At 46.1% G+C, this 105,243-nt stretch overlaps 2 protein-coding genes across 5 annotated transcripts; both read right to left on the bottom strand.

Annotated features, from left to right (window-relative positions):
* Window positions 1–16,423: 16,423 nt before the first annotated feature.
* LOC146348329 (glutathione S-transferase 2-like) lies at window positions 16,424–25,962 on the bottom strand. Its single transcript, XM_084852864.1, has 8 exons — window positions 25,860–25,962; window positions 23,067–23,145; window positions 21,593–21,657; window positions 20,613–20,694; window positions 20,395–20,495; window positions 20,000–20,095; window positions 19,798–19,908; window positions 16,424–17,352 (listed from the first exon to the last, which is right to left on the bottom strand). Exons 1-8 carry the CDS (start codon window positions 25,893–25,895, stop codon window positions 17,257–17,259), a joined length of 666 nt encoding a protein of 221 aa, XP_084708990.1. The 5' UTR covers window positions 25,896–25,962; the 3' UTR covers window positions 16,424–17,256.
* Window positions 25,963–43,458: 17,496 nt separating this feature from the next.
* Window positions 43,459–100,033, bottom strand: AMPD2 (adenosine monophosphate deaminase 2). 4 transcript variants are annotated; one of them, XM_084852856.1, is made up of 19 exons: window positions 99,896–100,033; window positions 72,594–72,724; window positions 68,825–68,955; window positions 67,496–67,564; window positions 65,537–65,648; window positions 64,817–65,003; window positions 63,212–63,353; window positions 59,815–59,904; window positions 59,013–59,142; window positions 58,247–58,441; window positions 57,569–57,700; window positions 56,209–56,372; window positions 54,297–54,423; window positions 53,698–53,861; window positions 53,224–53,344; window positions 51,739–51,912; window positions 49,534–49,644; window positions 45,976–46,911; window positions 43,459–45,830 (listed from the first exon to the last, which is right to left on the bottom strand). In XM_084852856.1, the coding sequence occupies exons 1-18, from the start codon at window positions 99,972–99,974 to the stop codon at window positions 46,696–46,698; spliced, it is 2,475 nt and encodes an 824-aa protein (XP_084708982.1). In that variant the 5' UTR covers window positions 99,975–100,033; the 3' UTR covers window positions 43,459–45,830; window positions 45,976–46,695. The 4 variants fall into 4 exon arrangements, with proteins under 4 accessions (XP_084708982.1, XP_084708983.1, XP_084708984.1 ...); XM_084852857.1 differs by having other exon boundaries at window positions 45,963–46,911; XM_084852858.1 differs by lacking the exon at window positions 99,896–100,033 and adding an exon at window positions 82,557–82,798.
* Window positions 100,034–105,243: the final 5,210 nt, after the last annotated feature.

The raw sequence follows: 105,243 nt of genomic DNA on the forward strand, positions 1-105,243 counted from the left end.
ATATGCAGTGATGAAATGCAGTGCAAGAAGGAATCTTGATCAAGCTTCCTTTTTTTGCTTCTTTTTTTGAAGAAGGAATCAAGCTTCCTTTTTTTGCTGTATTACAGCAACAAGTACAAGCTCTTGGACACATTGATAGTCTGGACAAGGGGGCAGGAAAAAGGTTTTGAGGTTTGTTTTTGAGAAGCATTTTAGCACTCTCCCTATTTCCCCACATTTTTGATTTCAGATAAAGTTCTCATGACCCCACATCACAATAATACAACCAGCATATGAAGCGGGGCATGCATACCATGGTAAACTATTGGTAAATGGCCCTCTGTATTCACTTTCTGCTTTAATTTGTTGCAGGGATAAGCCACTTTCCTCTTTTCTGTTCTGTGTCTTCTCTACCTCCTGTTCTGCCTTCCTTCCAAGTGAATATAAGGAATTTCTATAATTAATTCTAGAATTGGTGCATACACTGATACAGCTTTTTTTTCCTTTCTGTTCTTTTGCATTCTGTAATCCAAAACAACCCCTATAACAAAAGGAGTTTAGAATCAAAATATTTTGGCAAAATATTCTAATCATTTCACAAGTAATAGTAAACTGAGATTGGGTTTGGGCTGAAGGATCTCTCAAGTATCCCCTCCCTTCCAATCCTGTGACTCTGTGGGTGCAAAGAAACACACACACAGAGGGAGAGAGAGCTAAAGAGGCCTGGACTGGTTGGACATGTTTGGCTGGCAGATCCCCTTTTGTAGGAGGTCACCTGGTCACATTGGCTAGTCACTGGCTGCATCAGTGGCCATGGAATGGCTGGCCTTCGCAGGACTAAGGAATGACTCAAGAGTTTCTGGAAAGAGGCATGTCTCTCTCCCTTCCTCTGAGGAAGGTGTCAATACAGAGGACTGTGTAAATGCAAGCAGTTCTTGTAGTCTGCAACAGGCAAGACCTAGGCTGCTGGTGAAGGAGCTAACTGGAACTCTGGAAGCATCTTCATGGCTAAATTCAGCATTGCAGAAGTACAACGGGAATTTCCCTTCCCCTCTTCATAAGAACCTAAGAAGAGCCATGCTGGGTCAGACCAAAGGCCTGTCTATTCCAACATTCCATTCCTACACTGTCCAACCAGATGTCTACGGGAAGCCTAGAAGAACACGATTGCAGCAGCAGCCCGGCTCGCATTCCCAGCAACTGGAATAAAGAGGCCCAATACTGGAGGTAGTTTATGGCCATCATAACCAGTAGCCATTGATAGCTTTTCCTCCATGAATTTGTCTAATCCCCTCTCAAAGCCATCAAAACTGATGGCCATCACTACATTTTGTGCTAGCAAGTTCCATAGTTTAACAATGGACCCCCCTGCACATCCCTCAAATCTCTCCAGAGCAGCTTTGGGAGGCACATGAGGGCTCCAGGAGGAGGGGGAATTCAATCCGCCAGCTGTGTCTGCTCCATCAGAGGAAGGATACAATTGCATTAGGGTACAAAGGTCTCCCTCAAGATCTGAGGGGGAACAGGGTATGTTGGGCTGTCAGCTCTGAATCTCCACTTATACTCAATCTGCATATTTGTAAGTAAATACAAATATTACAAAACAACAAAACCTCCAGAGTTCTCATTCAAAGGAAAACAAAATTTTGTGTGAAATGTTGCTCACTGCTCAGAGGACTGGGGTGTGAGCACATGGCAGTAGGAATCCTAATATTCTTGTTTATTGTTTGTATAGTGATCATGCTATTGTGACAATAGATTCCAGTTCCAATAACCTTCTTTTACTATAAGATAAAATTCTTCTCACTGTTTGGCAGAATACAGCTGACCAGCTGACGAAGGATTCATATGAACAGTGTGGTAATTTAACCCTTACTAAATGGTTACCTACTCACACTTGCAACACTCATATTCCTTTAAATTGTCTATTACACTAGGAGGAAAGAAGAGCTGCAGAGTACATTACTCTGGACACATATGTGTGTGGCAGGAAGCTGCAGTCGGGACGCCTCTATTATACCCATAATACTCTGAAGCACGCATTCTCTCACACATGTGACTCTATTAATATAACCCTAAATATTTCTCAAGTGATAATATATCCACATCTTCCAATGCAAGTTAAAAGAAATTCAGCTAACGTCACTCAATGGTCAAACCCAGGGGTGCAGAATCTCAAGCTCAGGGTTACAATCTGCCTCTCTGGGGTTTCCAGGAGGATCATGTGCCTTTCCCCTAGCCCCACCCCCTTTCCCCCAACCATCAATCAGGTTTTGTGCAGTTTTTCCCCCAGTCTAAAAGGTCAGAATACCTCTCCTAAGGCTTAGTTACTGGGAGAAGGCATTTTAAGGTGTAATCCCATACAAGTTTAGACAGAAAAAAAGGCCTACACCTCCCAGCATGCCCCCGTCAGCATGGCTGGCTGGGGGCATGCTGGGAGTTGTAGGCTTTTTTCCTGTCTAAACTTGCATAGGATTGTGCCCTTAAGTTACAATGTGCTGGCATTCTTGACGTCGGCCCTTTTGCCTTTGGCCCCTCCACTGCTTGTATGCAGCCCCTGAAAGTTTCTCCAAACTGGAATTCAGCCTTCTGGCTGAAAGAGATTTTGCACCCCTGGCCTAGCCAATAATGAAAATCTCTGCTCTCTACGAGCACTGCAAAAAAGTCTCTAAGGGATTTTCTAGTTTGTTACATAATAAAGGCACATCTTTGCACAAGGTTGTGATTTAGTTGCAGGGGCAGCACATATTCCCAGCAATTTTAGAGCAGGGCATGGCCCATATAGTGTTATTGTGATACAGGCATATTTTAAAATATATTTTGTGGCAAAAAATTAGCAACAAGCAACACAGCTCTTATTCTGTCCCAGCCCTATCATTTTATGAACATTTACTATTTTTTTTTTAATGTAAATTTCTTTGTAGACTGTTTACTGGAGAGCTCATGCATACGCACTCACACACTGCAGTAGCCCTTGTACTGTATTTCTTTACTGAAAAGTCTCCCGCTGGAGTTACCTGCTAAAGACTAAAGAAAGACTAAATAACCAGTGGGGCACACTTTCACAGTTCAAACAGGAAGTCCTTGGGTTGTATCCATGACTGACTTAAATCCTATTCTTTTCAATTGTTGTTGTTCAGTCGTTAAGTCGCGTCCAACTCTTCGTGACCCCATGGACCATAGCACGCCAGGCCTTCCTGTCCTCCTCTCTCTCCCGGAGTGTGCTCAAGTTCATATTCATTTCATCAGTGATGCTATCTAGCCATCTCATCCTCTGCCATCCCCTTCTCCTTTTGCCTTCAGTCTTTCCCAGCATCAGGGTCTTTTCCAGAGAGTTTTCTCTTCGCATTAGGTGGCCAAAATATTTGAGCTTCAGCTTCAGGATCTGTCTTTCCAATGAGCACCCAGGGTTGATTTCCTTTAGGATGGACTGATTTGACCTCCTTGCAGTCCAGGGGACTCGTAAGAGTCTTCTCCAGCACCACAGTTCAAAAGCATCAATTCTTCGGCGCTCAGCCTTCCTTATAGTCCAGCTCTCACAGCCATACGTTGCTACTGGGAAAACCATAGCTTTGATTAGATGGACCTTTGTCAGCAAGGTGATGTCTCTGCTTCTTACTATGCTGTCTAGGTTTGCCATAGCTTTACTCCCAAGGAGCAAACGTCTTTTAATTTCATGGCTACAGTCACTGTCTGCAGTGATCTTGGAGCCCAAGAAAATAAATTATGTCATTGCTTCCATTTCTTCCCCTTCTATATGCCAGGAAGTGATAGGGCCAGATGCCATGATCTTCATTTTTTTAATGTTGAGTTTCAAACCAGCTTTTGCACTCTCCACTTTCACCCTCAACAAGAGGCTCTTTAGATCCTCTTTGCTTTCTGCCATTAGGGTGGTATCGTCTGCGTATCTGAGGTTATTGATAATTCTATCAGCAATCTTAATTCCGACCTGTGATTCATCCAACCCATCATTTCTCATGATGTACTCTGCATATAAGTTAAATAAGCAGGGCAACAATATGCAGCCTTGTCGTACTCCTTTCCCAATTTTGAACCAATTGGTTGTTCCATGTCTGGTTCTTACTGTTGCTTCTTGACCCTTGTACAGGTTTCTCAGGAGACAGGTAAGGTGGTCTGGTACTCCCATCTCTTTAAGAATTTGCCACAGTTTGTTGTGTGTAGTCAATGAAGCAGAAATAGACGTTTTTCTGGAATTCTCTTGCCTTCTCCATGATCCAGTGAATGTTGGCGATTTGATCTCTAGTTCCTCTGCCTCTTCGAAACCCAGCTTGTATTTCCGGTAGTTCTCAGTTCACATACTGCTAAAGCCTAGCTTGTAGGATTTTGAGCATCATCTTGCTGGCATGTGAAATGAGCGCAATTGTATGGTAGTTTGAACACTCTTTGGCGTTGCCCTTCTTTGGAATTGGAATGTAAACTGACCTTTTCCAGTCTTGTGGCCACTGTTGAGTGTTCCAAATTTGTTGGCATATTGAGTGCAGCACTTTAACAGCATCATCTTTTAGGATTTTAAATAGCTCAGCTGGAATACTGTCATCTCCGCTAGCTTTGTTGTTAGTAATGCTACCTAAGGCCCACTTGACTTCATTCTCTAGGATGTCCGACTCAAGTTCAGTGACCACACTATCATGGCTATCAGGGACATTAAGATCTTTCCTGTATAGTTCTTCTGTGTATTCTTTCCACCTCTTCTTAATCTCATCTGCTTCTGTTAGGTCCCTGCCTTCTTTGTCCTTTATCATGCCCATCTTGGCACAAAACGTTCCCTTGAGATCTCCAATTTTCTTGAAAAGATCTCTAGTCTTTCCCATTCTGTTGTTTTCCTCGATTTCTTTGCATTTTTCATTTAAGAAGGCCTTCTTGTCTCTCCTTGCTATTCTCTGGAACTCTGCATTCAGTTGGATATATCTTCCCCTTTCTCCCCTGCTTTTCGCTTCCCTTCTTTCCTCAGCTACTTGTAAAGCCTCATCAGACAGCCACTTGGCTTTCTTGCATTTCTTTTTCTTTGGGATGGATTTCGTTGCTGCCTCCTGAACAATGTTATGGACCTCCGTCCATAGTTCCTCAGGCACTCTGTCTATCAGGTCTAATCCCTTAAATCTATTCATAGGAAAGGTTCTTCCTGTGCAAGCACCGGGTCATTACTGACCCCTAGAGGGACGCCGCTTGCGCTGGCGTTTTCATGGCAGACTGTAGTGGGGTGGTTTGCCATTGCCTACCCCAGTCATGTATATTCATAAGGGATATGATTTAGGTCATACCTGAATGGTTTAGTGGTTTTCCCTACGTTCTTCAATTTAAGCCGAAATTTTGCAACAAGCAGCTCATGATCGGAACCACAGTCAGCTCCAGGTCTTGTTTTTACTGACTGTATAGAGCTTCTCCATCTTTGGCTGCAAAGGACATAATCAATCTGATTTCGATATTGACCATCTGGTGATGTCCATGTGTAGAGTCACCTCTTGTGCTGTTGGAAAAGAGTGTTTGCTATGATCAGCATGTTCTCTTGGCAAAACTTGATTAGCCTTTGTCCTGCTTCATTTTGTACACCAAGGCCATGCTTGCCTGATATCCTGGTTATTTCTTGACTTCCTACGTTGGCATTCCAATCCCCTATGATGAAAAGGACATCTTTTTTTGGTGTTAGTTCTAGAAGGTGTTGTAGGTCTTCATAGAACCGATCAACCTCAGCTTCTTCGGCCTCAGTGGTTGGGGCATAGATGTGAATTACTGTGATGTTGAATGGTTTGCCTTGGATTCATACTGAGATCGTTCTATCATTTTTGAGATTGTACCCCAGTACTGCTTTTCCCACCCTTTTATTGACTATGAGTGCTACTCCATTTCTTCTAAGGGATTCTTGCCCACAGTAGTAGATATAATGGTCACATGAATTAAATTCGCCCATGCTTGTCCATTTGAGTTCGCTGATTCCCAAGATGTCAATGTTCAATCTTGCCATCTCATGTTTGACCACCTCCAGCTTACCTTGATTCATTGATCTGACATTCCAGGTTCCTAAACAATATTGTTCTTTACAGCATCGGATTTTCTTTTCACCACCAGACACATCCACAGCTGAGTCTCCTTTCAGCTTTGGCCCAGCCACTTCACTCTTTCTGGCGCTACTTGGAAATACCCTCTGCTCTTCCCCAGTAGTATATTGGACACCTTCCGACCTGAGGGGCTCATCTTCCGGCGTCATCTCTTTTAGCCTTGTGATACGTTCCATGGGGTTTTCTTGGCAAGAATACTGGAGTGGGTTGCCATTTCCTTCTCCAGTGGACCACATTTTGTCAGAACTCTCCACCATGACCTGTCCGTCTTAGGTGGCCCCGCACGGCATAGCTTATGGCTTCACTGAGTTACGCAAGCCCCTTCGCCACAACAAGGCAGTGATCCATGAAGGGGATTCTTTTCAATAGATTACTCTAATTAGGACTAACTTTGGATACAACTCTTTATCCATAAGGAATGGAGAGAGCATTTTAGCGCTTCCAAATCATACCAACCAAACCTGTATGCCTGACAGATATTGGGTTGGCACAAGCTAGTAGCACACTTACCCGCCTTCCCACAGTTGAGTGAAGCAGTGTCACCCAGGTGAAAAAGCCCCCCCCCCCTTCCAGGGACTTGTTATTTTATGCCTGATTACTATTTGGAAACATTTCTATAGGAAAGTAATGGTTTGCTGTTTTACTAGCAGCCATTGACCCCAACTTTAAAATATAGGTTTGGAGAGTATTTCCCCAGGGCAGTTTGTGACCACAGACCAGGAAACTAGGAAGCCAAGACAATTTTTCAGTGCCCAACCACTTTTATTAGCCAGTATCTTGGCATGGGGTATTACAACCACTATATAATAAAGTTTACACGCATGGAGAGATAGTGAATGATTCAAGGAATTATTGCTGCTGTTGCTGGGTTCATACAACATGACAACTCATACTCAGAGCTGACTATGGGTCGAGTGTGGGTTGTTATGGAACTGTGGGTTGTTGTGTTGTGTAAAACCAGCTGCACTAATGAACGATTGTTTGTGAACCATGAATAACCACAGTTCACAGTCCAACATCAAACTATGGGTTCACTTTGTGGGGTTTTTTTGTGGTTAATGCACTATGGCTTGGTTACACAGCACAACAACCCACAGTTCAACGACAACCCACATTTAACCTTGAGTGTGGGTTGTTGTGTTGTGTGAACCCAGCCTATGTCTACAAGAGTCAGCTCTGCAGGGCTCATTGTCTTCTCTACTCTTTTTTATGGCTCCACTTGGTACTTATCCAAAAGATGGGAGTCTTTATGTAACGGGCAGAATTCATGTAGGCAGAGATCTTCTCCAAGGACTGCAAAGAAAGCTAGCAGAAGGATCTTTATTAGGTAGCAATGTCATTCATTACACATTACAATAGTCTGAACTAAACTCATGAAGAAAACTGTAAATGGCTGTTTATTGTCTGTAAAGCTTCAGAAAAGTTTTTAAAATTATTAATAATATTATTAATAATAATATCATTTCTATACCGCCTGATAGGCAAAGCTCTCTGGGCGGATTACAACAATTTTTTAAAAATAGAACAACAATTTTACAAAATATGACAGGATGAAAACTGTCTAAAAATTTTCAACATACAAAATTTAAAACGATTTAAACAGCTAAAAACAATTGCAGTAGACACAATTAGGGAGCAATCCTATGGCGGCTAGTCAGTGGCTAGATGGCCATAGGATATCTGGGTTTCCAGGAACCGACCTTCTCCCATTAAAGCCCCGTGCTCGCGCTCACAAGAGGAGTGCAGAATGGCCAAAATGGGGCATTCCTGGGGGGTGTTCCGGGGCAGGGAGGGCAGAAATGCCGGTACGACACATTCAGTGTGTCATCCAGCAGCCTCCTGCCCCACTCTGCCTTCCCACGGCTAGACAGCTGCAATCGGCTGTCTAGCCAAAAATGCAGGGCAGGAGAAGCACGGAGGAAATGATCCCCCCTGTGCTTCTCCTGCCCTGCATTGGATAGGTGGTCGCCTCTGAGTTTGGAGGCGGCCACCTATCTGCATAGGATTGTGCCCTTAGCCATGTGTTATATGAGATGGGGAAGATAGCATTTAAAAAAAATGTAGAAGCTTATCCTTTGCCACCACTCAATCCATCCTAGTATGGCAAGTCTTTCCACGGTGTGCACGCGGCAAGAGCTGATTTCATGGAAATCAGAGTGCAGGTCCTGCCCCACACATCACTGGAAAGTGTGGGATGTCTATTTCAGCCTTCGCCAACCAGTTGTCCAGATTTTTTTCTGTTACAAAAAATGATGGAAGAAATGGTGGAAAATCATGGGAGGGTTACAAATGGAAGACGACATTCTCTGGGTCCCCTGTAAAATTCTGTGAGTAAATGATGATGATGACCATCATCGTCATATTTATATCCCGCCCTTTTTTCCTCTTGCAAGAAACCCAAAGCGGCTTAAATGGTCCTCCTCCTCTCCATTTTATCCTCACAACAAACCTGTGAGGTAGGTTATTCTCGGAGTCTGTGACTGGCCCAAAATCATCCAGTGAGCTTCATGGCCAAGTGGGGAGTAGAACCCAGATCTCGCAAGTCCCAGTCCAACACTCTCACCACAACACCGCACTGGCTCTCCAGTGTGATTAGGCAAGAAAAGGGTGCTTCCAGATGAGGCTTTTATTGGGCCATCATTTACGGAATTTTACAGGTGACCAGACAATGACCTTCCACTCATAGCCCGCCTGTGTTTTCCCACCGCTTCTTCCGGCTTTTTTCTTAACAAAGAAAATCATTTAAAGAGAAAAAGATGGAATTGTTGCACAATGCCTTCTAATCTGTAGAGCTAGGAGTCTTCCATGCAGAGGCGCCCCTGGTGCCACAGGGGTTTTCCCCTTCTCTCTCCCCGTCTCTTTTTCCTTTTGCAGCATATCTTTCAGATTGTAAGCCTGAGGGTGGGGACTGCTCTTCTTTCATTCTGTTTGAATTGATCTGGAAGCTGCTGTGGGAGCCTTTTCTGGTAAAAATGCTTTGAATAAATAAATACATACCTATGACACTTTTATAACCTCGAAGACATTCTGGTATGGCATGAATTGTGCACTGGGGACAGTCACACTGCATCAGGTACAGTTCTTCAGTGGATGTTAGAAGCAGGGCAGGAGGCATCTGTGGTATGTACAGATGCACAAGCAGACAAATTATAGAGCTGGGCTGGGAGGAATTCAAGTTGTTCAGGTTCTGTATCTCACAATGGCCTGCGGTTTGGACAATGATTCCAGGCTTCAAACACCATGGTTTATGAAGACGGGAGTATTGGGGATGAATATTGGGGCTTCCCCCCCACCACAACACACTGCCCAGTCCCCAGCTCCTTACCTGGGTGCTTAGGATTGTTCCATGGGGGGGGAGGCTGCTGCCAGAGGAACTGCCGCCGCTGCTGGGGGAGCCGCTGTCCATGCCAGCTCCTATGCCCTCTGGACATGCACCAGCAGCAGTCTTCTTGTTCCAGGAAGGAAATGAGAGTAACTTCATCCTCCCTTAGAGCAAGCCCCTCATCCACCCCGCCCCTAAAGGTAAGAGGGGCTGCTCCTCCCCTTTCTGATAAAGTTTGAATAATAGAGGTCTGGTGGATGTGAGGTAATCCAAGTTTGACAGGGTTAGTTCCAGAAACCCATTGAAATGCATGGTGTTGCTATCAATAGACATTTGGATAGGCTAATGAGTTGCTTCTCATTGGCTAAGGGCTTAAGCCCATGCAAGGCAGGGAAGGAGGGAAGGGAAGGGGAGTGCTCAGTCTGCATTCCCTCTCATGACCACTAGGGGCACTGTAGCTAAATTCCATACCTCACCCCCTGGGGGGGCCTTCAGGCTTAGGCCTGTGGCACGAAAATGGCAGATCCTACATGAAAGGGCGGACCTGCTTCGGAGCTCCAACCCCAAATCCGAGGCAGTGCACAAGCCTAGTGAAAAGTGGGCGGGGCTTGGCAGGTCACACAGAGAGTGGTTGAGGCCCACATGTAGCCTATGGGCCATAGGTTGCCCACATACAATCTAAGCATTTATTCAAGGGCAGCCAATGACTTTTGGGGATCATTGCACCTCAAAACAAGGTATATTGTTAAGAATTTGGGCTTAAGATTTATTTAAAAAATGTGAGTTAGCTAGTGAGTAATAATGTCCTGTGTGAATGTATGCTGAAGAAGTTAGCACTTGTCTCTACTGGGGCTTATCCGGACTCTCTGTGGATATATATTCCAATTACATGGTTATCGTTTGTGAGATAGGACAACCCCTTCCAAGTCCCAAACTAAAGTTGTTAATATTGCAATATTTCTAGACCACATATAATGGATAGGGAGGGAGAGGGTTAGAGTAGCTGTGATGGGATAACAGCTTTTGGCAAACCAATTACTTGAGACAAGCAACTGCTGAACAAGTAAGAGAGTAATTTTTAAAACAAGCAGCATGTATCTTTGTATCACATGAAGCTATGTGGAAAAAGTGCTGAAATTCTGTGACAGCATAAATACAGCTGGTTTATATTGTGGTGGAGGTCACTTGTTCAGATCTTTTGCTTCTGCTAGAGTCTCCTTGTTGCCTTGTGTTACGAGACTGGGAGGGGAGATAACTTTTTCTTGGCAGATCCCTTCTCTGCATGAGTTCTCCAGGAAAAGAATTTCTGATACACTACCACCAGTCAGGATGAACCTGCTGACAAACCCTAGTCTATCCAGCCGCTTAAGGAGTTCCTGAGCCTTATTGCCAAGGACCCCCCACCCCCTTCAGCATGGGCGTAGGACAAAAGAAAAATGAAATATACCTTAGACTTTCCTTCCCAAAGCCCAGAAACAGAGACCTTACCAACCCCCTTTTAAAAATTGTAAAACACAGGTGGTAGCTTTGTATCCATGCAGTCTTTCACGTGGGGAAGATTTCGGTGAGAAATCTCATTTTTAAGACAACACAGCCAAATGTAAAAGCCAAATATAAAAAGAAGTTTATTTAGGGGTTGGGTGGGGGGAGACAAGGGAAGGCAACCATCACACACATACATAGAAATCGCTTGTCTCCACAGTGAACCTGATGCTGTTGACTGTTGTTAGCAAGACTCTAGTCAAGGTGTTTGACACCACCATCTGCCCAATTTTGTGGGATCAATTTCAGTTGCTGCGGCCTAATGATGTGGACAAGCTGCTTGCAGCAATGCGACTGACTACATGCCCTCTTCATCCTTGCCCTTCCTGGCTGTGTGAAGGGGTGGTTCCTGCAAATAAAAACCAAAAAGTCAGTCCAACTTATCTGGCCATATTACCTACTTGAGTAGAGCACTGGGTCCCAAAGCCTATGCCAAGTTTATTGTGAGGGTGGCGTGGGGACGGACCTCCAGTTAAATGCGATATAGGAAAGCTGTAGAAGGTCTGAGGGAATCTTTTTTTTATGGGGAACACATTTCCGTAAAAGCCAGCCCCTTTGTAGAGACTGGTGGTTGGTCTGTCCAATAACACAATAGCCTCCATTTCTGATGTCAGTGGTCTAGCCAGCAAATCAAAATTACCTAGTGGCTGGACCCACCTTCTTCATAACTGTAACTTACATCTCCAAAAGCCCAAGGTGGTTGGAACCAGTCAGCCTATTCAAGAAAAGGGATTAAAGTTTTGTTCACATTTTGGAGGACAAAGAAGTGAGAAGGTATTCAGATTCCACAGCAGGGTGCCAACTGATCATGATACCCTAGGGGGTGCTGTGAATCCATTTTAGAAGTAGGGGTTTGTCACATATCTTCCCTCCTTAAGTCCATGTTTCTGCAGAGCCCGTTCTACAGGACAGCTGGATGAAACTAGACAAGACAGGTCTTATACATCTAATACTAGTGCAGATGCATTATACAAAATTGGTACAATAATCAACGCAATACAACCAGAATACAAAGGCAAAATATTAAAATAAAAGTCTAGTGCTTAAAACAGAAAGCATGAAATTGCTATAATTCTATCTTTGGGATATGCAGGTCCCAGCTCTATACATGGTACATAATATGGACTAAAACAATACAAGATATGAAGGAACCTAACTATAGTAAACCCATTAAGTACAGACATAATTCTCTTCTTCTTGCTATGGCGGAATCTGGCTTCAAGTGAATTGCACTTGACTGCCTCATTGGACCTCTGAGAATGCAGGTTGCAATGGCAGGTGAAAACAACAGAAGGTCTGCGCACCAGTTAGCAGGCTGGCTACATTCAGCAATTCCAACAAACAACAGAGAACTAGAAACTTGAGCTTTCACTTTGGAAAAGGTCCAGGCAAGCAGGATTCTAGCCTGCTTCTTGATTGCAAGGTATCCTCAAGATGACCTTTGGGTGGAGCTCTGTGGTGAATTGTACCCACCAATGAAGAAAAGGGCAAAAAGCAGCACATGGAGTCGGTCACTTCTAGCTCAGATCCCATCAGCTCATATGTGAAGTTGGGAGTTTTTGCCCCATTGTGCATCACTTTACACTTGCTAATATTGAATCAAGTTTGCCAGTTTGATGCCCATTCTCCCAGTTTGGAGAGATCTTTTTGGAGCTCTCCACAATCCCTTTTGTTTTAACCATCCTAAATACCTTGGTATCATCAGGAACCTTGGCCATCTCCCTGCTCACTCCAAATTCCGGATTATTTATGAATAAGTTGAAAAGCATTGATCCCAATACAGATCCCTGTCGAACCCCACTGTTTACATCCCTCCATTGGGAGAATTTACTATTTATTCCTACTCTCTGCTTTCTGTTATTTAACCAGTTACTGATCTATGAGAGGACCTCTCCTCTTATTCCATGACTGCTAAGTTTGCTCAACCGTCTTTGGTGAGGGACTTTGTCAAAAGCCTTTTGGAAGGCCAAGTAAACTTTGACATTGTTTGCACAACTGCAGGGTGGTTAATAAGCCACGGTAGCTTAACCACCCTGCACATGCCAATTGCAACTTACATAATTACCCTCACTGACACAGTTTGTTGTGACATCCTAACTCAGCAAAGGTGGGTGGTTGGGGTGGTTAACAAACACCCAGCAACCCTAAAACAGGCCATGGGTTCTACTGTGCACAGGATTACCCTGGTCACATTTTTATTGAGACTCTCGAAGAACTCTAAAAGATTAGTGGCACGGACATACCTTTGCGAAAGATTCTTTTTCAGCAGGGCTTGTCCACCAGAGGCAGTGAACAATGAGTACACCAGTTGCTGATGAACATGGGTGGGAGGGTGCTGTTGTGCTTGCGTCCTGCTTGTGGGTTCCTGGTCAACAAATGGTTGCCACTGTGTGAACAAAATGCTGGACTAGATGGACCTTTGGTCTGATCCAGCACGGCTCTTACGTTCTTCTATATGTTTAGTAAATTTGTCTTTAAAAATGGTTTCAACCAATTTATCCAGAACCCAATTTAGTAAAGCTACCCAACTTGTAATTTCCCAGATCCCCCCTGGATCCTTTTTTAAAAATTGGTATTATATTGGCTTTTCTCCAGTCCCTGATAGAGAGGCTGATCTTAGGGACATGTTGCATATTTTTGTTAGTAGATCAGCAATTTAACATTTGCATCATTTAAGAACTCTAGGATGGATACAATCCTAGAGTTACCTGCTGATTTATTAGCTTTCAATTTGTCAACAAGGTTGAGAACTTCATATTTTGTCACCACTATTTGCCTCAGTTCCTCAAACTCACTTCCTGAAAACAGTTCAGGGACAGGTATCTGTCCTCCAAGCAGTAAAGACAGATGAAAAATTCATGAGTTGTCTAATCCTCTTTTAAAACCATCCAAACTGGTGGCCATCACTACATCTTAAGGTAGCAAGTTCAATAGTATAACAATGGAACTGATGCACAAGGTTGTGGTTTAGTTGCAGGGAATCACATAGAGTGGCAAGAAAAAGTTTGTGAACCCTAATGATAATTATGGAAATTCAATAGTTTTACCATGCTAGCCTTTGTGAATCAAAACCAGTCCTTTTCTAAATATTCAATAGGGTTTATATTAACCAATTCCATGTCTTGTAAAATAAAAAGATGTATAAATTAGGCAAACAATGAGTCAGGGTATGTGCAAAAGTAAGTGAACGCCTGGCTGCATCAGAGAATGATTAGAATCAAGTGTTTAAGTAATTAGGTAGATCTTCAGGGGTGAGTTTGGGAGGCCCCACCCTATAAAAGGATCAGAAACTTTGTGAGTTTGGTCTTCACCATATGGCTGTATGGAAACATGTCATGCCACGATCAAAAGACATTTATGAGGACCTCAGAAAAGCCGTTATTGCTGCTCATCTGTCTAGAAAGGGTTACAGAACCATTTCTAAGGATTTGGAGCTCCACCAATCCACTGTCAGACAGTCTACAAATGGAGAAGGTTAAAGACCACAATCACTCTACCCAGAAGCAGTCATCTTATCAAATCTCTCCAAGAACAAACCGGCGCATCATCCAGGAAGTAAAAAAGAACTCCAGAGTAACATCCAAGGAACTGCAAGCCACTCTCACCTTGGCTAATTGAGTGTTCATCACTCAACAATCAGAAAAAGACTGAACAAGAATCATGTTCATGGAAGGATAGCCAGGAGGAAACCACTGCTCTCTAAAAAGAACATTGCTGTCCATTTGAAGTTCGCTAAAGATCATATAGATGATCCGCAAGACTTCTGGAACAATGTTTTCTGGACAGATGAGTCAAAGGTAGAATGTTTTGGCCACAATGTGAAAAGTTATGTTTGGCGAAAAGCAAACACTGAATTCGAAGAGAAGAACTTCATCAAACTGTCAAGCAAGGTGGTGGGAATGTGATGGTTGGGCCTGCTTTGCTGCCTCAGGACCTGGACAGCTTGCCATCTGTCAGGAACGCCCTGGTGGCCTCTTTAAGTAGACTCCAATAGCCAACTCAAGACACAGACGAAAGGATTCTTTTCAAAACTTTAATCCTTTTACAACTTAATGACTCTTTCAGATGCTAATCACCAGCGACTAAAGCAAGGAACAGCAGAGTGGCCTAAGCTTCGAATAGGCAGTTGATCCCCGTTTGAAAGAGAGTCACTTGAAGACCCAGAACTTATGGGCTAGGGAGAGATCCTCCCTCTTTCCCTTGGGTCCATGGGAGGTGGCCGTTGTAGTGCTCGTTTGGCGTGCAAGCGCCTCCTTTCCGCACCCTCCATTGCTCGTCGCTCTCTGCGTCTGCGTCGAGCATCTAGCAAGCCTCGTTCCCGCACTTTCTCACTGCTAGGATCACTATCTATCTCAGAAATGCCGGCAGGAGGAATCTCTGCCAGCTGCTGTGCCTGTGAGGGATGAGTTGGCTCTTCTCCCACGGATTGCTGTTCCTCCTCAGAATCAGAACTGCTCTGGGGCTCTATGGGCTCAGTTTCCACCCTGACACCAACATTGACACAACCATGAATTCTGCAGTGTATCAGAAGATTCTAGAGGAGAATGTCAGGCTGTCCACCTGTGAGCTGAAGCTGAACCAAAAGTGGGTCATGCAGATCTACCAAAGAATGGCTGCAGAAAAAGAAATTCCATGGCCTAGTCAAAGTCTGGACCTAAACCCCATCAAAATGTGGCAGGACCTGAAGCGACCTGTTCATGCAAGAAAGCCTTCAAATGTCATTGAGTTGAAGCAGTTCAGTTAGAAGGAAGTGGCAAAATTCCTCAAAACCGATGTGAGAGACTGACCAACAGTTACAGGAAACACTTAAAGTCATTGGTGCTCAAGGGGGTACCACCAGGTACTGAAAAAAAGTACCACCAGGTGCCACCAGGTACTGAAAAAAAGTTCACATACTTTTTCACACATGGATATTGAATAGTTCCCCTCTACTCAGTACTGGTTAGGCCTCATCTTGAGTACTGTGTCCAGTTCTGGGCACCACACTTTAAGAAGGATGCAGACAAACTGGAGAGGGTTCAGAGGAGGGCAACAAAGATGATCAGGGGACTGGAAACAAAGCCCTATGAGGAGAGACTGAAAGAACTGGGCACGTTTAGCCTTGAGAAGAGAAGACTGAGGGGAGATATGATAGCGCTCTTCAAGTACTGGAAAGGTTGTCACAGAGAGGAAGGCCAGGAACTCTTCTCGATCATTCCAGAATGCAGGACACGGAATAATGGGCTCAAGTTACAGGAAGCCAGATTCTGGCTGAACATCAGGAAAAGCCTCCTGCCTGTTAGAGCAATACGACAATGGAACCAATGACCTAGGGAGGTGCTGGGCTCTCCCACACTGGAGGCATTCAAGATGAAGCTGGACAGCCACTTGTCAGGGATGATTTGACTTGGATTCCTGCACTGAGCAGGGGTTGTACTCGATGGTCTTATAGGCCCCTTCCAACCCTACTGTTCTATGATTCTATGAATGTTGAATTAGTTGTGGATAAATGTTGAAAAAGCATCATGTTTGTCATTTGTTTAATCAGATTATCTATTGTTCTTTATCTAGGATTATGGGGTTAGATGAAGATCTAATAACATTTTAGGTTGGAAATATGTGACAATCCTAAGGGGTTCACAAACTTTTTCTCGCCACTGTATTCCCAGCAATTTAAAGCAGGGCATTTCCCACAAAGCATTATTGTGGCACAGGCATATTTAAAAATATATTTTGTGGCAAAAAATTAGCAACACAACTGTTATTCTGTCTCAGTCACATCATGGAAATGCAGCAGGATATAAATGTAATAACAAATAATAAATAGAAACATTTCCATAGGAAAGCTACGTTTTTCTAGCAGCACTTGACCCCAACTTTAAAATGGAGGAGAGAATTACCAAGGGGAATTTGTGACCACAAACTAGGAAATAAAGAAGCCAAGACAATTTTTCAATGCCAACAACTTTTATTAGCTAATATCTTGGAATGGGGCATTAGAGCCATGGCATAATAAAGTTTACAAGCATGGAGGAATGGCAAGTCATTCCTGGGTTCACACAACACAAGTGTTGGTTGTTGTTGAACCATGGGTTGTTGTGAACCCAGCTGTGCTAACAAACCATAGTTTCTTAACCACATACAACCCACGGTTCATGACCCAACAACAAACCATGTGTTCTCTTTGTGGGTTCTTCATTGTTAACAAACTACAGATCATTAGCGCAGCTAGGTTCACACAGCACAACAACCCACATTTCAATGACAATCCACACTCAACCTTGAATGTGTGTTATCGTGTTGTGTGAACCCAGCCTGTGTCTACAAGGGTCAGCCCTGCAGGGCTCATGGTCTTCTCTACTCTTTTTTATTGCTCCAATTGGCGGTTCTCCAGAAGACAGGAGTCTTCATGTAACGGCTAGAATTCATGTAGGCAGAAATCTTCTCCAAGGCCTGCAGAGAAAGCCAGCAGAAGGATCTTTATTAGCTAACAATATCATTACACATTGCAATAGTTTAAACCAAACTCATGAAGAAAACTGCAAATGGCTCTTTAGTATCTGGGAGCCTTCAGCTTTATTTGTTTATTTATTTATTTATTTACTTACTGTAAATTAGCCATGACATGGGGCAGGTGGCATTTTTAAAATATACAAGCTTATCACGACCTTTGCCACCATTCAATCCATCCTAGTATGGCAGGTCTTTCCACGGTGTGCGTGCAGCAAGAGCTGGTTTGCTGTAAATCAGAGTGCAGGTTCTGCCCTGCACATGAGGGGAGGGTGTGGGGTGTCTGTTTCAGCTTCCCCAACCTGGTGCTGTACAGATGCCAGCATGGCCAATGGTAAGGAATGCTGAGAGTTGTAGTCCAAAACAACGGGAGGGAGCCAGGTTGGGGAAGATGGGGTTTCATGGCGCTGGGCACACACTGTAGCCACATTTCTAGGCAGCTGCCCGCAACAGCTTAGAGCAGGCGTGAACCACTTCAGGAGGTCCGGGGGCTGGTTTTGTCCCCCACACTGCAGACTGACCCCCTGGCAGGGTGCACCTCCCCCCTCCAATAGCATTGAAAAAAACGAAATAAAAAATTTAAACATTATGAAATAAAAATAAACTGAAAATTAGCATCCAGAGCAGCTAGAGTGCACAAAGGGTCAAAATTAGCTTGTTTGCCCTGTAGCTACAGAGTACCGAAAGAGTCAAAATGTCCACTTCAGACATTTCTTTTTCTTCCTTTTTTACAACTGGGTCAGGCAGTACAGTGGAGGCCAGCGGTGGCTGTATGTGGCCCATGGGCTCCATGTTGCCCACCCCGGGCTAGAGAGAGCCAAACAAAGCACTAGCGAGGAGTAGAGCATAACCCTATTATGTTCTGGAAAGACACATTTTATGCAATTCCCACCAGTCAGTCATACCACCCGCCCAGTGATGTGTGTGTGTGTGTGTTTGTTTTGCCTCCCCGCAGGGGGATGGGGAGGAATAGTCATCCTAATGTTCAGCCTTGTGTTTTTTTTTAAAAAAAGAAAAAAGCCAGACACAAAGCTAGTGTTGGAACGTGCATCTCCTAAGAAAGGGAAAGCACAGCATCTCTAAAAGAAATTCCACAAAAAGCAGATGACTAACCTTTGCGGGGGGGGGGGAAATCAAGTGGTCAAAACTTTTAGTTAATACTTAAGTCAGCTGTATTGCCCTTTGCCACACCAGAGAAGTAACACTGATTTAAGCATTAACCAAAGACTCCTCAAGCCCAGATCTCGAAAAGCTATTGCAGCAGCTTAAACAATGTCATCAATTCCTGCCAAGGAAGGAGTTGGGAGGTGACTCTTCCCATGCCCTTGCAGCAGGTGCTTAGTTACCATTTTCAATATTATATGGATAGGGGAGCACTCTTGCACTGGAACTTGGAAGTGCAGTTTTCAATTATTTTTATGTTTTGCATAAACCACAGCATGCTGGTTTGTGCAAAGATCCTGGCAAGTGTCAAGCTAGGAAACTCTAGCTTACTGTTGATTAAGAAACCAGGAAAATAAACCAGGATCAGGAGGAGAGGGAGGAGTATTTGTTCCTAGCTTCATAAATCATAGGTGATATTGCAGTCTTTTAATTCATACAGACAAGATTCTGCCTCTTACACCTGTGTCACCAAATGTGGTGTCAGAGGTTGTTCCTTGCTGAAGGGTATGACCCAGTTCAGATGAACCATGGTTTATTAAGCCTGGGTTGACTGTTTGAAAAGACAGAGATTAGGGATAAGTGGACTGTGTTTAATCCAGTCCATGTTTTGCGGATTATCAGGTGTCGTCCACTCTGTCGTCTGCTCATTGATGGATTCAGATATTCTGCCCCCTCCCCTTTGGAAATATATGCCCCAAACATTCACTACAGTTTATGGAACTTTCACTGGTACATAACATTTTGTGTATTTTTCTGAGCATCCTGTAAAATCAATGAGCAGAGTGCACAAGAAAATGATTAGTACACAGCAGAGGCTGAAGATACATGAGATATGTATAAAATGTTGGTGTTTTAATGGCATATACAGTGCCATATTTTACAGCAACCTTTGTAATTTTGTACAACCAAATTTGTGTACAATTCCAGAAAAATTAAAAAATGGTCTGCAAGTCTGTATGACATGGAAAAGCCGGTGCTCTGCGGATTCTGTGGGTTGGATTCAGAGAAATCCAATGTCATTTCGATCCGTTGTGGATTTCTCCAACATCCCTAGTAAGGTCTTGTTTGTATCAATTAGGGATTGCAACATCAAGTGATATGGTAGAATGTAGGCAGATCTGGGGAAGATCAGTTGTGGTGAGGATCACGTTCACTTTGCTATCGATAAAAACAACCTTCAATGACCTGTGCTGGAAATCCAGCATAAATCACAGTAAAATTCACCTCAAAGCGGTCGAGGAAATCCTTGAGATTTCTGAATGGATCAAGGCATTTTGGCTCAAACATCCGTTGCTGATCCAGGATATCATACACAAGGAAATCTACATAGGTGATCTACAAAATTTGAAAAAGGAAAACATTTTAAATTGAAACAGAAAACTTGAGATATCTCAGTCTCTATATTAATCACATTCAGCTCACATACCTTCTTCCCTAAAAACCATTTTCTGTCCCCCAGAAACTGGGAGAACAGCTTGAGCTTCCCGGGTAGTTGCTCCAAGTACTCAGGCTTGAGTTTTTCCTGCAAGAAGAGGTGGTTGAATATAATATTCAGACTCATTTCCAGCTAAGCTTTTGTGAAGTTTGAACTATTAACTCCTCATTCCTAGGCTTCTTCTTCTCTTTTCTTCTCTTCCACCACCCAGCTCTAAACACAGAGCTTTTGTTCCCCTTCCAATCTCAGGCTTATTTATTAAGCCTTACATAACTGCTGACTTCCTGCCCACTCACTTCATATTTATCCCTAAGCAATTCTCAAATTATCTGCTGAATTCCTGATCTGAACCAATTTGGAAGGAGGGCACAAACCACAAAACTCACAAAATCTGGGTTGTAGCACAATCTTGCAAATCCCATTCGCAAATCCATGACCTGGTTCTCAAGTATATCCATTCTGATAATTTCTTCTTCACTCTCACCACCTATGGCAAAGCAACACATACAGAACGTAAGGCTTTCCTGCCAATCAACTATTCAGCAACAATATATTTTAATTTTAAGCTGGCATCTAAATAATCACTGGCATCAAAACCACTCACACATCTTGTGCTTGCGTGCAATGTATCGCAAGATGGCATTGCTCTGTGTAATCTTTCTCTCACCATCAATTAGATATGGGAGCTAGGGAAAGAGAAGGACGTTAATGGTACCAGTGAAATTACATGTTACTTCATCAACCAGTCATCCTCACTGAATAACTTCCAACTGTCCTAGGATAAACAGTAGGAATGTGCCTATTTGAAGATTATCTAAGCAGAAATGGCCTGAAGAAAGAATACACTGCTGGATGCTAAATCTGTTAATCAAGGCCTTCAGACAATGGACACAGGAATTCTGCTCAGAATCTTTCAGTGGTCAAAAAAATACTGCAGTCACTTGAAGACGGGATTAGGCAAGCACTGGACTCCAACAGCTACCTCAATTGGCAGTCTCTATGGAAAAGAACAGGGAAGGAGCAGCAGCGACAGCAAATAAGCCATTTATTTCCCCTCTTGTCTAGCTCCTTCCTTTTTTTGGCACACAGCTGCTTTTGGTTCTTCCCTCCTTCCCCAGTATTCCAAATCCTACATCAAGATAAAACAACATCTCTAGTCTGAATGATATACATTTAAACTCGAACACTGGAAGGTTGCACAAGGGAGTTTTTGCTGTGGGATTTCCAGGGCCTTGCTCTTTTTTTTGAAGTTACAGTTGCTGAAAATTCCTGACGTCTAGCTTACTTTGGGCCTGTGCTCAAGCAAAAGGCCAAGAATTCACGGGAGATGCCAAGCTCACCCTAGCCTGCTGCTTTAGATTCTTCTCACACACGGTCCTGGTTGTCAATTGGGCTGCAATCTTGACTTGAAGGAGCGCACAATGAAGCAGAGTCAGACAAGGCAGTTTGCGCGTCAGGCGTGCCTTTGCAAGAGCATGGGCAGGCCCATTCCCTACTTACTCTCACTCACCCAATGTGAGCAGCAGCAAACTGCCCCCCCACACACAATGACACATTTCTGGTTATGCCACAGCTGCTACATACATTTGGGAAGTCCAAGCCCAGCTTCTCCTTCACACTCGTCCACTGACTTGTGTCGATATTCGGAGCTGTAAGTATAGATATGAACAGTAAATGCCAAGTCCACTTCTGAAGCTGCCCAGGTTTATTTTCTCCTTTATATCCAGCTTCTTCCTGGTCTCAGCTGGGAGTTGTCCAAATGTGTCCAATGGCCCCAAAAGCTTAGACACACCTGATTTTCGCTCATTCCTAAGGGGCTATTATTAACAGTTTGTAGGTCCCCCCCCCCAAAGTAAGAGCTTATACCCCTATATTCTTTGTGAGGGAGTTGTTATGAAAATGGCATACAGCATAGAGGCGGCCCTAGCTAAGAAACCTGCACAATTTCATAAGGATAGGTGCAGGGGCTAGGGAGTTATGATGAATGAAAAACAGTTTAAGACTTCTTTTGCTTTCTCCTCAGTTGGCACCAAAGTCACAGAAAATGCAGTAAGACAGGGTGGGTGATGGAAGTGGAACATGCAATGGCAGACATAGAAGGGGTTGAATATCCAGCATTTTTCAAGCAAGCACCCAACGCAACACCCTCCCAGGTCCCACAGATCCCACAAAAATGGCGTTTACATTCCTGCTCCTGGGAGCAAGAACTAGCAAAAAGCCCAGAATACTGGAACAGTCTTGCAGTGTATTGTTTCAATATCCCTGACCCACAGCACTGGGACTGCCCTGTTTAAACCATCCACTGTGATTAGAAGCTATAGCTGTCAGCCACAAATGTCCCCCCACCTTCTTTCCCCTTCTCCCTGCCCCCCGAAAGCTTGAGGAGAAATGTATCAGTTTTGCAGACACACTGCCTGGGTCTCTGTATTCCTTCAAATCACTAAGGAAGTTTCATGAGGGTTCCGATCTGGATTCAATCTGCTTTGGAGGAGCCCTGCCTTGCTTCAGAAAGTAGGGCCAGTGGTTACACCAGGAGTTAATTCCCCTTCTTGCCAGTCAAATTAAAACCATGAATCACTTCAAAACTTTTCTATCTGAGTCAAAGTGTTCTTGGATATCTTGCTTTCTCTGCTCTCCTCCCATTTCCATGAATAAGTAATTCAAACAAACTAAGCAAGACAAAAAAGAAAAATGGGCAATAATCTCAGCTGTTCAAGTGAGTTATTCTTGCTCAAAATATATTATATCATTTCTGTACTATGGGGACGGTCAGTGATAAAATGTGGCAGAGGAGTAAAGATCACTGTAGAAGAGAAGTTTCTGTTAGCCTCTATGTATCAAGATGGTGGGGGACAGGATGGAGCTCTTTTGAGGATTCCCCTGCATTTCTCAGTTCCAGAGGAAAATACCGAGAGTTTTAAGAGACGCAAGTCATCATGCCAAAGCAATCTGACATTTCAGAGCATAAAGGTAATTACCACCTCCTCTTGGCAGACCCAACATTTGGTAAGCAGAGATATGCCACTCTTGAACCTGGAAGATCCTTTCAGCTCCTTACCTTCTCCTTGAGTGCTATACTGTTTGTCCTCGTATGAGGTTTCTGTATATTCTAGAAGTAGTCTGATTGTATGGGCAAGCTGCAGAAAGGTAGAGAGAAAGAATTACTGGAAGGATATGAGTATCCTGGAGGATAAGGCTATCAATGGCAGCTAATGATGATGGCTATATATTACCTCCAGTATCGGAATTGGGCAGTATGCCTGCCTCTGTACATCAGTTGCTGGGAAACAAGAGTGGGAGGGTGCTATTGCACTTGTGTCCTGCTTGTGGACTTCCCATGGGCAACTGGTGGGCAACTGGTGGGCAACTGGTGGGCAAGGCTCTAATTCTGTTCTTAAGGGCATAATCCTATGCATGTTTAGACAGAAAAAGCCCTGGAACTCCCAGCATACCCCAGCCAACATAGCTGGCTGGGGCATGCTGGAAGTTGCACGACTTTTTTCTGTCTAAACATGCACAGCATTGCACCCTAAGATAATCAGGGCTAGCTTGGCCACAGTGGTACAGGCACGAGTAACCTGAAGTCCAGATTATTGCAATGTGCTTTATGTGTGCGGCAGGGGGACTGACCAGGAGCGGAAGCTGCCGTACAACACGTTGGATGTGTCATGCGTGCAGCTCTGCTCTCCCTGCCCTGGAAGCCCCCCTAGAATGCCCCCTTTCAGTCGCTCCGCACTCCTCTTCCAAGCACGGAGGACAGGGCTTTTCCATGCTGCCTCTGAGGCAGCGCAGATGACGGGGGAGGTCGGTTTTCTGGGAACCAACCTCAGGGCACAGGCTCCAAGGTTGGTTCCCGGAAATGAGCATATCCTATGGCCTTCTGGACAATGTCTAGTGACCATAGGATTGCTTCCCTAATTATTTTTTTAAGGCAAGCTTTTCCTGAATGAGAAGCTATGATTTTATTGATATAACTTGATTTTACATATTTTTATTCTTTTGCTTTTTTAATCCCCCCCCCCCATTCCTTCCCTATTGACTACTTGGGATCATTTTTAGATGTAGAGCAGTTTATAACATCTGTAAATAAATACATAAAGGGTGTGTTCCTGTGCATGTTTAGACAGGAAAAAAAGTTCTACAGCTCCTAGCATTCCCCAGCCAGCCATACTGGCTGGGGAATGCTGGGCATTGCAGGGTTTTTTTCTGTCTAAACATGTATAGGATTGTGCACAAAATAAATAATGTACGTGAAGCATGCACTGAAACATACAGAAATACTAGACACTTTTATCTAGCACTATTATGAATGCAGCCTAACAGTACAGGTTTCCCCATTGATAGTTATATAACAAGAATATTGAGTCGCAGTACTAAATGTGGAATATTGATTGAGCACTACATCTCCCCTTCCCAAACAGGGCCTCTATGAGCACGTGTCAAGGGCTCCTTGGAGGCTTCTCTCAGTCTAATCCAGTAGCCAAGTCCAGACACAGACAAAGGGATTCCTTTCAAAGCTTTATTCTTCTTTTACAACTTAACAACTCTACAGGTAGCAACTAGATCTGAGCAGCACAGTACCTATGCCCTAAGTTGGAACAGTTGGTCCCCGTTTGAAAGGGAATTACTGGCAGACCCCTGAACTTAAGGACTAGGGAGAGTCCCTCCCCTTTTCCCTTGGATCCTCTGGGCGCAGCCATTGTATGCGCGCCAACCAGGCACTACGCCTCCTTTCTGCGCCCTCCATTTGGTGCCGCTCTCTGCGTCGGTGTCGCACGTCCACCAAGTCTACTTCCTGCGCTCAGTCACTCCCTTGACTGCTATCTAATCTAGGAATGCTGGTGGGAGGAATCTCCGTCAGCTGTGGGCCCAGGGAAAGAGGAGCGTGCTCCTCTCCCAGGAGCGACTGCTCTTCCTCAGAATCAGAACTACTCTGGGATTCTATGGGCTCAGTGTCCACCCTGACAGCACGATTATCAGCCCCGATACTGAACAGAGACCTCCAAAGACAAGAGTTGCTCTACCTACACACCTGAGGAAGGAGGGATCCAAGTCTGCCTGCGGGGCTGACTTTCCAAAAAGGTGAAGCAGTTGCCACGGCCCCTCCCCCCCTCTCCATGCCACACCTTTTTCATTAATCTGTTAGTCAATCGTGTATTTTCTGCTTAGGTCCCTTCATTTTCAAGTGCAAGAGCTGATGCTGCCTAGGAAGCGGGGGAGGAAAGCAGCTCCAGCCAATTCCCCAGGAGGAAGGCATGTCCCTAAGTCTGCGCCCGCTAAGCCCCACTAAAGGAAAGGGGGATTATACTGGAGAGAAGGGGGAACCACTTATCATGCAATCCTATACATCAGTGCTGAAAAGCAAGGCCAAGGTAAGTGTGAGTCAGTGGAGGCTGCTGGCTCCGATTCTGGTGGGGCTGTAAATCCATTCTGGGTTTCAGCCAGAACCACCCAGAACTCTAAGGAAGCTATCCAAGGTGCTGAACCCAAACTAGGTTCAGCACCTTGGATAGCTCCTTTGGAGTTCTGGCTGAACCCCAACATGGAATCTCAGCCCCACCGAAATCGGAGCCACCAGCCTCCACTAGTGTGAGTATATAGGACTGCAGCCTTAAGCTCTAGGGCTGCAGCAGCCCCATTTTCCTCACAGCGGCTCTGCGACGTTTGACGAGCAGGGGCAAAGCAGCGGGTTCCGCCCCTGCAGATGCATCTTCGTAAAACTATACCGGTTGCATGTCTGCCTCTCGGCCACACACAGCCTCTGGCCGTCAAAAGACAAAGAAGAGCCTCAACGTTATTTGGAAGGCTCAGAGCGCCGCTAGTCGAGACGCTGCCCCAGCCCCTGACTTACCCCACGGATATCCCAGTAGCCCAGCGTGACTCCCATTTTCCTCGCGTGGCGAACTTCGACGCCCGCCGGCTGTCCACAGGCTCAGGCAGAAGCAGGCGCCTCTTCCCTGCCAAGAGCGAGAGCCGCTTTTAAACTCGCCCGGCCGGTTTCCAGAGGGGAACGTAGATGGCCGACACCCAACGCCAGCCTCACGTTCAGGATGCTCCGCCCCAAGCCCTCTCGCCGCCTGGCCGGGCGCAGTCCTCTCCCCGACGCCACGGAGGGCCGCGGGCGAGCCGGACTCAGCCATTCCCCGGGCCCTCCGCGCAGCCCGTGGGGAGCAAGCACCCAGCTTCAGATGGCTTTCAGAACCCGATCCCTTCGGCCAAAGCAGAGGCCAATATCCTGTAGAACTCTCTTTGCAAGGAAGACCCGGATGGAGGGGCCTGTTCGGATCGTTCAGGCCTTGGACCCTTTTCGTAGTGGGTGGGGCGGCGAGGCTTCGCTCGCGCCGCGGTTCACATTCTTTCAAAAGTTCCTGCCCCGCTGGAGCGAAAACTTGCAGTTGCATAATCCTACTCAAAGGACGGGGGTAGGGGAGCAATTACACACTACGTTATAAAGGATCTCTGTTGGGACTGGTGTTTTGTATTTTTTTTCATAAATAATCTGGAGTTAGGGGTGAGCAGTAGTATGGCTATGCTTGTGGATCATCCTAAATTATTTAGGATGAGAGTTGTAGGAGATTTTTCTGTCTGAACAAGGATAGGATCATGCCCAAAATACATAATGTATGTGAAGCATGCACTGAAACATTCAGAAGTGCTAGAAAAAACTGTCCAGTATTATTATGACTGCAGCCTAATGGTACACGGCTCCTCCTCCCTCTCCATGCCACATCTTTTTCATTAATCTGTTATTCAATCATGTGTTTCTCCTTCATTTCTAAGTGCAAGGGGTAGGAAAAGAGCTCCAAAAGGACCTCTCCAAACTGGGGAATCGGTACTAGAATGGCAAATGCAGTTCAGTGTAAGCAAGTGTAAAATGGTGCAGATTGGGGCAAAAAATCCTAACTAGGTGAGGTCTTAGCTGGCAGCGACTGACCAGGAAAGAGAACTTGGGATCATGGTAGATGGCTCAATGAAAATGTCAACTCAGTGTGCAGCAGCTGTGAAAAAGGCAAAGTCCAAAGGCAAAGTTGGGAATTACTAGATAAGGGATTAAAAAGAAAACGGCAAATATTTCAGTGCCTTTATACAAACCTGTGGAGTGACCACATTGGGAATATTGCATAAAGTTCTGGTCAATGCACCTTTAAAAGACTATTCTAGAGCTGGAAAAGGTACACAAATTGCCAAACAGTCAGGGGAGCAACACCCCTATGAAGAAAGTTTACAGTGTTTGGGGCTTCCTAGTTTAGAAAAGAGGCAAGTAAGAAGGGGGGACACGATAGAGGTGTATAAAATTATGCATGGTGTGGAGAAACTGTATAGGAAGCTTTTCCTCCCTCTTTCATAATACTAGAACCTAGGATCACCCAATGACACTGAATGGTTCAGGACAGACAAAAGGAAGTGCATTCACTAATTGCTACCAGAAAATGTGGTGATGGCGGTCAACTTGGATGGCATTGAAAGGGAATTAGAAATATTAATGGAGGATAAAGTTGCCAATGGCTGCTGGTCATGATAGCTATATTCTACTTCCCGGATCAGAGGCACTTGGCCTCCGAATATCAGCCATTGGCAGTTGAGGCCGGTGGCTCCGATGTCAGTGGGGTAGTGGAGCACCTTGGATAGCTCCTTTAGAGTTCTGACTGAAATCCAGAGCGGATCCACTGCCCCACTGACATCGGAGCCACCAGCATCCACTGGTCACTGGGGAACAGCAGTAGTGGGCTATTTCTTTTATGTCCCACTTTTGGGCTTCCCAGAGGCATCTGGCTGGTCACTGTGGAAAATAGGACGCTGTACAAGGTAAGTGTTTTTCTTATCCAGCAAGGATCTTGTGTCATTCACATACAGTATACGGTTAAGGAATACTGCATTTAGAAAATATTTACCCATTTTACAGATGGGAATACTGAGACTTGGACAACTTGCCCAAGAAAGTCAGCAAATCCAGGCAGAGGTGGCAGAGAGTGTACCTGTGGCCAAACATTTCAAGCACAAGCTTAAAACAGCCAGCCAGGAGCAGGTGCCCAGAGGGCTCAAGAAATGGATGGGGCAGGGACATGGGAGAGACAAAGGTCACAGGCACCCACACCTCCAGCAAAAAGGCTATGAAAAGGCGCTCCCTTCCATGACGCTTGGAATTGGGGGCAGGGGGGGGAATCCATCCGCAGCCATAGTATACTAGGGCTTTATTGGGGAGGGGGCAATTCCGTTAACCCTACCCCATATACCTTGGGGCATCTATTACCATCAGGTTCTGGTAATTCCAGGAAACTGCTTCCACAATGAAGCAATGTTGAAGATGCAGGCAACAGGATGTAGATGGAGAAAGAGCAAAAATGTCATCATCATGATTTCTACTGGTTGGATAAATAGCTGAGATGATTAGGCACCTGCAGTTAAAATTTCCTGTTGTAATGAAACTGGACATCTTAACAAGCTGTTAAACACTGGAGAAACAACTCTCTGTTCCCTTTCACCCACTGGTGAAAAATGGATGGGGCTTGGCACAACAGACATAGAGGTGTTGAGGGCCAAATGCGGCCTGTGGGACATAGGTTGCCCACATGCAATCTAAGCAGTAGTTCAAGGACAATTGCACATCAAAGCCAAAGTATATTATTAAGAATTGGGGGTTGATGTTTAATTTATTAAAAATGTGGGTTGGCTAGAGAGTAATAATGTGTGAAGAAATGCTGAAGAAGTTGTCTCTACTGGGTGGTGGTGTAATGGAGCCAGGGCCTGCAGGGACAAAGCACCCACACTTTTTGATTAGCAGGGATGCTGACGTCATCTGCCACCCCCCTCAGTCACCCCTGTTTCCTCTGAGCTTAGCTGCAGTTCTCACAGTAGCTGGGGGGGAAAGGATTCTCTGAGCAACAATGTATTGTTATCTATTGTAATGCAAAATATTCTGGAGGTGGCTTGGTCTAGAATGGGCATTTAAGACCTATTAGCGTTTATAAATAAATGACCTTTATAAAAGACCTGGAGATGAAAACCGCTAGAACTGGTTTGTTGATATGGATCAACACAACTACCCACATTTTTGGACTCTTCTTGGGGCAGTGACTATGGTGATTATCCTGATGAGTGCCTTGGCTTCCAAATTTACCACTGTGCTACTGCTACTGGGGCTTATCCAGACTCTCTGTGGATGTATGTTCCAATTACATGGCTATCCTTTGTGAGATATGACAACCACCGCCTCCAAGTCCCAAACTAAAGTGGTTAATATTGCAATATTTCTAGACCACATATAATAGGAGGGAGGGAGTTAGATTAGCTGTGATGGGATAACAGCTTTTGGTAAATCAATTACTTGAGATGATTCAGCAACTGCTGAACAAGTAAGAGATTAATTTTAAAAAGATGCACCAGGCGTTTTTGTCCCACATGAAGCTCTGTGGGAAGAGTGCTCAAATTCTGTGAAAGCATCAATGCAGCTGGCTTATACTGGGCTGGTGGTGGGGTTGTCGCTTGTTCAGACCTTTTTGTTTCTTCTTGTCACCTTGTTTGGCCACATTTAAAATGACGAGTCTTGTCAATCTTCACAGAGTGCAGAGAGTTATTTTATTCCAGGAATACAGGGAGGCTGTCTGTATAACTGAAACAGTTTTCTAGCTCTCCCTAGCTAGTATGTTCTCCCTCTTCTCTTGTTGCTGATCCAGGAGGCAGTTTCAGGAGATGAAGTTTGATCTAAGTTTGTACAAAGGATCTTATATCCCAGTTCTCCAGTGACGGCAAGGTGTTCAAGGCTTCACTCAAAATATTCAGCACTAGATCAGAATGTTTGAATAGCCATATTTTTTAAAGCAAAGCCTTTCCACTAAGTCCCAAGCTAAGTCTCACTGAGACTGTAAGCCTATGCATACTTTCCTGGGAGTAATTCCCATTGAACTCAGTGGTTCATACTTCTGACTCGACATATATAGAATGGTGCTCCAATTGATGGAGCTTTCCCCCATGCAAATAGCAGGCATAGGAAGCCTGATCCAGATTGGGACCACAGCAGGGTGCAAAGGGTTAAAGCCCCCCCAACCTCTCCCACAGACACACCAGGATTCACATCTGGGGGGGGATGGGGGAGCAGGGTGGAGAAGCAGCACTCTGACTGGAGCTGCCCCTGCCAACTGGGAAACTCACTGCAGGCTGATCTAGAGACAGTGCTGCGTAAGCCATGGTGTTGAAGAGCTGTCATCACTGATTAAGGGGGTTGCCAGTGACTGAAGGCCTTTATGATCCTGCTCTGTAGTTGCTCATTGCAATGATGCTGTTGCAGTGTTCTGCTTTAATCTTCTGCTTTGTTAATTTGCTTTTTGTTATAAATCATTAGCTGTCATCCATTTGTGTGTTTATTGTATTCTGAATCCTCAAAAGAACCGTTGCCTCTTTGCAGCACAACATTTAAATTAGGATATGCGGATTTTATGCAAATTCATGTCCTCTTTTGGGGTGGTACTTTCTGGAAATTTGTAAGTGGCCCCCTATAAACTTGCAGCTCACATATAGAATGTCATACATTACCATGGGGAATGAATATTTGTGAGCTGAGGCAAGGGTGAGAAATAACAGGAAATAAAACATTCCCCTGAAATCTAATCCAGTGCCTTTGCCAGTGACATCATGGGTTGTTCCACTGAATAAGAAGGGTATTACTTTCATTAGGGATAAAATTTACTCCTGTTTAATCTTACACCGTGATTTCACATTCTTCTGCAGTGGGGCCAGGTCAGTAGCAGCCTGCTGTGATCCTTCCCTGGGCTATTCACCATCTGATACACCTATCTTGTATTACCTCTCTTTGTTGCTTCTCCCTCTGGCCTCTGTAATCCTGCCTTACACAATATACTTCCCACAACTCTTGTGTCATTCTCTGGGCCTTCCTTCTTTGATTGTACCCCTCGGGGTTTGTTCGAGTCTCTCTGGTGTTGAAATGTCCACTGATGCAGATAGAGATATAACATTTCCTGTAATTTTGAAGCTGCAGGAAAAAAACAGTTTTTCCCTAAGGTGGAAAAAAATGAAAAATACGCAATACTTACTTTCTTATCCGCTTTGCGATTTTATTATATTTAGCAGTATATAAATATCAAAAGTAAATAAATAATCACCCCTAAATTTATTTTACTGCTTTAACGTAAAATGCATAATTCATAACGTAACACTGGGTCCCCACGGGGCCAGGCGGGGGCTCCTGCCCAGCCATTTTCACCCTCTGCAAATGAATGGAGTGATTTATCCATTCACTTGTACAAGGGGGGGGGAGAGAAGGTGACCTGCCCAAAAATGGCTGGAGGGGAGAGAAGCCCACCCCCAACCAAGGACCCTAAGGGCCAGAGCTGGTATGAAGGGCAGGCATGGTTGGGCTCTTGCTGAGGGTCCACACCCCACCAGGGGCCTTTGGACTTGTTACTTTTCTTCACCACTGCAACCTGCTTGTTCACCTGCTGCTCTTTCTGGCCCTGCCAAAAGTGAAAGTGAGAAGGATGAACTGTGGATGGGACCACCATCTTGCTTGCTGGCTCTCTGCAGATGGAAGCAATGATAAGGAAGAGGAGGGGCAGCAGGTGCTGATGATAATGGCCATGAGAAGTAGGGAAAGTCCTCTATTTGAAGGTGTCCTCTGTTTAACAAGGGAGAGCAGCGTTGCTAAAGTTACCCATCAAGAGGTAGCATCTGGATAGTGGACTAAGCAGGTACACAGGTCGCCTAGTTACATTCTTCCCCACTGTGGTGAGATGCATTTTATTCTTTTTCTTAAAAAAAAAATTATTGTGAAATTTCAGCAACAAATGTATAGAAAGAGGGAAAAAAGAAAATTATATACATACATCAATTTGTATATATCTGTATCAATGAATATATATAAAAATGCAACTTTCTAGCTACTATACATAAGTGTCAACAAAAGGGACCAGATATCCAAATAAGTATCCATTTGAAGGTGGCATCTATATGCCACCCGTTCAAATATTGAAAGCACTGTAACATCCTCAATCCACTGCATTATAGGAGGTGAGCATTTATCCTTCCAATGGAAGGGCACAGGAAATCCATTTATGCTGACTATTCGTTAATTTCAAAGCAGCAAGTAGTTAAAGAGCATGTACATAAGCAAATACTAAAGATGGTTTCAGTATTTTATTCTATTTAAATTATATTGTTTCTAAATTTGCATCTATGCATATAAATTCCCACATGCACATTTTATGCAAATCTGTGTCTTTTGGTGATACATGTTCTCTTTTTTGATGATGTGTAAGTGGGCACCCTAGTGAGATGGTTGACTGACTGAGGTAGGGGGCCTATTGAGGGTGCCTTGCCCAAGGACCGTCAAAAACTTGAGGCCAATACTGCTAGGGGCAACAGGGTCCTTGGCAGGGGGTGGGCTTCTACTCCCCCCCAGCCACTTTTAAATAGGGCAGCTTCTCTTCACCCCATGCAAACAAAGGGAGAAATTGCTCCATACACTTGCACGGGGAGAAAAAAAAGAGCCAAAGAGAAAAGAACGAGAGAGAAGCCAAAGTGATAAAGCACACATAGGGTGCACATCCATGCACGGGGGTGGGGGTGCTCCCAACATTTTTCTGATTGGCTACCTGCACACTACCACCAATTTGTGGTGGTTCCCAGGGCATGTTTTCAAATGTGCCCATGGGACAGGCTTACAAAGCTTGGGGACCCTTGACTTAGCATAGTTTGGGGCATATTTATGGGATTTACAGAGCAATCCTTTGTATGTTTACTCAGAAGTAAGAATGACTATTTAGTTGAGGATCTTACTTCCAAGTAAGCATGCATAGGACTGCAGCCTATGCATATTATAAATGACTTAATTTTGCACAAGCTAAACTGCAAATATATATATAAGAGAGAGAAAGAGAGAGAGAGTGCTTCCAGATGGCGGTCTCTTAGCTCTACCAATCAAGATACATTGACCTGGTTTGCCTGTAATAACAACTCATAGTGCGGATTGAGTATGGGTTGTCATTGAATTGTGGGTTGTCATTATGTGCGACCCCTGCACTATGGTTTAACTATGTGTTGCTAACCACAAATGATCCAGAGTTCACAACCCAAAAACAAACCATGCACTCTCTTCCTAGGTTATTTGTGGATAACAACCCGTAAGGGTTGTTCGCATGTAACAGCAGTAAATAGTGGGTTAATTAACCCACAATTTGCTGCCGTTATGAATAGCTGGGATTATGGGGTGAGATACAGACAGTCTCAAAACCAAAATACAAGTTCTAGATCACTTTTATTTAGATAGAATGCAATTTAATTCAGCTCATTCACACCTGTCACATTCATTCAGATGAATTCATTCATGTTGGAGCAACATAGCCTGGTGGCCAGCCAGGTCACATACTCAGAAGCAGGAGGTGTGCTGCATGCAGCTGCTTCTTCAGACTTCCTCGGAGTTTTGCTGATTTGGGGGTATATTAAATATTCTTTCTTCCAAGTCTTTGCGTGATGTTTACTTCTGAGCAAACAAGCTTAGGCCTACTAAACTCAATGGGACCTAAAGTAGTCATTACTGCTTCCATGTTTTAATAGGCTGTGCAGGTTTATTCAGAAATACTTCTCACGGAGTTCAGTTGGGCTTACCACCAAGTAAGTGTGTGTGAGCTGCAAGTGTATGCACACCTACATGGAGTAAGTCCCATTGAAGTCAGTGGGATGTACGTCTGAGTAAACATCCAAAGGATCAGGCTGAAAGTCATGCCTAACTTTAGGTGGATTGGGACCGATATCTTTTATGTTAGGCACCTCTCAGTCAATAGAGAATTCTTTTGTTGTTGTTCAGTCGTTCAGTCGTGTCCGACTCTTCATGACCCCATGGACCATAGCATGCCAGGCCTTCCTGTCCTGCGCTCTCTCCCGGAGCGTGCTCAAGTTCATATTCATTGCATCCATGATGCTATCTAGCCATCTCATCCTCTGCCGTCCCCTTCTCCTTTTGCCTTCAGTCTTTCCCAGCATCAGGGTCTTTTCCAGGGAGTTTTCTCTTCGCATTAGGTGGCCAAAATATTGGAGCTTCAGCTTCATTATCTGTCCTTCCAATGAGCACTCAGGGTTGATTTCCTTTAGGATGGACTGATTGAAATCTCTACCACTGTTTTCTATTTCCATAGGAAATTAAAGTAATAATTTGACAGCCTTAATGTAAAGCTATGTAATATTGTACTATTGATTAACCTATCTTTCTCCTCTATAGTAACCTTTTAGGAAGCTTGACACAATTCCCAGAAAAAATTTGCTTCAGTCTTGCAATATGTAGTGGGAGACATTGACCTTCTCTTAATCAGTTCAATAGTCTATAGTGGTTATGAAAAATTAAATGTGGTCTTTGGCAAAGGGTAAAACCTAGACCACAAACAAATTGCTATTTATCAAGTAAGGTTCACTAGCCAATAAATCAAAGACCTGTCTGAACTGTAATTCTTTGAACAGGAAAGGAAGAAAAGATTTTGCTGATAGTTATGTGTAGAGCTCAACCAAATTTTTGTGAAGTCTGATTTTCACTGAGAAAGTTGCTACTTTAGGGGGCTCAATTCCATCCCCCACCTTCCACTGCTTTGCACACTTTTTGCATCTGATCTCAACCATTTTTTCTCCCCCAACACTGTGTTGTGCTTTGATGCCAAGCTGTTTTAGTTTGAAAGGGCTTCATCACTGCATGATTCCAGCCAATGAGGGATCATATAGTAAACATTATGTCATGACACCACGTAGGCTATCAGATTTGGCCATGTGAGATGATCACTTAGGTCAAACAAAGCCTGTCCATTGCCTTCATTCTGTGGATTCCATTCCCTCTAGCCAGTAACTAATGCAACACAATTTGGCTTCACTTGACCTTTTTGCCTAGTGCACCACCCAAAACTAAGCTCCAGCTTTGTTAATATAAAGACTGTCATGTTTCTCTTTACTTCTGCTCTTTGCTAACCCAGGAACCCTTGTGTTTCACCCATGGCAAGAGACAGAACTAGGTAACGGTTGCCCTTTATGTTTTTAGAAATGGGGGTCAGCCAGGTCTGATGCAAGGCATTTTGTTGCCTGAGGCAAATAACAAGATGGCACCCCTGCCTTTCCATGTTCAAAAGCCAACTGGACTGGCAATTGAATCTTACTTCAATACTGGGGATGGGACAGCATTCTCCACTGCACCTGAAGGCAGCAGGCTAGCTTAGGGGACACTGGGGAGGCTGCATGACACACATTGTCTCCTTCAAAACCTTGGTGTTGCTTCCCAGAATCTGCCGCCTGAGGCAACTGCTTCACTCTGCCTAATGGTAGGACTGGCCCTGGGGTAAGCCATTGCTTCCTTGTACCAGAATCCTATGTGTAACCTGATACCTGCAGCACCTTGTTGTTGTTGTTCAGCCGTTCAGTCGTGTCCGACTCTTCATGACCCCATGGACCATAGCACGCCAGGCCTTCCTGTCCTGCGCTCTCTCCCAGAGCGTGCTCAAGTTCATATTCATTGCATCGGTGATGCTATCTAGCCATCTCATCCTCTGCCGTCCCCTTCTCCTTTTGCCTTCAGTCTTTCCCAGCATCAGGGTCTTCTCCAGAGAGTTTTCTCTTCGCATTAGGTGGCCAAAATATTTGAGCTTCAGCTTCAGGATCTGTCCTTCCAATGAGCACTCAGGGTTGATTTCCTTTAGGATTGACTGATTTGACCTCCTTGCAGTCCAGGGGACTCGTAAGAGTCTTCTCCAGCACCACAGTTCAAAAGCATCAATTCTTCGGCGCTCAGCCTTCCTTATAGTCCACCTCTCACAGCCATACATTACTACTGGGAAAACCATAGGTTTGATTAGACGGACCTTTGTCGGCAAGGTGATGTCTCTGCTTCTTACTATGCTGTCTAGGTTTGCCATAGCTTTCCTCCCAAGGAGCAAGCGTCTTTTAATTTCATGGCTACAGTCACCGTCTGTGGTGATCTTGGAGCCCAAGAAAGTAAAATCTGCCACTGCTTCCATTTCTTCCCCTTCTATATGCCAGGAAGTGATGGGGCCAGATGCCATGATCTTAGTTTTTTTAATGTTGAGTTTCAAACCAGCTTTTGCACTCTTCTCTTTCACCTGCAATCTCCATCATGAGACTAGATGTAAAATACAGGTCTCATGGTCATAACAACTGTCTTAAATTTTGTACTACTTTGATTCTCCCCTCCAATCCACACTCTTTTGTGACATTTTGGTTGGTTCTAACAATGGTTTTGCCCTACTCTGTGTGGATGGGTATGCACCCAAGTATGAGAAAGAGGAAATGCATCCCTGTGGCCTAAGCAACCAGACCACCATTCCCCATCTTATTATGCTGTGCCATTACCCAACAATGCTGCAGGGCAAAACTTTTATCCCAATTGAAATGGATTCCTCTACACCCTAAGTTCCAAACAGTATTGCATCCTTTCAATAAAAGTTGTGAAGACTTAGTAGTAGTAGTAGTAGTAATAAAGGAGCAGGTGGGTACAATTTGCCATGAACAAAAACGTTTATGGCCAATAAACACAGCATTTCAGCTCAGCACTAGTTATAAAAAGAATTTTCACTTGCTCTCTTGAAATAAATCCTTCGCCTGTTGTACAAATATAGTCCAAGGAAAGGAAAGCGCAGATGCTCAGATCACATCTCCAGAGCTTAAAACAGCCATTTTAAAGAATTTCAACTTTGATATATTAGCACATGTATTAAGAATTTCCAGAAGATGGTGTCCCAGAACCTTTCTACTCTTGGGCATAGTGTCAACATGTGGGTAACTCAGGCATGTGGTTAAGATCCTAACAAAGCTATGAGGGTCTCTGACCACACACACACACATCCTCCAAGACCATCAACCACTTCATGCAAGGTACTAAGGTCCCATATTGACTGAGACCAGTTTTGAGCCCAGGCTGGTCATCTGTACCAGTAGCACGTGGTAAAAGGAAAGCAACCACAAAACGTAAATAGCCTTTAGTAGGTGGCACCCATTGATGTTCCCTTGCCTTGGATTCCTAAAACACACACACACACACACACACACACACACACACACAGCCCATTGTTATCTCTATCTCCCCTAAGAAAAAGAGCCATAGAATTTTTGTTTCACAACACCTGGAGCACCATCTTCTGGCAATTATCAACACAGCATTTTACACTTATTTTATTGTTCGCCAAAGGTTTATATCTCACTCTTAATGTTTCTGCAACCTTTTATATTTGTGGAGCACTTCACAATCTTTAGTATATTTGCTCACCTCCACCCTGCCACCCCCCAGTATCTATTTTTGTTTTACAGGTGGGTAACTAAGATTGTCCAACAGCACAAGAGGCGACTCTACACATGGACGTCACCAGATGGTCAATATCGAAATCAGATTGATTATGTCCTTTGCAGCCAAAGATGGAGAAGCTCCATACAGTCAGTAAAAACAAGACCTGGAGCTGATTGTGGCTCAGATCATGAGCTGCTTCTTGCAAAATTTCGGCTTAAATTGAAGAACATCGGGAAAACCACTAAACCGTTCAGGTATGACCTAAATCATATCCCTGATGAATATACAGTGGAGGTGAGGAATAGATTTCAGGGATTAGACCTGATAGACAGAGTGCCTGAGGAACTATGGACGGAGGTCCGTAACATTGTTCAGGAGGCAGCAACGAAATCCGTCCCAAAGAAAAAGAAATGCAAGAAAGCCAAGTGGCTGTCTGAGGAGGCTTTACAAGTAGCTCACGAAAGAAGAGAAGCGAAAAGCAAGGGAGAAAGGGGAAGATATACCCAACTGAATGCAGAGTTCCAGAGAATAGCAAGGAGAGACAAGAAGGCCTTCTTAAATGAACAATGCAAAGAAATCGAGGAAAACAACAGAATGGGAAAGACTAGAGATCTCTTCAAGAAAACTGGAGATCTCAAGGGAACGTTTTGTGCAAAGATGGGCATGATAAAGGACAAAGAAGGCAGGGACCTAACAGAAGCAGATGAGATTAAGAAGAGGTGGCAAGAATACACAGAAGAACTATACAGGAATGATCTGAATGTCCCTGATAGCCATGATAGTGCGGTCACTGAACTTGAGCCGGACATCCTAGAGAGTGAAGTCAAGTGGGCCTTAGGAAGCATTAGTAACAACAAAGCTAGCGGAGATGACAGTATTCCAGCCGAGCTATTTAAAATCCTAAAAGATGATGCTGTTAAAGTGCTGCATTCAATGTGCCAACAAATCTGGAATACTCAACAGTGGCCACAAGACTGGAAAAGGTCAGTTTACATTCCAATTCCAAAGAAGGGCAACGCCAAAGAGTGTTCAAACTACCGCACAATTGCGCTCATTTCACATGCCAGCAAGGTGATGCTCAAAATCCTACAAGCTAGGCTTCAGCAGTATGCGAACCGAGAACTACCGGAAGTACAAGCTGGGTTTCGAAGAGGCAGAGGAACTAGAGATCAAATCGCCAACATTCGCTGGATCATGGAGAAAGCAAGAGAATTCCAGAAAAACGTCTATTTCTGCTTCATTGACTACGCTAAAGCCTTTGATTGTGTGGATCACAACAAACTGTGGCAAATTCTTAAAGTGATGGGAGTACCAGACCACCTTACCTGTCTCCTGAGAAACCTGTACGAGGGTCAAGAAGCAACAGTAAGAACCAGACATGGAACAACCAATTGGTTCAAAATTGGGAAAGGAGTACGACAAGGCTGCATATTGTCACCCTGCTTATTTAACTTATATGCAGAGTACATCATGAGAAATGCCGGGTTGGATGAATCAGAGGTCGGAATTAAGATTGCCGGGAGAATTATCAACAACCTCCGATATGCAGACGATACCACCCTAATGGCAGAAAGCGAAGAGGATCTCAAGAGCCTCTTGTTGAGGGTGAAAGAGGAGAGTGCAAAAGCTGATTTGAAACTCAACATTAAAAAAACGAAGATCATGGCATCTGGCCCCATCACTTCCTGGCATATAGAAGGGGAAGAAATGGAAGCAGTGACAGATTTTACTTTCTTGGGCTCCAAGATCACCGCAGACGGTGACTGTAGCCATGAAATTAAAAGACGCTTGCTCCTTGGGAGGAAAGCTATGGCAAACCTAGACAGCATAGTAAGAAGCAGAGACATCACCTTGCTGACAAAGGTCCGTCTAATCAAAGCTATGGTTTTCCCAGTAGTAATGTATGGCTGTGAGAGCTGGACTATAAGGAAGGCTGAGCGCCGAAGAATTGATGCTTTCGAACTGTGGTGCTGGAGAAGACTCTTACGAGTCCCCTGGACTGCAAGGAGGTCAAATCAGTCCATCCTAAAGGAAATCAACCCTGAGTGCTCATTGGAAGGACAGATCCTGAAGCTGAAGCTCCAATATTTTGGCCACCTAATGCGAAGAGAAAACTCCCTGGAAAAGACCCTGATGCTGGGAAAGACTGAAGGCAAAAGGAGAAGGGGACGGCAGAGGATGAGATGGCTAGATAGCATCACGGATGCAATGAATATGAACTTGAGCACGCTCCGGGAGAGAACGCAGGACAGGAAGGCCTGGCGTGCTATGGTCCATGGGGTCACGAAGAGTCGGACACGACTGAACGACTGAACAACAACAACAACTAAGATTGGGAGATAGTGGCCTGGTTCTGCTGATTAAACAACTTATGGTTTGTTAACCATGGGTTGTTTGGGAGCACGCAAGCATGCCGGCTCCCAACAGCTCACCCACTTCTGGTGCACTAAACAACCCAGGGATGTCCCATCCCTGGGTTGTTCTGCATGACATACTAACTTGGAACTTTGGGTTGTTGAAGGCAAAACAACCCAGAATTTTAACTCAAGGTTGTTCTTGGGTTAAAGGGAGAACAATGCAAGCATGGAGTGTCCCTGGGTTGTTTAGCAAAGCAGAAGTGGGAGATTGGTCAGGAGACAGCATGCTCTCATGTGCTCCTATGTGCTCCCAAACAACCCATGGTTAACAAACTATGGGTTGTTTGATTGTCTGAACCAGGTCAATGAGTTGGCCAGGGCTACACAGTGACCTGGTTTGCATGATCACTGTAGCCCACCATGGTTTGTTTAAGCCATGGTGGGTTGCAGTGCATGCCAGCCGCCATTTTGAATATGCAAGCTGTGGTGGGTAGCTTGTTGTGTCATGCACACCTGGGAGTTGAGGGTTATGTGAGGGTTGTTTAACTCATGGGTTGTTCTATGGTTATCCAAGGGTTATTTAAACTTCACATAACATACAACCCCTGGTTCACACACCACAATAAGCCATGGTGCGCATGTGCACCATGGCTTGCATATTCAAAATGGCAGCTGGTGCATGTCACAAAGCCCCGCAGGTTAATTAACCCATGGTGGCTTGAGATGATGTGTAAACAGGCCCAATGAGTCCATGGCAGTGTAGGTTTTTAACTCAGATTTCTCAGACCCAATTCTTTAACCCCAAGGCTACACATTAAAAACAAACTATTTTATAATCTTATACTTTTCACTTTCAATGAAAATAGTAGACATTACATGGCATTGTCAGGATAGCCTCACCAGAAGCACAGAAAGGAGCTTGTATTGCCTGGCTAGCTCAGCTGGCCATAGCACGCTGCTAATAAATCCAAGGTTGTAGGCTCACTGGCCACACAGGGAGGATGAAAGCCTGTAGTTTTTCCCTTCTGTATGTCAGGTGGCAGGTTAGCTTGGTGGCAGAGATCACACTTTGCATGCAGAAGGTCTCAAGTTCAATTCCTGGCACCTTTGTTAAAAGGATCAGGGGGCAGGTGATGTGAAAGATGTCTGCCTGAGACCTTAAAGCAGGGGTGGGGAACCTCAAGCTGGCAACCCAAATCTGGCCATCCTGGGGGCCAAATCTGGCCCTCCAGGGTTTCCCAGATGGCCAAGCCTCCTTCCCCAGAACCCACCCTGTACCCTACAACCATCAATTGTGTGGTGGTTCCCCAACTTCTGCGCAGTTTTTTCCCCCATTCTTAAAGGTTGAAATGCCTCTCCTAAGGCTTAGCTACTTGCAATAAGAACTTCAGTGCTACAATTTGCTAGTACTTTCTTCTTTTGTATTTTGGCCCATCCCTTTTGCCATTGGCCCTGCCCCCTTTTCCTTTGCCCCCACTGACCCCTGGAACATGACTCCCAAGAGCGTCTCCAAAATTGAATTCAGCCTTTGGGCTGAAAGATGTTTCCCGTCTCCAGCTCTAAAGAATCACTGCCAGAGTAGGCGATATTGGGCATAGGTTGGCTGACCTAGTGTAAGGCAGAGTTACTACCTGCTACAATCTTGCATCAAAGTATATTTGAAAGGGAGTGTTCTGGCCTGCTATGTCTGGACCCCATCCTTCTGGCTGCCACTGCCAGTACCCCACCTATCACTTGCTACAGCAGACTGGAGTACTTCCTTGCCAGCAATACCTGAGCTACTCTTGGCACACATTGGCTGCAAACAAAACATGCAAAAAGAAGCTCAGGAACCTACTGGATCAAGAAGGGATAGTTTCTTGAGGAAAAATTAAAAGGGATGGTTTGTGTGCCCCAGAAAGAAATACAAGGTAGAATGCCGATATAGATGCAGTCCAAAGTTGTCAGTAAAGGAATGTTGGTCCTCGCAGCCATATGCTTTATGCTGTCCTTTAGGAAAGGGAAAACAAAGCAAAGTTTTTATTTTTCCTAAGCCTTGTCTGATCCCATGAACTGAATAGACGTTACCAACCAATGGCTCGTTACATGACATGCTTTTCTCAAAATGAGTATTAATGCCAGTGTCTGAAAAAAAGAACATACTGCTGGTTACATGAATTCAAACATCTCTTTTTGGTCTCAAGCACCTACCTGTACATGGACAAACTAAACATGAAGCCCACACTGGTGGAAATTTTACCACGCACCTGTGCCTGATGGGTGTTGAAATCCTCCTTACCAATTGGCAGAATGACGCAAATGACTAAGCTCTCTTACCCAGGAGTAGCCTGGTTGTCTGCCAAAACCCATTCACATGTGGGGACATTCTGAATGCCACTTGTGCAGGAATAAATACCATGTGAAGTGGTACTAGTAACCACTTTAAACCTCTTCCTAGCATCTCCTGACTTGCTATCTGTAATTGATTTTCTTCAGCTTTCCCACTTACCTCTCTGGCTAACCAGAACTGCAATTAATCAAAGTGTTCTCATTCATATATTTTATCTCAGTAAAAGGAGACGGGGTGCTCATGCAGATAAAGGGATACCTTGCATTCTTCCATATACTAGCTCTCTCTCCCACTCAAACAGTCTAAATTGTCTGAAGTGCTGTAAACATCTGTAAAATTGGGTTAACTAGAGATCACTGTGGGACACACAAACCAATACATATACTTTAATTGGGGTTAGTGTGTATTGGAGTTAATGACAGTTTTGTATTATCTCCACCTCTCGGAAAGCCTATTGTTTGTACATAGCTCAAGTTCCCTTCAGCTTGGCAATGACCATGGAATGACAGATAGCTACAACTTTATGGCCTGTCCCATTCCTTATCTGTTTGTTCTCCAAATCCACTAGCTCATGGCATTTTCCCAGACGGGCAATCCAAGTTAGGCTCGTTTACAGTTGTTCTAGACTCTCTAAAAAGTCCTCCTTAGCAGGCATAGCACAAACAGACAACCAGTAACCAGGACTCCTGAGTTTTATTTCCTTATGTCACTAGCGTTCTATGTCAATTATAAGGCTGTGTTCCGGCACTTTTTCACATAGCGGATACAGGGAGAAGAGAGGTCACTGGATGGATGGGGAGTGATAATGGGGGTGGGGGTGGGTGTTGTGTGTGTGGCTCTGGCCATGCTTGCTTTTGATACTGGCCCCACCCACTTTTAGTTCCCACCCCATCCCACATGATCTAGGCAGGAAGTAGCCCTTTGGCAATGCCATCCTTGGAATGGGTTAATACAGGTCACATCTGCATTTGCAACAATGCAACTAGTATTTCATGGCAATTGGCAGTCCAAATGAAAGCATTAGTCACTTGCAATCCACGCAGGGATTGTGCTTATTCCCATTCGTCTAAACAGACTGGCAGATGGGATGGGGTGAGTAGCTGTGGGATTTAAACAGCAACATCAAACCTTCATGCTGATGGAGATCTCTGAACAGGTACTTACTACTTTGGTTGAGCACTATGGTGGCTTTGCTGGTGGGCTTGGGAAGCATTATCCAGAAACATAGGAAGGATACACCCATTCTTAAAAAACAGAGCCCATATACCTACTTTCAGAACAGTGCAAGACTCAGAGGGTGTGAAGGAAAAATGTACAATTGTCATGAGCGCATAGGTGTTACTACTTGTGGCAACTATAAATTTCAGCCCCTTGGATGATGGAAGTCCCGCCCCCCACTCCATCCTTGTAAGAAAGGGATTCATTTCTGGCCCATAAGCCACTGAGGCGGAGAACTTTTTTCAATGAGAAACACAAAGGAAGTGGTTTACTTAAATAATCTTTAATGACGGATCATGCTCATGTTTGATAGGGCTTCTAACACCACATTTCAGCACAGACAAGCATCATCCAAACTACATAGAAATATCAGAGTAAGAAGAGGGTGCAATGATTGCCAGGGGGATACAAGATTCACCTCCAACTAACGAAACTGGACAAGCAAGGCAGATTGTGACAAGGACGAGGGAAGGGAGAAATTGCTGAGGGGAGGGGAGGGTAAGAGAACCCTCTCAACATAGACAACAGTCACATTTCACTTGTTGGGCTAGCTTGATATTCAGTTCTTCCCAAATTACCCTCCTTTGGGCCAAAACACCATGGTTCTGATGTGCAAGGCACCTCTGCTGGTTAAGAACCAAGGCAAGACACCACCACCACAGGCTTTCATGGTACTCGGCAAGATCCCAAATAAAAGCATTGTGGTTGTGATGTAAAAAGATATCCCCTTCCAAGCCACAGATGTGGGATGCCAGACAAAGGAAGAGGGCACGTTAACGCCCAGAGGCGACTGTCTCCCTCATACACTCTCACATACGCACTCGCAACTGGTGATGGGAGGTACAGCAATCACCTCTCTGAGGCACAATAACAAGGGCAATCTACCCAGTCTTGGCACACTCCATGCGCCACTCTAAAAGCAAGGCACTGGCTACAATATGGATCTTCAGATTTTGGTCCACAGCAGCCTAGAGGGAGGGCACTGCAAGCTCCCGGCCCACCTTAGAAGCGTTTCTCACAACCTGCTGCTGCTGCTGCCCATCTACACTTCCACAAACACATTTCCACTGAATTAAAACTGCTTGCAACTGCAAGGTCACTAGCGCCCAGCAGGAGGCAGCCCCAAGGAGCTGACAGCCACCAGCGGTGTTTTTGGTGAGCATACAGCATTTACCTAAGAGCCAGAAAGGAGCAAGAGCTAGCCAAAGCTGGTCTCCTTCTCTCGGAGAGCATGCTCATAAGGCACTCCCGACTGGGACTAGAATGGGGCGATAGAGGCCCAATATCCTGAATAGAGTGGGCTCCCCACAGGTGAGGCTCAAACGCTATGAATCAGTGAGTCCCCTGGCCAGATTCCTGTGGAGAGTCTGCTCCGCAGAGCTCACCTTCTAACCATTATGAACCTTTTACTGTGCAAGACTAAAAATGTAGAGCAGGGCGCAATGCTGGCGCTTGTCCAGGGAGTCATTTGGTGGATCTCCCAAACCTGCGCCCCATAGTCTGGTGCTGGCGGCCCACTGGCTGGGAAAGGCCTCTAATGCCTCTTAGTATGCATTTCCAGTTTGAGTCACATGGCTTCAGAAAAAGGCAGAAGTTACTCCCTGTTGTCTCCTCCAGATTCATGATCCACCTCCACTAGGAGGCTTCAGTCTGTTCCCAGAACAGCGGCAACTTTGCTGATAAGAAAGCGGAGCCATTTCTATGGCGTTTCCTCTTGCCAAATGCAGAAAGAAGATCTCTACATAAATATGCATTATGCTGGGGCAGACCTGGCAAGAAGTAGTCTCTCCAGCCCAATACGGAGGACAAGGAGGTTGCCTATAAATTCTTGTCCAAGCACAGCAGGGAGTATGGGGAACCAAATATTCTACCCAGTCCAAAGCAATTAGGAAGCATCCTATCTTTGATAAAGGGGGCTGCATCTCCCCACAGGCACATGTATCAGGCACTAGAACAGTGGCCCAAACAGATGTGGGGATAATCTCTCACCTTACACAAACCAACAGCAGCTCCAGGCAGAAGCAGCCAGATTTTGACTGGAGCAGCGGTGCTGGTGTATGTGTACCCTTCCCTGCACTATTTTCCTGATCTAACCCCCACCCCTCACCCCACACATAAACTGCTACATGCCCCGCGGGAGGGAAAAATACCATCATGATGTTTTTCCTCCACCCCTAATAGCAGCTTTGGTGGGACAAGTTAGATCAAGTATACATGCCCTCAGTGTCATTGATCTAATCCAAACTGGAGCAACTGTAAAAAAAAGTTTGTGTATTTAAAGAAAAAAATCAGAAGTGATCACAGATCTCCTGCATCACATTCATTTCAACCCTAAGGCAAAGTCCATTTCCTCTCAACTCCCTCCATTTGGGACAAGGCTTCCCCCCAGGGAACAGCTTTATTCTTCCAGTGCCAGAACAACCTCCTTCAGCCTCTTCTTGTTACTTTAATAAAGACACGCAACCCCTTCTCCTGTTACATGATTGTAGAGAGGGACAGAGGGGTTCATAAAAGTTACACAAAAGTTAAAAGTGCCACTATCTGGCACACTAGTTTCTATTAGCTTGACCTAGACTGAAGGTCCACTCCTCCTCACTCACTGACAGTGATCCACCTCCTAAAGCAGGGGTGGGCAACCTGTGGCCCTCCAGATGTTTTGCCCTACAACTTTCATAATCCCTAGCCAGCATAGCCAGTGGTGAGGGTTCATAGGAGTTGTAGGACAAAATATCTGGAGGGCCACAGGTTGCCCACCCCTGTCCGAGAGGCTGAGGTTTTCCACGAGTCAAGGAGACTACAAAGTAAAGGCTTTGAAGGGCAAAGCAAAGACTCTCGTCTCTTGGCCATGCTTCACACTGGACCCTAACACTGAAAGCTGGAGGTTATTGTGCAGCAGGAACTGTGGACACCTGCTACGCTGATGATAAAAGGCAGAGCTGGCTCCACCGAAAAGGGTGTTTTACTGGCCAATGAGAAACCATAGCCAACAACAGCCAAATAGAGGACATAACATGGAAACAAATTTGAGGTAGCAGAAGGCACCACCTCTATGCTTTAGCCCCTGGCTTGGCCAAATACAGAGCATCTCATTCTGACTATAACCAGGACACGTGCTTGCACACCGGTGGTTCACTTTGCCTCGGTGCAAACGATTCCCCATGCTAAGCCCTCTGTTGTTTACTCAGCAGGCTCATTCCTAGCTCTCCAGCCTCTGCCGCTCCCCTTCTCCTTCCTAGGCCTCATGCGAGACCCCAGCAGGAGTTTCTAACTGTTTACCACCCCAAAATGCCTCAGCAGTTTACCAAGTGCAAATGAAACGTGAATGCCTTTCCAGGAGATATAGAAGGTAACTATGCTGAGGGGGAAAAAAAAAAAAAACACAACCAGAAATTAAAAAGGTCCATGGTGCAAGGGTGTGGCCAGGGTCTCTTCATGCTCGTGGAACAGCCCCACCTGCGCAGGCCAGAATGGGGCTGAATGGGAGGCTGTGAGCTGGCATCCTTCAGCGAGCATCCAGGCTGGAGCTCATGGTCAGAAGGTCTTCTTCCTGGATGGTCTCAAGTTCCTCTGTTTGCACAGCCTGCGTGATGAGGGTCAGCTCCTGGGAAAGCGTCTCATAGCGGTAGGCCACCCGGATGTCTGGCACATTGGTGCGCCGGATGTCATTGCCCTCAGGCCCTTCCTTCAGATAGTGGGGTCCGAGCCAGTAGCTCTTGACCTGGGCAACAAAGGCAGAAACCGAGTCATGGTTGGGACAACTGGCAACTTATGTTTTCCATTGAGCCATTCAGCCCTGGGAATCAGTGGGGGCTGGTGGCTCCGATGTCAGTGGGATGGTGGATCTGCTCTGGGTTTCAGTCAGAACTCCAAAGGAGCTATCCAAGATGCAGAGCACCTTGGATAGCTCCTTTGGAGTTCTGACTGAAACCCGGAGTGGATTCACCACCCCACCAGCCTCTACTGCCAAAAACACTCATGAAGTTCTTTAACAAACAAAGACCCAGCACTAGTGCTACACTTCTCTCTGCTCCTACAACGCTTAGCCTTCCTCCAACCCTAGTGATATCTCCCCTCTTGTGCGTGGATGGTGTTTTTATTTATTTATTACATTTCTATCCCACCTTTCTTCTGACATGGAACTCAAGGTGGCTACATGTGGTTCCCACGTGGTCTCCCCTCCAAGCACTGACCAGACCCAAACCTGCTTAGCTTCACCAAGGCCTCATGTGCCTTCAGACCATGCCCTGGGACATAGTGTTGTTTTGGCTACGTAAGGATCCACACTTGGAAAATTGTTTTAGTATTAGTATATAGGGAATGATAAACATTCTTGCCTTTCATTTCTTTTGGAACATTCTTACCCTTCATTTCATTAAAAATTAAGAGGCACCCTAGCTTTGAATGAAAACCAGAGGGATTATGGCACGTTAAATCAGCAATACAAGACAGTGGAAATAAGATTCAGACTCCATATCAGTTCTCTCTAGTTTTCTAAGTGTATTTCCAGATGACCAAAAGACAGATGCATAGTTCTTGGGATTTATCCTCCGTGCTGTACCCCTCAACCGCAGAGCCTACAGGGAAGTATCGTATCCCCACAAAATGAACAGGGGAATGGCCTCGCTGCAGGGGGGATGATATTGATGGGATTTTTCTTAAAAAGGCAAATGGGCAATCCTTTGCTAGAGAGAAGTGCATACTGCCCCCTTCCCCCAACCTTACCAAACCACAATGAAATAAAAATGGGGGGGGGGAGAATTAAAGGTTCACAGATGATGGGGGATTGGTGTGTGTGTGAGTGTGTGTGAGTGTGAGTGTGTGTGTGAGAGAGAGAGAGAGAATTACAAAAGAGCTTTGGCTATTGGGTGGTATGGAAATGTAATAATTAATAATTAATAAATAAAAAATAATAAAATAAAATAAAATAATTTTTAAGAATTAAAGTCCCAAAGTGGGGGACCAAAAGCAGCTCAATGAGAACTGAGGAGCACATTTGGTGGTGGGCATAACATGAACAGGGGCATGCCAGACTGCAACATTCTGCTGCAGATCCCACTTGTTCCCTATATTGCTAAAGTGGGGTGTTTGTTTGCAGACATCCCAGGAGGCCAGAAGGGCAGGGTAGGAGAGAGGCTGGAACCACTTTTTGTTTGTCTGAACTCCCAGATCTCCACAGAGGCAGACTATTACACATGTGTATCACTCTTAGCTGGCCAGGACTGGAAGGGGGATCTTTTGGACAAGGAGAGGCACTACTGCTTTCACACCCAAAGGATTATAATGGGGGTGAGGGAACTGGGCTCAGAGGACATGTGCCACAAGGTAAGCATTCCCCAAAGCCACTTCCCTCCCACCTAGGGTTCTGTTAACAGCCAGGAAGACCGAGCCCTGATGGTTGAAAGAACCACACTGGTAAGCTTAGAGAAGACGTACCCAGTGGCACTCTGAGCCAAATTTTTCCCCACCGAAGGAACCTTTTAGCAGTGAGGGCAACAGTTCCTTTGCTACGGAAAGGGTCAAGGGGTGGGAGTGAGGAATTGGGCTCAGAAGACACGCTTCCCCTGAGCTCAGTCCCCAGTTGGTGAGATTTGTCATATTGCAAATATAAACACTGTCAGAAGGTCACAGCAGGAACATGTTCCTGTGCGTGCAAAGGTTTAGCTGGGTAGGTGGTCTTCCACAGTTCTTCAGCTCCAGATAGGTTAGGCCCAGGTGCATAGCCCTACGCAGGTCCCCCACTCTTGTGTTAAGATGGGAAGGGCTGACATAGGTGTAATCAGGCTAGGCTTGGGCCTGTAGAGCCCTAGTCCCGAATCTATTTCCCAGGGCAATAAATCTATTTCCCTAGAGCCCTGACTATCCATTGGTGCCAGGGGTAGTTTTTTTCCCTCTGCTTAACTACCATGCAAGGGGTAGGTTTTAAGGGGAATTACAACGGGGGAGGGTTGTAATGTCCCCTCAGGACTAGGGGCTAAATACGGCCCTCCTGGATTGCCCAGAGGCCCATCCCACATGCTACAAAACCCTCAATTACGCTTAGGAAAAAACTTTTTCCATTGGTTTGGGATGTACTGGCTGAGGGCCAAATTAACTGAAGAACTTACTTTGAGATTATTTAGATGAGAAATTAATTGGTTCGCTTTGCCTCCTGTGAAATGTAAATAAGTCCTAGTAATTACTTCTAAATTTGCATATATAGCTATAACTTAGGATATGCAGATGTTATGCAGTTTTGTGTCCCATGGGCCTGGGTCCTGAGTCTTCTAAGTGCCTAGCAACACTCCTGGGTGCATTCAGTGTGAGGCCAGGGCAATCTCTTTCAGAAAAGGTCCAGAATTACCTTGTGGCCAAAGCCACTCATGAGCACACTGTTGCGTGCAAGTTCACACATGTCACAGGAGCTGAGCTTCCAAACCTGTGTGGCAATGCTGTACTCTTCCATCAGGGGCTCCTGTAAGAGATATTGTCAGTCAGGCCAGTTCACGGATTATTGCAAAAGCACGCTTCCAGAGCACTTGCTAGCAATAAAACAGGGGTGCAGAACCTCAGGACTGGGGGCTAAATGCGGCCCTCCTGGATTCCCCAGAGGCTCAACGCTTCCTGTCCTCCACTTTGTTCTTGCTTTGACTGCTCTGCTGGGCAGAAGGAAGCCCAATCAACAGAAAAGATAGTCACCAGGTGGCAGCATTTGTGTTGTCAGCATCCACACTGAAATATTGAGAGGAACAGATGGCAAGTTCATGTCCTAGTGTAAAGCACATCGTGTGCTTGTACAAGCAACAAAAGCAACAACAACAACAACAACATTAAAATTCTGCCTATGGGGAGCCCATAAATCAAGAAATGAAGTCTACAAATATGAATAAAAAGGAGATAAAATATTAAATATGCTCTAGGGTAACAACAGCTGCTGAAGATACTTCTGAACTCTTCCTTCCACAAGGCCAAGGAAGTCTCAGGGCCGTGTTCTAAAACTGTCTCCAGTTTTTGTCATGCAGGGACATGAAATAACTGACTGATATGGCATGGAAAAGAACATACATCTGGAAGCAAACGGGACGCTGCTAGACAGGAAGCAGAAATCCAGGACTTCTAAAGTAGCTCTCTCTTTGGAAATGCTACCTGTTCCATGTGCAGGGCCAGCTAGACAGGGAGAACAGAGGGGGTCTCAACGTGTGGATGATGGTGGTGTTGGGAGGAGGGGATTGGATTTGTTAGGGACTGGGGAATGTCTGGGGACAAGCCAGGCCCATACAAAAGGAACTCCATACAAACTGGAAGCAGACTCCTGGTGCTTAAAAAAAGTTTGCAGAGCAGCTTTTAAACTGACACCTGGGGGAAAGCCGAAAGCAGGTAGGTAGTGTCCAGGTTCAGGATAAATCATCCCTAGGGGGTGAGGGTGAAAAAGTTTCTGATAATCCAAATGGGGACCAGATAGAATTAGGCAAGGAGCACACAGTAAGATAGGATATTCAGTAAAAGAGGCCATAGGGGAAACCGCACATGCCAGAGACATTTTGAGAGGGACACTGTGTATAGTGTTTATAATATGCAAATCCTAGAAGCCTCTGAGCCAAGATGGGGAAGATGGAGTACTTGGTTTTAAAGGAGAACAGAGATATAGTGGGAATAAAAGAAACCTGGTGAAGGATGGTTTCTCTGGCTACCAACTCTATAAGGAAGGAAGGACAGGGAAGGGCAAACTGGGGATTTCAACTCCTCACAGAATAATTTATTACCAGAGCCCTACAGTTAAAGTATTTTTTACCACTGCCATACCACACAGCAGAACCATACACTGCAGAATACTCTGAAAAAGGTAAGAAGATGCGTTTTAGCATGCATTAACCTAATTGCACTGCAACAGCAGAGGCTTTTAGGCTTCTTGTGTCATGTACAGAATTAACCCCATGTAACTAATGCAGATCATAGCGTGGCTGTATTGCTGAGAACATGCCTTCTTCCTTGCAGGTTAGAGAGCTGGTTAGAGAGCTGCACAAAGTGAACCATGAAGCTGATTGGTGGGAGATTCAGGACAAATAAAAGAGAATGCTTCTTCACACAGCACATAATTAAAGTATAGAGTTTGCTATCACCAGATGTAGTGATGGCCACCCAAAAGGGGATTGGACACATTCATGGAGAAGAAGGCTATCAATAGCTACTAGTTCTCATGGCCATATGCTACCTCCAGTATTGGAGGCAGTAAGCCTATGTACGCCTATTGCTGGGAAACATGAGTGGGAGGGAAGGTGCTGTTGCACTCATGTCCTACTTGTGGGCTTCCAATTGGGGCAGCTGGTTGGCCACTGTGTGAACAGAATGCTGGACTAGATGGACCTTTGGTCTGATCCAGCAGGCCTCTTATGCTCCTAAGCTTGTGCTTTGGGAAATGCCCAAAAGCATTTTTCTTGCAGTGGCCAGAATTGTTCTGCAGAGGCGAGGCGAGGCGAGACGATACAGAGGAATGGAGGACAGCTTCTCTCTCCCATGCCATCCTCCCTTGGGTCACAGCCTCGCTCGGCCTCTGCTACATCACGCTCACCTTAGTGAAGTGGAACTGCAGTGGGTCATCTGTGGACAGGGAGACCATGAGGCCCCGAGAGAGGTACTCCGGCAGTGGGTTACGATGGTAGCTTAAGAACAGGCTGTTATTGCTAAGCGGGGACATGGCAATGCCAATCTGGGCCAGGTAGTACAGGTACTGCAGCACAGGTGCCTAGGGAGAAATTCGAGATTAGGAGCTGGGCAACATCTCCTGCAATGGGTGAGTCTTGCTTAACGCCTGGCTCACAGGGCACGTCGATAATACAGGGATCTCCCTGTGGGAGGGGCCCTGGCTCAGTGGCAGAGCGCTTGCTGTGCATGCGGAAAACCCCAGTCTCGATCCCCGGCATCTCCAGATAGGGCAGGAAAAACACCTGCTTGAAACCCTGGAGAGCTGCTGCCAGTCAGTGCTGACAATACTGGGCTAGATGGACCAAGGGTCTGACTCAGTATACGGCAGCTTCCTCTGTTCCCTTTTTCATCTTATCCAGAAGGCTTGGGAACAAAAACCCCTTTATGACACAGCATTATCTCCAGGATGCAGGCAAATTACTCGGGAGAAAACAACCACAGCCGCCTGCTCTCATTTTCCCCTGGCCCTCTGCCTGGGCTCCCATTGCATACGCCATCAGTAAATCACATCCAATGCCTCCCAGTGACAGAATGGTCCCAGACCTCTTCCTGCAGCTCCAGTTGGGGCTGAAGTGCATGGGGAACATAGGGAGCTGCCTTATACCAGGTTAAGAGTATTTGTACTTCTCACCCAGTATTGTCTACTCCGAACGGGGATGGCACGGGCATCTGGTTGGGGCCTGAAGCTTGGTGATTTCTCGCTGGCTTGACCCCCCGGATGCCAATCTGCGGATTCCTGAACTTGCCTAACTCAGCACGTGCCAAGTCGGGTAAGCGCGCAGCCACCTGCTCCCTTGCCAAGCTGCCATTTTGTGTAAAAATGGTGGCTTTTTCAAAAATAGACATTTAGGCAAATGGCAGTCATGAAGCAGGCATTTACGCAACATTCCAGGCATAAATAGACCATTCACACCTGGAAAGTTGCGTAAATGGCCCCTTTACAGCTGCCTTTTGCATAAATGGTTATTTACAAAAAAGACAGAACCAGCCATTTTTATGCAAAATGGCGGCTCAGCAAGGGAGTAGGCGATCATGTGCTGCTCACCCACGGACCGCCCAGCAGCTCACTGAATGTGGCGAGAAGGGTTGGGCAGCCAGCAGGGTTCCGGCAAGCGGCACAGGATGGGGCGAGTTCATCCATCCCTAGCTCTGGTAGGCAGCTTTCCAGGGTCTCGAGCAGAGGTCTGGCCCAGCAATCCTTTGAACTGGGAGATGCCAGGGACTGAACCCGACACCTTATGCAAGTGCTTGGGCACTGAGCTGTGTCCCCCGCTTCCATGTATGTGCCTGCATGTTCCTCCACATGCACATTGTTTTCATGCACAGCACCACAAACATCCTATTCTCTCACCTTGCGGAGCAGAAGGCCGTGTGATATGTTCTCTGACAGCATGAAGCCTGATACGAGGTGATGGATGGGCCCTGCCTCCCCACAGTGGGGGCGCAACACAAAAGTGTGGAAGCCTCTCTTCCTAGACAGAAAGGACAGCAAAGCACACTGCTCAGTCTAACCACATAGGGCCATTTTGTAGGAGGAGGAGACAATAAGCTGGTAAGATGAGAAAAGAAATGGAAACCACAACCCAAGTCACAGCACCACACATGTGAAGCTAACATAGAACCCAGGAGCCACCAGACCTCAAGGGCCCTGGGCATCAGATGATCTGATCTGCCACTGTGTAGCACTGTCACCAGGTTCCCAAGGAACCTGGGCTCCATACGTCACATCCAGAGCCTTAGAAGCTAACAGGGACAGGAGTATCATTCTGGAGTCTCCAAAGCAGAAAACATGAGTGGGGAGGGAGGTAAGAAGAGGGCCACCTACCTGCGCAGGTGGTTCAGCACCACCATGTTGGCATAGGTGTAGTAAAGGTAGTAGGAATAGGGTGGGTTGTCTTCTTCCACCCAGTTCCCAGGCAAGGGGCTGTCCAAGTTGAAGATGTGGTGTTCTGGCTTAGATTCATCATCCACGCTGTCAAAGCCATCCACCTGCCCATCCAGAAGCCAGAGGGCGGGGAGGGAGGGGGAAGGAGAAAGGGTGAGAGAAGGCTCTACTCAGTTGCTAGGACTCTTGTGACTTCTCACACCCCATGCGGCGGGAAAAGGTTTATGTTGCTCCAGGTGTTAATAGAGTTACTCATCAAGACGCACACACACCCTGCCCCAATTAGGAATAGCAGCCACATCAGTGACTTAATTAAGACTGAAATGTCTACACCAGGGCAGGAGATCAAATGCCCGAAGGTCTGGTGTTTAGCCATATTCAACCTAGCCAAAGTCAGTCCCCAAGATAAGGAGCACTCAAGCCCCGTGTGTAAAACATGTGGGTACAGCCATCCCTCAGCCTACCCCAAATGCAGAGACCCTACCAGCCACCCCCTTGGCAAGTCTTGCAAGACGGGCTCTTCAGCTAGCGGCACTTACATGCTCCAAGAAAAGATGCAGCTCTGGGTGGCTGGCAGGATGGATCGTAGCTTCAAAGAGGGGCAAGAAAATGTTCTCCAGCATCTCCTGGAAGTTGGCGAGCTGCTTCTTCGTCTTGTACACATCGCTGGGGGGGAGGCGAGACACACGAGGACACCGTTGTCGTTCACTGGGGCCCAACACACAGGCTCCCCCATGGCTTCACACAGAAATCTCCCTGTTCCTGTGGTTTCTTGGTGACTGCATTCCTCCCACCTCTATTCTGCATTACACTGAGGGTTCTCATTAGCAGCGAGGCACTCCACACGCCTGGATCCCCAGGGGGTCAGAAGAAGAGCAAAGGTGACACAGTGGCTAAGAGACCAAGCCATGGACCCAGAAGCCCCTGGTTCAAATCTCACCTCTGCCACACATTCGCTAGGTTGCCTTAGGCATGCCAAGCCCATATCGGCTCAGCCCTGACAATTGCAACATGGGAAATAATAATATGGAGCCCAAACCATTAAAGCCATGTATTGGCGAGAAAACAGACTTTTAAAAATGGTTAGGAATTAACAACACTAGAACTAATCTGGACGGTTTCGATGCTATGCCAGGTTAGTTAGAAAAACCACAGCAATAGTCGGGAGCTTGTTCTAATGTATCTGGGCACTTTGAGGACCTCAGCATGTTGCACACCTCAAACCATTAACAGGCCTCCTGCTCTTCGCATTGTCAGCTGAAAGAAAGCTGTTGTGCTCTCTCTGTTGGTCTATTTGGACAGAAAGATTTTGTACATGCTTCTCCCAGCCAGTGAAACAGGTGTTCAGCTTAGGGCATGCAACCCTATCGACATTGCTTGCAAACCGCGCTGATAATGTAGCTGAGCAGCTAAGCTTCAAGGCTGCTCTCCTGCTAAGCTAGGATTACAGGCACAGTTAAAGCCAAACACATCAACAGAAAGCCAAACAATCCTCTACATTTCTGGTTTCTCTCCACGGCCGTGAAAAATGCAAAAGCAAAGCTTCTTGTAGTTTAAGTGTGTGCTACCTGAGGAATCAACTGATGTATTTATATAACATATAGTTTGCTTTTCTACATTCGTATGTACTCAATGTGGCTGATGTGTTTTGTGTACTTTTTCTTGAACAATGCCACCACATCATCAGAAAAGGCAGTTTAGGCTGCAATCCTGTTTAGGCTTCACTTACCTGGGAGAAAGCCCCGTTGAATGGGACTTGCTTCTTAGTAGACATGCACAGAACTGCCCTGATAAAGCAGTAGTAAAAGAAGCTATAAAGTAAGGCACCTTTACTGACCAATCCTAAGCAAGTCTTCTCAGAAGAAAGTCCCACTGAGTTCCATGAGATTTATGCATAAGTAAGTGTGCACAGGATTGCAGCCCGACAGACCTTATTTTAAGAATACTTGCTCACACAGCACTGTTTACAGCTTTCTTTCTTTTTTTAATGTACCTCCTTCAGGAGGCTATTGTGCAATCTGGGTGCCACAACCAAAAAGACTCTATCCCTCCTACTCAGTATGCGTCACCCAAGTTCCAACAACTGGGGGAGGGGCACAGAGAGGAGGGTCTCAGAAACAGAGCAAGGTTCTACTGCAGTAAAACTTCAACAGCTAGTTTTTACATTTCACATTTACTTTATCTACTGGGCAGCTACTGTCCACCACTCTATTTTCCCATTAGAAATACAAGAGCTAGTATTTGCAAATCCTTTTCTGATTCAATAGGCCCCTACACTTTTTTGGAATAGAAAAAGTACTTGTCTCCTCTGTATGACTAAAACAAAAATATTGTTCATGTCTCTCAGTATGTTTTTGGGCAAACATGGCAGCATAACAGAGCAGCAGTCCTTTGGACCAGGCCTTGCAAAGACTTGCTCCGCTTCCCTCAACACAGGGAATTGGTACTCACAACAGACGAGGCACTTGCACCAGCCAACGCACATTGTTGGAATGCACCTTGTGGGTCACAGCCCACTTGGCTAACTTGTCCCACTCATCCCGTGCACGGCCGTAGATGGAGAGCCGCAGTTCTGCATTCTGATACTTGCTCTCTTCTAGGTCAGACATCACCTCCTGCCAGAAGAGAAGGGACTTGTCAGTTTCAGCATCTCCACACATGGACAAACTTGGGAAGGCATGTGGCAAGCACCCTCAGAAATTATTATTTATTACATTTCTATACTACCCCATAGCCGAAGCTCTTTGGGCTGTTTACAAAGATTAAAAAAAATTAAAAATACAGTATACAAAGTTTAAAAAACATTTACATAAAAGCACACAAACAGATGGCATACACAGAGACAACATATGTCTAAAACAACTTTGAGCAATCAACCATAACCATAAGACAAATCCAGGCCTTGATTAAAACTCATCATATGCTACTAAATGCCTGAGAAGAAAGAAAGGTCTGAACCTGGCACTGAAAAGATAACAATGTTGGTGCCAGGCAGGTCTCATCAGGGAGATCATTCCATAATTGGGGGCCACCACTGAGAAGGCCCTTTCCCTTGTTGCTACCTTCTGAGCCTCCCTTGGAAGGCAGCAATTCCGAGATACTGAGCTTAGTGTATGGGTAGGTTATTGTTCACAGGTATACCTTTGTTTGCTACAGAAGGAAACACACACCTTGAAGGACAAAACTCATGATAAAGCCAGTGCAGAGCCCTGTACAGCAGACGTGTTCCTCACATGCATAAGGAGAATAACTCATCTGGCCTGCAATCCTTTGCTTTGGCTTCCCACCTGCCCTTCAACAGCCTCTGCCCCTTTCCAAAATGACTGCTCTCTTTCCCCCATCTTGTCAGCCCTGCATCCTCCCTGCACGCCCAGTGTGGGGAGAATGGAAAAATCACAGGCAAGTCTGAATATGTGGCAAGTCTTTGCTATCCCTGCTCAAGCATGGAAGCTGGTGCCAGACAGAAATCTGGGCAGACTAACAATGTGAGCTCTTTTTAAAAGCACACCAAAGAAGTTACAAGCCCTCATGATTAAGGGGAAAAGTGTGCAAGCAAGCAAGGATTATCTGGTAAAGGCTCAGAAACCAGAGGAGGGCTGGACTGGGCCAGAAGTCCAGAAATGCAGTTTACATGCCCGGCACACCTCCCTTTCCCTGGCTCTCTTGATTGCCTTAACCCAATTTGCATGTCCCTCCCATGCTTAAAAAACACACAAAAATAGGTATATATCAGTATTCAGAGCTTGTTCAGCACCCTGGCTTTAAGCAAAAGCTCTCAGATCAGGTACTAAGGAAACCACGCAGCCCTTACCTTGATGATATGGGCAAAGTATTTTCCAGAGACTCTGTTGTCTGTCTTGATGAAAATCTCTCGCAGAACAGACTCACCAATGGGGTTGTATTTGGCATTGAACTTGTCAAAGCGATGAAAGGTGTTACGATCCTATTAATAGAAAAGGCACCATCAAAGACCATCGTAATTAGATGCCATAATCATAGAGGAGGGTGATTTTCCTGTTCACACCTCCAGTGCTATAAGCCCTCTAATCAGAGCTGGGCTTCACAAGACCCCTTTGTTCTAGCAACACAGAGCCGGTCCTGGAGATAATGCCCTCCAGGACCGGCTGCTCAGTGCTTCAAACACGTGCTTTCTTCCTTGACATCTTCAAATGTCACCACCAGATCATCTATATCTGGGCAAACAGAGACCGAGCTTTCTACTGAGTATCTTTGGGTAAGAACTAGAGATGTGGTCACAGCTGGATAGAAAGAGAGTCAGGAACTACCATCCAGCATGCAGGACAGGTGTACGTTGTGATAGTAGGGAACAACTAGTATCTGACTTGACATACTTGGACATCAAGGAAAGGACACCATTCAGCCCACCTCATTCCCAAGTAAGGAAAACACTTTCTAACAAGTCAGTAGTCTCCAACAGTCTGCCCAAGGCAAGTCTCTGTACTCTCTCTGATAGGGGTATTTAACATACCGCATGGACATCGAGCGTGTCAACGCTGAGATCGTAGGCTGTGAGATTCATGGTCTCAAAGACCTCCTTAAGGGTTTGCTCCTTTCCCTTCTCTACATGGACGATCTCCTCCAGGTGCTTCTTCATAGCCCGTTTGATGAAGCGCAGCAGATGCTTCTGGTTCATGCAGGATGACGCGTGGATGTGTGTGTCCACCTGTTCAAGAGATTAGCAGCTAAGAGTGCACGCCAGGAAGTCCAGAGTTCAAGTCTTACCTTAGCCATGAGCACACTAGCTGACGTTATGGCGAACCACTGTCTCTCAGCCTCAGCCCCACCCCCCAAAAATCTTTAACATGGAGTAATACTGACCTACCTTACAAGGCTGTTCTAAGGACTGAGGTAAATGTGCTTGAGCATTAAAAAACACACACTACATAAATGCTTATTCTTCAAACTCCACAACATTTCTTACCACCTTAGTTGACTGGGAGATGCTCATATTAGCAGGAAGCTAATTCTTAGCCCATGTAGGAAACTCAGGTGCAAAACCCAATATATATAAAAACAAGCCTTTGAAACAGATTCCCTATGTATTTAGAATCAATAGAGAGAGGCCCACATCTCCATCAGACCTGCCACTCCTTCCTTTGGAACTGCAGAGGCTTGGTGCCATTACGGTTGTAGTGGCAGAGAATTCTGCAATAATGGTCCAGTAACGTGTGGCACTAACATCACCTGTACCAGTAACTGCAGGCCTATATTCCTGAAACACACAATGCTGGTACCTTCCGGATATTGTAGAAGTCACGATGTGGCACCCTTTTCTGGGCTGCCAGCTCTTTCATCTCATTCAGCAGGACATGCATCTGGAACTTGGAACTCAGGTATTGCAGCCGTCTGTAGCAGAAGGATTTTCTGGCCACACGTGAAAGAGGAATGGGGTTAAGCTTCATGCACCTCTGATCAGCCCCTCTAAACATAGGCCAGCACTGCAAATCACAAACCAGGTTCCAATCTCTACCCCTGAAGCTGGCTTAGTCCAGTGCATTGGTCAAGAAACAACCTGTGTTTCTAAGGAGGTTTGAGTGAATGAGAACAGTGAGGTGCCACTTCCCAACGACAGAACATGGGGATGACAAGGGACCCACAGAACACATCACTGTGCTAGGTCTGACCAATGGTCCATCTAGTTTTACTTTCTGTAATAAAAAGTGAGAAGTAGTCATACGCTGCAGAGAAGTTCAAAAGCAAGGCATGATCCATCCTTCTTGTTCGTTCCTAGCATCCAGTAATTGAAGGTGTACTGCGTCTCAGTTTGAGCATGGAGACTGCACTTCTGATTATCATGGCAAGCAGCAACTGCCGGAACTATGCCTCCATTTATTTACTCAATCCATGTCTTAAAGCAGAAAGTCATTGGTGCTAGTGCCCACCACAAAATCTTACAATGACAAATCAATTCTACAGGATAAGATACCAGGACCATAATCTACCCTGTAAGCTTAGCCTGATTTAGTAGAATTTGAATTTAGACAGGCCTTGTTCTTGTCCATGCAGATCAAGAAAGTACAAAACTGCATCACTTACATGGGGCCATTGATGATCAGAGCCATAAGGACATTCATGTCAGCAACAAACTCCTGCAGGTCAGGATAAGGTAAGTCCAGTTCTGTGCTCCTTTTAAAAAGGGAAGAGATCAAATGAAACCACAGACACAGAGGACACTAGCACAAGGGCATAATGAAGAACAGAAGAATAAATCAGGCAGCAGCTACACTGCTCAAGTGTGTGTTTTGGGTCGTTGATCTGTGTAACATGAAATGTAAAGCCAAGAAAAGCCCCGCCAACAGCAAAGGAGAAATGAGGACTATCTCTAATCTTCGGTTAGACTAGATGATGAACAGTTACAGGAGGAGCTTTCAGCTCAGAGAAAATTGCAAACAAGGTGCTCTGATATTATATATGCATGCAATATTATTTTATTATTATATGTTTCGTGTTTTTTCAGCAATAGGTGAAACCCATTTTATTTTCCAAGGCATTTTTAGTGCTTGTAGATCTTTGCACTGTTTTATCTATGTTTTACTTCTGGTTTTATTATGCATTGCTGCTGGTTTTATCTTGGTTTTTATCTGACTTTGTTTTTTTGTTAAAATTTGACTTGCTTTACCTTGTTTCTATCTGACTTATTTTATTGTTATTTTGAACTTTTATGTTTTTAATGAGTACACTGCCTAGAGAACTTAAGTTATTGGGCATTTTAAAAATGCGAAAGATAGACAGATAGACAGAATATTAAGTTGGCCAGTTACCTTTGTTTCAAATTTAGATTGTCACAATGTTGGGTTCCATATTAGACCAGCTCCGATAATCAGGACAACTTATCTTCTGCATTTGTCAGAGGAGAAATTAGATTCCTGAAAATGTTAGCTTTCATTTTAGAATAAAGAACAAGATACTAGCTGTCACTATTATGGAGATACATGTTTTATTTCATTTCATTTTATTTTATTTTAAATGCTTAAATCCTGCCGATTTCCCTGAGATGGAAAACATGCAGGTTGTTTCTGAGAAAAACTCCTATTCTTTATATACTGCTGTTTTCACTTATCCATGCCTCCTTTCCTGCTACTGCAGTACTTCATCCAAATTGTTGCAAAACCTCAAACACTAGGTTGAAATTAATGCATGCAAACTGAGGAACTTCATGCAGAACTGCTCTTGAGGGAGCTATCCTATGGGTGACTGCAAGGGTCAGTCCTTGCTCCCGGTCCTTTTTTTAACGCCTATATGCAGCCCCTGGAAGGGACTGCCAAAACAACGTAGTGTGCAGTGTCATTGATACGCCAATGACACCCTGTTCTGTTTCTCCTTTACATCAGATCCAAGAGCAGCAGCTGGTGCCATGGGCTGGATGAAGATGAAAGAACTGCAGCTGAATCCGGATGAGACAGAAGTGATGATGGATGGGGGATCCTGTGATGCAAGAATGATGGGTTTGCTTTTCTAGATAAGGGTCAAACTCCACCTGAAGGGTCAGATTCAGTCTGGGCTTCCTTTTGGACCTGGTTTTGCTGCTTCATTCTCACACGGCAGCAATGGCTAGAAATGTGTTTTATCAGTTTTGAGTGATGAGCTGGCTTTGTTCTCAGACTCACATGTAACTACTGTTGTCTGTGCTTTGGTAGCCACCCGTTTGGACTATTGCAATGTGCTCAGCTTTCAAGATGGCTTCAGTGCTGTAGCTGATGCAGAATTCAGAAGCCTGCCTTCTGGTTAGGGCCGGCTGTAGGCAGCACATTTCACCTGTTCATGTTCATCTGCATTAGCTACCAATTAGGTTCAGGGTTCAATTGATGGTGCTTGTTGTCTCAGCCTTTAAAGCCCTAAATAGCCTGGGTCCTGTATAACTGAAGGTATACCTTCTTCTGTACAATACTCTCTGTCTGCTAAGTTCAACAGAGAAGGCCCTGCTTTTGGTTCCTCCCTTTTCAGGTTAGGTTCATGGGAATTTGGAGCAGGGGTGTGTGTGCGTGCATGCGAGATAACACTGACCCTGTTGAACTGTGCCCAGAGAGTCCTGCCTAGTTACAGCTTTGTGTTCCTTCCTCCAGCCTGTAAAGCCATGGTTGTCTGGAAGGGCTGTCCCAGCATGTTTGAAACTGGTCAATGATGTTGCTGCTAGAATGGGATGGTTTTTAATATTTTTCTTTGTTTGGTTTTTATTGTGCAACACTCTGAAGGTTTAAGGAGAAAAGTGCAATAGTAATGTTTACATACATTTTACTGATGGGCTTAATTTATTCTGAAAATAGCATGTGCTTTTTGGTGCAAATAATGAAGAAACCTGATTAAAATGTGGATTTGCTACCCTGTGCAATCAAAACTGTGTAGGCGGTTGTCAATCACACCCTCTCCCCAGCCCCTGTTGTATAAGTGTTCCTTTCCATGCTTCCTGAGGGGCAGATGGCTATAGGGAAGGAAGTACATCACTTACAGAGATTTTGGTAACATTCAGTGCTAGACATTGTGTGTGTATAAAAAAATATTTGCATGAAGAAAGCATTGCAGATCACGTGCCTAACTTATTACAGTTTGCCATGAAAGAGTGCTTAGGTAGGTTTTCTAGACTGATTTGGTATAGATGAATTTTAACTTTTGTTAGGCATATGCAATAATTGCAGATACCTGGGCCAAAGCACTTTTTTTTTTGCCCTAGAGTATGTGCATGGGGGTTGATCACACTCAGGAACCTAATGTGGAGGGTAGGGAGCATTCACCCAGGGATTGCGAACTTCTGATCCGCGGGCCTTATCAGATTCCCTATCCAGTCTGGCAGCTCCTTCCCCTGTCCTTGCCTCCTCTGCCATGAAGGGGAAAGCTTTTATCTCCAATCAGCTGCTGGCTGGAGATAAGAGTGTTTCCCTCCAGGGAAGAGAGGGAGGAAGCTGTTGAGTGATTCAGTCCTGCTTCCTTCTGAGCCTTGCCTGCCGTGGCTTGCCCTGCTTACTTCTGAGTAGACATGATACTCATGCTTACTTCTCAGTAGACATGCAGAGCCTTGGTATTTGGGATGCTATGTGAAAGTGCTGCTAAGCTATTCTTTGGGTTAAGCTTAAATATGCTGGCATTTTGGCCTTGCCCCTCTTGCCTTTAGCCCTGCCCAACACTGGAATGTGGTCCCCAAGAGCTTATCCAAAATGCGAGTTCTGCCCTTGGGCTGAAAAAGGTTCAACACCCCTGCTCAAGAGTAAAAAAGAAAAACATGTGCTTTGGGTCTACAATTCCCAGTTACAGAGAAAGTCGAGAGTCAGGAACTTGCCCAGTTAGAAGTGGACTGCAGATAAACACATGGCTCTCAATGACATCTGTCTTCCTCCAAATTTTCCCTATTACCACCAAGGACATTCTTTCCCTGAAGCACTGCCAGGGCATCCTTGGTATTGACCAAGGCATCCTCATGCACTCTGACAGTTCCTCTTACTTGTCAGTGATGTCCTGCTTGGTGTACACATGAACTACTCCATTGACCATCTTGAGGCCAAAGCCAAGGTCTCCAGGCATTGATTCAGGATCATACTTCTCATAAGGATGCTGGCTTGTGAATGGTGGGTGTACTGGAGCATCTGTAACACAGGTAGGAGCATATGAGAAGCCATGCCTCTGCTTAATCACTGTAGCTAGTGTGGTTATTGTTTTAATAGGAAGCTGGAATACAAGCCATGTAACTATTCTCAGGAACCATCCCTCTCATCATCCAGGGTGTTTTGCTAGAGCTGGGAAGAAAGGCATGGGACACAAAGCAAGCGAGTCAACTCTGTGATGGTTAAGCAGGTAAGGAATACAATGGATTAATATTCAATGGTAAATATAGGATGCAGACAGTCCTACTATGTCCCAGTTATGCCATTTCTCCCCTCATCCCCTCCCACCCATCCAGGGCTGTGTATAGGCCATGATTTTATGGGAGCACAGAAACCTTGTAGAATGTGGTCTTGGGTGCAAAATTCCATTTTCCAAAGAATCTCACCTTCTCTTTTCTTGTTTGAGAGCAAGTTTCTAGTTATCAATACTAAAGATACACTTTAAAATGTGTGGGAAATTCCTGTTGAACTCTCAGGGTAGGGTTTCAGCACCCTGCATAGCTCCTTGCCCTCCCCCCATTACTAGCAAAACCAGAATAAAAGTATGCAGAGCAGAACACATGGAAAGACTAAATCGTGCAAAACGATGCAAAATGCAGCAAAGTTTACAAATTGGCCCTACTGGAATAATATATACAGAATGCAAACTTCAGCTTTTCTCAGCAGAGAATATGAGTTGCCTTGGTGTAAGAAAAAGAAGAAAAAAATTATGCACTCACAGTCCTGCACTCACCCTGTACTCCCTGCATCTCTCCATGGGCTGCCTTCACCAATTCTTTCTAGCTGAGCTCTTGCAGACTCTACAGGCATGCAGAGATGACCCATTAGCTCCTGCCGCTACTCAGTCCTGCCTACTCCCAGCTGCAGAAAATGACCCAGTTCACGTGATCAAAACAGCCCACCATGTCTTGGTGGGCTGTGGTGCATGCTGGATGGGTTTTGAATATTCAAGCCCTGGACGTGGCTTGTTGTGGTGTCCAGACCCAGGGATGGTGGGCTATGTGAGAGTTAAACATGGTCTGTTGATGGGTTATGCAAGGGCTGTTTAACCCTCATGTAACCCAAGGTCCCCAGGTTCGAATGACACGGCAACCTGTGGCTGGGGCATGAATATTCAAAATGGCCACACACACACACCACAACCCACCATGGCTTAAATAAGCAACAGCGGGCTGTTCACTCATGCAGACTGGCCCGGTGCATTACTTACTCTTGTGGCTGTCATTGGTTGTGGGGGAGGAGAGGAGTTGCCCAAGGACTGTGCATCAGCTTCCTCCATCCAGCCTACCTGGATCAGCAACACCTTGGCTACCTTGTAAGTCCCCAGGGGCTAATCTAAGCCCTCTTCATGTTCCTTTTCCTATCTACCTCTTTTTCCATCTCCATCACTGGAAGAAGGGAAATGCACTCTCTCTCCCACACACGTGCCCAGATTCAGACCTCACCTGCGGCCACAGGGGTCTCAGGGATCTCCTCATACATCCTGGGAGCCAAGGGCTTTTCTGAAAGGTCCTGCAGGAAGCGGGCTGTGGTCTTGCAGAAGCTTTGCAGAGACAGTCCCATGTACTTCTCCCGAATAAACAATGCCTTCACCACGCTCTTGGCAGCATCCAACAAGTCTGTGAAGGGCACCTGGAAAGGGCAGGAGGAAAACAGTTAGTTGAACTAGGGAGGCCTCTTAGCACAGCATCAGTATGAGCTGGCTTCATAGGCTAGGAAACAGAAGGAGTGAACCACCACAGCAGCCCTCCCAAACCTGGTGCCCTCCAGATGTGTTAGACTGCAACTCCCATAATTCCCAAGACAACCCCCACCCCGCTGCCACCAGCTCGCTGTTATCTCTGATCTGAAATTGGAGATAACACTGGGGGTTCCACTGATGGCACATACCAACAGAGGGAATCCCCACTATTATCTCCAAGCTGAGATAGCAGCAGGGGGCTGCCATCCAAGGGGATTCCTACAGGGGGTGAGGTTTGCAGCCTAAGCCCAACCCCCTAAAGGAACCCCCAAGAAGCTGCGGGGGCCAGACTGCAATGCTGCACTGGCCGGAGGCTCTGCACCCTTGTTCTATAGTCTCTGGGTGGAGGGGAAGTATATGTGTAATAAATAGAGGAAGAGGGAGAGGGAGAAATGGGGATAGTTCCTGAATCAGTCAGCCTTACCCCACACGTCTCTTCTCCAGAGATGGTGACCCTCTGGAACTCCCTCTCTAGAAGTACATCTCGCTCTTTCGGGAAATGGTCCACCAGGTCCTCGCCCTGCTCCTTAAACAATCTGGGAGCAGGGGAGAGAAAAACAGGAAGAGGTGAGGGAGGAACAGGAAATGACAGACTGGGCTCTGCCCACTTCTTGCTCTGCTACAGGAGTCCCCTTTTCAAAACAGGCAGGTGAAGACATCAATGCAGGACGCATCGCACATAAACATGGGCAACACAGGGACTTCTAGGCCTCCCCCTCGCCTGGTGGGAACAGCCCTGAACTACGGGGAAAAGAAGGAAATAGCTGTGGAGAACAGGTTGCCTCAGATTCATGGGCACCTCCACAGGAAGCATCCCTAGCAGGAAGATTGCTTCTGTGCCTCAGAAGGAGAGACCATGTTGATCCTGTACACCTTTCCCAGATGATCTGACTGTCCCTTTCTATCCTGGGTAATCAATCATCTGGTCAAGAAGCACAGAAGCAGAAATCCCCAGTGCAATGGCCCATTCTGGCTACGTTGGTCTCCAAATGATCTCAAACACAATGACAAGGACCCTGCCTGGCTGAGTGGCTGGGTTTACTAGGGTCCAAGCTGCTCAGCCAGCCAACGCACAATGAAAGAGTGGGGGGAAGAAATATAAACATGGAGACAAGAGGCCAGCTCCATCCACTGTGTCTGCCATGGAAAGAATAAAAAAAAGACAGGAGGGAAATGGAGCTCAGAGCAAAAGAACAAGGGAAGATGACCAGCAGTGGAAAGTGAGGAATTCTCCATTCTCCAGTGTCAAAACACTGTGGACCCAGGTGACACAAGAATCAAATATACTTTCATCTGATCCAGTTACCATGAGCTAAGAAATTATGGCTTCCCATCTTCTCAATTTGAACTGTGGCCTGGTTCGCACATAACGCTAAGCCATGGTGTGGTTTGTTGAAATCTGGTTTGTCGTCGTGTCTGAATCCATCTCCACAAACAGTCCATGGTTTTGTTAACCAGTTACAAACCACAAACAGAAGCTATGGCTTGTTGTTGCCTTATGAAGTCTGGCTTGTTTAAACCATGGCTTGCTGCGACATCAGAACCCAGAACTATAGTTTATTCCTGGCTTGTTTGTGCTGCTATCTGCCCTGAAACAAAGGTGGCTAGCAAGAGCACCCTGAAAATGAAACTGCTCTGAAAGCTGGCAAAATGGGCACGAGAGAAACAAACCAGAAATAGGAAAAAGAATCTGTGGTTTGTTTGCTCATCTGCAAGCCAATTCAGGAAGCAGAGGAGGGAATCAGTGTGCGCGAAAGGAGAAGGGAAAAAATGACCCTGCAGCACATTCCCAGCAGATGATATCTGAACAGGGCCATAATCTTTCCTCTCCAGTTCTGGCCTCTAAAGGAGTACAGGAGTACAATTCATGACTAAATCAACAAACCATGGTTAACATAAACCATGGCTTAGTGATCTGTGCAAACACAGCCATTGTCTTCTTCTCAGAAGGGTTTTCCAAACTGACACACATACATGCACGCATGCCAAAATGGCAGCTAACTTTAACCTTTCCTTTCCAGAAATGTCTCCATTCTAATATGCCAATCTTTCCTTCCGAGGGTGAATTCATTTTGGTTGGTTACCACCCTTTCATTCCGATGTCCAATTCCAGGCCTGCATCCTGGCTATGTGGCATGCTCCCAGTACTTTGTTCACTGCAGATTAGATTTTTCTTAGCCGTCCCTGCAACTAATTCATTGACCACAAGCCCAGTGGTCATACATTTACAAGTGGGATGTGCCACAGGCATGTGAACAGAACTCTGCAAAGTTAGTGTCACTCACTTTGGGTCTGACAAGTTGGGGACAGGATGAGGATTCAGCCGGCGGGGTGCTCCCACGCCCACCCCTGAGTCAAGGGCAGAGTGAATTAAGGCACTCACTGTAAGTCAGCAGCACTGTCAATTTTCAGGAAGTCCTGCTTGGCTCTGAGTAAAATGTCGGGTTCTAGTCTGAGGACAAATGGGAAGTGGAGGCCAAGACCAAGATAGGGACAAACAGACAGACAGGCAGAGAGAGAAAGAGACGGATGAAGAAATGGTGGAGGAAGAGGATGAGGAGAAAAAGAAAACACTAGCATTAATACAGAAACCAACACCAGAAATGGCAGACACTATACAGCAATATTCACCAGCAATGGAATCCAAGAGAATGAATGCAAGAGACCCAGGTCAGACATTGTGACCAAACCATGGTTTGGCCACCAGGAAAGTGCTTCTGGTTCACATGCTCCCTTCTCCCCTTGGGCATGCCAATTTCCTCCTCCACCACCTGGGTTGCAGTAACTACTTTGACACCATTGCTAACCAGAACCAAAAACTACAGTTTGAAGTGGGGTTCTGGCCTGGAGGCGAATGACGGCTAACGATAACCATAATTTGCTTGGTTCAGACCTTATGGCAAACTATGGTTACCACAAAGCAGGAAGCAGAGGAGGGAATCAGTGTGCACGAGAGGAGAAGGGAACAAATGACCCTGCAGCACATTCCCAGCAGATGATATCTGAACAGGGCCATCATCTTTCCTCTCCAGTTCTGGCCTCTAAAGAAGTACAGGCAACTATGGCTAGATAAAGCTGGAGGAAACCCAGATGTCTTTTTCGCCTTGGTATGGTAGCTAACTGCAAATCAGTCCTACCAGTGAAAACCTCAGGGCACCCAAGTCAGACTGTGTGCAGGACAATCATATGTAAAACGCCAGCCACACACACAAGCGTGCGCACACACACGCGCACACACAGCCAAGCCAGTGGCACATGTGCAATTCTTCGCAGACTTGTCAACTGCATTGTTGGTTTGCTTACACTAACAGCTACTATTATTGCAAAGCAGGAGCAGTGACTGAAAAGCCCTGGAAGTCTCCTTCAACCTTGTTCCTGGGCTATACCAATCCATTCCCGGTTGAGACTAAGGACTTCTTAGTCTCAACCTGGAATGGATTGGTGTAGCCCAGGAACAGGGTTAAAAAGGAGTTGTATCCAATGTTGATCCTACTTAGAGCAGACCCATGGAAATGAATGGGACTTCAGTTAGACTAACGTTGAACACAACTCAAGGATTCCCATTTGCTTTCTTACCATCTATCCCAGTTCTCAAGTGCTCTTATTCATCCTGTTGTCTTTGTCCTCAGTTTCCCCCGAAATGCTCCCTCCTACACTTGGGAGCACCAAAGGAATCAGGTCAGGAAAAGGCCAAGAAGCATCAGCAACTTACTTCACATCCTGGCTGATTTGCCGCTCCAAGCGCTGGCGCCTCTCCTCCAGCTGTTCAATGGGACTGTCTTCAGGGAATTCATAGGGGGCACTGCGCATTTCACTATCAGCCAATGAACGGCAGAACAGCTCCTGTGGGCAGAATAGCACAGCAGTGCGGTAGTGTGCATGTGTGCGGGTGAAAATACTGTAGCCGGTGCGTTAAAGAGACAGGAGCTATACCAGGGGTGGGCAACTTGTGGCCCTCCAGATGTTTTGGACTACAACTCCCATGATCTCTCACCATTGGCTGTGCTGGCAAGGATGATGGGAGTTGTAGGCTGAAACATCTGGAGGGCCACAAGTTGCTCATCCCTGATCTATACCATGATGCTTTTTTTTTCAGGATGGGAATTCACTCTGAGGTTACAACTGGAGGAACTTAAAATTGCTCCCGTGGTGGTTGTCAGGTGAATGCCACTTCCATGGGTTTCTCATTGCCCAAGTCATCAAAAGTTATAATAATGATTAATAAGGCCCCACCCAACAAAGCCCTCTCCAGCAGGTTTCTGACACAGTGATGTGTCAACACCAAGAACTGCAGCTGCTGAGCCATTAAATAGGCCCTATTTATTTATCGTATGGCACATTTACATCGCATTACAATAAAAACATAGAGCATAATAAATATGAAATGTAAAATATAAAATATAGACAGGAATATTACAAACGTATGTCTAGGTTACAGATATAGTTTTTTACTTCAGTTGTCACAGCCAGGAAATCAGCAAAGTCTCCATTGTAGGCTCGGTTTTGACACTCTGTCACTATATGTTGGATAGTTTGTTTTTCAGCCCCACAATCACAATTTGGTGATGTTGTTTTGCCCCATTTATAAAGGGCATCTGCACATCTACCATGACCCGTGCGAATTCAGTTCAAGGTTGTCCATATCGCACGGGGCTGGTCAAATCCAGGTGGTTTTTCCAAGATGCAGTGCAAGCTTCGGCATTGTGGAGGGCAATTTCCTAGCCAATGTTGTTTCCATGTGTTGTGGATATTGAAATCATCTTCTAGAAGAGCTTTAGCTCATATTTTAGCAAATAGGCCCTAATTGCCTCCTATGAAATCCAGATGGAAGCTAGCGCTTCCAACGCTTCAAAATCACCACCGTTCTCCTCTACTGCTTCCCAAACACTTCTCTCCACTTAGAGCATTTGTTTTAACACAATAAAGTGCCTATAGAGGCCTATGAGATGGGCTAACCTATGTCACCGCAGAGTGTTTCTGTGGTGAACACAAGCGCACATTTATGCGCTTCAGATGTTATGGTTTTAATGGGTACACAATGCAGAGGCCTGTAATATGATTTGACACTTCTATCAATTCAAATAACGCAATGAGGGGACTACCAACTTGCTAGCAGAAAGGAAGACAGTAGTAACATGTTCAGTGTGGCAGAGGTGAATTCACAGGACTTTTGCTGCCTTAAAAAGACACGTACATTTTAATATCCTAGTACCAACTCTGAAATGAGATTGGTTTTTAGCATGGATCAGTTTGAACTGAGGATCAACTGGCTGTGATGAGTACCTATTGGCCAGCATCAATTACATCACTAAAAATACTCTCTCCCTCCAAGTCCTTAGAGCAGACCTGCAATTGTTTTTAAGATGTTTGTGGATTTTTTGAGAGTGTGGAGAAGGTGAAGGATGAAATTTATGACATATGAACACACATATACTTCTATGTAAAAACAAAATAAAAAAGATAGTCCTCCTGAATTACAAAGGAAGATACAAGATAGAGCTGACTTTAGAGATGTGTGAGGAAAGTTACAAAGCTGGGTTAACATAAGAAGAGCCATGCTGGATCAGACCAAGGTTCCATCTAGTCCAGCATTCTGTTCACACAATGGCCAACCACCTGTCAGCCAGGAACCCACAAGTAGGCCCTTCACTATTCACACACAACAGTAAAGGGCCTGCTATACCAGTCTTAACAGTGACTATGTCTTCATTCATTCACAAATCACAGTGTAGCCTGACTCCAAACCACAATGCCATTCAGACACACAGGTGGAGCTGCTTACTGTCTCAGACCAAGCCCTGGTACCACCAGCATGTGTGAATCGAGTGGGAGCAGGAGAAATCATTTGCCGTGTGCATTTCCCTGCTGTGGCTAACAAAACCTTCAATCACAGGCAGCAAGCACATTCTACCAGACACAGATATGACCTGGAAACTGCTGAGTCAGGCTTGCTCTGCAAGGGTTTCCCCCAATAAATCAGACAAGCAAATCAATTACTTAACCTGCCAGTCGGTTGAAAGAAATGCATTTTCAATTAATTCACTTGGGACCCAATTCCTGAAGCCCTGCCTGTGGTAATGCTGCACTCACTCTTGAAAAGTAAGTAAAGGCAGAAAGCCAAATGTTCATGCCAGCAGTGTTTACAAGGGAAGCAACATTAGAATTACTGGTGAGGCAAAGTGGGACCATTCGGCAATGACCCACAAATTACGGAGCTGAAATCCTGGACTCTTTGGGTCTTTCCTGCTGGGAAATGCACCCTAACTTTTCAAAGCAAACAAGGGCCCCTCCAGACACGAAGTCTGGCCAAAGTACTGCCATAATCACTTTCCCTGAAGGGGGCTCAGCTCACACTTCAGCAAAGGATGTTGCTGGGGCTAGATGTTTACTCCAGTTGCCTGAAGCAGACAGCTTGGGACTGGATCACTCAACAAGGTGAAAATACGCATAGTTCTTCCTCTCCTCCGACTCCCTTCTTCTCAGGTCACTTGTAATGCTGTCACTTGCAGGTGAGTCCATCATTCACTGATTCTAATGGCTCTAGAAATCATTCTAGACAGCTCTAAGTAGAGACCTAAACGTAGGGGTCTGACTCTGCCACAGTTTCAGGCCAGATTTAAGTTAAGGGAGGTTTGTAGCAAGCATACCAGATCTGGGCTTGGAAGCAGTTACAATAAACTCACCAGAGTCCCAGTGCTGCACTGGAAAATTCACCTGCCGTAGAACCTGGCTCCCCCGCTCCCATGGACAAATCATCCCAGATGAGGCTGCAAGCAATTCTTGGCCTACCTTGACTTTACAACATGGTTAACGCTGTGTGACTGTGGAATCACTGTTGTAGTGGAGACTGCGTAACAACACTCTGTGAGGCCTCAACTGGATGGGGGCACTAAAGCAATGTGGCAACCTGCCCCTCTGTGAAGTATCCCAAGGACATCCCACTACAAGCAAGCCCAGTGGTGCAGTCCCCCCAAAACACTGGGTTGGATACAGAGGTGCTCTTCCATTTACGTTGATGGGCTTCAGTCCAGCAGAGGTGTCCACAAATGAAAGGGGAGAAGTAATTTTTACCAATTTCCCCTTCTCCTTTCACCACCTCCCACACTGTGGCACAGGGTCCCCTAACCCTCCAGAGTGATTTTTGGAGGGTGCCCATTTTGTGGGACCCAAGAACGATCTGCTCTTGTGAGCAGAACTGTCCTCACAGATCTCTGAATCCAATCCATTATCTCCAACAGTAAAGGGTACATACTTTGTTTTCCTCTCGCAAATGTCAGAGAATCACATGTATTGCTCTGGCTTCAAGAAGGTTTTCTAAGAAACAAGGTTACAAACTGGCTTTGTTTGTTATGAGTAGACATCAAAAAGAACAATCAAAGGAAAAGAGGAACTCAGGGTCATTGGGCATCCGCTTGGATCTCCTAGGCCTTGTTCCAAGGTTATTATATACGAAAGCCACAGCAAGGAAGAAGAAAGGCTACCTCAGCGATCTCTTTGTACTTGCCATCCATGGAGGTGCGCAGGTCAACCGGGAAATGCTTCAGGCAGTGGGGAGGCCCTGGAAGGGAACGTGCAGGCTGTAACTGGCGGGATCGTGGACCACCGTGAATCTCTGTGGAAATAGACAGAACAGCAGTCAGGGAGACAAGAGAAAGCCACAAGCTGCTAGCTTTACCAGAATAGTAGGAGGGAAGAAAGACGTTTAATAAGATGCAGCCTATGCAGGAATTCTGACTGGATTTAAAAGATCTACTGGAACACAGCCTTGCTTTCCTAGGATCTTCTGCAGAAACCTTTGCAGATTAGCAGGTGCCCATCATTTCACGCGACACTTGCTAAAGAGTTGGTTTTACCATCACCTTCTCCCTTCTCAGTCCTCTTCAAGCCTTTGATGGAAACAGGCTGTGTCTTATAGAAATGCTACACTATAGATCAGTCTAAGGCAGCCTTCCCCAACCTGCACCCTCCAGATGTGTTAGACTGTAACTCCCATAATTCCCAGCCAGCATGACGTACATAGAAATAATGAGCATGTGCTATCTCTCCTCCACAACCTCGCCATCCTTGAATCTGATCGTCAGGTCTGCTGTCCTGAGGATGCTTTCCAAAAGCCATTCCTTCACTTCATGCATTGAAAAACACAAAGCTGCTAGGATTCAAGAGCAGAGCAAAGACACTACTTAAAAATTTAAACGAGAAACAAAGCAACTTTAATCCTAGTACCCATCCTGACAAAGAATGTCTAATAACTGGCAGATATTAACATTACATGGGGAACCCTGTGTGAAACATGCTGGGGTTTCTTCTATTTTCTAGCTCCTGTAATAGTGCCCAGTTTATCCATACATTCACCAGTTACAATCAGAGTCCACATTAAAAATAGAAAGAGACCGCTTCCTAGCACAAGGGCTACACTCTTATCCTAAACAATCTGTTCACCCACCCCCAATCAAGCTCCACAATCAAATTACCAGCTGTTGGTCTGTGTCATAGGTCCCCAGATCTGTTCTCCTGCAAACATCCAAGAACTATCTTAAGATACATCTTCCTCTGCTTGTTGATACAGCTGCCCTGACACCAGAGACAAAGACCAAGTCCCACAGCTTTTATTCTTTATCTGGACTGGAAGCCACCACACTACTGGTATGATGAGAAGAGCTCCAAGATAACTGTTTCATGGCAGATCATTAATTTTGTCAATACATAAGCATGTGTTAATTTGCGGAGATTGTGAACAATGCACAATCCTTACCTTATCTATCCTAACAACAGCCCTGTGAGCTAAACCACTCCTCCCTCAACTATCACCAGAAGCCGCCATTCCAGCAGGCTGAAGCAGAGGGAGATGAGATGGGAAGCAGGGCCATGCCACCAACCCTGCTGAAAGTCCACTTGCTGTTTTCCTCTTCCCTCCCCATCCCCTTTTCCTTTTGTGTCATGTTTCTTTAGATGTGTACACCTGCAGGAAGGGACTGTCTTTTAAAAAGTTGATTGTATGTAAGCTGTTCTGGGAGCCTTTTTGGCTGAGGAGCAGGATGAAAATTTGCTAAATAAAGAAATATTCCCATTTCATGGAATGGGGGACTGAAGATGAGAGACAGTGGGCTGGTTTGCTAGATTGCCAGCCAGTTAAGAAGCCACCATGGCTTGTTAAGTACACTGGGCATGCTAGTCACATGCCAGCTCAATTTGCTTAATTACCCTTTTCGGTATGGCTTACCATGTTGCCCAGGCCCAGTGAGGGAGGGTAGCTGCCGTGGTTAACAAACCACCCCAGAACCCTAAAACAGCCCATGGGCTTGTTAACCACACTGGCAATCATGCGAACCGGATCACTGACTTGTCCAAGGGCACCCAGTGAGTTTTCATAGCCGTGGGCTTTGAGGTAGAAATTCAGCCCACAATTATGCTGGACCACACTGTTTCTCAGATGTGATTCTCAGTTAGCCAGTCATACAGAAACAATAGAAAATGTTACTGATCTGAGGACGAGACCTCACTTCAGATGGGTAACAATCCGTTAGCAGCTGTCATCCCCATTCATTCAAGCATTAACAATAATCAAGAAACTAACACATTTTCAATAGCATCTCCTTATGCTACAGATGGAAAACTCCAGTGCAGAGACGAAAAGGTTTACTACCAGGTTTAACAGGGAATTTCTGGCAGGGAGAGGAACTGACTATCCTAACTATACTGGGGAGGGAACATTATTGTGGAACATACACATTGACTGTAGAAGGTGGAGGCCCCTATTTTATTCCTTGCCATATCCAGTTAAAAGGTCCTCATGCAGAAGAGCTGGAGAGAAAGACCTCTGCCCAACATCATGGAGAGATACAGTCAGTAAACTATACTAGGCTAGCGGGGCTCATTATAAGGCAGCACTTTCTTATTTTTCACCAGCTTCAATAGTCAGCTGTCCCTTTTGAGGATAAGAGGCACTCCGAAAGGTAGCCCTTCCCTGTCAAGGCTTTCATCTACAGGGGCAGAAGGCCTGTATAATAACCAGCCTCCAGCTTGGAGATCAGTACCTTAGTTGGCTTCCGGAGAAACTGTAAGGGGAATAACACATCCTTTGTTCTATTAAAAGGAACCTGGCAAAGACACCCTCTCCTGTTTGTGACTACAGAGGCGGACAGCAAGCACCACGGATGGATCTGCCAGACCCTATGCTGAGCTTCCAGGATATGATCACCAGAGAGATACTGCTCAAAGTCCATTTTAGAGGGGTGACTAGCTTTCTGCTCTCAGGCCTTATTTATTTATTTTATTTATTGCATTTATACCCCGCCTTTTTTCCTCTTGCAAGGAACCCAAGGCAGCTTACATTATCCTCCTCCTCTCCATTTTATCCTCACAACAACAACCCTGTGAGGTGGGTTGGGCTGAGGGTCTGTGACTGGCCCAAAGTCACCCAGTGAGCTTCCATGGCCGAGTGGGGACTAGAACCCGGACCTCCCAGCTCCTAGTCCAACACTCTTGCCACTACACCACACTGGCTCTCTAACGCTTTAACAAGAGCAACGGCTTGCAGACCAGACCTTTCCTCCCTGCTGCTGCTACTGCAACAGAACAGCCACTCCTAGCTCCCTTGCAGGGCACAGTGGGGGAGTTGCTGGAGAAATCAATAAAAAATAACAGCACTACCGTTCTTTGTTTGCTGTGGGCCAAGATCTACCATGGAGAGGTCTCTCTGGAGCCACACAGGGATGACCTAACTCTGCACAGCACGGGGCAAAGCAAGATGTGAAAACACAGAGCCACAGGGAACAGCTATGTTCCCTGCGGCTGAAACGCATGCCACCAGAATTGACATGCCTGACCTCAAAATTCCTAAAAATAAAGCAAGGTAAACAATATGGACGCCAAGGGAAGGGAAATGAAGGAATGTAGAGCTACTGGAGACATTCCGAAAGCAGGTCAGAGTCCCAACTCCTATGTGGTCATGGTAAGGATTGTTGAACAAACACTCCACACATATCTTGTTGTAGACACCCCCCCCCAAGACCTGCCTCAGCCCCCCTTTCTCCCAAGCAGTCCTGTCTATTTAACCATATCTTCACCCCTGCTATCCACAGGCTTCTAAAGGAAATCCCACATCAAGGTTGACACCTTTTCCCCCAAGTAGGCCTCCTGGGCCTTCAACAGTTGCCTCACGTGCAGAAATTTAGAAGGCAAAGTATTCGTCTTCATTGCATACATACAATGGAAGAAACTGTACCTGTTGAGTTTCTGCCTCTCCTGCAGCCGCAAAAGCCGTAAGAGGCCTGTTAAAAGAAAGATGGCAACTCTAGCCACAGCCCTGTTATATCTGCTATGCTGACGCTTGGGAAAGCTCTGAGAAGTAACCAGGGCACTGGAACTACCTGTCAGCCCATTTAAACACTGCACCCTGGTTTCATTTGGAAGATTTCCATCTTCCTAACAGTTGAAAGAGAAGTACCACTAATGCCACAAAACAGAGTGATTAAGGGGGTACTCCTACGGGGGTAGTCAGCTGCCTCCAAACTCGGTGGCGGCCGACTATCCAATGCAGGATGGGTAGAGCGTGGAGGGGATCTTCTCCTCCGCGCTCCGGCTGCCCTGCATTTGTGGATAGGTGGCCAATTTTGGCCATCTAGCCAGGGCGTGTTGGAGTGAGGGCCCCCCCGTTGTGCACAGAAAGTGTCATAACAGTGCTTCCGCGGCCCCCTCCATTGGGAATGCGTCCTTTTCGACCACTCCGCGCTGCTCTTACGAGCACGGAGCTGGGGACAAACCATACTGCCTACAAGGCAGTGGGGGAGGGGCAGAGAGTCGGGTTTCTGGGAACCAAGCTCAGAGCGCCGGCTCCAAGCTTGGTTCCCAGAAACTGAAAAATCCTATTGCCATCTAGATGCTGCCGAGTGGCCACAGGATTGTACCCTGACTGATTCAATTCCAGCATGTTATAAGGTTGCCCATAGATATGTTTATGTTTCTAACTCTAAAGGCTGCTTCACACAGTACAGAAAATGTGTTTTTTCTTTGTCCCTCCATATGTCTCCATGGCAGCTAAACATAACTTGGCAAACATGAGATTATCTGATGCGTGCCTCCATATTTGGACATATATGTGCTCCCTCCATACATGATTGTAGTCACCATGGAGACACACAGTGGACACATAGGAGCTCATCTTTCCCATAATGGCCCAGTACAGCTGTAACACAAGTGATCTTCGAACCTGTGTGAATCCCTACCACCGCCCCTTCCTGGCTAGTGTAAACTGTGGTGCAATTGTTAGGTCTATACTGGCAGTAACCACAGTTTGCAAACCAGCTTCTAGTCCTGGCTTCAAACTTCAGTTCAAAAGCTAATTGTAGTTAGCTGGTGCAGATGTTCGTGCTGCTCTCCAGTTAATGCTAACCAGGGCAGGGAGGCAATGATCTGTGACAGTGAGAGTAGGAGGGAGATGGAAGGGCCATGCAAGCCTGAAGCATGGTTAGCATTGCATCCTCACTGGGCTAAATGCAAAGGAACCCTAAGAAAGAAGAGAATAAGTTTTATTTACTGAGCAGAGAATAATAAGTAACACTAGTTTAGAAGAGGGAGGAGGTAAAGGTTCAAAGGTACCAAGAAAATTGACACCTCTTGCACAATTGGACTCTCATCAACAATTACTGGCAACTACATACTCTGACACTGTTGCCTCCTGTCAACAGGCAGGAAGTCTAGATGCCTGTTTAGTCAATTGTGTCATAAGGAAAAATCATCTGGCTTGGTCAGAACTTCCTTTCATTTCAAGTATTTTGTAGCCATGCAGGAGCCTTGGTACTGAATGCTCAGGAACGAGGGGGATTTCTGGATTGGGACTGCCACAACCCAGCATTTTACACACCTCACTCCTTCCCATAAGCCAATGTGAGTCAGTTGTTGTACTGGGGCTAGGGAGCTCCAGATCCAAGTCACCCTTCAGCCATGAAGGTCAGAGCTACCATGGGCCAGGCACTCTCTCTCCCAACCTATCAATGGCTACTAGTCCTGATGGCTATGTGCTACCTCCAGTATCAGAGCCAGTAAGCCTATGTGCACCAGTTGCTGGGGAACATGGGTGGGAGGATGCTGTTGCACTCATGCCCTGCTTGTGGGTTTCCTGTGGGCAGCTGGTTGGCCACCGTGTGAACAGAATGCTGGACTAGATGGACCCTTGGTCAGATCCAGCAGGGCTCTTATGTTCTTATGTTGACCTAACCTACAGGGTTGTTGTGAGGTTAAAATGGTGGGGACGGAGAGATCCATGTATGTCCCCCTGAGCTCTTGGAGGAAGGACAGGATAAAATATCATGATGAATTAAGCCACAGTCCATGGCCAGGCCCATGGCCAAGCCCATGGCCCCTATAAACATTTTCACCCCAATGCCTCATGTTCTCCTTTCTTCCTTCCTCTCTGTCATACTATATATCACATTTCTTTCTTTGATGCTTTATAAAGGGATTAGGCAAATTCATGGAGGATAAGGACTACTAGTCATGATTATTATTTATTATTACATTTATATCTCACCCTTTTTTCCTCTTGCAAGGATCCCAAAGCAGCGTACATGGTCCTTCTCTCCATTTGTCCCCACAAGAGCCCTGTGAGGTAAGTTAGGCTGAGAGTCAGTGACAGACCCAAAGTCACCCGGTGAGCTTCTTGGCCAAGTGGGGACTAGAAACTGGATCTCTCGAGTTCCAGTCCAACACTCTAACCACTATACCACATGGGCCCCCACTGGCTATGTATTATCTCCAGGATGACAGGCAGTATGCCTCTCAAAACCGGTCACTGGGGAACATGAGTGGGAGGGTGCTATTGCACTCATGTGCTGCTTGTGCGCTTGCCATGGACATCTGGTTGGCCACTGCGTGAAGAGAATGCTGAGCTAGATGGACCTTTGGTCTGATCCAGATTGACTCTTCTTAGTAATTATGAAGAGGATATCAATAGGTACATACATTCATGCAAATTCATGGCTAGCTTGCCCATTCTAAATCACAGAATCTGGCATTTCCTCGGTTCAATTCTACAAGCCCTCTCTATAATTAATGACATCCACTGCTCAACTGACTACATATATCTTCCCATCCAAACTAGTTATTGTCTAAAGTTGCTGGCCAGAACACAGCCCAACCCAGCTGGTGTGCGAACACTGGTTCCTCATCTTACTCTTTCTTGCCATGACTCAGAAATACTACTGTAAAAATGTATTTAGTACCAACAGGGTGAGCAGAACATACAAGCAAGCTGGGGTGCAATCCCATGCATGTTTAGATGGAAAAAGGCCTACAACTCCAAGCATGCCCCAGCCAGCATATACTGGAGGTACATGGAAGGGGAGCAACTTATCACCTGCAGTTGCCCCTATAAATACCTGAAAATCAATACAAGATCCAGGTTAGTTACTTCAGAAGTTCCAGGTCAATTTACATGGAAGAGAAGCTTCTAATACATGGAAGATATGAAGCTGCCTTATACTGAGTTGAACAATAGTCTGCCTAGCTAAGTATTGTCTACACCAGGGTGGAGTACATGATATGGGGAGTTGGCTGCATTGTCCCCCACAGGCCCCTCACAAGATGATGACAATGGATGCTGCCACAGCCAATGACATCATCACCCCCGCCCACACCCATTTCACGTTTCTTTGTGGTGAGAGAGGGACTGAATTCTGTGCCTCAATCAGCATAGAGAAAGGGACTTGGCCAGTGCTGGGAGGGGGAGCAGCACCTCCTCACAGTGCCAGCACAGCCCCTGGCTTCACACACCATTACGTTTGTCCCTGTGGTGATGGCACACAGCACACAAAAGGACTTAGACGGTGCTAGGAAGAGGAGCTGCTCTTCCCAGTGCCAGCCAGTTCCCTGCCACCCACATCCCCACTGCTATCTCTGATCTGACAACAGCGAAGATTCCTCCAGGGGGCAGGGTTTGGAGGTCAAGACTGGAAGATTCCAAGGAGACTATAGGGCTGGATGGGACTGGCCTTTGGGCCACAGTTTCCTGGTTTACACTGACTGGCAGCAACTCTCCAGGGCTTCAGACAGCAGTCCCTTTTCCAGCCATACCTGTACATGCCAGGAATTGAACCTGGGACCTTTTGCATGCAAAGCATATATGCTCCCCCACTGAGCTACAGCCCTTCCCCAAAGGTTCCAGGTAACAAGAATTCCTGGCGGTCCTTTTAAATATTCCAGGGCAACAGGAAAGCAAACAGCTGCTGCAATTCCCAGCCCACTCCTATTCCAACCCCTGCTGTGCCCATACTAATGTAGTGAGCAGGATGCCAGTTTTACACCAGAGCAGGAAAAGGGTAATGGTGGACAAAAGGAGGCCAAGAGGCTGCATCTTGACGGTTTCATGTCCTCTTGAACTCTGGTTGCATCTGGTGCTATTGTTGCTGCCTCTGAGTTTTTAAAAGGGCAGGCAGGATCTCCACGTTGTCATCTGGCAGCCTTACACACTTGCTGTCCACGAGACCTATGTTTTTCTTCCATACCCGCTAGGGCCTAACAGGGTATTTGTAAAATGAAAGCACGAAGAAACATTGTTTTTGAAATAAGTTCCAGTTATTAACTTCTCCCCTCAGGTGTTTTTAGCAGTTGCATCAGGATTCTTATCTTGAGGTCTCAGCCAGCTGCTGTTTAACTCACAGCATTTGAAGAACTCCTGATTCTGTCCCAGAAGCACTAGCGAGACACATTTTGTGCGGATTTTCAGTTTTCAATCCTTCCGAGCAAAACTCGTCACAGAAAAGGAAGCCAGCCCCTACTGCCATTAGCAGCCTCCGGGCAACACATCCCTGTTCATGGAGGTGGAGCCGTTTCTCCCACTAAATGCTGAGTAAAGTTTTGCAAGTGCTACAATTATCCTGCAAGGTGGGGTGACGCAGAAGCAACTAATTTTGTCTGAGTTTATTCATATCCTGAGCTCCCTGGAGACACGTCAGTGCTTTGTGGGTGCGCCAGGACCTTGTCATGACACGAGGCTGCGATGATCACAGGAGAAGCATCAACTCTTGTTCTAGCACAGGCAGCCCAGGATCGTCCGCTGTCACATCTGGTTCAGAGTGCGTCTGTCTCTGATGCGCCTGAGGGCCTGCTGCATCCCATAGGCGGAGGGGAGAAGTGTTTGCTTGGGGCCCCTGCTGCTCCTCTCCCACCCCTACCCAGAGCCAGGCTCTGGCTAAAAACACAGACAGGCTCCTTGCTAATGACCCTCACATGCCTCCCTAATGGGCTCCCTGTGCGCAATGCAAACAATCAATTCATTAGGAAAAACCAGCAGGGCTGGGGAACAGCCAGAAGCTGCCTTATGCTGAATGGTCCATCTAGCCCAGGACTGTCGACACTGACTGGCAGGGGTGGCTCTCCAGGCTTTCAGGCAGGGATTTTTCCAGCCCTACCTGGAGATGCCGGGGATCAAACCTGGGACCTTCTGCAAGCAAAGCAGGTGCTCTGCCACTGCGACAGGACTCCTCCCGCCTTGGGTGGACACCTGCCAAAGCCAACCGGGAGCATCCATTCCAAGGCGAATCCCCCTCCCCTCTGGAACAAAGCCCCTTGCAATGCTGCAGCAAAATTTTGGTGGGCTCAGCAGTGTGGTCTGCTGTTCTCACACTCAGATGACTATTGGAAGGGAAGTCAGAGTATTCTTACATGGCTTCCCACACTAGCTACATCAAGATCTACTCTGAAATTGTAATGGTCCTACAGCTACATGGCAAACCCTGGCCTTCACTTAGTCACACTCTTGCCACATGTAGAAGCTCCTATAATCATGGACACCACTGGGTCAGTCACATGTCCATCTTGCATTGCTTTTCATACCACTCTTTGGGAACTCCTGAGCCTTCCCACCCCACCCCACCCCACCCCCACACACAGATGCAGAAATGTGGTTAATTCAGATACATCCGACAATAGGATACGGTCCAAAATAGCTGCAAGAGAAGTGCGCTGTTGCCTCCAAACACTTGCTCCAGCATCTGCACAAGGATGGCTGACTGAGGTCCCCATGAGTGATGAGCAACCAGTTAGAGAAGCTCCCCCCAAGTACAAAGCACATCCCCCTCCCCAGCAGAACACTCGGGTTTTGAAAACGCCACACACAAACACCTGAGGCAGAACTTGCCAATGCTCCCCCTCTAACTTTCAGGTATTCACCTTTGGCAGCAACCTGAGCAAAGGCCTTCTCACAAGGAATCTCACATGCCCACCTCATGTCAAAGCCTTTAAACCGCACGGCACGCCTCTTAGACAAAATACTGTCACTCCAACCCATTAAATAACAGAAGGGCTTTACTAATCCTTCAAACAGCTTATAGCTCCTGACTAATTCAAGCTGCTGCAACTCAACCCAACCAGCCCCAGAGGGAGGAAAGTGAAAGAAAAAAGGAAAAAGGAAGAAGGAGAGAGAGAGAGATTTCCAAACACTTACAGACCTGGCAGTGTTAGGGCCTCACTAAGCGTCTCTCTTTTCCACCTGGAAACCAAGAAAATGACAGGCTATGCAAGGAGCATCCCATTGCCTACTATCCAAGCACAGACTGAGAAGTCTCTCGGGTACCCTTGGGGTGGCAGAGTGCCCGCAAGGAGGCTACTGAGGATCGATCCGGCAGGGGTACTTGCTGTCACTGCTGCCGCCGGTATTTCACAGCCTCCTCTCTTCGCGCTGCAGTCCCACAGGATTCCAGCTCCAGAGCCGGCTTGGGCTGTACCAAGCACAGCTACGTGGGGGGAGAGAGGGAGGAGACAAAAAAAATATTGCAGCCTCTTCCAAGAGAGAGGCAGAGTCACAAACAGGAGGGAAGCCACCACCGGTGGCCAGGCAGCACAGCTAACTCCTGGCCTCAAAGTACAGGGAGTTAACCTCTGAAGTGCCAGCCACAGCTGCCTGCTGACTCTCTGTCTCTCTCCCACTCTCACACAATCTCTCTTTCTGAAACCAGGCAATGGCAAAGATCTGCCCACACATCAGGATTTCCAAAAGCACACAGCACCACATACTGGTCACTTGGTATGAAAAAGGTGAGCCTCAAACAAAAGCTTCCCTGACATTTAAGTGTGTGCACACATGCACAAGTGTGCACACACACCAAAGGTGCATGTAAGCACGCAACAAAGAGTGTTTTCTGTTGAGGGCCACACACTCGCGCACACACATTTCACCAGCAATCAGTTCACAACGTGTTATTTCTCAGTCTTGCCCAAACATTAAACCCCATTCTGGCTAGAATCCTTGCCCAAGTCCTCCTGCAAGAACCCCTAAAATATTATTCTCCTCCTATCTGCACCATCTGACTCCCTGGGCACCCAGTTCTAACCCTTAGGCATCACTACTTTTCAAACTGCACAGTATCACCTGACTCTTAAAGTTGCTATGAATGGCACAAGCATGTTAAGCTGATTCCAAGCTGGAATTGTGGAATGGGTTCAGTTCCAAGTAGGGCAGGGTGAGGAGGAATTGAGGGTGCGCTGTATGCAGGATCAGAGCTCAGTGGCAAGATGGGGGTGGCAGTAGGTATTAGCGGAGGCAGCCAGGAGCTTTGTCTCCAAGGGCTACAGCCACTGGTTAATTCAGAACAAACAATGACCTATGAGCAGCAGCTGTCCTGCTTCCCCCAGGATGCAATGGAAGTGCCTGGCTCTGATTCTGCTGTCAACCGAGATGAAGGGCCTCAGGCGTGACAGCAAGGGGCATCTCATTCCCCAGTTCAGTCTTTGAAGACAGCCTGTCAGCGGGTTTTGGAACCCTGCAATCTCTCTCTTCCAGGATGTCTGCAGGAGCACCTCATGATGCTTGCACGTGCTCACACACAGACTGTACCTGGTTCTCAGCAGCCTGGCTGCGAGGAGCACCTGACTGCAGATCCAGCTCCTGTGGCCCAGGGAAACCAGAGCTGGAATCAATTCCCAATGAGGTGCCTGCCTGCCTGCCTGCCTGCAAGCAAACGCGCACACACCGTATAGGGAACAACGTTTCAGGGGCTGGCACCAAGTCCAGAAATGGTACAAATGGATGGAGAGACAGGGATGATATGATGGCACAAAACACCTTGAGAGCTGCAAAATCCCCATAGCCAAGTTCCAAGGTGAACTGTTTATACCTCTTTTTTTAACCCAGTGAAGTAAAACTCATGTTTGTTGGGGTAAATCAGTACCCGTAAGCACAGGGAGAGGAGCTACAGATCTGCCACCGAGGCCTTTGAAGGGATTGAGTAGTATCCAAAGTTAGTCCGATGTAGAGTAAACCCATTGGGAGAAATGAGATTTAAGTGAGTCACAACTAACTTAAGTCCCATTAATTTCAATGGGTCTACTCTATGTAGGTCTAACATTGGATACTACTCGTTGTCACCTGAAGACTGGCACAAATGTCTTTCAGAAAAGTTACTAGGTACTTAACAGCACCACAATCTATCAATAGGGCTAGATATGTACCTAATATATATTACACATTTCACCTGCACATTTCACCTTTAAATAATACGTACCCATTAGGGGTTTGGATGCAAATGTAGCAGAAAACAGATGAACCAGGCATAAGAATATATATTTGCATAGGCCTCCTTACTCCCAGTGTTGGAATTTAAACTGGGGTGCTGATGGCTGTTAGGCAAATTTCAGCAGCTTGGCAAAAACAGCCCTGAAGCTTGGAAGCAATAGCCCTGACAGGGGAGATGTGATGGCTGTCATGAAATATTTGACAGGATATCATGCAGAAGATGGAGCAGACATGTTCTCTGTTGCTCCTGAGGGCAGGACTAGAACCAATGGGTGGAAATTGCAGGGAAGCAGAATTCAGCTAAACTTTAGGAGAAACTTCCTAACAGTGAGAGCTGTTCAGCAGTGGAACCGATTGTTTCAGGAAGTGGTGGGTTCTCTTTTGGAGGTATTTAAGCAGAGGCTGGATGGCCATCTGTCAGAGATGCTGTAGCTGCACATCGAGCAGGGGGGTGGACTAAATTATCTCCAAGGTCCCTTCCACCTCTATGATTCCATGGCGGGGTTACATTGAATAAGCCTTTGGGCCAGCTGTGATGGAAAGGAATCCCCCAGCCCATCCCTCACCTCCAAAATGTGGAACTGAACTCCTTCACCCACACATCGGTCTGCTTTGAAGTATACTTCCAATTCTTGACAGTTTGAAAAGAGAGAGTCTTAAAGCATATTTGTTCGCCAGCATGGACAGAGCAACTAAATACCAAGAATAAAATTCAAACAAAACCAAAATATCAAAGTATACTGAGATTTTACTAAGATTCAAACAAAACATTACTATGCACAAGGGCTGCACAAGTCCAATTATGCTCTCAGAAATGTGCATAGCTATCATTATCTAGGTATGAACAAGGTGGGGGTAAACAAGTTAGGAACCTGCCAGTCTATCACAGATGGAAGAGAAGCCTGTGCCTCCAACACTGGAATGGAGATGACAGTCCAGTCCCCAGCTCTGACTACCAGTTGCTGTCTGTTGTAAAGGAAATAATTTTATAGCACTACACAGAGAAAGGCACTGGACACAGGACGAAAGACTCACAGTGCAATCTTATACATGTATAGTCAGAAAGTCCCACTATTTTCAAAGGGGCTTACTCCCTAGCAGAACATGTTTAGGACTGCAGCCTAAAGCAGCCTGCAGGCATGTATACAAAAAAACAAAAAACAAAACAAAAACCAGCAGACAGCTCAAGCCTTTAAAAATACTTTTGATTTTAATCAAGAGGAACCAGCTCCCTTAGCCTTCCTTTTAAGAGCTCATATTCTAGACAATTTTATCAAATTACAGAATGGATAGACATGAATGTTCTGCAGCAACATTTAATATTTATCTGGGACATCAAGTCCATGTATCCCTCTGGCAATTGTGCTGGGCTATGCACATCTCACGGGCATGTCAGCTTCCTACTGAACGTGTCTCCTAACAAAGGAAGAGTTAACACTCTTCCTAGTGCATTAGAGTTATCACCATTTTCTCAGGCAGGTTTCTTTTGCCTTTAAATGACTACCTGAAAGAACAGAACTTCCTCATGTCTGTTTCTTTCTAGGTATGGGGAAAGCTTTACCTGTTTACATTTCTGCCTGTTGTGTACAGCCCTGCCAGAAAAAAAGTTGTAAATCTAGCACACACTTCTGTGGCTAGACACCCCTGCTGGAAAGGATTAGGATCTGTAGTAGAGAATATACGTTGTATATAACTGGGTGGGTATACAGTACCACTTGGTTTACTATGGATGGTATACCAACAACATTGTAACTCCTGTCCAAGAACAGCTGGGCAACCAGTGACCCCCAGGCCACATGAGGCCCTTTGTCTAATCCCAGAAGTCCTCTGCAAGGGATCAGTTCAGACCTCTGGCAAGAGGGATCTGTCCCTCCCCCGGCAGGGAGGAAGAAGCAGGGAGAGAGAAAGGGGGATGATAGAAAAAGAGAGAAATGGGTTGACCCCGCTCACAGCAGCAGCCTCTGGCCCCATCCACTTTGACCTCTGGCTCTGACCTCCACCAGCATGTGGGCCCTGACAGATTATCCCCAATGGAATGTGGCTCTTGAGAGAAAAAACACCGCCCACCCTGCCATAAAACTTCCGTATCACCCTGCCATAAAACTTCCATATCACCCTGCCATAAAACTTCCGTATCTCCCTGCCTGCCCATTTTTAGTTAATGTCTCCTGGAGAGGACTGAAGGCATTCCATGAGATCTCTCTCCCCTGTCTTCAATTCCTACCCAAGCTTGATTCTGACTAAGGCTGCATGCCTCTGTACTGAAAGCTGCTTTCTCGTTTTACAATATTCATGTTTCTTTCAAGGATTGCTATGAGCCATCAGGAGGAACAGAAGCTGAATTCAGCAACGTGGAATAAGATACTCAGCCACATCGCTGGATCTGGTGAAATCCTATGACAGATAAAAATCTATATCCACCACCATTTGGAATAAATTATGCAGAAGTTGCCTTATCTAAATGAATATAACTGGCAACATTTATTCTGTTGAACAATTTGGGAGGAGGAAGTTGTCGCATTTCAGTTTTGTGCTGAGAGTGTTCAAGGGTTTTATCACTTCTATACCTGAAAAGAGAATTTGTCTTCTAAACAGCTGTTCAATGCATGGCTTATATCATAGGCTCTTGTGTGCTTATGACCATTTCTAAAATTTATTTTTAAAACCTTTTTAGGCAGTTGAATTACTCCCACAGTAGAGAAATTCACTTTGTAAAGAGGTATTTGCTTAAACAGAAAAACAAAATACAAAAGGAAAGAGAGCACAAACTGAACTGATGCATTTCAGCTCAACAACAACACAGTGTGAGACAAAGACTGGGGAGACCTGCGTTCAAGTCTCCGATAAATCTCACTGGGTGACCTTCAGCCAGTCACTATCTCTCAGCCTAATCTACCTCACAGGGTTGTTGTGAGGATAAAATGGGCAGGGGAGAGACAGAACTACGTATGCCACCTTAAACACCTTCGACAAAAGGCAGGATATAAGTGTAATAAATGAAAGATGTGGCTTTGATCCTCTAATTCGCGCTTGCTTTGTGTACCTATACCAGAGGGAAAAAATAAGGACCCCAGCAGTTAGAAATAGGGCCTTCACATCAGTTGCCCTTCCTACTGGCTTTTAATAAGGGTGAAAAGGAAACATCTCTTTTGCCTTTCATTTCATTTGGTTGGCTAGTTTGTTGTTGTTTTCAGCCTGGTCTGCTGTTCTTTATCCCCTCCCCCCAGTTTTTATTGTATTGTATCTGCTTTAATATTTACTGTGAGCTGCCTTGAGCTATGGAAAAGTGACCAAAACATATTTTAAATAAATAAACAAATGGAAAAGGAAGGAGGGGGGAAGGTCAGGAAATTGACTTTCAAACAAGTCAGAATGTGAATTAACTACACAAGAATTGTGTAGAATTAACATACTACACAAGCTATACAAGCCAGACAGCCCTTCAGCTTAAACCTTTTTGAGAGTAGAAATGTGGTTAAGGGCACAATCTTATGCATGTTTAGACAAAAATAAGTCTTACAACTCTGTCTAAACATACACAGGATTGCGCTGAAGAATTCTAAAGTCAACACAAATAGCCTAGCAATTCATTCTCTGATTGCAGTTCTGCAAAGAGTATACTTTTGAAAAGCTCTCTCTTAAAAAAAGGAGGAGCCCACACAGCCCAGATTCCTCCATACGTCATGAAACACTATTTAAAAACATGCACATTTTTCCATTGGCCAATATTCCCTGCCTTTGATTGCCACACCACCATCCCCAATCCCAGGAACAAACCCATACTTTGCCTCCCATAGGCCAGGGGTAGGCAACCTAGTGCCCTCCAAAAAAACCCTTTGGACTACAGCTCCCATAAGCCCCAGCCAGCAGGGCCAATGGCAAGTAACACTTGGGAGTTGTTGTCCAAAACATCTAGAGGGCACCAGGTTATCTACCTCTGCTCTAAGCACTTTTCAGCCTCTGTTGCTGCCCCTAATATGCCCAACCGTCACCCCTTCTTGAGTCTCTTGCATCCCCATTCCTCTAAGACCCCCATCATTCTAAGACCCCAGGCCCAGACTCATCTTTTCCAGCAGCCACATCTCCAGTTTGTAGCCTGGAAAACTGTAGATTCTCACCTCCTGCATTTCAGTTCATTTCTCAACTGTTTACCTGTGGTTATTATGAAGAGTTATCTGTAGCTACAGAAGCAACCCCTGGTTGTTACTTTGCTGTAATATTTGCAGTTGAGAATTGTTTGTTAGGTCACACAGTATGATCATACTGTCCTCCGAATTTTCTCTAATGAAGATAACACAGCAAATATAATTATGTTCTCAGGATTTTCTCCCAAGAGGACTAGTCAGTATTATTTTTACATCTTTAAAAAATAAATGAGGTTCTCAGAAAGTATTCTGGCTGCCCAAAGAGAACTAAGTTAAGGAATATGACCAGAGCAGCTTGCTATTTGAACATTTACCTTACGGTTTCCCTGTTTACTCTGCTACATAGTTAAATACATCCCCCAGCCACCACTCATCTATATACGTATGTCAAGTTCTACATTTGTTGGTTAAGAAATGTCTATACTTAATATCGATCAGCATTCCCCAACTTGATGTCCTCCAGATGTGTTATCTAGCTACAACTCCTATCATCCATAGCCTGAACCCCCAGGTGTGGACTATAACACCCATCACCCCCAACCAGCAGGGTCATGCTGGCTTGGATGATGGAAGTTGTGAAGAGTACCAGATTGGGGAAGGCTGATACAGACCAATAAAGATACTATGGCATATTTTTTTAAATATTGTGGGATACTGTTCCTATAGGAGGTTTGTATGATTCCTTCATTATTAGCCTTCAGACAGGCATTAAGGACCCATTTGTTTGGAGCCACTTTTCCAGGTTAGAGATATTATGGTGCTTGAAATAATTTTAATCTATATTACTCAATTGTTGTGTTATTATGCTGGGCAGGATTGTTTGTTCTATCTATTGTTATCTTACAGCTATTGGATGCTGTTCTTCTTTTTATGATGATTTAGGGAAATCATCTTGTGAAGGCTTGGCCCTAAGCACATATCACACTGCAATCCCAGGCCTGTCTACGCAGAAGTAAGCCTTACTGAGTTCAGTGGGACTTACTCCCAGGTAAGCCTGTAAAGCAGGGGGGTTGAACCTCAGGCCTATGGGCCAAATTCAGCCCACCTGGGTTCTCCAAAAGGTCATGCCCCCACCCCCTTCCCCCCAACAACCAATCGTTTGGTGCTTTTGTGGATTTTGCATGGATTTTCTTCCCATTCTAAAGGCACAATCCTATGCATGTTTAGAGAAAGGTCCTACAACTCCCAGCATTCCCCTGGAGTTGTAGGATTTTTTCCATCTAAACATGCCTAGGAATGTGCCCTGAAAGGCCTCTCCTAAGTCATAGTTACTTAAGAGTTTTAAACCAACACATACTCATATTTTTGGAATTTTGGCCCCACCCCTTTCCCTTTGGCCTTGCCCCTTATTTCTTCAGCCCCACCCCTTTTCTCATTGGCCCCACCCCCTTGTTCCTTCAGTCCCACCCTTTTCCCATTGGCCCCACCCCCTTGTTCCTTCAGCCCCACCCACCACTAGAATGAAACCTGGAAGAGCTTCTCCAAAATTGAATTCGGCCCTCTGGCTGAAAGTGGTTCGACATGCCTGGTGGTTAGGATTACAGCCTTAAATAAATAAACATTTAAAAATGAGAAAATAATAGAAAGTATGTCTGGCATTTTGCAAGCTGCTTTAAAATCTCACGTTTTAAGCAGCCAAGAATGACTCATCATAACTTACACAGGCAAAACCAGTGTATTTTACTTGCACTTGGAGCTTGATAATAATTATATTCTTTCACAGTCAGCAGTTTGTAAGCAAGTATGAGAAAACTGAGGTACAGATTTGTTGTTTCCTTCAGAGCTTAGTTCCAAAAGGCTAGGTGTAATGCATGCACACCTTGTAACAAAGGTAAAGCAGAAAAAGCTGCTCTTATGGCACAATCCTCACAATGTCTACTCAGAAGAGAGCCCCACTGAATTCAATAGGACTTATTCCCAAGGTTAAGGGCGCAATCCTATGCATGTTTAGACAGAAAAAAATTCCTAGAACTCCCAGCATTCCCCAGCCAGCCTATACACACCCTAAGCACATATAGGATCGCAGCCTCAGAATCTCACACTGAAGAGCACTGGCAAAATTTGATTAACAAACAGACAGGAATGGCTTAGATCAACCTAGCACCCTCCAGAAGTGTCAGACTACAACTCCCATCAATCACAGCCACCATGGCCAATGGCAGAATGACATGGAATTGTGGATGAATATAGTTCAGATTGCAGGTGAGGGGGACTCATAAGCTTCCGGGATGTCATAAATTAGCACATCACTGAAAGTAATACATTAAACCTCATTCCCTAATGTGCTTGTTTACTACATGCAGGCAGCTCTTAGAGCCAAGACATTTTATAGCACCCGAACAGGCTGTGGGCCATTTATTACAGGGATGGGAACAGAAGGCAAACCCTGAGCCATTCCCACCACCACAGATAACTTTCCTTGCTTTCATCCCCTACTTGGGCAACTCAAACCTAATGATGAGAAAAAGGTAAAACAAGAACTGATTAAGAGGAGCAATCTGGAATAGCATATCAACCATGGTGTTAAGAACTGCCCCCCCCCCCCACAATCAGTCAAGGGCCAGTAAGCAGAGTCTTCAGAATGTAATGTTGCCCCTTAGGAAGAATTAAGACCCAGGCTGCTGGGAACGCACTATTTGGAGAACCAGGTGGATAAACCTTATTGTACAGTGTTTAGATGCCAAAATCCCATCTCTAGGCTGATGAAAAGAAATGCTACAGGCTACTGCAATAATTCCGTACTACATAGTGTTTACAGAATCCAGGCAATCTAGTCAAAGTAGTCAGGAGGTAGGCATTTCAGGAATACAAAATGTAGCAACCCCTAAAATGAGGTGCAGAATTATATCTTTCATCAATCTGCATTCAATTCAGACACCCACCAACACAGCATTTACCATTAATGCCCTGGGCATTATCCAACCCTGACAGGCTGCCAGCAGAAAGGAAACCACTGGCAGGATGGTTTTCCCCTCTCCGTTCCAGCACCCTCCCCTCAATCTGCTCTAGAGAGTTAGGGGACCCACCAGAGCAGATCTGGGCAGTGCGTGGAGGACCGCAGGGGAAGAAGACCAAGGGGAAACTCATTTTCACAACAGTGTGCGTACGTGTGTGTGTGTATATATATGAATTATTTTATTATTAGTAGTATTAAATTTATTAATCGCCCATCTGGCTGGTCACCCAGCCACTCTGGGCAATGTACAACATACAATAAAACAGTTTAAAACAATAAAATTCTATAGTAAAAACATTTTCTAAAATACCCTAACCCACCCCAAATGCCTGCCTGAACAACCACGTTTTTAATGCACGACGGAAGCTCATTAAAGAGGGGGCATGGCAGAGTTCCCTAGGGAGGGAGTTCCACAGAGTGGGGGCCACCACAGAAAAGGCCCTCTCCCTCGTCCGCACCAGTCTAGCTGTCCTGGCTGATGGGACAGAGAGAAGGCCATCCGAGGCTGATCTTGTTAAGCGGCCTGTCTGGTGCTGCTGGAGGCGCTCCTTAAGATAGGCTGGGCCGGAACCATATAGGGTTTTAAAGGTCAAAACCAACACCTTGAATTTGGCCTGGAAAACAACTGGTAACCAGTGCAACTCCTTCAGCACTGGAGTGATGTGATCTCGCCGGCGGCTGCCTTTAATCAGACGAGCCGCCGCGTTCTGTACCAGCTGCAGCTTCCGAACCGTCTTCAAGGGTAACCCCACGTAGAGCACATTACAGTAGTCTAAACGAGAGGAGACCAGGGCATGTACTACCCATGGGAGCAGATGGTCGGGAAGGAAGGGGCGTAGCCGCCATATCAGATGGAGTTGATACAGCGCTGTCCGGCTCACAGCTGACACCTGAGCCTCCATGGACAGCTGGGAGTCCAAAATGACCCCCAGGCTGCGGACCTGGTCTTTCAAGGGTAGCCGTACCCCATTCAACACCAGGTCAACATCCCCCAGCCTCCTCCTGTCTCCCACCAAAAGTACCTCAGTCTTGTCAGGGTTCAGCTTCAGCTTATTCCTCCCCATCCAGTGTGTATATGAATGGAATGAATTTCCATTCATATACACACACACGCACCTCCACACATATGAACATCCAGCCAGAGTATATAACATCTATATACATGGATTAAAGCGGTATTTTAAATACCAGCTGCTTGGACACTCATCACTCCAAATGAAGAGGAAACCAAGACCTTGTAAGGATACATGAAAGAAAGCCAGATGGAGCAGCAATTGGTACGAACAAAAGGCATGTATCTTATCATGCACTTGCAGTCCCTACATACTCACACATTGCAGATGTACTCATGAAGGTTTATATGTGTTTTAAATGCACAGACTTCCATGTGTTCTACAAAATACAGATATGTTACAAGAGACACAATACTCAAACTAAGACTAACAAGCCTGGAAATATCACTTCCATCCCTTCATTCTTCTATCCCTGTCACTTCATTCCACAAGCAACCAATTGGCAATGCGTTGCAGATACTGGCCCAAGTTAAGCAGCAATGCAAAAAGCCAATAAAGAAGGAAATGCTCGGCTCTGGCTATTGGGTGGCAAAAACATGTAATACATAAATGCTTAATTTCTCAGAAGAGGGTGCCAGGGCTCAAACATGCCCAGGCATACCCTAATGTGAACAATCTGGCTGTGATTGCTCACTGGGAATGAAATACACCCTGCATATGCTCAGGGGCAACTTCATCTTTAGTACCTCGGTGTTTCAGAATTGATCATCGCATTCCAAACGTGTTCCTGCATTAATCTATGGCAAGCCCTGGTTTAAATCAAGCCCTGGGCCTAAAAATAAAGCCAACCACCTAGGAAAGGTGATTTGGGGGAGGGGGTCTTTTTCATATGTTTGCTGCATTACACAGGGTACCCACAGTTGCTATTTCAAAAAATTGTGGATAATTCTAAACATCCTTCCCTCAGCTAGCACATCTGGTGGGGAGGGGTGGATCTAAGTGTCATTCCCCCAGCTAGCATGTCAGATGTGCAAAAAATCTAAGATGTAATTATACAGACACCCAGATGTGTCCTTTGCTCTCTCAGCGCCTCGTGTGCATGCACGGACACCCCCAGAGTGCATTAACCACATTACCCTCATCAACAGCAGCTTTAGATCCAGCATCCCAACACTCTTTGCTGAGGGCTCAAACTAGCAATCTCTGGTCCCCATTACAGAGAGCCAGGAACATTAAATGGTAAGAAAAGTGTAAGATCATCAGTTTCCCGCCTCCCAGCTGTCTGTTTCCCGCCTCCCAGCTGAGCAGAGCAGAGCAGAGCAAGCTGCTCCAGCTGGTCCAGGGACTACAGAAGCAGGCAAGCTCCCAGAGAGCGAGCGAACAGAGCGAGCGGACAGGGGGAGCAAACAGGAGTTGGCCAGGGGAGTTGCAGTGGTTGAAGAGACAAAGGAGACAAAGGAGACAGAGGCTAAGAGGTAAGTGGGTTGCAGGAAGCCCAGGGCGCTGCCCTTTATCCTTCTGACTGGCTGTGAGCTCACCAGGAGCTTCTGAGAGCTCCAACTGAATTGGAGGGGTGTGGCCTGAGTACTCCCAGCAGCTGACTGGGCGGGAAGCTTCAGTCTGTTTCCCGCCTCCCAGCTGAGCAGAGCAGAGCAGAGCAAGCTGCTCCAGCTGGTCCAGGGACTACAGAAGCAGGCAAGCTCCCAGAGAGCGAGCGAACAGAGCGAGCGAACAGGGGGAGCAAACAGGAGTTGGCCAGGGGAGTTGCAGTGGTTGAAGAGACAAAGGAGACAAAGGAGACAGAGGCTAAGAGGTAAGTGGGTTGCAGGAAGCCCAGGGCGCTTCCCTTTATCCTTCTGACTGGCTGTGAGCTCACCAGGAGCTTCTGAGAGCTCCAACTGAATTGGAGGGGTGTGGCCTGAGTACTCCCAGCAGCTGACTGGGCGGGAAGCTTCAGTCTGTTTCCTGCCTCCCAGCTGAGCAGAGCAGAGCAGAGCAAGCTGCTCCAGCTGGTCCAGGGACTACAGAAGCAGGCAAGCTCCCAGAGAGCGAGCGAACAGAGCGAGCGGACAGGGGGAGCAAACAGGAGTTGGCCAGGGGAGTTGCAGTGGTTGAAGAGACAAAGGAGACAAAGGAGACAGAGGCTAAGAGGTAAGTGGGTTGCAGGAAGCCCAGGGCGCTGCCCTTTATCCTTCTGACTGGCTGTGAGCTCACCAGGAGCTTCTGAGAGCTCCAACTGAATTGGAGGGGTGTGGCCTGAGTACTCCCAGCAGCTGACTGGGCGGGAAGCTTCAGTCTGTTTCCCGCCTCCCAGCTGAGCAGAGCAGAGCAGAGCAAGCTGCTCCAGCTGGTCCAGGGACTACAGAAGCAGGCAAGCTCCCAGAGAGCGAGCGAACAGAGCGAGCGGACAGGGGGAGCAAACAGGAGTTGGCCAGGGGAGTTCGGCAGGGGAGGTCAAGGGGGAGGCCCCTAACATTTTTTTTTATTTTTTTTTTATTTTTTTTTTTTTACTAACTTTTTTTTCATTTATTTGTCTTGTAACACACACTTCCACACCAGTGGGACTCTGCTTTTAACCTCTACTGAGTAGAGGAGCAGGCACAGGCTAGTCTAGAACAATCACAAAGCTAGACACAAAAAGGGAAAAGAGGCTATGGAAGGACAAGACTCTCCAGTGGTGGTGACCTGCAAGGTGTGTGCAATGTTTGTTTTCTTGCCTGAGAACAACATGGCCTACACCTGCAACAAGTGCAAGTTGATCACGCTGCTGGAGGAAAAAGTAAGTGGACTGGAGCGGCGACTGTCAACCCTCCGGGGAATAAGAGAACACGAAGAGTTCTTGGACAGAATGGGGGAACTACAGCAGCAAAGGGCAGACCAGAAGCTTGAAGAGCAACAGCAAGATGAGGCAGTGGGAAATGCTGAGGTGAAGAAAAATGGAGTAGAGGATACTCCTTGGAAAACGGTGACAGTTAGGAGAAGAAGAACTAGACGACACTCTGCACCAGTGGAAGCGGTGGAGCTGTGGAACCGATTCCAGGTACTTGCAGATGAGACTGGAGGACAGCCTGCAGAGGAAGAATCACAGGGGAACCTGCATGAGAGTGAGCAAGAGGCTAAAGGTCAGTCAAACAGAGGCGATGAAACCCAGGCCTACAAGAAGAAGAAGAGAAGAGTGGTAGTAGTGGGAGACTCCTTGCTGCGTGGGATCGAGACCCAAGTATGTCGCGAAGACCCGTGGACTCGCCAGGTATGTTGTCTCCCGGGAGGACAGATTAGAGACGTGACTGAAAGGTTGCCTGCACTCATAAAGCCCACTGACAGGTATCCCTTTCTTCTCATCCATGTGGGAACAAATGATACCGCCAAGCGGAGCTACGAAGAGATCACGTCAGACTTTGAAGCTTTGGGAAGGAAACTCAAGAACTTTGGGGCCCAGATAGTTTTCTCATCCATCCTTCCAGTAGTTAGAAGAGGGATAGAAAGGGAACGAAAAATACTCCGGGTGAATGACTGGCTACGAAGGTGGTGCCGACGAGAGAGATTTGGATTCTGGGACCACGGGCTATACTTCCTGGAAGATGGGCTGTTGGCTAGGGATGGGTTGCACCTCACAAAGGCTGGGAAGAATGTGTTTGGCCACAGCATGAAGAACTTCATCAGGAGGGCTTTAAACTGAATCCTACGGGGAAGGGAGATGTAATGTTGGGGGTAACAATGGACGTAGGCGCATGCACTGCAATGGAGAGAACAGCTCTGATAGCGTCCAATAATAGTCTTCAGACACAGGTAGGAAGAAAGCCAGACTATGAAGCACATGGTCTTCGATGTCTATATACTAATGCCCAGAGTATGGGAAACAAACAGAACGAACTTGAACTCTTAATACAGGAGGGAAATTATGACTTGATAGGTATAACTGAGACTTGGTGGGATGACTCTCATGACTGGAATACAGCAATTGAAGGATATAACTTGTTCAAAAAGAACAGGAGGAACAGAAAGGGAGGCGGGGTTGCACTGTATGTGAAAAATACATATCTCTGCACAGAAATACAGGAGGAGGAGCTTGGTAGCCCCATCGAGAGCATCTGGGTTGAAATAAATGGAGCAAAGAATAAAAGGAACCTGGTGGTCGGAGTCTACTACCGGCCACCCAATCAAGGAGAAGACAAGGATGAAACTTTTGAAAAGCAAATAGCCAATGTTTTAAGGAAGCATGATGTAGTAGTAATGGGGGACTTCAATTTCCCCGATATTTGTTGGGAGACAAATTCTGCAAAACATGGCCCCTCCAGGAAATTCCTGACTTGTGTGGCGGATAACTTCCTCCTACAGAAAGTAGAGGAAGGAACTAGAGGATCGGCTATCCTTGACTTGATCCTAACCAACAGAGATGACTTAGTGGAGAAAGTAGCAGTTACAGGAACTCTGGGGGAAAGCGACCATGTTGTACTTGAGTTCTTGGTTCTAAGGGAAGCAAAAGCCGAGTGTACTCAAACGCGTACCCTGGATTTTAGGACAGCTGATTTTAATAAACTCAGAACAATGATCAGTAAGGTCCCATGGCAAGCAATGCTAGCGAGAAAAGGAGTCCAAGATGGGTGGGAACTTTTAAAAAAGGAAATTCTCAAGGCACAATCACAAACAATTCCAACAAGAAGAAAAGGTGGAAGACAACAGAAGAAGCCAATGTGGCTTCACAAAAAGCTTAGGGATGACCTGAAAACAAAAAAGGACACATATAGGAAGTGGAAAGAAGGCCAAGTAACAAAGGAAGAGTACAGGCAGGTAGCACAGAATTGCAGGGATGGCATCAGGAAGGCTAAAGCGGAGAACGAGGTGAGGTTAGCGAGGGATGCTAAAAACAACAAAAAGGCTTTCTTCAGCTACGTGCATAGTAAAAGGCAGAGGAAAGAAATGGTTGTTCAGCTATTAAATAAGGATGGCAAAATGATAACAGAGGACAAAGAAAAGGCAGAGGTGCTCAATTCCTACTTTGGCTCAGTCTTCTCCCAAAAGAGGGTCTATGACCCCCCTGGCAAAGGCGAAGTACAGGCTGAAGGGGCAGGATTGCAGCTTGAGATCGACAGGCATATGGTCAAGGAACACCTCATTACTTTGAATGAGTTCAAATCTCCAGGGCCAGATGAACTGCATCCTAGAGTCATAAAGGAACTGGCAGAAGAACTCTCAGAACCGCTGTCTATTCTCTTTGAGAAATCATGGAGGACCGAGATGACTGGAGGAGGGCTAACGTTGTCCCTATCTTCAAAAAGGGTAAAAAGGAGGAACCTGGGAACTACAGACCAGTCAGTCTGACATCAATCCCTGGGAAAATTCTGGAGCAGATCATAAAGCAATCCATCTGGAAGCACCTTGACAACAATGCCGTGATTACTCGAAGCCAACATGGATTTGTCAAAAACAAGTCCTGCCAGACAAATCTGATCTCATTTTTTTGATCAAGTCACCTCCCTTGTAGACCGTGGGAATGCTGTAGACATCATATACCTCGACTTCAGCAAAGCTTTCGACAAAGTGCCCCATGATATCCTGATGAGCAAACTTGCTCGAAGTGGGCTAGATGAAACAACGATCCGGTGGATCCACAGTTGGCTACAGAATCGGACTCAAAGAGTGCTTATCAATGGGACCTTCTCAAGCTGGGGAGAGGTAACGAGTGGGGTACCGCAGGGCTCAGTCCTGGGCCCAGTGCTCTTCAACATTTTTATTAATGACTTGGAGGAGGAGGTGCAGGGAATGCTGATCAAATTTGCAGATGACACAAAATTGGGAGGGATAGCTAATACTTTGGAAGACAGAAACAAAATTCAAAGTGATCTGGATAGACTGGAGTGCTGGGCAGAAAACAACAGAATGACATTTAATAGGGACAAATGCCAAGTTCTGCACCTAGGAAAAAGAAACCAAATGCACAGTTACAAGATGGGGGATACGTGGCTCAACCACACTACGAGCGAGAAGGATCTTGGAATTGTTGTCGATCACAAGCTGAATATGAGCCAACAATGTGATGTGGCTGCAAAAAAGGCAAATGCTATTTTGGGCTGCATTCATAGAAGCATCGCTTCCAAATCCCGGGAAGTACTAGTTCCCCTCTACTCAGCACTGGTTAGGCCTCATCTGGAGTACTGTGTCCAGTTCTGGGCACCACACTTTAAGAAGGATGCAGACAAGCTGGAGAGGGTTCAAAGGAGGGCAACAAAGATGATCAGGGGACTGGAAACAAAGCCCTATGAAGAGAGACTGAAAGAACTGGGCATGTTTAGCCTTGAGAAGAGAAGACTGAGGGGAGATATGATAGCACTCTTCAAGTACTTGAAAGGTTGTCACAGAGAAGAAGGCCAGGATCTCTTCTTGATCATCCCAGAGTGCAGGACACGGAATAATGGGCTCAAGTTACAGGAAGCCAGATTCCGACTGAACATCAGGAAAAACTTCCTGAGTGTCAGAGCAATACGGCAATGGAACCAATTACCTGGGGAGGTGGTGGGCTCTCCCACACTGGAGGCCTTCAAGACGAGGCTGGACAGCCATTTGTCAGGGATACTCTGACTTGGATTCCTGCATTGAGCAGGGGGTTGGACTCGATGGCCTTGTAGGCCCCTTCCAACCCTACTATTCTATGATTCTAGTTCCCCCTCCTGGATTCAACAGCGAAGCATCTGGTTTTCCATGTTTCTGCTCTATTCATTAGAAAAGGATCTATCCCCCACGCACACCATACATACAAACAGGGTGCCAAATGCATACTGAAGCTCTGCTGTCAGTATGCCATGTTATGCCTCAAAGCAAAGGAACCTTCATTCCTTTCCTGTCCTCACCAAGGCTGCAATCTCATGAACGCTTACCTAGGAGTAAAGCCCACTGAACATAGTGGGACTTACATCCGAGTAAAAAAGGCATAGGATTGCGCTGTCCCTATTACAGCTAGCGAGCATCCTTAACAAGGAACCGCCGTTAAGAAGGAAGAAGGAAACACATCACCGAAAAACAGCACAGGATGAGGAAACGGGGGAGATTCCGTGGGGGAAGGAGAAGATCAGGGTTCATTTCCATGCGGGGAGCGCTACTCGCTGCTTCTCTGGCTTGGAAACTGTGGAGAGGGGAGGGGAAGATACTATGCAACTGCGCTCACCTCCTGCGGTGGGAGCCTGAAGGCTGGCTCGCTTCCTCAGTGGGGAGCTGCTCTTCGGGGGGACGATGCCAGCCGACATTTTGCTCCCTCCCGATGCTCCGCAGAAGTCTCGCAACCGGCGCCGGCGCCGCCACCACCGTGCTCAGGAAAGAGGCGGGGACTGAGCGGGGCCGCCCCCCTTGCTGCTGATTGATGGAGAAAGAAAGCCGGCCTCCCAGAACGGGGCTCCTCCGCCGACCATCGAGGCCAGATCCTGCTCTGGAACGCACCTTGGAAGTATCTCCCCGCCACTCACAAACACACAAAACGCCAGGGGGTGTGCTGGATGAAAACGCGAGGCCTGCAGTCCCTGCACACTTAGATGGGAACAGCTCTCACCGAAACCGATGGGATTTGCTTTCTGAGAAAAGGATCGGGCTGCCTCTGTAGGCATCGGCCGGTTCCCCCGTGGGCGGCCCAGATTGCAGTCCCTTATTTTAGTCACAGGCTTTGCAAAACTCGCCCGCGTGCCCGCTGCTGTCTGCCGGGGCGGCCGGCTGCAGGACATGGGAACCCACGCACTGCGAAAGCCACACTCACAAGATTATTCCACCCCACGAACCAAACTATAATTAATCTGAACCACTCGCTTTAACATCTTCACACCGATTATGTACGCATTGCAGAAAGTGTGTGCGCGTGTGTCTGTCACCATCGATTAGCCATCTGATTGTGAGTTAAATGTTAAAGTGATCTTGAAAACGGAGACCAGGTAAAAACCGGACCAAAACTGCCCCTTTATTTTAAAAAAAAAATGTCAAAAGCAATGGCATGTGTCAGAGACACTTGAGAACAACATTTTAGGCCTGAAACCCTTGCAATATTACATTATTATTATTCCCCATAATACTCAGAGCTCATACAGAACAGAATGGAATGGCCCAGAACGGAAACTTCCAAGTGAGCCAAATCAACAAAATTATCCAGCCATACAAGAAGCAACAGTAAGAACCAGACATGGAACAACCGATTGGTTCAAAATTGGGAAAGGAGTACAACAAGGCAGCATATTGTCACCCTGCGTATTTAACTTATATGCAGAGTACATCATGAGAAACGCCGGGTTGGATGAATCACAGGTCGGAATTAAGATTGCTGGGAGAATTATCAACAACCTCCGATATGCAGACGATACCACCCTAATGGCAGAAAGCGAAGAGGATCTCAAGAGCCTCTTGTTGAGGGTGAAAGAGGAGAGTGCAAAAGCTGGTTTGAAACTCAACATTAAAAAAACTCAGATCATGGCATCTGGCCCCATCACTTCCTGGCATATAGAAGGGGAAGAAATGGAAGCAGTGACAGATTTTACTTTCTTGGGCTCCAAGATCACCGCAGACGGTGACTGTAGCCATGAAATTAAAAGACGCTTGCTCCTTGGGAGGAAAGCTATGGCAAACCTAGACAGCATAGTAAGAAGCAGAGACTCACCTTGCCAACAAAGGTCCGTCTAATCAAAGCTATGGTTTTCCCAGTAGTAATGTATGGCTGTGAGAGCTGGACTATAAGGAAGGCTGAGCGCCGAAGAATTGATGCTTTCGAACTGTGGTGCTGGAGAAGACTCTTACGAGTCCCCTGGACTGCAAGGAGGTCAAATCAGTCAATCCTAAAGGAAATCAACTCTGACTGCTCATTGGAAGGACAGATCCTGAAGCTGAAGATCAAATATTTTGGCCACCTAATGCGAAGAGAAAACTCTCTGGAAAAGACCCTGATGCTGGGAAAGACTGAAGGCAAAAGGAGAAGGGGATGGCAGAGGATGAGATGGCTAGATAACATCACCGATGCAATGAATATGAACTTGAGCACACTCCAGGAGAGAGCGCAGGACAGGAAGGCCTGGTGTGCTATGGTCCATGGGGTCACGAAGAGTCGGACACGACTGAACGACTGAACAATAACAACATGACTGTATGGGCGGGATGCAATGAGCCACAAAATGTCCACAGAAACCATGTTCCAGTACCTGTTCCGGGCAATAGTACACATTCCAGAAAATGGCCTGGAATGTCAACTTCCAAGTGAGGCAAGCCAGTCAAATTCACCAGTAACACATGACAAGATGGGGGAGGGGGGATGCAATGAGCTACAAAACTTCCATAGAAACCATGTTTCAGTATCTGTTCCAAGCAGTAATCCATATTTCAGGAAAGGGCCCAGAACGCCAAAGTCCTAGTGAGCCAACCAAATTCACCAGTCACACTATTCCCCAGCAGGGGCACCGAAACATGGTTTTTGTGGAATTATTGTTGCTCATTGCACCCCTCCCATGCAGTTATGTGTGGCTGGCGAATTTGGCTGATCTCTGGCTCACTTGGAAGTTGTCATTGTGGGCCATTTTCCAGAATAAGGACTATTGCCCAGAACAGGTACTGGAATGTGGTTTCTGTGGACATTTTGTGGCTCATTGCATCCCGCACATACAGTCATGTATGGCTGGATAATTTTGTTGATTTGGCTCACTTGGAAGTTTCCGTTCTGGGCCATTCCATTCTGTTCCGTATGAGCTCTGAGTATTATGGGGAATAATAATAATGTAATATTGCAAGGGTTTCAGGCCTAAAATGTTGTTCTCAAGTGTCTCTAGCACATGCCATTGTTTTTGACATTTTTAAAAAATAAAATGGCTGTCCTGGTTTGGTCTGGTTTTTACACCATCCCTTGAAAATGCACCCTTCTCCACGTAGAAAACCACCATGTTCTTATCAGCCCAATACCAAAACGGGATCCCACACCACCCTGCACTACCCAGGCTAGCATCCCAAAGGCAAGGGCAACCGCAGCACTCTTTACACCAGCATTCCCCAACCAGGTACCCTTCAGATGTGTTAACCTACAACTCCCAGCATCCCCCAGCTAGCTGGGAGGTGCAATCCAACACATCTGGAGGACACCAGGTTGGGGAACGCTACTGAACAACCATCTGTGTCTGGACTGCAAAGAAAGCAGGGAAGGGTTAAATTGGTTTGTAGTCGGATCCACAATTCACAAATTAATCCGGAGCGAATGGATCCCCAAAGGGCCACGGGAATGAATTAAGGCTGTCAACAAAAATCCACGGAACGCAAGCGCTTCCAACTCGCCACCCTGCAGGTTGAACTCTAAAGAGTGCCCCCCCCATGCTGTCCCCTTTCCCAAGCCTCCATTTGGCTCAGTCTTCTCCCAAAAGAGGGTCTATGACCCCCCTGGCAAAGGCGAAGTATAGGCTGAAGGGGCAGGATTGCAGCTTGAGATCGACAGGCATATGGTCAAGGAACACCTCATTACTTTGAATGAGTTCAAATCTCCAGGGCCAGATGAACTGTATCCTATAGTCATAAAGGAACTGGCAGAAGAACTCTCAGAACCGCTCTCTATTCTCTTTGAGAAATCATGGAGGACGGGGGAAGTGCCAGATGACTGGAGGAGGGCTAACGTTGTCCCTGTCTTCAAAAAGGGTAAAAAGGAGGAACCTGGGAACTACAGACCAGTCAGTCTGACATCAATCCCTGGGAAAATTCTGGAGCAGATCATAAAGCAATCCATCTGGAAGCACCTTGACAACAATGCCGTGATTACTCGAAGCCAACATGGATTTGTCAAGAACAAATCCTGCCAGACAAATCTGATCTCATTTTTTGATCAAGTAACTTCCCTTGTAGACCGTGGGAATGCTGTAGACATCATATACCTCGACTTCAGCAAAGCTTTCGACAAAGTGCCCATGATATCCTGATGAGCAAACTAGCTCAAAGTGGGCTAGATGAAACAACGATCCGGTGGATCCACAGTTGGCTACAGAATCGGACTCAAAGAGTGCTTATCAATGGGACCTTCTCAAACTGGGGAGAGGTAACGAGTGGGGTACCGCAGGGCTCAGTCCTGGGCCCAGTGCTCTTCAACATTTTTATTAATGACTTGGAGGAGGAGGTGCAGGGAATGCTGATCAAATTTGCAGATGACACAAAATTGGGAGGGATAGCTAATACTTTGGAAGACAGAAACAAAATTCAAAGTGATCTGGATAGACTGGAGCGCTAGGCAGAAAACAACAGAATGGCATTTAATAGGGACAAATGCCAAGTTCTGTACCTAGGAAAAAGAAACCAAATGCACAGTTCCAAGATGGGCGATACGTGGCTCAACCACACTACAAGCGAGAAGGATCTTGGAATTGTTGTCGATCACAAGCTGAATATGAGCCAACAATGTGATGTGGCTGCAAAAAAGGCAAACGCTATTTTGGGCTGCATTCATAGAAGCATAGCTTCCAAATCCCGGGAAGTACTAGTTCCCCTCTACTCAGCACTGGTTAGGCCTCATCTGGAGTACTGTGTCCAGTTCTGGGCACCACACTTTACGAAGGTTGCAGACAAACTGGAGAGGGTTCAGAGGAGGGCAACAAAGATGATTAGGGGACTGGAAACAAAGCCCTATGAAGAGAGACTGAAAGAACTGGGCATGTTTAGCCTTGAGAAGACTGAGGGGAGATATGATAGCACTCTTCAAGTACTTGAAAGGTTGTCACAGAGAAGAAGGCCAAGATCTCTTCTTGATCATCCCAGAGTGCAGGACACGGAATCATGTGCTCAAGTTCCAGGAAGCCAGATTCCGGCTGAACATCAGGAAAAACTTCCTGACTGTTAGAGCAATACGACAATGGAACCAATTCCCTAGGGAGGTGGTGGGCTCTCCCACACTGGAGGCCTTCAAGACGAGGCTGGACAGCCATCTGTCAGGGATGCTCTGACTTGGATTCCTGCATTGAGCAGGGGGTTGGACTCGGTGGCCTTGTAGGCCCCTTCCAACCCTACTATTCTGTGATTCTATGATTTCTCCCGGAAGCTGCGCGCCTCAAGACGAGCCTCGACTTCGCCCCGAAGACGGCGCTGAAGCAATGGGTGGGGGCGGGGCGGGCGGGGTGCGTGCTCGAGGCGGCCACTCTGCCCCCCGTGCAAGCGCGCAGGCGCCAACCAGGCCAGCTCGACACACAATGGACCAGATTTTGAAACGCTTGGCTCCTCCCACTTAGGCCCGGCTGGCGCGCGCGCGCGGCAGCTTCTGAAGAGATGCTGAGCGCCGAGTTTAGCGGCGTCATCCGATCCGAGCTGGTCGACGGAGGCGGGGCGCCAGAGGCGCTCGGGTCCGAATGGGATGCAGGCGGATTGCGCGCGGAGAGCAAGTCCGAGCTGCTCTCCCTTGAGGGACTCGCCTGCATAATGGCCAGTTGCGCAAATGCTTGGGGGTCGGTCCGGCCGCCGAAGGGTCTCGCGAGGAGCGGAGGGAAGCCTCTGGCTTACGGGGGAGGGGGAAGATCCAATCCAGCCCCGACT

This window comes from Heloderma suspectum, chromosome 4 (genome assembly GCF_057233095.1).
Source record: "Heloderma suspectum isolate Gila_16-S chromosome 4, 16-S_ref, whole genome shotgun sequence".
Lineage (NCBI taxonomy): Eukaryota > Metazoa > Chordata > Lepidosauria > Squamata > Helodermatidae > Heloderma > Heloderma suspectum.

Bases quoted from the DNA above. Each gene is read 5' to 3' on its own strand.
- AMPD2 (XM_084852856.1), bottom strand. From the start codon at position 99,974: ATGTCGGCTGGCATCGTCCCCCCGAAGAGCAGCTCCCCACTGAGGAAG. The intron at 58,442-59,012 runs GTACCAGCATTG...TCTCTTGAACAG, and splicing joins ACTTCTACAATATCCGGAAG to GTGGACACACACATCCACGC. The intron at 46,912-49,533 runs GTAATTCTGGAC...TTTGTTGCCCAG, and splicing joins TGAGTGGCTTTGGCCACAAG to GTCAAGAGCTACTGGCTCGG.
- LOC146348329 (XM_084852864.1), bottom strand. From the start codon at position 25,895: ATGGGAGTCACGCTGGGCTACTGGGATATCCGTGGG. The intron at 23,146-25,859 runs GTAAGTCAGGGG...ACCTTTCTGCAG, and splicing joins GCTACTGGGATATCCGTGGG to CTTGCCCATACAATCAGACT. The intron at 19,909-19,999 runs GTATGTGAGCTG...CAAATTTTGTAG, and splicing joins AATGGTTTTTAGGGAAGAAG to ATCACCTATGTAGATTTCCT.